At 40.3% G+C, this 144,179-nt stretch overlaps 6 protein-coding genes and 1 long non-coding RNA gene across 8 annotated transcripts in view; 1 reads left to right on the top strand and 6 right to left on the bottom strand.

Moving 5' to 3' along the window:
• The window catches only part of LOC108674280 (E3 ubiquitin-protein ligase RNF25), a 12,521-nt gene extending 2,464 nt beyond the window's left edge, over positions 1-10,057 (bottom strand). Inside the window, exons 1-9 of the mRNA XM_018162222.2 lie at positions 9,826-10,057; positions 6,260-6,331; positions 5,034-5,165; positions 4,492-4,597; positions 4,018-4,151; positions 3,584-3,707; positions 3,113-3,304; positions 2,094-2,466; positions 1-1,897 (exon numbers count right to left, since the gene is read on the bottom strand). The exon at positions 1-1,897 is cut by the window's left edge and continues 2,464 nt beyond it. Coding sequence (XP_018017711.1) covers positions 1,512-1,897; positions 2,094-2,466; positions 3,113-3,304; positions 3,584-3,707; positions 4,018-4,151; positions 4,492-4,597; positions 5,034-5,165; positions 6,260-6,331; positions 9,826-9,851 — 1,545 coding nt within the window. The 5' untranslated portion in view covers positions 9,852-10,057 and the 3' untranslated portion in view covers positions 1-1,511. The remainder of the gene's footprint in view (positions 1,898-2,093; positions 2,467-3,112; positions 3,305-3,583; positions 3,708-4,017; positions 4,152-4,491; positions 4,598-5,033; positions 5,166-6,259; positions 6,332-9,825) is intronic.
• Positions 10,058-11,023: 966 nt separating this feature from the next.
• LOC108674268 (methionine--tRNA ligase, mitochondrial) lies at positions 11,024-12,864 on the bottom strand. Its single transcript, XM_018162211.2, has one exon. The coding sequence runs from the start codon at positions 12,787-12,789 to the stop codon at positions 11,029-11,031; it is 1,761 nt and encodes a 586-aa protein (XP_018017700.1). The 5' UTR covers positions 12,790-12,864; the 3' UTR covers positions 11,024-11,028.
• A 1,022-nt stretch (positions 12,865-13,886) lies between these two features.
• LOC108674292 (probable RNA-binding protein EIF1AD) lies at positions 13,887-22,007 on the bottom strand. 2 transcript variants are annotated; one of them, XM_018162231.2, is made up of 3 exons: positions 21,851-22,007; positions 17,463-17,601; positions 13,887-15,263 (listed from the first exon to the last, which is right to left on the bottom strand). In XM_018162231.2, exons 2-3 carry the CDS (start codon positions 17,580-17,582, stop codon positions 14,424-14,426), a joined length of 960 nt encoding a protein of 319 aa, XP_018017720.1. In that variant the 5' UTR covers positions 17,583-17,601; positions 21,851-22,007; the 3' UTR covers positions 13,887-14,423. The 2 variants fall into 2 exon arrangements, with proteins under 2 accessions (XP_018017720.1, XP_018017728.1); XM_018162239.2 differs by having other exon boundaries at positions 21,938-22,007.
• A 7,028-nt stretch (positions 22,008-29,035) lies between these two features.
• Positions 29,036-33,715, top strand: LOC108674220. The gene is made up of 5 exons (XM_018162154.2): positions 29,036-30,827; positions 31,003-31,256; positions 31,358-32,395; positions 32,561-32,647; positions 33,115-33,715. Exons 1-5 carry the CDS (start codon positions 29,036-29,038, stop codon positions 33,238-33,240), a joined length of 3,297 nt encoding a protein of 1,098 aa, XP_018017643.2. The 3' UTR covers positions 33,241-33,715.
• Positions 33,716-33,837: 122 nt separating this feature from the next.
• LOC108674249 lies at positions 33,838-102,497 on the bottom strand. The gene is made up of 27 exons (XM_047882245.1): positions 101,440-102,497; positions 72,377-72,486; positions 69,781-70,168; positions 67,259-67,694; positions 66,820-66,946; positions 61,075-61,273; positions 60,587-60,794; positions 59,878-59,995; positions 55,081-55,272; positions 54,318-54,648; positions 53,924-54,083; positions 53,268-53,455; positions 52,724-52,879; positions 51,885-52,169; positions 51,334-51,562; positions 50,662-50,928; positions 50,251-50,510; positions 49,541-49,996; positions 49,186-49,346; positions 47,968-48,628; positions 45,319-45,549; positions 43,816-43,930; positions 43,407-43,504; positions 42,114-42,300; positions 41,656-41,804; positions 41,016-41,181; positions 33,838-39,602 (listed from the first exon to the last, which is right to left on the bottom strand). The coding sequence occupies exons 1-27, from the start codon at positions 101,533-101,535 to the stop codon at positions 39,469-39,471; spliced, it is 6,108 nt and encodes a 2,035-aa protein (XP_047738201.1). The 5' UTR covers positions 101,536-102,497; the 3' UTR covers positions 33,838-39,468.
• Positions 102,498-122,500: 20,003 nt separating this feature from the next.
• Positions 122,501-122,746, bottom strand: LOC125178471. Its single transcript, XR_007156915.1, has 2 exons — positions 122,592-122,746; positions 122,501-122,542 (listed from the first exon to the last, which is right to left on the bottom strand). It is a non-coding gene; the product is annotated as an uncharacterized LOC125178471 (long non-coding RNA).
• A 3,269-nt stretch (positions 122,747-126,015) lies between these two features.
• LOC108674569 (trypsin-1) lies at positions 126,016-132,272 on the bottom strand. Its single transcript, XM_018162537.2, has 11 exons — positions 132,157-132,272; positions 131,933-131,975; positions 131,588-131,745; positions 131,195-131,298; positions 130,558-130,772; positions 129,994-130,177; positions 128,729-128,844; positions 128,169-128,321; positions 127,116-127,255; positions 126,795-126,915; positions 126,016-126,274 (listed from the first exon to the last, which is right to left on the bottom strand). Exons 1-11 carry the CDS (start codon positions 132,199-132,201, stop codon positions 126,219-126,221), a joined length of 1,335 nt encoding a protein of 444 aa, XP_018018026.1. The 5' UTR covers positions 132,202-132,272; the 3' UTR covers positions 126,016-126,218.
• Positions 132,273-144,179: the final 11,907 nt, after the last annotated feature.

Below are 144,179 nucleotides of genomic sequence, written 5' to 3'. Positions count from 1 at the left end.
TCATGTAATCTACGTGAAAAACATTGATTACAAAAAAGTCTCCAAAAGTTGTGCACTGGTTTGAATTTGTCATCTCAATATTAAGCGTGACGAAACCTTCTTTCAATTGACAGTAAATAATTATTGTTCAAAGCGTCGTACCAATGAAATCGAATGTCCACTAAAACGACAATCTTTGAACTTTTCAAGTCCAAATTAAAATCTAGTTTGCAATAATGAGAACAACAATGAGAAAATTATTAATAAGAGTTTCTCTCAGGTCTTTACCAAAACATACATTAAAAAGCAATTTCAGCCTAATCATAAAATATCAATACATATAGTCAAACACAATAAAAATACTCTACGTAAAATCGTACCCTACATTTGGCAACAGCTCTACTAGTATTGTGAGTACAATTGAAGACAAGCGAGGATTGTAATGCAGGTACAGAAACAAGGACTGCATGTTTCTTAATACTGAACCCCATTGAGGATTCCGACGGGTGAAGACACCAAGAGTAAAGCAAATAATTTCAACGTTTGATGAGCATTTAAACAGTTGATATATATATTGTTCTATAATGAGGAGACTGCTAGAGAAACTTCATCCAGTTGCGGCTCTTCAGTGCAAGATTAACAAAAGAATAGAGTTTTGGAAAGAAAGCTCCGATTGATATGGAATGTGTAGTAAAATCTGGCTTCAATTTATATGGTTCTAATAAATTAGGAACAATTTTAATAGGTGGACAGCAATAAAGTGTAGTTTCAGTGTGGTTCACTGGTGACTTTCTCAAACGTTTAATATTCAAGAAATGCAAGAAGGCGAACGAAATCGTGAAAATTTCCACGCATGACAAATAACCAGTCCACCTGCTCGTGTAAGATTGTAAAATGGAAAATTTGAAATTTGAACACAAATCCATTATGCGTGATAAATACTCCAGAGCAGACTTCGTCCGTGTTACAAACAAGCATTTGAGAAATGTACTGGAAAGGGTAACAAAACAATCGGAATTTTTCATATGCACAGTGAACACCAACTGACTTAAATAAATTTTCCAAAGCAGTATATTTTCAAACCAACCAAGTAAGAGAATCATTCCAACGACAGAAAAGGGGTGAAAGTTAAATGCAAGAAAGCAGAAGATAATAACAATAAATACAACGGGCAGAGTCAAATGAGGTAGATACATGAGTAGGTTCAAGGATTTACGACAGCCAGAACAGACACAAACAGATATCTGATGGTTGTCAACCGAGTTTTCAAACCCTGACTGGTAATCCCGTAGCATAGTTTGTGTGCACATATACATCAAGAAAAATAAATACATCATCCAGACATAACTAGGGCTTTCAAAGCCACACACCATGACGTGAACTTTCGATTTAGCAGCAAAAAAACAACAAATCCAACAAGTTAAAGCAATGAAGCCATAGATAGAAAAGCTAGAATTGAATGAAAGTCGAGTATTTTTTGGAGATAGGAAAAGAAGAGGACAGGGTGAGCATCGCCCTGCACAGGACCGTCGTCAACTCTGAGAGCTTGAAGCGGAGGAGCAATCATTGGCTTCAGCATCTGCATGCAGCTGGCGGCCACTCGGTCGTTCTGTCCGGCCACGATTCCTGCCGCAGCCACGAGCATAAAAGTGCTGGCCTGAGCCATTGGAGCCGTGCTGGTGGTTGCTGTGGGTATAACGGCTGTTATAAGTATATCCTGACTGTGGTACACCATAGCCACCCCGAAACATACGGGGGCCATGTCTGCGATTGAGCTCATCGTCATCTTTGCGTCTAGAGTAACTACTCTGATCGTGCTGCTCCTCCCACGGTCGTGAATAACGTGTGCTACCGACATCAGTGTTTCTGCGTCCGCAGCCTGCATCAGAGTTATTCTGACTTCCCCGGGCATGATAACCTGCACAAAAATTTTTACTGTTACATGGAATGAAGAAATGCGAATTCAAGATATCACGCCAACCAATTTAAAAAAAAATCATGCCAGGCAAAAGTATCTGTTTTAAGATACTTTATACTTGAGATTCCCTGCCAGCAAAGAAACGCACCTTACTGTTAACATTTATACATCACACACTTATCCAAGTTTCACATACCTTGACGATGGTCAGACCCAACTCGCCGTCCCCTGCCGTATCCGTCATACACCAGGGAACCATCAGCGGCACCTCGACCGCGCGACCCATAACATGGACGCCCACTACGCGAGGATCCACGATCTCGTCCACGGACATCGCCGTGCAAGGCGCGATCTCGGCCGCGGCTTCCACTACCGCGATCACTTTTACCGGTGTCAACACCATCGCTTTCTCCCGCGGGAAAGTTGATGTTTCGACCATCACGGATCTCCTCAACAACGGGAGCTTCAGTGGCGGCCTCACGGGGGGGCGTAAGGTCTTTCTTTTCGTGACCAAGAGACTCGTCAACACCAGAAACTTGAGCTGAGTCTTGTTCGATATGAGGTTCATTCTATAGCAAAAACTTAGCATTAGAATCAAAAGTGTTGCTCAAAGCCTCTACTGAAGTATTTTCACATTTTATTTTGATGAAAAACATACCTACATCAAACAATTGATGAGGAAAATAGCTTTAAAGGACAACAAAAGAGAAATAAAATAAAAAATAGACCACAACAGTGGAAATCGAAAGTCTCAAAACTCGTGAAAAACAAAATCTGACCACTATTCAATTCACACAAAAATTTAACCTATTTGTACACTGAAATATATTAACACGATATCCGATTAAAAAAATATTTGCTTAAACAACTTTTATGATATGAAAGTTCATATGAAGTGAGTTGTTCTGGAAACTAAATACTGTTAATTCATATTCATTCATCTATACCAGAGTACGAAACAAATTGATCATTTGAAAACCATTTCTACACATAAATGACGGCTCCCATACATTTTGGCAGCGAGCACAGGTTTGGTATAAATGGTATAGTAAAGCTTAGCTAAATTGTCTAAAACTTCACAATGCCATAATTAATTTTTTATAAATTATATAGATCAGGTAATATTATTACAATATTTACGGACTAATTGAACATCAAGCATCAGGAGTGCCCTGAGAAATACAAATTTTCATCGAGACCTTGAGTGCTGCTCACCGCAATGAGAGACACGAAGTATTTGTTCTTCTCTTGCTCGAGGTCGATGATGCCGCCTCGCTGCTGCTGCTGCAGGAACAGCTTCGCCATCGACTGCTGCAGAGCTTGCACCTCAGGAGCGTCAGGACTCCACAGCTCCTCCCCTTCTTCCTCCACGGGGCCCGGCATTGACATGAGGCTCTCAGCACTTTCCTGCTCATGAATTGTTAAATAATTATATCTTCATGACAGAGATATAATTTCCTCTGTAAGGATACGGTACACTCTGAGGTTGAAATAAATATAGCAATTGCAATCGTACTACATAAAAACTTATCAGTCAATATGATCAATCAACTTATCAATATCAAACATATCAAGCAACTTTGCAATCAATATGAAGGAGTAACAATGCTTAAATTGCCAAAAATAAAAGGGACTCAATAACTAATTCATGTTCATTTACAGAAATTAAAGATAAGAATGACTCACCTCTAAAGTAATAGGTTCCCTGCAGACTGGACAGATGAGCTGAAGCTGTGGTTGTGCCTGCCAAGGAGCCAGCTGCTGCTCAGCTACACTGGCAGCATATGTCAGCTCACAATTCTTGATGTACCTGCAATATTTCCCTTGGTAAGTCTTATTGAAAGCTCATGGTTCTGATTTGAATTTAAACAATGTAAAGAACTGGTATTATAAATAAACAATTAATTCCTTTCATTTGAACCAAAAGAGAATATATTCTATAGAATTTATTGGCTGACGCGCTTCCTTTTGAACAGAAGACTTCTTTCCTAAAAATCATTTTTTGATGCATTAGATACTAGCTAGACTAAAGAAGCAATGGATCCATTTGATTTATCAATATTTCATAAGAAATTTTGCCTTTGATAGATAAGTAAGTATTTAAGGCATCTATGACTCACCGTCCCATGCAGTGCTTATGGAAGTAATGAAAGCATTGAGTCTTGGTGAAGTGATCACTTGGATGAAAGTGATACAGGCATATGGTGCAGGGACAGCTTGGAGTATTGTTTTCTGTCAGGTTTTCACGTATAAGCTGCAAAACAACAAAATAGAATTTTCTGTTTAAAAGACAATGAAAAATTTTAAAATTGTCAATTCATTTCTATCTACATTCTAATCCCAGCGTATATCTACACACTGAGGATGAACAATACCAAATTATCTATATTTGATTATTAGATTAAATTAATGATGTTGCAGTCATCAAAATTTAGAGCAAGATGGTTCAACTGTAGCACCAAAGAATTTCTTAAATAATATTGATCTCAACAATTAGTTCAACAAGTTCTTGGCAAGAATAAACATTATTATGAATTTCGGATTACATCATATGAAAATGATCTGAAAAAAGAAAGACATTAAATGGGAGGTACCTCAACAAGCTCATAGATGACAGGACTGCCTTCAAGCTCTTGACATTTTGCCATCATCTCCCTCTCCACCTTCAGCAACACATTTTCATCTATGCCACGAGGATTGCTGAAATATAAATAAATTTCATGTGAGAAGCTAACACATCAATGTCAATAAATACATTTCATTGGACAGAAAATAAGACCTAAATCTTAGCCTCTTGTTAAGAATCCAATACAGTTTATAATACTTTGCTTCAACAAGTTGTTTCAAGTTAACATTTGTTCAAACAGAGTATGGAAGAAACGGTGATAGATAACAAATAACCACTTCTACAGCAGCTGTGGATTCATTTTGATTTCATTTATGGGAGTAAATTGAGTGAATTCTTACAATTCAATTATCTAATACGAGTTCTTAACGAACAAATTAGACTGGACCTTCATAGGCATCAAATCAATACAAACCTTGTTTCATCTTGCATAATGCATAAAAAATGAACTATACAACACTTGCCTGTATTCCATAAAACATACAGTTAAATAAAGCAATGAGTACACACCGGATTATGACTTTTGGCTGAACAGCAGGGTACCGAGGAGGGAAAGTAGCTTCCAGCGTGCACCTGACATGTTGCTGGGATACTTGCTGCGCTGTTGCTGGTACAACACAAATTTCCACACCAGTGATGTGTCTGTGCAAAACAACACATTTAATCAATGTACCTATGTCTTAAATAACTTCAAGAATCTGCTAACATAGATTAATAATAAGGGGTATTTCATCAAAAATACTAATCCAGAAAATATATCTATAACAATTTTATCCACAAATATTGTAAGTATATAATAACAAATTGTTTTAACAACAGAAAATGGTAATCAGATAATAACAAGATGCTGCTGATTGCCATAAAATCAGAATCTGAGAACTTATTTCAGAACTAGTACACATTTACTATTTAATAAATCACTAGTGGATCTATGTCAAAACCAATACAAATTTTCACCAGGTGCCAGAAGGTTGAAGCAGTTAAATATCAAGAATACTTTGTGCTGTAATTTCCTTGTCATTTTTTTAAATCATTCAAACAGTTATTTCTTATATTTGTTCTGTTAGATTTGTACTGATTTTTTTTCATTAGTGTTTTATCTTTTGGTTTAACTAGCATTTTTATCTATAGAAACATCCTGCTGTTCACAAAATTTGATAAGTCATTTTCTAATCAGTCTGTTGTATAGCACCTTGCACTTCACTGTTGGTGTAAGTTGTGAGACAAGTGTTCTTTGTGATATACATAGATTGTATTGGAATATTTGTGAATTGTAAGCATTTTGTTAGGAAAAACTAGGGATAAGTATTTGCAGCATCTAGTTAAGTTTGTTTACAGAATCTTATAGGCTCACTACTATCAGTACTATGAACAATAGATTCAGTGCATGCCATTGGCTGGGTTCATTTTTTCATTAGGCTTCTATATTTACTCTGCATCATCAGTATCCACCAGTACCTCCATTATCAATAAAGTGTCAAACATACCAAATTCATGTCCCTGCTCTAAGTTTGGTGTCTGGCTGGTGCTGAAGTAGGAGCATTCTGATGTCACCTTCAGGCTTACAACTTGATTCTAGGAGTAGCCTTAACTTTTTCAAGTTAGTAAAATTAAATAAAACTAAGTAATGGTGGTGCCCTTTCAACTAATAATAGTAGTTATTTTCAAATTCAATCAAAAAACAATCAAGTAAAAAATTAATAGATATATTAGAAAACTGAATGCAAAAGACAAACCCATCATCAGAACGGTGAACAGTCACATCCTCCATGAGTGTTGCTTCCAGAGCAACCACTTCTTCTGTCACTCTGGAAAACAGAACAGGCATCAACTTAGTAACCAAGTTGGTCAACTTCATGATATGATAATTATAAAGCCATTGTCAATAGCTTATACTGAAAGCAGCCTACTCGCTATACAAGTGATCATAAAGAACAATGCAAGATTAACTGAGACTCAAAGAATATATAATTAGTTAGGATCAAAAGGACTGATCTGAACCCACGATTTATCAAAAGCATAGGCCTTCTGAATACAGCTGCTGCCAAGCAAGATTAAAAAAAATTATTGTAAAACAATCATTTCACAGTAGATTTTTAAATTGCTTACAAAACCGTGCAATTTCCATAAGTTTTACAGAAGACGCCCATAAGGACCCAGATGCTCCCCTTAAACTAGGTACTTTTCTGAAATTTCACTCTTCACAATATTTTAGAGATTTTTTAGATGTAGTAAATGTATGACTTCTTAACTTGCTTTATGCTATATGAATAGGAAAAATGTTAAACTTTACCACACTATTTTTAGTTTTGCAATATTTTAATTAGTTTAGCTGGTACAGGGTGCGCCACAGAAACTTACTTATTTGAAAGGTCAATAAAAACAAAAGTACTTCAAATATTGTTTTGATTTTTGTTTTATTTGAAAATACTATTTCCCAATTTTTTCATACAGTCTTGAAAATGACATCTGATTAATGGCGACCCCCAATGCGCATACACTGATGAAGTCTATTTTTGAAATTCGCATCCACTCTTTGCAGCATATCAATCGGTATGTTGGCAATGGCATCACGAATGTTGTTCTTGAGGTGATCTACGGTCCATGGTCGATCGCCATAAACCAGGGATTTCAAATAACCCCATAAAAAGAAATCACATGGAGCCAAATCTGGAGAGCGTGGCGGCCATTGGATATTGCCTCTGGGCTCTGAGAGAGATGAGGCGGTCGGGGAAATGTTGTCGCAGCAAATTCATTGAGTCTCGTGCTGTGTGTGCTGTGGCTCCATCTTGCTGAAACCACACATTCCTAACGTTCATTTCTTCGAGTCTTGGAAGAAAAAATTCTTCGATCATGTTCCTGTAACGAGCTCCATTAACGGTAACTGCGCGATCGTTTTCTTCAAAAAAATAAGGACCAATTATTCCCATTACCGACATCGCACACCAGACAGTAACTCGCTCGCAGTTAAGTGGCTTCTGGTGAAGCTCTCGTGGATTAACACTGCACCAATAACGCATGTTTTGCTTGTTGACACAGCCAGAAATGTGGAAGTGAGCCTCGTCACTGAAAAAAACGACCGCGTCTTCAGGCAGGTTGTTAACCAGCATTTCACATGCATTTTGACAGGCAACAAAATAGCGTTCAGATAATTCTTGCAGAACAGCCAATTTATAGGGATGAAAGTGAAGGTCTTCATGGAGAATTCATCGAACAGTGGTTTCAGAAATTCCCATAGCAGCGGCGTGTTTGCGAGCCGAACACCGGGGAGAACGCATGACTGCCTGCGTCACTCTTTCAACATTTTCCGGAGTTCTGATGGTCCGTTGACGTTCATTTCTGGGTTTAGCGACACTTCCATACTCATGATACTCTCAAAATGAAGTAACCCACGACAGAATTGAATTACGGCCAGGAACGAGTTTGTGAGGAGGAATTACAAAGCAAGCGCAGAAGGTGCGTTGCGTAGCAACAAGTGAGCGACCGTTGGAAATGAAGGTTTTGACTGCAAAGGCCCACTGCTCTCTAGTAGTCCAGATCATGATGGTAACTAATTAGGATAGAAACAAACTTGGGAACTTCTCCCTCCCGATGCGCCCCCTCTCGCCCCTCTACCCGCCCAACTTAGAGCGCGGGAACTTTTTCAAATAAGTAAGTTTCTGTGGCGCACCCTGTACAAGTACAACATATCTACAAAACCAAGGAAGACTGTCTCAATTAGCTGCCCATACCTTATTATCCTGTTTGAGACTATTGATCAAAGTTAAAAAAAAAAAGTTTAAAAGTTTAAAGTTTACCCTAGACTATTGGATCAAAGTTTAAAAAAAAAAATATTGGTATGATTTAATTTGAAATAGGGTAAACGCGGTATATTCCGACACATTAAGGACGCATCGAGAAATGAAAAACTATAAAAAAATATTAAGCAAATTTCAATTTTTGTACAAAGCTTTGAACGATCTGTGTGTGTCCAATTCAAGTTGTGTTGGAATTAGTTTTCATGTGTCTAAATCCAACATCTCAACTTGATCATCTATTAATTCATTTACGACTTTAAATCAGCGAATACAAGTATACTTAAAGGATTCCTAATATATTCACAGACGTATTATTATATTATTATTATGGTTTGAGACGTAAGTCTCAAACCATAATATTCTTCCTATAAAAACAGTTATTCACTATTTGGTAGGGCCATGTCAACTGTCAAATTTGACACATTTTTCGATGATCTCACCACGTGGCATGCATTGTCTCTCTTTGGATCTCAATATTTTCCCACTAGATACCCAAGACCTAGTGTTTTTGCAGTATTTCGACACGCAAATGTATGACGACATAATGACGTCACCATTTCAACCATCAATGAACGCATGGAACTAAAACAAAGCTTAATATAAAGAAAAAGCTGGAGAGCATAGTGGCAAACCAGAGCTTTTTTGGAATCGGTTCATTTTTAATTTTCCCAAAACTCAAGATTTAAACCAATTTCTTAAGTATGATAATGCTGGTATCCATGATACTTTACTGGCCTACTTATAGGACTCAAAAATAAACTTGAGGGAGAGTCTAAAAAACTCTCTGCTTTGTCACTGACTCACTATGCTGGAGAGGTGACGGAATTACCTACGATGTCGGAATATACCGCGTTTACCCTATCCGGCAGCTAGTCTGGAAAAGTCCTATTTTTGTCTGAAATATCGCGGCTCTAATATCATATAATTTCAGTAGTCTCGGTGAAATAGAATCACGGCTCGTAGAAATGGAATCACGGCTGGCAAATCCATAAAACCACGGCTCAAAAAATTCAGTCGCGGCTTGCCAAGTAGATATATTCCATACTAGTCCGGCAGAAGTTACCTAAGATTGCAGATAAAAACCATTGTTTCACAGGTAATTTCAAGAAATTACTGAATAAAAAAATCTGTTTTCATTATTTTTAGTGAAAAAATTAGGAAAAGGCAATGGGAATGGGCGACAGAAGCTTTTCTGTCAGTGTCAGTCTGTCAGATTCATGGGTGTCTTCTGCCCAGCGCCACATTTTCCAGTTAGGGAGCCTCTACTCTCTAGTAAAGTTGAGTAGTACTGTTGAATGAGAAGACATGTTACATAATAGAGGGTCACTGCTCTGCTGAATCTGCTCACTGTCATGAGAGAAAAACATAATTTTTAGCAAATAATAATAAATTGGTCAACTTGCATGGAATGTGATATAAACATAGCTATAGAAATTTTAAAATGGGCATAGGTCAATGCAGCATTCCAGATGATCTTAGAAAGCAGAAATTAACAAATGACTTACGAATCATCAAAATCAGTTGCGATCATGATTTTACGGTATTTTGATAGTGTCCCGTCTTGGATAGCAGAGCTCAAAGAGAGAACCTTTTACGATGAATCTTGGCCAAGATTTCATGCCATTAACTATAAGTTAGAAAAAACCCTAAAAAGAACCAATAACAAGCTACCGTAGTCTATTCCTGATTGAACGCTCAATACCAACTTTCAACATTCGACGTTCTTGAAACGCGGAATCTGTTGCCTGAAAAATAGGTACGTCGTGCGTTTGATTTCGACTCAACCTAAAAGTTTCACGGAAGTAACGGCACTCGATCATTGGTTATAGAAATGTTCGTATTTTGCCGATTATTTATTTTCATTCGTTTTTTTAACGAAGTTGCACGAATTTTCACTAAACGAATATAAAGCGTATCGAAATTACAATGAAAGATGCAAATATCATGAAAAATACACGTTTTTGATACAAGTTTGATTGAAGACCAGAGCATGCTTTTTATTAATAATCTTCTTATTCGTTTTTTTCAATGACCCGAACAAAATTTCTTGCTGGCGCCGTGAGATCAAAAGACGTCTCGGACAAATTTACGGCCGGTCTCGCGGCCGCCGGACTAAAAACATAGAAAAAACCTAGCCAATCAACGAAAACCTCGCAGGTTAGGTACAGTTAGGAACAGGTTCCATTAAAAACACAAAAAACCTAGGAAAACCCATAAAAACACTAAGAAAACCTTGCGGCCGCGGGTCCGGCCGTAAATTTGTCCGAGACCTGATCAAAAGGCAGGCTACCAAATGACATTTTAATAGATTGCGACGTTTCGAAAATACAATTTTCATTATCAAGCTGGTGAAGGTTTTGCAACACTTGAAACTGAACTTTGGAAATGACAATAGTACAAGTCAAGGGTATTGTGTATAGCAGGATATTTTGTTAGACTCGTTGAAAAAACGAATAAGAAGATTATTAATAAAAAGCCTACTCTGGTCTTTAATCGAACTTGCATAAAAGAAAAGCTTCTGTCGAATTACACAAATTTTTGATATAATGCACAAATTATTTCAGAACAGGTCTTGGCCGAATTGATAACAATTAGTGGAATCGGAGCTTTAACATAGTATTTGAATTTGAATGTACACATGACATCGTTCTCGATTTTGGTAAGAAATTTTACAGAAAAAGGGATTAAGTAGAACCAAAGGCAAAATTTTATACATTTATTTTTTTGAACGGAGCTATTCTCTGTCCCAGAGGCACGGAAGTGTGCGAAGCATTTGGAAAAGCTTCAATTTGACTCCAAGTTCTATCACGTTGAGGCACTGCAAGCGTATCAAGCAGCCTCGTAGCGTACGTCGGTACGATTGGTAGCAGCATCAAGGCAGCCGCTCTTCCAGCTGACAAAGCCAAGTGAAGTACGCTGTTCAATTCTTCTGGTTTATCCTTCAGCGTCCACGGTTTTTCCTCCTGTACCATCAGGTTCGCACAGTGTACCAAATGCATAATCCTATCAATTCCCAAATAGAAATTATAGTCATCATAACAGTTAGCCACATCCTCCTTAACAGTTTTCATAGTTTTCGTCAACATTTGAGCATGCGTTGAACTCTCGACAAAGTCTTGACAAAGAGGAGGGAACACTTGATCTTTGTTGAGGGATTTACCCGTGCATCGATGCACCAAGTTACCCAAGCCATTTGCAAGATCAGCATTCAGCATAGATACGCCTTCTTTTGTTCTCCAGGATCCGTCGGCATGTGGAGTTCCCTGTCTCAGGAGTAAATACCGAACACCCTCAGCAGTGATGGTGTCCTTGAGTTCATTAGGACATATTACGTTTCCCAAAGACTTGCTCATTTTAACCCCGTCGACAGTCCAGTGTGAATGCACAAGCAGCTGCTCGGGTGGCTCTAATCCCGCGGCTATCAGAAGGGCAGGCCAAATGACGCCATGGAAATGCAGAATGTCCTTGCCTAGAACGTGAACATTGGCAGGCCAAACCGAAGGGATAGAAGGATAACCTGCAGCCGTGAGGTAGTTCACTAGAGCATCCACCCACACGTACACTGTGTGCTCAGGGTCGTTGGGTAAAGGCACTCCCCACGACACGCGCTCCTTAGGCCTAGAGACGGAGAGGTCCATCAAGCCTCTGTCAACCGTATTTCTCAAGTCGTAGAGGAAACGCTTTGGTTTCACTCGATTATCACACTTCAACCAATGCTTCAAGTCATCTTCCAGGAGGGATAATTTGAATTTATAATTGGTTTCGGAGCTCCATTCGACGACATGACCACTTTCAGCACTGACTTTTATTACTCCGTCAACAGTTTTCTTCTCGGTGACTTGGGATTCCGTTAAAAATGCCTCATCAGAAACGCAGTACCAGCCGGTGTATTCGCCTTTGTAAATGAAATCCTTAGATATGAGAACGTTAAAAAATTCTTGCACAGCTGCTATGTGATCGTTATTAGTAGTGCGAATGAAGTGCGTATAATTTATGTTGAATGCATCGAATAAATCGCGAAATTTCTTGGAATTATCACTGCAGAAGTCGAGTGGAGGCACTCGCAATTGTTTTGTCGCTTGCTGTATTTTTAGCCCATGTTCATCGGTGCCCGTGGAGAAAATGGTTGCCGTTGCACCTCTCATTTTCTTGTAGCGCTGGATAGCGTCGGCAATAATGGCACTGTAGAGATGTCCGAGATGTGGGGCGGCATTGACGTAGAAAATGGGTGTAGTCACAAAACATTTGCCGTCATCTGGAGCCTGAACGGAACTTGACGCAGAAAAAGCTACTCTAGACTGGCGCTTACAAGAAGCCAGTAACAAAGTGGCTGAAAGAGTCGTCCTGCGCATGCGCTTACAACAATGTTGTACATGCAACATGGTTCGAAACCCTGCAACGAGTACCGAAGTTTTAGAAATGCACATCAAACTCAGTATTTTCCCTTGAAACGTAATGGATGTTAACATGGCATTGAGAGTTTCCTAATACAGTTAAACGATTTCCTTACCGTCAATGCCACATAAGTCGCCACTTTCGGAAAACTCGCTATATATTAAATATCGAAGCACCAAGAAGCTAAAAATTAATTTTAACACTTGTGCAGGGTTTCTTAGCTAGCATCAGTCTTTGCGCTACCTTAGCTTCAAATTTGGAATACTATATAAAGTGATTGGAACTTGGAAATATATATGTATATATTACCTGAATATATTAATATTCGTCAGTCTATAAAAGTAAAATCAGTCAAATAGTGAACATTCTTCTGGATCTTTCTACAGCCTAAACGAAGCCAAGCATCTATATAGACAAGAAGCTGTGCCATAGATATTGTTTCTCCTTGGAACATTAAAGATCCCGCGCAGCTTAACGGTATAGGATTACATATTCACGTTCAAGGCGATCATAAATAAAATATTCACTTTGGCTTGCAAAAAAGATGCTGAACTCGAATTAAATCAATTCAAATTAATTTCCGAGCTTGAATTAATAATCAATAATTATTTACAACCTTTAGCCATATCCGTTCCAGTGAATCATCTCTCTTATCTGAAGTAATAACTTTGGTTTCATTCACATCCGTAATGAGTTACGAAGCAGGAACTATTGTGTGCGCATATCTTCTGACACCCTACCTTCAGAAGTACGAGTAGTTAGAACTGGATATTAAACACTCGTCTCAACTAACAACAGACAGGAAACTCTAGTTTTCAAAATAATTATCAAGAACTGTGAATTGATGCATATATTTGCAAATGACTAGGCACTTCATCAAAGCTCGGGCCCCAGGGTACGCAAACACCCTTAAGTACTAACGTGCACGCCAGTACCTCCCAGAGGTTACGAGGTATCAAAATTACTGATAAAAAGTACCTATAGTAACACTTCTACCTCCTTTAGTAGTAACATCTTCCTCCGGTGCAACAATATATTATCAGCCCAGTAAATCTTAATGTGGCTCGAAAAAATTCATAACTTTCCTTCTGCTAGTGTACCACTGGACAAACAAAGAAGATATTTTCTCGAGTGGATTTGAGCGACATTTTTTCAATTAATTTATATTCAATCATTTGATATAACCATACATTTTGAAGATGTAAAACGAGTTAAAAATTAGGGCAACCTCACCCAAAAAACTGATTTGAAATAAATGAACATGACAATGAGCTTGGTGAGATGGTTAAAAAATGCTGACAAACTTGCAATACCGTTTGAACAATAGCCCTAATGAAATAATGGGTCCGGTGTAAAATGGAATGACGACGACATCGATACCTATACCACAGAATGGTCTGCAACATGAAATTTTAGATATAAGGTGCACAAAAAAACATTAAACTAATTGACATAACATAAAACACCAACGTCAAGTAGTAGGTAACCAATGAATTTTCAAACCTTGATTAATAAGACGGAAATTTATGAAGGTGCGAGCGACGCCGCCCACGACGATCATATTCGACGTGCGCCCCAAAAATTTGAGTAAACAATCTCCCACACTGGAAACTTCGTGAGATATATAGCAACCGTTGGAAAGCACCCGTATTGTGATTGATTTCTAACAAAGTGAATAGAATAACATTGACCACAGGGTGTGCTGTGGTTATCTGAAGTTATTGTCTATACCCTTATTGTCATCACATGTTGTTTCTTTGTCTAAAACTATAGCTTTATTTACATTTTTTACACGGGATTCTTTGACAGTCAAGTGGATTTTGCTCCCATCATCTTCAACTGTAATATTTTTTCCACTATTTTCATCATCTCTTAGTTCACTACGTCTTCTTGCTTCTTCAGCTCCACTTTCTTCATTATTTACACTTTCCTCTTCATCTTCATTGTTCTCATCTGCATTTTCCTCCTCATCATCATCGTCAGTTTCCTCATTATCATCGTCACTTTCCTCATCATCATCGTCGTCATCACATTCCTCATCACAATCGTCACTTTCCTCTTCATCGTCACTTTCACTGTCATTCTCTTCTTCATCCGGGAAGATCATGCGCGTGACAGCCTTTTTGTTATAGTTAGGCTCAATGCCTGAACTAACTCCAAGTCTGAGCTCTCCAAGAGATGGCATATCACCGTCAACATCATCTTGGTCCTTCTTCCTCATTACCGGCCTGCAATTTTCACCATCCATGAAGAAGTACTTATCGCCGTGCACTACCCCGCGGTCGCTTTCGTTCGTAAGTCTATACTTCTTCTGTGATGCAAACGTGTTGTCAATATAAACAGTGGAGTTGAATGCCTCTGGCCAGACCCCAGCCTGATGAAAATGCTTTATTTGATTTCGTTGTAGGATGCGAACTATTTCTCCCTTGACCTTCTTCCCTTCAGGGATGGGCTCAATCACAACAAAGCTACGTCGTCTCACGTATACATGTCGACGGAATTTGGCAGGCATAGACGCAATGAACTCTTCTCCATCAGGAGTAGCCACCTGTAAATAAAATTATCACATCACCACCGAGTTCTGTGCACATAAGCCGGACAACAGTATCAATATGAGATAATTTATAAACTGAAAGACTGTAATGATTCCTACAATGTAAATCGATGAAGTTGCCTAAAAATAGAAGAATACCATGGAGTAAGAAGACAATAGTGGAGCACCTGAGTTAGAATGCGAGTTATAGGAGATTGATAAGTTATGATGAAGGCGATTCTGATTGAAGGCAAAATTAAAGACATGGGGTATGAGGTAAAATGTGAGAAATGGATTGTAGAGATTGTCTGTTTTGTTGGGAGTAAGTCATAGCAATTGACAGTGCAAAAAGATACCTGGAGATGTATGGAGGTTGAGTGGGTAGGAGGATAGTAAGAATTAAATATTGACAATTGTGAAAAAAATGTCATAACAAATTTATGATAAAAATATTAGGTAGTGTTTTTGTACATTACTTTTCTAACATGATTTATGCTTGCAATTTAAGGTGACCAATGATGAAGTATTAGATGCACATGATGCCTTGTGAAATCCTGTCATTTTTATGTGAATATACTGTGCCTTCTGGGAGGTTTGGTGACTGTACTTGATGAATATACCACTACAAGCTTGGCAGGTGAGTCATGCCGAGGTCTGACTACAGGTTTAAATGACCTCCATTCCATTAATAGATTGACTGGAATATTTCATTATTTAAGGATTTAGGAAATTCTGACTTCAATGCTTTCCTCCTGTTATTCAGACTGTTGGTGCAAACAACAAAAACATCTATTGATTTAACTTCTATAAGTTCTTTCATATACCTATTACATTTATTCTTCAGTAGAATTTTAGAAACTGTAGCAACACTCCAAGAAAATTGGCTTTGGTATAGAAATCTCAAAATTCTTTTTTTTTTTTAATTTTGGAATTTGTTTCACTAATCTTTTCATCTAACTATTACAATTTTAATTCCTTTTAACCATCATCAATAATAGGAAAAGTCAATGTTATTAATTACTTTAGTAATTTATGTCTCAAAACATGTCAACTCAATTCAATTTTTCTTGTTACATACATGAATTTATCAATAGAAGTTATCTATGATAGTATTAAGCTGAGAACAATGCTGTAACAATGAAGGGAGATATCTACAGTATTAAAAATTGTTCTTTTTTTGGGAAGCATTATGCCTAAAAACTTTTTTATTTACAGGCAGATCATTTTAAAACTTGGTACACATAGGTACAACAGAAATCGGATTTTTTTTTAATTTTTGAAAAAAATGTGCAATTCCTAGACAATGGCATAAAGGGGGTTATTTTGAGGGTATACTCAGTATACCCTCAAAAATAGTATACTATACTGTAAAAAATCTATCTTCTCATTCAATTTATGATTTTATGTGCTACAACATTGAGAGGGCTCTTTAAATGCATAGTTTTTGGACCTTTAAACTGAGCCTAAAACTGGAAACTCCAAATTTTTTTATTTTTGCCAAAATGATCCCCTTAACCCTTTTGCGGGCAAGCATAGATATATGTCAAGGTTGGAATTTTTGGAGCAACTTTGAGAAAATATGAAGATAAGATAAATTTATCCATATGGATTTTTCAAGATATTGAAGTAATTTTCAGATGAAAATTCTATAAAAAGCAGTCACTATGCTGAAAGAAGATGAATTTTAAAAATTTATTTATTCAAATGCAAGGGAAACTATCAAGATTCAATTTGATTTGATTTTCTCAAGCTTCTCTACAGTAATTTAATTGATATTGCTTTTTCTGACTATTTAAAAAATGCAGAAAAATCATTAACTTCATCATTCAACCCAGACCTTTCTTCAGATGCTCATATTTTAATTCCTGAATCCTATGGTGAAGCTAGGTATGTGTGGATGGATGACTGAAGATTGCCAGAGACATGATAACATAGCCTCAAACAAAAACTATAGGACAAGGTGGGCTCTTTTGAAAGGAGATTTCAAGTGACCATACAGGGTAACTTGACCACAACAGGGTTAAGTGAAGAATTAAAAATTATAAATGACCAAGTTTCTATTGAAACAGGTTTTCTATCAGATATGTACATTTTCCTTCCATTTGAAGCCACTTTTTACAACTGCATTTAGGGAACCTGGGAATGTACACTAACATCTCATCACTCCCTATAACAAATTTAGAGTAAAAAACATAAAATTATTAGCAATCTTACCAAGTAGGTGCTGTTGCCCAGAACTTTGATGATGGTACATATAGTTTGTTTTGGAGTAGGCAGCTCATAGTCCATCTTGGTTTCTGCAGTAACATACTTCATTTTTGTGATTCGAGACATTTCAAACTATGATTAGTTTCTGAAAAAGAAATAATTTTTAAATCGATGTTGCAAAATTTAGTTACTTCCAATGGCTAAATGTATTAAATAAACAAAATAAATTTTCAATAACATAGAATCTTAATTTTTTTAATATCTTAAGAAAATAACAAATTCAATTTATCAAATTTAACAAATCCAACACTACCACCTAGCAGTGCCTACCGGTAGCTCAAAAGCAGCATGCATTGAAAATCATCAAAGAACATGAGTGGACATGTGACATGTCTCCTAATCCTAAGACATATTCTTACTTTTCATTCTACAATAGGAAAATAAGCTCAAATAATCTTTCTAAGAGAGACAAATGGAAATGAATAAGCTGTAATAATGGTAGGGTAAACGTGGTATATTCCAACATCGTGGGTTATTCCATCACCTCTCTAGTTTTTCCTTTATATTAAGCTTTAATTTAGTTCCATGCGTTCGTTGATGGTTGAAATGATGACGTCACACATTTGCGCGTTGAACTACTGCCAAAACACTAGGTCTTGGCCATCTAGCGGGAAAATATTGAGATCCAAAGAGAGACAATGCACACTACCCAGTGAGATCATCGAAAAATGTGTCAAATTTGACAGTTGACCTTGCTCTACCAATATAGTAAATAACAAATAACTGTTTGTATAGGAAGAATATTATGGTTTGAGACTTTTAAATACGTCTGTGAACATATTAGGAATCCTTTAAGTATACTTGTATTCGCTGATTTCAAGTGGTAAATAAATTAATAGATGATTAAGTTGAGAAATGGATTTAGACACATGAAAATTAATTCTGTCACAACTTGAATTGGACACACACAGATTGTTGCAAGCTATGTAGCAAAAATAAAAATTTTCTCAATAAAAAGCTTAATAGTTGTTAATTAAAAGCGTAATTAAGTAGTGTTCAATATTCATTAGTGTTCTAATTCAAAGCCGTGTTGTTTTCCAATACAGCTCACAGAGCAAACGGAATTCAAACACGCGGATGACGGCATTACGTATCAGTAAAATTTGAAGCGCGGATGGAATACGCCTTGCCACGTGCCGAATATTGCCACACACAGTGTCGGAATATAGGGATTTGGTAGGTTTGCATTCTAAAGGCTTTTAAATAAATATGGCAACATTTTGTGACGTTTCATCATTGCTGGCACGTAGTACGCTGTTTTGCGAGTCACATAAAGCAAACAGAACTTGAGTAATGCATAAGGTTATTTTTTTATAGTTTTTCATTTCTCGATGCGTCCTTAATGTGTCAGAATATACCGCATTTACCCTATTACATTCTGATTCCAAACATACTAATTTACTCACATATTGTACTTCAAATTACAAATTCATCAATGAGGTAGCTATGCTGCATAGCTACCTGAACATATGCATAGCCTAGGCCTATGCATATGTGACTGGAATATGTAATACCTAGTTTCAAGTTTCAACTTTATTTTAGAAGAGAATCAAGTCCTAAATTCTATACTTAATTCTAGACTTAAAATAGGTTATGCTTCAATTTTTTGTTTTTATAAAATTCTATATAATTACATAATTATTATTAGAAAATCACTTTTCAACATTTTTAACATGGATTTTTTAGAGCAATTAAATGTATGATTTCTCAACTTTCTTTATGCTACATCAATAGAAAAAATGTCTAAGTTTAAGCTACTATTTTCAGTATTGCAATATTTCAACTAGTTTTGCTGCTATAACATTTTTATGCCATGATGGAGGACTGTCCTGATTTACTCTGAGTCTCTGCCCATTGGCCTTAAGAGTTAAGACCCTTATTACCACATTTGATGCAGACGGTACTTTACTGATTACTCTCTGGTCTACTTAAAAAACTTGTAACCAAACATGAGGAATAGGTAGTCTACAAATCCTCTGCTTTGTCAATTGCCATTATGGATTTATGGTACTTCCATACTGGTAACTGCCTAACTGGTAGTCTGGTACACTACAGCCTTTAGCCTTAAAGGGATGTTGAATGTTTCTGCAAAAGCTGCCTCCTCCAAGAAGTATCCAAACAGATAGAGATAAGAGATTGGTGCAGGACTGCATAATATCCAGGGCTTCAGTAGTAAGTAGGCCTAGGCGATAAGGTGGCTAGGCCTAGTACCTAGTTGAGGGGATGCATGCCAGAGGCCAGCATTGCCCAAGATCAGCATATCTTTCATCCTCCTTTCCGTGCGTAAGCCTGCTAAAGGGCAGAGTAGACTAAGGGATTATATGTTAAAAGCCAATAGTACAAATACCCTTCATGGAAATTAACCAGCGAGCTAATGAGAAGTAAGCCACCAATACAATCGCTCTACGCCGTATTGAAAACCGTCCAACAGCTCTATCCCATGCATCCCATGCCATCTAACCTAATCACGATTTTCGGTAAGCAACTCCCTACGCCATACCGCTGTTGATACACAGCCAGCACTCCAGCCCGTCCGTTCGTCGCAGCTGTTTTCCCCCGGCATAACTCTACCTCCACGCATACCCCGTCTCCCCGCCTCTTTTCACTGACTGCCGGACGGCTATTCTTAGTTTCTGCTCACTTGACTGCATTACGCTATGAAAAGAGGATCTATAGGAGTTGTAAACTAACCTAACCTAACTGAGCCAGCGTGGAATTCTAGAGGGATATTAAATTAACCAGTTCACATAGCATATTGGAAAGCAGGACCTGAAAGCTTGGAAAGTCCAGGAACTTTCCACTTCCAGTCAATTTCATTATATACATTTACATATCCTATCACTTTTCAACTGATTGGTTTATGGGATTGTGATTCTAGCCCCCTTCCAGCATTCCAGCTGTGATTGGTTAATGGAATTGTAATGTTATCTGCTTTCTAGCTGTGATTGGTTGCTGGGGATGCTTTCAAGCTGTGATTGGTTGATGGGGATGCTTTCAAGCTGTGATTGGTTGATGGAGATGCTTTCAAGCTGTGATTGGTTGTGCCCATAAGCCCCGCCCCCAAATATGGTATATGTACTACAGTACTGGTCCAAGTCTGGTTAACTAAATACTTAACAGAAACTTGATCATTACAAAGAAAAAGCCTGTAAAAATTTCAAAAAGTCCATTGAATAAAAGAAAAATAGATAATATCTATCAAACAAGAGACATTCAAACAATTTTGTAACAAATCTGAGGTACTATCCAATTGAAACAGTTTGTCCTTTTCATTTATAGTCATTAGTCAGTCACCTGGCAGAGCACCATGGTGGCAGGGAATTATTGTGAGTACTTATGCGTTTGCAAGAGCATCGACCGGTCCGGCTCAGCGGGGTGGGGGTAGGAAGGGAATAACGAAAGTCTCATTTACGACTGGACTAACCCATTGAGCAACATTTTCTCATCTGACTTTCTTCAGAAGTGCAAAAGCTTTTGCCGGTGAAGGTCACAGAAGGTGTGTTTTACGATCGGTCCGTAAAAAAGCGTTGATCGGTTCAAAATGACAAAAGAACAGGTTCTTTTGAATAACCTATGGATTGCCACCATGCAGAGCACTGTATCAAAGGAAAGCATTCCACCTTTGGTGGAAAGCTTATTTATAAGTAAACCTCCATTTCTAGAATTCCACTCTGCCTAACTCAACCTAACCTAATTCGGATAAGCATAAGAGGTCTGCGAGAAAAGCCTCCAGTTATTCATGCGATAATGGTGGAGAGTCGGGGTAAGTGTGGGCCTGTGGGGGGAAAAAGATGCTGGGGGATAGTAAGGTAGAGAAACAGTGACGCGGGGTTAACGTCTTGCGGATTAAGTAAGGTGATGACGCATTACCGTTTGGTACAGTTCACATTTGCGACAATGCAGTGTGGTCAGCGGACACTTAGGATAACAGCATGTGTTAGAAGTGATGGTATGGGTTATAAAGCATTGGAGAACAACGTATTGACCGTTAACTTTGTGGAGTAGCAGCTTGTGTGCTGAAGCAGTGTTGGTTTAAAGTTCGTGTGGTGAGATAGGTCAATTGACTACAGCTGCTTAGGTGCCAGGATGACAATATCTATAGCATTTAGATGGTTGATGTTGGCTCCAGGGCTGATTTGAGCGTTAATTTGCTGGTCTACGGCTGCGCACCCTAGTTGAGTACCTACCTACTGCCTAGGCTACACACTGACACAGCGCCTGAGTGCCTGACGCCGAGTCGCCGACGGCTGACGCTCCAGGTATCAGGCAATACTACGAGTCTACAACTAACGGACTAAGAGCATGAATGGAGAAAATGTGCTACGATATCTTACCTTACAACCCACAACACAAGCACGTGTAAGTGTCATTCAGGCTGTCAGCCATGCCAAGAGGCTCAAATAGATATAGGTACAACTTACAAGCGTACAACCGCTCAACTTGACCGGAAGACCATAAATGAAGCAAGCATGGTCCGCAATTCAGCATGGATTGACCGATTGACTGCTACGATACTATAGTAAAAAACTTAAACGACAATGTAACGAGCAGTCATGGCGTCCATGCAACGAAAATGGTAAATTTCAAGAGATTTAAAATTTGCAAATGTTAGATTAGATTTATTTGCTTTTGATATAGGAAGGAGAAAAATAAAAGCAAGTTAAGCGAGGGGAGGAAGTGGAGCAGCGGAGGGAACTTTTATTTAATGCATGGTTAAACAGTTGGTTCAAACAAGGTACAGCCACCACTGCATTAGAATTTCCTTTTTTCCTATTTTGACTGAAAACAAGGACAAAACCAATGGCAAATTGTCATTAGTTATATTTGAAGGTTGGATAAATCATCAACAATTACGGTTGATCTACATATTTATGATATTTAATCAAATTATTGGGGTCGCATTTTACGTTTACTACCGCGGCTGCGAACAAAGTGCAATCGAATGAAGTCATAGTATAGTATAGTATCTTCGGCATTGAAGAATAGGCCTGGATAGGCCAGTTTATGGAAGAATCTATTTTGCTACATCTCATTAATGCCTATTAAATATTATTTTGTAAATATTTTTGTAAATATTTTTTTTAATAAATATTATTTTGTATTTTTCTCCAAAGTCACTCGATCAATGCTAATATAAATTTAAGGTTGCTCTTTCGAGCCACTAACACCTTAAATGTAACTTAGCCAGCTTCATCACGGTCTTTTACAGCGAAGCCTGTGACAGCTAACCGCTCATAACTCTAACAAGTTACTTCCAATTTGTGATCTACAGTATATCTAAATGATCTTCCTCCTTAACATTCAATTAAAGGTCAATTTCATTGTTTTCATCTTTGATGTGCATGAGTCATGTCAATTGTATATGCGTTATAATTAAGTGAAGTCATTTGTGAGGCAACATATGTTTGCATTTTAAAAATTGACTCCCTTATTAAATTGCATTCGATGCGCTCGATTATCACACTGTGTAGCACTAAAAAAAAATTCCAGGAGGTTTTTACGAGATTTAAACTAATATTGCGGTTATGAGTCAAATATTACATTAATTTTGCTACATCAATCATCAAATCAATCTTCATCCGCCAATGTTCGAAACATAAATGAACTAGTCGTTTCTACTCTAGGCGTCAAGCGTTCTAAACTCAGTACATCAAACGGAAGGTTTTAACGATTTAACCCCCTAGACTAAAATTTCGACCAATTTTCGAAGTTCCCAACGCGACAATTTTTATAATTTTCTCTTTACTGCGAGCGCGTGTGACAATATAATAGCGAGTAGACTTGTATATAGCACATGAGCAAAAATATTACTTTTCATTTCAGGACATTGGCAGCTCATGAAAATGTAAAATGTATTCTTGTGCTCTTTCTCAATATTTTCCTTCTGACAATTTGCTCACCCTGCGTTTTAACGATAAAAAAAATTATATGTGTGAAGTGACAGTGACCGTACATTAGCGAACCTTAGTGGTCTACGTATTTCTTTATTTAATGTTTCCATTTCCATTTCCGGGCCGTCGATCCCCGTCAGGGACTTGCCCCCCCCAGGGTCCCACACCAGGCACGCCCTCTGGTGCCTCGCCATATTGGCGGCCGACAGTCAATCTGTAAAAAAAAATTATGCAGATTTAATGTTTCCATAAATTAAGGCTTATGCATCATCATCATAAAAGACTTAAGAAAGAAATTATTTATGCCTCATTTTTCGTGTAATACCGATTTATTACGAACGTATGCAAGTGCGTAGTGTGAGTTGTTAATAATCACAAATATATATATGTTACAGGCTTCTACTTCCAAAAATACAAGCCCTTATGAAGTCAATTCAATTGTCTTGTCGCAGTTTGAGTGTTCAACTAACACTTGTGGTATATTCTATTTTGTCATTCATTGGTGTCATTACAACTTCGTGTGCACGAAGTGTGCGCAGCATCTCTATAGAATAGAATAGAAATGTCGGCACTGAAGAAATAGGCCCATGGCCTGTTGCCGATTCTTGAATTTTTCGTGACTTGATTCACAAGGGATCCGGCCTTTTGAACCCGATCTTTCCATAACTGACGATTGATTGAGATAGCTGCTGGACTTATTGCCTGGTCTATGTTAATTTTAGTCAAGGGTATCTACTGCAGGTCAACCTCTGCTGTTAGCAAGTGGGCGGTCTGCAGGAGCCGGATTATCAAAATATTACCATGTTATGGCTTTTCTTTAACGTTGTTGGCTAAAAATTGACTGCATGGACGAGAGACTGGAAAGCCTGTTGAGTTTTTTTTTGCTTTACAGAATTTATTGACTAAATGTATCGACTAAGGCAATTATTACACGTCATTAGTGTACCGGTAATATCCTTCAAAATATTCTTCGTTTTTTTGATAATTTCTGAAAATTCACTGGCGACAATATCCACTTCGGTTTTATAATGCAGTCCTGTTTTATGGTAACTTAATTATCCAAGTTCTCTTACATCAACAATCAAAGCTGAAACAGAGTGCGTTAGACTCTAAAGAAGCCATTGAAGGGCTGAAGTCATCCCTAACTTGGAATGAAGCTCTGTCTTGGCTAGCCCGCTAGAGAAACCTTACCTGTGTTGTGGTCTCTGTTTTGAAAGTCTTTCCTCCCAACTCTAGTCTATCTAGCTGGTGTTGAAGTGTCGTGACGAACTTTACATGTGCTTGAAAATGAAGTAGAACTATATTGCCCCTTCTACAGACTGTGATTTGAAATCACCAACAATTTCAATTTATCCATGCATCAGATGGCGTTTTGACTTATTATCTATAGTTGTTATTGTGTTTCGACTGCCGCCTAATATTTATGCTTATTGTAGTCGGTTTAATGCAGTGAGAGTTCTTTTACTCTTGGATTTTGTTTCAGGCTAATAATTAGTAGCTCGTGCTTCTTAGTTCGTAGGTGAAACCTTGGCCAACCGGATTATGGTTAATGTGTTGAATCTTCGGCTTTTGACAACGACTATAGATGATAATGCAAGGGGGAAACGTTTACCTAAAGGCTTACGCGACTGTTAGTTTCTAAGACTTTGAAAGATGAAATTTGCAGCAGAATGATGTCAAAGCCAGCCAGTACAGATAGGGACGGAATATTTTTGGACAAGAGTTCACATCACAAGACAATTCTGTATCCAAGCAGCAGTTTAGGTTACAAGCAACTACCTAACGGTCATCAAAGATTCAAAGAAATTTCCCAACAGAACAACAAGCCTAGGTTACTCAACTTGCCTTGCGTTAGCCCGAAGTTACACATGATTAGTGCTACACGGGATTTTATTGCAACGTTGTCGCCAGGTTCTGGCGACCGCGAAGCAAGCGTCAATCATGGTTTAGATGAAGTTATTCGTCAACCAAAGCCGCACTGCAGCACAACAGATCAAAATCATCTTCTTCGATCCAAACAAGAATTTTTTAACTCGATATTATTAAAAGCTGATGCATCTCGTGATATGATTCGTCCGTTCAAACCCTACACATGGAGTCAAAAGCAAAGCCAAGACTCGACGATAAACCTGGCGTCTCGTGCTAACCGAGAATCTTACAAAAGTGTGGAAAACCTAACATCTGAAAGCTACTATTGTAGTAACCTTATCGCAAAATTTGAAGGGGGAAATACGAATGTTGGCTCAGATCGCAAACAAGACCGAGAATGGCAGAAGAATTTGTTGTCAAAGGAACTGGATAGCGTCCGCCGAAGTGACGTCATAAGCAACTTTAGTAGTAAGGAAAGCACAAACCCAACGGTGGATTCCATCAAAAATATGTTCGAACACCTCACCATTAGTGAAATCTCGCGCCTTCAACGCTCCAAACTCAATTTTTGTCCTACGTCATCGCTTGGGAGAATTTCATCTTTGCCCAACATCAACATGAGCGCGAATTCTAAGGTAACTGGGCAAATGATGCCCGATGCACTGCCTGCCCTGCAATGCACGGATTCAAAATTCAAATCCAACGATACAATTCGGCATGGAAACATTGTTGGTAATAATATAGCAATTTCTAAACTAAGCAACCCTCCAAAATTGCCAGATTTTAGGGACAAATCAACTTTTGTAAGTGAATCTAGAAAAGCCCATGGGTCTCGAATAATTAAACGGGAGGGAAATGAGGAAGAGAAGATCTCTGTTAACAGTCGAGAGACAGGTAGTGAGGCGTTTATCGAAAGTAAAAACCAACCCACCTACCAAAGCTCGAAAAGTCTTGCAGAGCAAGCAGTGCATGATCCAAAACAAAACTCAACAGTTTCCAATGAACTTGGATTCAAGATGCAACCATATTCTACATTTGCTGGAACTCCTAATCTGCATTCAACAGTTAAAGAGAAAGTAAGTTTCTTCCGAAATCTTTTCGAAAATGATAGTATACGCAGCTCTAAATCTCAACGATCTCCACGACTGAAGAAGTTCATCAAGTATGGAAGCGATGATGAACGTGGTGCGGCTAGAATTATTACCGAACCTTCCGCTGTCAATACTAACCAAACATTGGCCGTTAACTCTTCACACGTTTCATTCTGCAAAAATTCGAATTTGTTGAATCACAACAACGAAGCTACTACCTTTTTGGAAATTCTCCAAGCAAAGTCACGAATCAATGGAGTCGTCAAGGGGGCGTTAGCTCGAGACAATGGACTGAAAACTGAGGGCAAAATGGATTTAACTTCAACTGAAATTTATAATAACAAAATAAGTCTATCAAAACCCATAAATTTGGACGGTACCAGCTATGATGAACTGATAACCACGGAAAATTCTTTGCCCACGGGGCTCCCATGCTCCAGTGATGACTCCAGTTTGATTTTAGTGAGCACGAAACGAAACGTTCAATATTCCAACGAATCGAACGACAATATGTTAAAGTCTGATACAAATAGAACCTTGTCTAATTCAAATGAAATCAATAAGAAATGTGATGTCAACTATAATTCGTTAAGTTGCAATGAGAACTTGAATGGAAATCATCAGGGTATTGTACCAGTTCTTAGTTATGTCCCGATACTTACAGCCATAGATAACGATAAAAATGTTTCCGTTGAACGTGAAGAAATTATTTGCAAAAATCTGTACAGGAGTGACGAGAAAGTTTCGAGCACATCAGGCGAAATTTCATCTGTGGAGACTGGAATGCAAATTGTGCCGACGATCAAAGGTGATCAAGCGCACTCGAACAGGCCCGAATTACCAAAGGAAACGCCAGGACTTTCAGTGAATGCAAATTCAACCCCCTCTTTGAATTTCGAGGAAATAGAAAAAGCTACTTCAACATCGGGAACAATTTCTACCTATTCTACGTCAGCCGGAGGTCAACCCGTCGTAAGAGAAGCAAAGTCAGAGTTTTTAACGGTAGAAATCGAGCCCCTTCAATCAATAGCAGAAAAAAATTACGTTTCTCTTGACATTGAAGCATCGCTGTTTGTTAGCGATATAGATAATTCACTTCTGCCTAGGAAAGAACTGATATTATCTGCGAATTCAGAAAAATCTTCGAATTCAACTAAAACAGGGTCATCTTCAGTAGATGAGTACTTAACAAAACCTAATTCCGAACATGAAAATGAAGCTGAAAATGCGAGTAATGAAAACGAAGAGGGCGAAGGTTTTTCTGCCAATAAAATCTCAATTGATGCGTCATGCATTGCCAAAAAAGTATCAAGTCCTGATGAAGTGGTTGAAAAGACTGCTGAACTTCTCATAGATACTCGAAGTGAAGTGTCAAACACTGCGCATCAGAGGAGAGGAAGCCCAGAGTCATCAAATTTGTGTAACGAAACCACCTGTATGAATGATGCTCAGAGTGAAGAGTGTGAGGAATTCGTTCGCGAGAGACTTTGCAGGTGGAACTCAATCAAAGACTTCATGAGTGATGTTGCTTTCGATGATTTAAGAAAAAGTTTAGAAAAAGAATTCGTTACAAATTCGTCAGAAAGTGACGAAGATTTGAGTGACTACGGCAGTGATGACGAAAGAGCAAGAATGACCTCATCTGGAAGCGACGACAGCGGCGACACAGATGAAGAGGACGTTCTTCAAGAAGATAATGTCAAACCCAAAATTGAGAAGCCCTCAAAACAGGTGCGCTTATCATTGCGAAATATTCCTGAAGATTCAACAGAAAATGAAGCTCCCAACGATGAAAACGTTAGAAATTGCAATACATTTACTGGCGAAGGGATAGAGTGTATCAGTGCCACAACTCCAACAATGAATTATACAAGGATTCTGCACCTCGTTAGTAAGAGTAATTATGAATACTTGAGAAGATATGTCACTGTTGTAAACAACCGTGATAATTTTCAAGGCCTATTTTCGTTCAATGATGTTGGAATACACAAAAGAGAAATTTTCCGAGACCTCGTGAGTGATTCTATCCCAGCCAAATTGAAAGTCGTCGGCAACGACCAACTTGACAACAGAGTAGTCAAGAAGCCAACTATGTTGTGAGTTCACTTCCAATGCTAGCAATTAGATATCTGTGCACTTATTTTATTATGATTCCTTTGTAGTTTTAATAGAATCAATTATTACAATTTACGATATTTTAAACCTTTTTTAAATCGTTCTCATGAAATGAGAAATGTTTTCGTGCGATTTTGAATTATGTTATGTGAAGCTGATTGTACCCGCAACGAAAATTGAGTAATAGTTCAACTCCTTCAAAGTTCTCAAACATTCAGCGAGGCTTTAATCCACAAAAGGCGTCACCGAGGACTGTCTTTGTTTCCATGTCGAACACGTGCCTTTGAGCATGCGAACTAAGTCTCCAGTCGCAGTGTGGCTTCAGTCGTACGGCTTCTCCAGCGGCCAGTTGACATTTCGAGCTCATAGCAACGGGAGTGCATCATATTATCTGTTTGGTTTCACTTAGTTTTCAGTAGAGCTGTTTGGTAAATAATTGCAAACATAAAATAAAGCGAGTTAATGTAATAATTTTACATGCTTTTGGAAACGTTCTTAAAGCAAGTGATGTGCGAACATCTCATTTTTACTTGATATCAATCGAACTCAAGCGATGGATGGGCATCAAAAGTCGTCTTCGCCATTACATTTGAGTAATGCAAGCTGTGAATTTTCTACTTCACAAGTCTCTTTATCACACGGAACGATCAGTAAAAATCGAAACATCAGGAATAAGCTCATCGAAAAGTCATTGAGAGAAAGTGATCCAATGGATAAAAATGAAGCAACTTCTTCCCAAAGCGTGAACGAGTTGACGTCAACGCGTCAACAAGAAACAGAATCTGATGGAATAATTTCTTATGGGCAGGGGCTTTTTAATTCAACAAGATTTTCCTTACCAGAAAACCCCATCAATCGACTCGAAAAAGCAAGTTCAAAATCAAACGAGATCAAGGTGACATCTTTAGACCTAAGGAAGTGTGGGCAACAGTTGTCAGCTGCTGGACGCGAGGACCAAGCCAATGACCCCAGCGAGCTTGTGTGTACGCACTCCAGCAAGGAGCTCATCGAGACCGCCAGCAGGAATAACCTTGTCCCTCGAACCTTCGTCCGCCGTCAACCGAGCATCACGATACCTAAGGGCACCGTCTGGCAGGGGACATCGCTGTGGAAGCGTAGAGAGATGAACGCTTCAGACCCGGTTTTAGATGAGAAAGCTTCAGCGCCGGATCTACAGATTCGGGTGAATTTGAAGAAGCCAGGCGATGACAATTCTATGGTCAAAGCATTGGCTCCTATTTCTGTTTCAGACGCCGAAGATGCGCCCACACGAAATGCTTATTACCAGGAAGAGTTGCGACAGTTTAATAATGAAGCCCTCGATGAAACTTCAACTTCTCGCCAAAATAAAATGGCTGATGCTAGGTACGAACCGAGAAAGCTAGAGCAAAATCCTACCAAGACGCTGGTCAACGAGAAAAAAGTATACTGGGATAATTTTCTTAGCAAAGAGATACATCCAGAAAATTACGCAGATAACGTTGAAATAAGAGCACCTTGCGTTTTCGGCAAGCATCAATATGAAGAAGTTGATGACTCGCGCTGGTATGAGGAGCCGAGTTTACCTAAAGTAAGAAGAAATATCAGTATTTCAATTAAATCCGGGACTGTCAGGCACCTCATCAATGTTTACAGAAGTACCGGTAACGGAACTTCGTCGGATAATTTGAAATCGTCCAACCGAGGCATTCAATTAAGAGATAAGAAGAAACACGAGAAAAGTTCAGGCAAAATCGGCAAGCCAGCAAAGCGCCAATTAAGCGTAGCAATAAAATCCGGAATCGTCCGCGAAACATCAAAACAATATGAAAAGGGATCGAATGCTACGCGGAGGAACGCTGCTTTGCCTGTTGCCAATCATTCACCTGAACTTGCCGAGTCATTGTATTCCATTAAAGAAGTTTACGCAGTTGTCGATCCGATGATTGCATATCATTGCACACAAAATCGCCGTGTTAATCTGAGCAACAGTGATGAAAATGACGGTATAACAAGAGGTACGGTGTCAAAAAATTGCAGGGAGTTTGAGTCTGCTTTCAACCTAGCAGATGAAGCGATGAAATACAATCCACGGAGCACTAAAACTAATGCTTACTATTCAGATACAACAGAAGATGATCTCGCATTTTTATCTTTCAAAGACCGACTTGGAAAATATGAAGACCAGAATCTCAAAAAATCCTGGACAAATGAGAACAGACTTCATCATCCAAAAACAAAATCAAGTGTTTACGTGATCCATGACACAATCGATGGACAAGTGATTTTGCAGAATCCATCCGAGTTTCAGACGAGTTCGGATTCATATCTGGGACAAGCGTCTCAAATCAACTCATCCAGTGCCGGTGAGCAGGAACTGATCTTTTAATTGACTAGCACGATTATTTGTCAACTTTTTTCTTTGATAGCAAGAGGTCTTTGATATATATGTCTAAATATCGCGTAAAATTCGAACATTCATATGGAAATTATTTCTAAACTGTTTTCACCTCTCTTTTTAATTTTCAACTTTTTATTCAGACGGCCAATGCATCGGAAAACCTCACAACTTCGAAAGATTCGACAGAGAGCAAAACTCCCTTACAGACAAAGGCAAGACGGCAAAAAAATTTGATCCATTAGAGGAGGATAAAAGATTGGACCGGAATTATAACCGGTCCATCAAAGAAAGTTTGCAGTCTGTAGCCGTTACTACTGTAGGTTCAACTTCTCTGCCTCCATTTACTGGTTCAAAATATGACGAAGAAGATAGGACTTCAATGGAAACGGAAGAGGTATGAATTGAATGATGAGAACATTAAGACTCAAATGGTTTTCATTATCAGCTACTTTATTTTTGTTTGTAAACGCTTTCATAAAAGTTTTCCATTTGCAGGTTACTAAAATAACATCATGTGCGTCAAGCGAGGCCGTCACTTGGGATACCATAGCATGCAAAAGCAGCTCACGCGAGTGTACGACAAATGCAGAATCTAAGGAAGACTGCAGGAAATACTCCAGCTCTTTCCATCCTGCATCAACCATTGAAAAGAGTGCCTCGAGGAACGATTCTATACAATTGAATTTCAAAGAGACCTTTCAAACTGAAGAGCCAATTTCGCTCACAATTTTTAATGATTCTCGGTATAAATTGAACTTAACAGAAGATACTAACACTTATATTATGAATGAAGATAACTTTGGAAATTGTAAAGCTGGAGACAACTGCCCAAAGACCGAGCAGAATTCAGCAGAGATAGCTCCGATGTTGGAGAAAATCGCTATCTATGATATTTATTCAAAAGATAGTGACATGTTTAATAGCAACACAAGTCCTCAAAACGAATCAAAATATGATCTAAATTCGACCGAAATCATCCCAGATGACCGTAGTGATATCCGCAACGATTCCATTGTGTTCGGCCTCAACGACTCTTCTAGTATGCCAAACAATTCTCCATTGAAGATAAACCACATAGATGGGCAAATTAAAAAAAGTTCTTCGGATATCAAAGTCGAATCTTTGGAGACCAAAGATGGCTCTTTGAAAACCATAAATCGAAAATGGAGGGTGAGAGAAGATTCTTTAGAAGCTTCCGATAATACTTCAGATGTATTTACTTCATCACTTGTCAAAGCTGACTATGGAAAAACAAATGATTCTATGGCGCCCAACGTCGCTACCGATGTTCGAGAAGAGAATTCCACGTCAAACGAACTCAGTGGCGGTGCAGAAAGTGCAGGCACTCTCGACACAGGTGCGCCTAATGAGGAAAATATTATAAAACTAAACGAGGAAGCTGAAGCATTTCCCCTCGAATGGGATTCCTGCCAAGCTAACAAGGTGAGGGCTTACGGTGGAGGGCTCATGCGTGGCGTTGTGGGAGAGGAGAACGTTTTCGAGCTGGACACTTCACAAGCTGAGTATGGAGAGGTAATTCTGTCGGGTTTACAGTAGTTTGGTACGTGTTATTGAAATTCTGGCTGTCTCACTCCGTAAAATATCCATCCTATAAAATACATGCTTGGAAATTTATATTCATTTAATTTTATACAAAATGAAACCGACTTTCTGAACTGAAGTTTGTAAGTTTCGCAGCTCGGTGTTCATGTCGTCGGGCCACATCAAGATGCCGTCACCAGCACTGCCATCTTCGCGACAGACGAAACTGCTGATACATTGCAGGTCTGACATACCATTCTGCTCTCACGCCTAAACTCATTTAATAAGTGTATTCTTCACGACATAGTTCATAGATCCGACATACCAATCTGCTCACAAGCCTAAACTTGGTTGACGGGTGTATTGTATTCTTTACTATATGAATTCATAGCCTCATAGGTCTGACATACCATTCTGCTCACATGCTTAGGCGTGGTTAATGTTTGTATCCTTTATGCGAGTTCACATCAGAGGTTGGTGTATTTTTGCTCCTAAAGTTCGAGTGCCAATAAAATGAATTCCAGTCGAGTCATTAGATCAAGTAGAAAATTCGAATACAATTTTCATCTTATTACACCTGCAAAGGGGCCAAGTCTAAAGTTAACTACACTCGCGCGAACTTCGTCAGTATTGCTAGCCAAATTATCACTAATAATTTCAGCGATAGCTTAATACGATCCTATTTCACCTGTGTACCTGTCACCGGACAGGTGCGCTACACGGTCTCTGTGGCAGGACTCTACACTATCCACCTGACCTGGGACGAGCGCAACATCTCTGGGTCGCCGTACCTCGCGACGGTGCGCGAGCGTGACTGGACTGCGCAGTCTTCCTAATGAACGAACTTTGTTGTAATTCAATGATCTCTGAGGTTGTGTAGTATCCATTAATGACGCAAAAACATGGGAAATTTGCTGCTGCAAACAAGCTACGTAATGGTGACAACTTTTTAGGCACATAGGTGAAGACTTTATTGAAACAACTGAACACAATTCTTAATTGTATGAACTTCTTCGTTATTATTAATTGCGACTGAATAGTGAGATTTTTAGAGAGAACGAAGTGTGGTTGGCAATTAGCTGTATTTAAAGTAGCTCACAAGTCTTTGCTCATTGTTAACCTGGGATTAGTTAGTTTGAGCCTTTGAGGCACAGACAGAGCCATGAATTCTCATTGAATGATACTGTAAAAATTTCAAACTATAGTTCATTAATTTAAAATTGAATTCTGGACATAGGAAGTTACCTAGCATTATTAGCGCATTTTTTCTTATGTATCTGCGCTACTCATGTTTGAGTAGATAAATAAATCTTAAATAGTATCGTTGGCTCTTTTAACCATCGTAGTGGCAATAAAATTGAATAATACATTAAGACATAGCCGAAATTATTATGACCTTGTTGAATAAACATCTAGGAAAAAGAAAGACAATCTAGTCCGGGTGACTATTCTATTGGTATTATCTGTACAACTTGACTTAGAAGGTCGCTATTTACACAACCATCGAACCTGAACGACTGACAAATTTGGTGAGGATAACCTTTATTGACGTGTTCCTGTAACGGTGCATGAATCTACTTCAATGTGACCATGACGTCAGCTGTAGCCTGGAAGACCAACAACCGACTTGGCACATGAAGAACAGAAGAAGATGTACATATGCAGATCCGATTTTCATGCCGATGTCGTAAGGCAAAGAACTGCTTGTTTTTCTCCAGTTTCTTGAATTCAGACATACTAGTGTTCGTAAGAGAGCTGTGGTAAAGTATTACATACACTACAATCTTCTGTCATCTTGAATACCACCCATGAGAGTGTTGACTGCAGAAAACGATACGACGCCCAGCCATGGAACAACTCTTGAGGCAGCAGTGCACGTGGTTGCTTGCTTTTCTGTCGAGCAGTCGAGTCGATCATCTGAGAGTGTTGGAAGATTCGAGACATGCAAACTGTAGAAGAAAATACGCGTGCGAGTGACCTAGTTTTATATCCACCTTTTGTGGACGGGACGAGGACCCAGAAATATTTATTTATATTATTAAGGTTACCTGAAATTAATCACGAACGAACAGATATACCGTAGCAAATCATTAGAAAACTGTTGCACAGAAAACGAGGACATGTGGACATTCATACTAACATTGAATGAAACGGTAAATCGTAATACTGTAAGGAAATTGCTTTAGAAACCTTGTCCTGACTACCATTCGACGACGGCACATATTATTGCATGGATGTAACGATACTAAGTCTAAGAACCACCATTCAATAACAGGAGCAAATTAAACGTCGATAATGCATGCAATAATGCGGTGAAATATTCCAGCTTCTTAATTATGTGCTGTGGTCGGATCGTTTTTCAATCTCAATTTCCAAATTATTGAAAAAAAATTAAGAAACGAAACTTTCAGATCACATGTTACGCGTTCGGAATAAATAAATCCGTCGCTGTAATGCACAGCCGCAGATACAGTCTATATTGCAAGGGAGATTTCAAATATAACTAATGGAATTCTGTAAACCTTAAAGTATACGCATAACTGAAAAATTCATCACAATTACATATAGTAATGATATTATTTCGGCAAAATACCGGTGATAAATTACCTGTTCAGTATAACAAAATTCAAGTGAATAAAACGTTAAGTGAATTATAGGAGACAGCGAGGTTGTTGCGCCTTCACACACAAAAAAACGAACATCGATGTGGCAACAATCTTGCAACACATCGAATTAGATGTGGCAAGTGAGAATTTGTGATCAGAAAATATAAGAACCTTCTGTCCAATTTAAAAAAAATGGAACTGTACATGGATAATACTGCAAGTTTTATTTCGAATACACGTTCCCGAAATTGTTATGGTCATCGCAATAATCAGTGATGTAACATCAAGATTTCCGTGGTTTCCCACACCTTTAATTCACTTTATTAGAGCAGGAACGTTTGTCCACGTGACTAGCTCATATTAGTAGGGTCATAATGACACTGGTCGACGGTCCGCCGACATTACATTTCAAATCGTTCAATGTATCTGTCCTAAATTCTTTCGCTAAGTTTAGACATGGATAAAATTAAATTTTGAGATAATAAAGCAAACACGGAAATTCCATCAAAACATGAGCTAAAAATAACCATAATAGATTATCAAAGTCTACTGAATGGGGATTAAAATTTGGCAAGTGAATCATAATGAAGAGGTCGTGATTAGGTGTCAACAAATTCACAGTGCTACCGTCCCAGAGACTATTAAACGTTACCTAATCCGCTCCATGCGATCAATTTAAGCCAAAGATCGCATTTAACTTTTTTTTTTCCACGCACGGTTTTAGGTACAAAGATATGGTACCGAGCATTGGACTGAAAGCAGAAGTCCATAACCAACGCAATCAGATGAACAGCAACCTGAAGAGGACGTAGTGTCGGGGGGAAAATGTGATGCACTAGCGACTCATCATCATCGAGCACATCGAAATCCCGTAGTTAGACGAAATCAAGGCTCGCAATATTTAACAAGCATTTGTTAAATATACGAAACAATAGCTGCTAATTGAGAACTAGTCTTAAACTTGGGTCAATATAGAAGGCACTCAAGACAAAATTCAGTCGAGTTCAGAAAGATTCATTACAACGGGAACGTGTCTCCGGCGCCCGAAACAACTTCGAGACGCCGGAACGATGTTCGTAAGCAGTAACATGAGCCGGAATCACAGAAGAAAAAATTAGCAGCAGTGAAGAAAGTTAAAGAGCTACCGTCCAACAAGCCCTACAATAGATACTCAAAGAATGGATACAACTTGATTATCAGTTACTCTTCACAGTTTCGTACTTTGCAACGTATCATGTGCTCCAGAACAAGTGACGGAACAAATTTTCCCCCAATGGCCATGAAGGGTTACTTGGTAAGCCCCATGGCCTGCTTTGCTTCTGTACCTAATAAATCATATTCCTTTTTGATAAGATAGTGCAGTGAGTAATTATGTCAAACATCTTTATGGCGATATTTATTATCATCATCATTGCTATTTGCTTGTAATTCGCAAAAAACGAGACAATAACTGAATGAAGAAAACATTTCACCCTTGAAGAACAAAGGAAAGATCAAGCGTGGTTAGGTGTCAGGCTAACGTCATCGCCATGTGTGCCGCCACACTCTTCTCTTGCCAGCTTTCAATAAAAGCAATCTATACATATAAGGAACAAAACTGAGACTCACCTTTTCAGTAAGATCTAAACAGGCAACAGCTTTAATTATTATGTGGTATTTAACCCACAAACCCCATAATAATTCAAATCGCTCTACTGACCAGCATTAAATAATTTCATTGACGAGCGGCGAGTTATGAGCAGTAGCTGCTGAGTGGCGTCTCGTGTGTTGACGGTAGATGAAGTACCTATGCCAGAAGCCAGATCAGTGGCTTCAAACTAGGTTACTAGCCTAGTCTGGGTACTAGATAATAATAATGATCCCATCCTTCCACATAAAATAAAGGCAGAGGTTAACGGCAACTCGAGTGCAGAACATGCAAGGAAAAGATACTTCTTGATCCCAATAGCCTTAATTTTAACTAACGGCTAAAGCTTATAAGGACTCGTAACACGAAGCACAACCCTTACGGCCAAACACACATTAAGAACTGAGATATGAGGACGATTCAAAGAAGTGCTACCACGCGTCCAAGAAACACCGTTCCTCAAAGAGTGGCCAGACACCTCTTCGTACAAGACATTTGATCACTATACCAATTTATCGTTGGGACATTTCATTATTGTATCAATTCACCATAAAATTTCATCAATGCATGAAGTGCATTTTGCAAACATAAGTAGATGCAGGTTAGGTTAGGTTAAATTGATAAATGATGAAATGTCCCAAACATGAAATGAGTTAATCATAAAATGTCTCGTATGATGAGATGCCATGAAGCCCACTCGAAGACGTACAAGAAGGCAACGATGAGCCAACTGTGCTGAAATTTCACACAGACCCTTAGGAAACGAGCCACTCAAGTGTAAAAGAGAACGAACTTCGAACTGAGAATTTTTTTTTGGAAATACTCGGAGTTTACTCGACATGTAGTCATCACAGGTAAAATTCATATTCTGCGTACTTTCATTGGAGATATTTTGCATATGTATTGCTCTAGGTTTATCGTAAGGCTATTACATAGAATATTTGTCGCAGCATCCGGGAAATCTGCACAATTAGTCCTAGATGAAATAACACGACAAAATTGTATAATTAAAAAGTCGAATAGTGACGTCACATTTGAAATTGGTTTTTCGGTCTTTTTGTGATGTAGTGGAATAGTTTTACGCTTCCAATTTAGAAGTACATTAATTATGTTTAGTTAACCCTCATCACTTTGAATATCCAAAAAGCACGTTGACAAATGAAGGAAGAAACACTAAACCATAGCCTGAAAAATGTCAACTCGTTCGTAGCTTTCGTAGAAAACGCATGGCTCAAGCATCACAATATGTCATGAACAACGCGAGTCTATTCGTCCACAGCGCGTTACTTCATCGCCTAATGAGGTTTAACTATCTCCCAGTTTAGTCTTTAAATAAGGCGTCATTGTTTCGTGATCCACATAAATTAAGCATGGCATTCGTCATGGAAAACACAATGAAAAAATTGTCGAACAATTGTACTGGACTCGACTCGAGCGGTAAAAGATTGTACGATGTTCAAGCCACGACTCAGGTCGTAAACAATTGTACAAGCCACGACTCAGGTCGTAAACAATTGTACAAGCCACGACTCAGGTCTTAAACAATTGTGCAAGCCTCTACTCGGGTAGTAAACAATTGTGCAAGCCTCTACTCGGGTAGTAAACAATTGTTCAAGCCTCAAATCTTATCGTTTACGCAGTCGCTTAACAAGCAAGGAAATGGAATAAAAAGCCTCTGCAGATTTCCTGGCCAACAAAACATTACTATCAATTCGTGTTAAAACACCAAAATATACATATTAAAATGAGCAAAATTTTGATGCCTCAATCAACAAATCTGAAAGGAAAGTAAAATATGACATACAGTCATACAATAACACAACTACGAAGCATGACAGTTGTTCCCTGAATTCCACGGAGTTAAAGTCATATTTTTCAAAATTTCTGTTGAAGCTCAGATTGTGACTTGAACGCGAAAAAAACTTAAATTCAATAAAACATGGTACTTATTGCAAATAAAGCTACATTCAGTTAGACTTAAAATAAATCAAGGAAGCCTGTACAAACTTTACATGCGACATATGCACAGCTCGTGGAGCATTATTCTCATGACACGGGATGCGATGTAGTAAACCGCTCGCCAATCTCTCAACGCTTTAGAACTAATCAATAGGAAACGAGCAAGTTTTCGTTCATCGTATAGTTTACGACTATCGTAGAATCTTTCAGTATGTTCAAGATACATCGTAACAGATACAAAATTTTAAATAATATATTTTACCCGCTACAAAATAAGTAATCCTTGCACTATATAGTCATGATGTGAATAGCTTTTGGGAGGAAAATAACCGAGAACATGGAAAAGTCTTCAAAAATAAAAAAGACGAGGGATCTAGAGCCACTTAGAAGAGAACGAGCGACACTAACTGTTTCAGCTATCAACGTTAACATAACTGAGTGGAGCTCAAGTCTGCAGTATTGACGCGAAGACGCGAGAACCTCAAGCTAACTAATTAGAATAAAATTTCAACTAAATTAATGGCACTTGAAACAAAAGTCATATATAAACATTAATAAGAATAACTTAAGCCTATTCGTACTCCAACTTCTCAACTTCAGTCGTACTTTCGTGACAACTTGATGGCAGAAATTCACGCTGAGCACATTGTCGTCTACAGGGCGCTCCAGGACACCGCACTTCATGCAAACACCAATCGAGTATCAACGTACACACAAATATAATAAATTCATACGCAGTGGAAAAATAAGCACGGTAAAAATATTCCACTTGATCCAGTGACGAAGTGCACAGCAAACGCAGTAGAATTACACATAGCTAAGCTTATTGACAGAACTATTGCTAGTGAAGGTGTGATCCATAAGAAGGGTTATCAGGGGCAGGAGTTGCAGCAAAGTTCTCTGTAATGCTGCACGCGACACATGTTCATGCGACGGACGATATTGCAGTAGCGGCTGCGGTCCGTGCAATTCTCCCGGTCCTTCGAACTTCCAGGGCCGTCTCCATCTGGCCAAAAGATTTAGTTATTCTTATTAAAAATGAAATAAAATTGTTAAAATTGTTTGTAAAAAGGTAAATAAATTCGCAAGATGAGTATAAAAAAATCAGTGTAGAGGAGCGGCCAATTTCTTCATTAACCATCAACTGAAAAGTATTTGATTTTACTGATAGGTTTGTTGTTTACTGACTGGTGGCATTCAATTGAAATTGACGCAGAATTTCTTTGATGAAATGCACTCTTTTTAATCTTGCCCCAAATTTTTACAGCAAGGGCGGCCACTTCGTGCGGTTGTAAAAACCAGACAAACTAGAAGTGGTGAAAGAGTTTTAAACAAGATTTAGTTAATCCAGCGATGAATTCAATTTCAATTAGTAAAATGCGCCATAAGGCAATAATACAAGAAAGTTAATTGCAAGTGCTTGGGCATGCAAAGTGAAGTATTGTTGATTTATCGGTAGACTTTATATAAATACAGTACTCGAGTCAAAGAAATGTGATCAAGAGAGACTCGAGGAAGAAATCAGGTTAACAGAGTTTGGCGGGGAGAGTTGTTATGTTGATAGAGTGCTGCTGGGGCAATGCCTAAATAGAGTTAACATATAATAAATAACGTGGATACCGATGGCGGTATCCATCATGGCTGGACTGCAAAACCGCTAGTAATTTTTCAACGTAAAAACTCAAAAGCTCTTTTAACATAGTTGCATTCTACTGAAAAAATAGCGACACATCAAATGCGAGGAAGGGTCTCAAAGGCTCAATGGAAAAATTAAGCAGATTTCGGAAGTAGAGTGCCCGTGAAATTTGTTAATATTAACTCGACGGTTAGAGCAGCGAAGCACTCATGTCATGGGATGGTTTAAAGACCTTGAAGTGTGTAGGCTGGTAGGGTAAGATAGCAAGACTCACTCGAGATTGCAGAGCACTCGTCGACGAGAGTTGTAGGTGATCCACAAGTTTATGGAAATAATTTATGGTTAATAGTGCGTTGTAATTTCAACTCATGCTATTGTTAGTCCACTTACAACCATAATGCGAGCAAAATTATACGACTTTTGTGAGTGCGCCAGGCATTAATGTTTTTTCTGTGCAGTTACATTTTCCAGCACCTCATCTATGAAGTGTAGCCATATTTAAGTGGGAAAATGCATTAGTTGCTACCGGGTTTGTTGTATGTACAGCGTTGCAACAAGTGCCTTTGATGAAAGTTTTGAACAGCGATAAAATTTTCTGTAAGAAATTTTTGTGCAAGCACAACAAAGTTGAAATCTTAATTATCGGTGCGGAATATTAGTTATAAAAGCTACAGCAACCCGGGCACCACAAGACGCGTGCGTAGGAGCGCACAACCGAGCACGGCCAACCTGCAGCAGGACATTTGACGACGCGGTGATGGACGAGCGTCGCCTACAACGTACTGGGGACGGCGGAGGGCGAGGCAGCGCAGGGCGGGGCGTCGCACCAGCGCACCACCTCGGGACGCTTCTGGTCCCGACACGCGTTACCGGCCGCCGAGCGCGTGCCGTTCCACACGCACTGCAGCAGACGCGTGCGGTAACCCTGGCCACCGCAGGGCGCCATGCACTGCACACACGCCACGCACTTACAGGCACAGTTCTATATATTTGTCAATTTTTATATAAATGCTGAATTAGGAGCGTGAGATATTAAATGTTTCAACTTTTTCATTTCTTTTATAATTTTCTAAAAGAAACTAGCTACTGTGAATAAACTGAAATGTTCAAGTCGTACCTTCATATGCATATAAACAGCTATTCCTTGCCTGCTCTGTGGAAATGAATTAAGAGTGAACCAAAATCACTCTTGCATAGATTAAGTTTTCATAGAACACCAATAACGTGGATACCGATGAAAAGGAGATCCCATACCTCAGAAAAAAATTAAAATGCAAATGAATGCAAAAATATCACAGATTAATGCTTAGATAAGGCAGGTTTCTGCTGAAACATTACAGATGCATGTTAAAATATTACAGATGAATGTTAAAATAATACAGATGAATGTTATAATGATAAAGATGAAGGTGAGATAACGGACCTGAGACCAGTCGCCGGTACGCCAGACGCCCACACAGTCGACGTTGTAGCACTCGCGGCGGTGACGAGGCTTGGTGACCTTGTCGCACTGACTGGGCGACGTAGCGGTGCCGGAGTGCGTCTCGCACGTCACCTTCCGGCGCTGGTGAGCTGAGAACGCAGCACTATTACTCGTCTAGTCTTAGATAACCTTATCTCAACGAATTATGATGAAAAATCTCTGTTAATACGATAGTTACAACAGAAATGTTCAATAGTCGCTTTATTTAATATGCTCGTAATTATTTTACATTTCAAATAAGACTATATTTTTTTATTTGGACTATAGCTAATCTAGATATCGATAATATGATTTTATTCTACTGTAATTCTTCAACAGTTTTTTTTAGATTATACATCGCTATACAGAAACCTAGAACAACAAATGATACGTGACTTGAAATGCTTAATGAAATTTACCGTAGTGCAGCGTGAAGCACCGCGAGGTCCTACAGGTGCTCCAAGGCCCTACCGCCCACTGGGGACACTCCTGCAGCCCGCAGTCCTGGATGGTGGGGGGCGGTGTGAGCCCAGCGTCCTCACAGAGCTGAGCGTCCGCAGGCTTCGTGACGTTACCAACCCGCACGAGGCACTGCGTCGAGCGCACCTGCCGTGACGTCATGTGTGAATTAATGTTTATATAGAGCGATATCGGCTTAGTGAATGAAACCAACAGCTGTACAGATGTAAAGACTTTTTCGTTTTTTTAACAAGAATTTTTTTCATTTTCATTTATATACGCGTTTTGTCTTTTTGTTTTAAGGTGCATGACAATTTTTTTCTTTTTGTTTGAATGTATTTTAGGTCGTTAGGAATAATTGTGTTAGGCTCTCGGTTGTCTTAGGCAGTAAAGCTATAATTAATTGAATGTATCAATAGTTCTGGGCGGTGAGTTCACTGCACTTTTAGAATACGTCTTTGACTTTTGCAGCTGACTAATGCAAAAGGTATTACCAAAGTCTCCCTCCCCCTCCATCGCAATTCCAGCCAGGAAAACGACATTGAAAATAAAAAGGAAAAAAATGAAAAGTAGATCCCATACCGCGTGTGGGTGGCAGTGACAGTTCAACTAACAAGCACTTCTATTCGTCTAAATTGATGATGCTAACAATATAGTGACAAGGCTGCTTTACAGCACCTGCAGTAACACGATACATGAGCTTTGACGCAGTATTCACAGAATTATCATCTCTATAGCCAGCAATAATATTGTCCATCGGTCCCATACCTCTATTTCCATCTTCAATATAATTTGAGCCGACAACCTTACATTGGTTAAATATAAATAATAATAGTTTAATGGTTTGGGCCTCGAACCTCAGTCCCAATTTCATCATTTGATAATAAATAATCCGATAAATCTAATATCTTAGATGGTCTAATATAGACTTGATTCAAACAGTCAATGCTGTTTTTAATTATATATAATGTAGATATCTATAAAAAAACTTGAAATAATGCTAAAATAATGGCATATTATTACCTTTAAATTATATTTAAAAGTGAAGACGAAAAGAACAAACGTGACCGTTTTTTACTTAACTACGTTACGTCTACTTAACAATCAACAAAAAATTCAATGCAAATAACTGCAAGAAAGAAGCCCCAAACGCTGCAATTTATTGTTCATTGTTTTGGTATCCTGTAGCAGGAATTCTAGTTACTTAGCATTTGTTGCTGTATAATAAGCATTAATAGTTGTTCACTATATACCTGGAAGCCCCCCGGGGAGCCGGAGTAGCCGCAGGTCTGGGAGCACTCGGACCAGTTCGTGATCTGCCACTCGAACGCAAGACTGTCCCGCGATGTCGCTGCCCATGCAACACTTTATTAATCTTCTCACACTCCCTCATACTATTACTTCACAATCATAGGTGATAATATTTATTTAGATTATTAGCATACACGGTAGTTAAAGATGAAAAAAATAAGGCATGTGTGGAAATTACGCTTCGTAAATCTTTTTACATTCCCCTCATTTTATGCCTTCACGATCATAACCTCGATAATATTCATTTCGATTATTAGCGCACGAGGTACTTACAGACAAAAAATCAGATAAATTTTGAAATTTCTGAAATTCTAAAAATAATACTTGTATATTGTGCAGGAAGGAACGAACCTTTGCCGAGAAACTCGGGCTTGCCGAAGAGGCCATCAGCTTCAGGGTGTGATGAAAAGACGGGGGCCGCGGGGCTGTGCTCGGCATGGCGGCCGCCTCGAGATGGTCCTTCATCCTGATGGGGGGTCAACTTTCACACAGACGTTTATACGAGAATGTTATTAGTAAACAAGTGGAACATATTAGTCAATATTTTTAAAATCCCGCTGACTTGAATTCTACGCTTGCCATTAATTATATTAATTCATTATATATTAAATTATTTTATGTTTTATTAGAGCAGGCACTTCTCTGGACCTTCAGCGTGCAAAATAATTTCTACAGCCATAGCACAAAGATAATGAAAGCCAAGATACCAAAGTTTCCGTTGCAAATAAAGATGGTGATGCATTTATTTTGTGACAAATAATACTTAGAATAATACAGAATAATAATCCAGCCATTAACAGAAATAATACAATTAAAACTGGCACTTAACAGCAAGCCCAACCTACGGGGAACTGCCTGAAGCGGCAGAGGGAAAAGAACCTACACAAAAGAACCTCCCCTACACACTATCGGAAGGGGAGAGTTAACCATTCAATGCAGGGATAAAAAGTAAATAACAAGGAAATTTACACGCAAACCGCAAGCGTAGATCATAAGTATATACTTACTAAAGAAAAAACAACCAAGTACAAACAAATGATAATAATCAAAATAACGAGAGCAAGAAAAAATAAAAGCAGGCAAAGAATAAAAAATTATCAGATATTTTAGATAATGACGTCAATATTTATCACACATTCAAAAAGGCGTGTATTTACATAAATATCCAAACATCATTCCCAGGACAACATGCTCATATAGGTACTCTTACAGCGATGTATACATACGGAGGCCGTATCTTCATGCCTGAGATTCATAGTTTTAATTAAGATGTCATTTGCAGATAAGGTGCATACTTACGGTCGATCAATTGGGCGTATCTTCTCATTCTAAAAACAAGATTCAATAAAAAATAAATTCATGCAGCTTGTTTTGAAAAACTCATCATGCGTGCGGTATCGCAATGATTGTAGGCAATCAGGTTTTGGGCCAGCTAATTTATAATACGAAATAAATATTGTTACTTATGTAATGGCACAAAATTAGTATGTACATACTAATTAACAGTTGCATGGATATTAATAGGTTGCATTAAGAAGCATTCTCTCTCTCTCTATAAAGAAGAAGCAGCACAACCGCATAATGTGACTACGTCCATGGAAAATAGCGACTATACACTATACAGGCACGTGCTTGGGACCAGCGAGCCTCTCCCTAGCTGGAAGAAAATTTCTTGAAGTGCACTCCATTTGCTGTGAATGTCCTCACTTATCTTGGGGCAGTTCCCATCTGGAGCAGAGCTCACCCAAAGCACTACGAACCTGGAGCAGGACTCACCCAAAGAGCACGCACCCGGAGTAGGACTCGCTTGGAGCAGAAAAAACCTGGAGCTAAACCAGCTGGAGCAGAACTCACCCTGGAGCGCGACAAGAGTCGCTGCAGGTAAGGCAGGGAGCGGCTGCCTCCAGACGTGATGCTGTTGGGGGGCTCAGCAGGCCAAGGGGCATGGAGGGTGTGGGGCTCAGAGAACTCCAGGTTGGGGGAGAGAGGATGCACAGTGTGTGGGGAAGAGAATGAGTGCTGAAGAGAGGGGGTGAAGCTTCCCCAGGAATCTGAGTAGCCCCATGGGGCTGCACCGAACCAGGGCTGCATGGCAGCACGTGGAGGGAGGAGGAAGAAGGTGAGGCCGTCAGAAGTGCAGGAGAACAAGTCAAGTGAGGAATGTGAAACATCCGAGCACTCGGCGTTACGTCAAACAAGAGTTTACATTGTACACATGTCATGCCAAACAAGGGTGTATACATATATACGGATTTACGTCAAAGAAGATTGTACACACGTCGTGACGTCATACAATTTTATACACACGTCGTTAAAGTCAAACAAAATTTTACACACGTCATGTCAAGCAAGCCTGTTCACACGGCGTTACCCAAGACACGCGTGTAAGGTCTGAGGAAAGCTTCCTGTTATGAATGATGTGATCTGAATGGACGCGAGAGGGCTTTTCCGTGGCTGAAAATTAATTTTTTCCTAATTTTAATATTCAAAATTACTCAGTTAATTAACTCAGTAAGCCGTTGTAAGTACAGTGTATAATTAGCCAAAGCGGAACATTATACTAGCAGATTAATTGACGAAGGTCAATTGACGAAGGTCAATTGACGAAGGTCAATTGACGAAGGTCAATTGGCCGAGGTCAATTGGCGCTGTGATACGAAGACACACGGCACTGCCTATTCAAATTTTTGGTACTAAAAATTATCAAAACGAAGCATGTAGTTTGTCAAGTGGCAAGAGTGTATTTATTTTGTCTAAACACAAAGTAGCTAAACATAGCATGTATCATTGTTGTTAAGATAAAGTGTATTTAGTTTGTCTAATAACAAACTGGTTAAGCAAAGCATATGTAATCCGTTAATGATAACGAATGAGTTTAGTTTGTGAGTTGAAAATCACAAGTTTTGTTCATAGTGGATCACAAGACCCAAGTGTGAGAGCAAACATTATGGTGTGATGTTTCTTTAATGTTACTACTCATAATAACTCGGTTTGAGATTTAATAATAACAGCACAGAGATTTAGGCTCAGTAAACGTGAAATTTTTTGCGTTAATCTTTTAACCGCCAAGAACTAGTTGTATTTTCTGATAATATTGCGTGCAATGTTGGCAATGTTGCGTTGAGACATTTTGGCCATTTTGATTTCGAATTAGTAATAATTTTGCCAAAAAATGTTATAGATGATCAGCTAAATAAATAAATAAAGCTGCATTCAAAAGTCTATGTTTATAGCCAGCAACAGACTTGGTCAATGAAATCAGCAGCAAGAGACTTGGTCAACGAAAATAGCAATAAGAGAATTGGTCAATGAAATTAGCAGTAAGAAATTTGGTCAATGAAAGTAGCAGTAAGAAACTTGGTCAATGAAAATAGCAGTAAAAAACTTGGTCAATGAAAATAGTAGTAAGAAACTTGGTCAACGAAAATAGCAATAAGAGAATTGGTCAATGAAAATAGCAGTAAGAAACTTGATCAATGAAGAGATGCAGAGAGCTCTTGGTTTAGATTGCTCGATATAAATTAGAAAGCTAAGAAACAGCAGAGAATTGGGACTATAAGGGAGGTATAGCTTCTTACAGCGGCCCCCAGCCATGCAAGCCGTGCAGGGCCTCCGCCAGAACAGAGCTGGATTTGACCTCGGGTTTGAGTATGTTTGACAATCAACAATTTAATGCTAATAAGCCATGCATAATTTAACTAAACCAAACAAACAACGCAACATAGGAGTTAGAAATTTATAATTAATTTATTAAAGTAAAGCAAATTGTTAAACACACATAATTAATGAATTAGAGCCCACCATAAAGAACGCAAGATAGCAACACGTTCATAATTAATCAGAAGCATCAAAAGAGAAGACGAAGCAGTTTCGTGAGGAACATTGAGGGCCGCAGTTTGAATGATCTTCATTAATCCTTATTACCAATGCAGCTTCACCGACATATTTCCTGAATTTTACTGTGCACCGAATTCGAGCTACCCAAGCTAGAAAAATATGGGAGCGCACCGAACATTTCTAACATGTTCAATGTGCGTCTTGGAACGTGCAGGATCAAGACACAAAGCTTAGAAATAAAATTATGAAAGGCATCACTTAAACAAAGCCAATGCATGCAAGAGAACCATTCTTGTAATAAAGCAAATAAAATATATAATAAATTGAACTGAAATAAATGACGATGAGTGATGCCTACATCGAGTAGTCGCCTGCTATTACAATGATCATGTCATCAGTGTCGCAACAATTTTATATTTAAATGTCAGCGACTGTCTATCAAGTAAAATTAAAAAAAAACGCTTATTACTCTCATTCCTACTCTACTATAGTATCAGCGTTGGAGATTAGGCCAAGTCTGGTCTTTCGCTAATTTTAAATATCTCAGAATTTTTACAGATAGCTGATGGTCGAACCCGTAACCCAAGGCTCCAAACTTAGTGATGTTGACCACTCTACCCGATCTCAAAATTAAGCTGTTCATCAATATACGTCTCAACCGCTCACCTGAATTGCCGGGGTTGTTAGGACGTTCTCGACTTCCTGACTGATTTTCGTATTGCTCTTGGAATCAGTGTTGGGGCTGACCGAGAAACCCGCGCTGCTCGTTGAACCGAAGTTAGGACTAAGAACAAAGTCTTCACTGCTTCCAAAGCCAGAGTTGTGACCTTCAGTAGAGTCTTCATTCCTTGTCGGACCAGCATTATAATTTTCAGCAAATTCCCCGTCGCTGCGCGATCCTGCGGTGTGGCTTGATGCATATTTCATGTTAGGTTCTGAAATATGACCGGTAATTATGTCCTGGTCATAGACATCCACGCCCTCTGAGGGCTGTGCCACCTCATCCACGGTACTGTCCCCATCATACTCGCTCGCGTCTATGGCGCTGTTCAGAGTCTCAGCAAAGCTAATCTTACGCTGCTTGTGAGGGGCACTTGGCTTTCCAAAAGCGTCCACACTGTCGTAAACAAGTTCCTTCTCGCCATTCAAAGTATCCCAGGGACTATCAATTTGCTTTGCTATATTATTGAGAGTTGAAGTTCGCCTAGTAGCGTCGCGCGTGCCGTTATCAGGATGGCTTTCTTCCCCCGACACTGGCAGGCTCGGGTGATGGCTGAATGACCCGTAAACGTGATCGTCGTTTGTAGAGACCGATCTTCCATATTCGCTAGAAATTTGGATGAAATAAATCTCATTAACATCACATTTTAATGATAATGGACGAATTTAATTTAAACAATCATGATTAAAAGCAGAACATTTTGTGTTGTGTTATTATGACATGTGATAGAAAATCTGGAAAAAGAAATTTTAAGAGGAGAAAAACAGTTCCGTTTACAGGCGCAGCAAGAGAATATTAGACGTTTTCAGACCCACTGTAGAAGCAAGCGCAAAGTTCTTTTTTCATAACACAGGTTGTAATAAAGATCCGTCATGTGTGGTGCTAGAGAAGAAGTGCTACAGCGCCGCCTGGGACTGCTACGTCCTAAACACATACCAAGTATACTAAGAGCAGTTATTCTCCTGGTCTTAGAAAACATATTTACAGTTTTTGTACACCAGTTATCATAACTGGCAAAATGCTACACAGTCGAGAATATTTTCATAACCTTGAAGGATACAACTTGCATCGACTCGAAAAGAAGTCCCAAGCTGCAAATAATCCTATGATGTTTGCTGTAGGCTGTAAAGTGTAGGATTGCAGTGGGTGTGGTAGCTATGTACCTGCGGTTGTTGACGCGGCCGTAGACGTGCTCCAGAGGTGTCATGGTCACGTTGCCAGGACGATGACTGGCGTCGTCCTCGTCACGATTACTTGGCCTGTCGGCGTCAGCGGGCTTCTGGGTGATCAGGAGGCTGCCTTCTGCCAGCGTGTCTTCCACGGCCTGTAAACCAACTCGGGTTAGAAGCGTCCTTCCGTGCAAATTCCTTTGTACATATACAGCATGGACACTAAAAGCTTACAATATCGGCAGCTAGCTAATCCTTCATTAATTAAAATGTCCAATACAATATTAAATTAAGATGAAGCGTAATTCTATTACATGCACTCGCAATTTCTCCCCGCATATGTACTCACCTTCTTTGAGTTTAGACGCGATTGAACAATTTTTTCTGTAAGCAGCGACATGCCACTATTGCCACGCCGGCCGCCAGGCGTGGCGTGCGTGCGCGTCATGGTGGCGTACGTGTACTGGCGGCTTCTGCCGGAATTGGCAAGGACTGAGGAACTGTTGGCCTCGGAGGAATTGCCATCGGAGGAACTGTTCAGCGAGGAAGATATAATATTTTCACGATGAGAGAAATTCCGATTGACACTAAAGCCGTTTCGTTCGCGATGCTTCGGCTCTTCTCGAACTCGTTCATTACGTAGCAGTTGGAACGGATTGTGCGAGACTTGCTGTCGCGGTGGCCCTACAAACTGATCGTTCTTGGTGTTGGTGAGATGCTCCAGGCTGAGGAGAGTTTGTTTGCTGTGCTCAGGCGAAACTTCTGAGCTTGTTTCCTCCACCGTATGGATGTTCCTGCTAGAAGTCTGTAAAATGACAACACTAATTCAGGTTCTAAACTGATTCAGCATCCGAAGAGGTACAAAGTCTCCACATGAAGGAAAATAACGTTGATTTCTCTAGAAATTTCATCGCCAACTACGCATAGACTACATCAAAAGACTCGGGATGTTACACTTATTAGCTCCATTTGGGTTAAGCCGATATAACTTGGCATATCTCCCGTAAATTGATATTCAATAATTACTTTAGGCTTTCGAATACCAAGACAGGCGCGTACCTTGCCCATGAGTGCGGCAGAAGGCGCAGGTGCAGTGGCTTGGACGGCGTGTAAGTCTAGCGTGGCTGAAGCCGAGGGCTCAGGAAACGAGGATGTGGCGTCCGTGATGGTAGCCGTGGCCTCAGGAGCACTCGTGGGGAACGGTCTTATGGGACGAATGGGGTCTAAAAGACTCAAGAACTTGTTACGGGAGCGGCGGGACGTGGCCATGCTCGAGAAGGCAGGAGTTGTGGGGTTTGAAGGAGCTTTTCGACCCCACACTGTCATGTCAAAAAGTTGCAAGGAGGTAAAAAGTTGCTATGGATAAGAAGACGAAAGACAATTTCTTAACTTTAAGAATGCATACATTCAGACAACTCGCACTCGTTTTAAAAACTATTCTAATAATTGAACACAAATATGGACCGTTACCTCGATACTTGGGCGACTCCTGAGGTTGGTGCGGTGGGTAGCTGAGACCCGCGTCCACTTCATTGAAGCTCCTGGGGTCGGAGCCGTACACGTCGTCCTCCTCAAGGGGGAAGTTGTTGTGGGCATCGGCCCCTGAACCGCGGAGGTTCTGCTGCATCTCCGACACGCGGGTGGCGCCGTCAGGTCGGGGAGCAGGTTCAGAGGGCGTGGCAAAGCTGGCAGGTAGAGGCTTCACGTGGATCGTCAAGTTGGCTTCAGAAGTGCCGGCTGGTGAATAAATTTTTTAAAATATATAAATAATTAAGTTTTATAGCTATTAAAGGCAAACAGGAAATTTTGTCCTAATGGTTTTGATCTTCATCAGTGGTGGAAACATCCGCAATAATCAGACTCTAAACGGGCTCTTCGTAAAAATTTACTTCATCTAAGATAAAACAAAGAACTAGAATTCCCTAAAAACAATCTACCAATGGGGCTAATAAAGCTTAAATGCATTGAAAGAGCAAACTTGGGTCAATTTGTAAACTAAATAAACACCTTAGAAAAAAATCCATGGCGATTTTCTTTGTGTTTCTGTGTTTATGAAAATTGAGGAGATCACGTACATCGCTAAATGTAGAATTACGAAGAAAATTATTTCAGTTACTCCTAAAATGGAAGCAACTAGATTACCCCGACAGATATAGACGCCACTGTCAGTGTAGTTGATCTTGTTGATCTTGATGGCCCCTTTTTTGGTGACGAGGACGTGATGCTCGTTGGAGACCTCGTCGCGGGTCTCCGGGCGCAGACCGAGACGATGTCCGTCCTTCCACCAGGTGATGCGCGACCGGTCGAAGTGACGCACCGGGCACTTCACCTTCACCATGACGCCTCTGAACACCGTCGCCTCGCCGCCCACCTGACCATCGGCGGGAGTTAACGTCTATGTTAGTTAGCTCAGTGCGCGAGGACACGCGAGTTTAAGGATATTTTTAGTTACATTTTGAAATGAGCCGGGAAGTAGAGTTCAGCGCAGGGTGTTTCTAACGCTTTGGTGCGCGGGCCGACAGGTTAGGTTTTTCGAGATATTCCAATTCAGAGTTTTCTTATTAAGAAAAATTTCCCATCCTCTACTTAGGAATCGGACATAAAAAAAATTCATTACACTATAGGATTTCAAACTGAAGCTAGCTTCATTCATAAATATACCATAATTTCAGGAAATATCAGCGCACGCTTACCTTGAGCTTGACCTTCTTCATGTACTTCTTCTGCAGGTATTTCTGGTTGGGCTGCGAGCGTATGGCAGGGCGCCTGCGCTTTATGCCGACGCGTCTGTTGATGTCATTGTTGCTCCAGAAGCTGAGCTCCTGCAGTGGACACTTGCGCTTGTTGCAGCGGCGTCGTGTAGGAGGACGGCGACGAGGGCACACGTAGGGCGGCTGGTCCAGCACCCGCCCCACGGCGACCACTTGACGGCACATCAGCGTGCGCGTCTTCACGCCGCCGCCGCATGACGCCGAGCACTGAGTGAAGAATGCCGGACGTTGTTACTTGCAGCTCATGTTTATTTTTGTTGCCGTACTTCTTTGATTTTTATTTTATTTTAACAAAAATTTCACTAGTTATTTGACCAAGCCTGCCTGCTTTACAAATAAGCTCTACAATGAGCAATAAACATCAAATGTGGAATTTTGCTCGATGTTATTGTGCTTCATAGTGAATATTTTAAACATGCGAAACATTCACTGCATGGTAACGAACGTATGGAGCGATTATTTGTACGAACAATTCTAAGTGAATACAAAAAGAATGTTTATATTATAAATTAAAAACATCAAAACGATAGCAACGTTTGATAAATGTTGCTTTAGTACCATAATCAACGGGAAAACTTTTTAAAAAAAGACTAGGACGAGTGATATCTTTGATCAAAGCTGCGATGCTAACAAAAATAGAGCACTTTGAAGCGCAAATATTATGCGACGGAGAATAACGAACCGTTTTAATCTCTTGAACTCACACTGCCAACTCAGCAGCAACTCAGAAACTAAATTACTGTCATTACTACAACCAATACCTTAGACCAGGGCTGGGGGATCCACTCGGCGTCACAGGGGGCGCCCCCACAGGCCTCCTGCTGGGAGGGCTGCGGCTGGGGGCAGAGGTGTGCAGACACCACCATCGTGTTGGCGCCTCCTCGCGTCATCTCGTGGATGCACTCAACCTTGCGGGTCTGAATCGTACATGTGCAGGCTTAAAATGCGTTACTTTATCATCCTTTAATCGACTTTCTACTTCTAGGAGACCAGGGCCTATACTTTCAAAAAAATTTATGAGATCGTAAGTTCATCAGCCAATCATTGACGGGCTTTCAAGCAAAATTCACCAATCATAGACAAGAAAATAGAGCGTAAGTACTAACGTTCACTTAGCGAGTTTTGAAAGTATCCACCAATCATAGACAAGAAAATAGAGCGTAAGTACTAACGTTCACTTAGCCAGATTTGAAAGTATGGCCCCAGGAAGGAGAAATGTATATCAAGTTATATATACGTCATAAGTTTAAGTGAGAAGAAAATTAATCCAAAGACTTATAGTAAGTGAACAATAGAGCAACTGACCCTGACTCCTCCCCCACAGACTTTGGTGCAGTTGGAGTAGGGCGCCAGACGCCATCTAGGGGGGCAGGGCTGGTCGTTGCAGGTCTGCGTGATGACCTCAGGACGCGACGCCAGGGGGCACAGCGCCGGCGACACCACGCGGTGGTCCTCACGACTCACGCACTCCACCAGCAGCTCCTGCACGCCTCCTGCAGTTTGTACTTATATTAATAATTATGTATTAATATATACACGTGTATTAATTAATAATACACGTGTAGAGATTGCGAAGGAAATTCCACAAAGGATTTTGGAAGAGTGACTGAGTTATGATTAAATAAGAAATGAAATTTTTTCAATAGAAAAACAGAAGGAAAAAGATTCACGATTCTGGGTCAAGTTGGAAAGTCTAGAGAAGAGGTAAGCATACCAGTAACTAGTGCTAATGAACTAGTAACCGTTGATAATGAGTAAATTATTGACATAGACAAAAATTTAAGATATGTAAATCCTATGCAATTTAAGATACGTAAATCAGATATGCAAATCATATACAGATATGATTTTATGCAAAGCAGCTTTGATACTTAATTTAATTCTAGTAAAGACCGAGTTTATTAAAGACATATTCTAGTAAAGACCAAGTTTGTTAAAGACGAAGTCCAGTGAAGACAGACCCAGACATGTGGCGGAGCACACGCTGAAGCCGGCAGAGCGCCACTCGTAGCCGCTGGAGCGCGGCGTGGTGGGCTGGTAGCCGCCGATGCTGTAGGCGCTCTCCGCCCGAAACCCGGCGTCGTGGCCACCGAACACGACCTCGTACGAGTCCAGGTCGTCCTGAACCACCACACACCAGGCGTCAAGAACAAGGTGCAGCATTTGGTCCAACGAAATCAATACGGAAAATAAGTAGTATCATAATTTGAGCCCAGATATAATTAACGAGGAAGTTTACTATCAGGCAAGTGAAATAAAATGTAAAATGCAGAATGCATAGGGGTAAAAATTACCTTTGATAACAAGATATTAAAAAAACACATCCACCTGAATAGTATCAATACAATGACTCACCTTAGCTCCCCCAGACTCATCAGTGAGAGGCACGTCGTAAATATCCAGGTTGCGGTGCCACGGCGAGGCCTTCATCATGAAGGACTTGTTATAGGACTGCGTGAAGGGAGCGAACGAGCCCGGCAGTTCTTGCTTCAGCTTCCTCCGGCGCGAGTTCTCGCTAAGCTGCCCTTCGTAAACGTCTTCGCCGTCCCGGTATCGATGCTCATGCAGGTCCAGGTGTTGGCTCGGGAAGAAAGGCTGCCGAAGTTCCCCCGGTGGTAAATGACGGCCTTCCTTGTCGCCGCTCTTGGTGAGAGGGGATGGTTTCTTTGTGTCGTCGGTGGTTACTCTGCGGGGGATAAATTTAACATGAAATTGAAGCTTGTCTCCGTAGCCTTATTTAAAAAATAACACAATATAAAATGTTAAATATTACAATACAATTTTATCTCTTAAGTAAAGCGACAGAGAATCTGCGCGGCCGAGAGGAATATAAACAGTTAAATAGCACTCTAATTGGAACTTGTTTCAGAAGAAATGCGCCGTGAAAAATTCTAACTTTCTAGTCGAATAAATATCTGTGTAAGATTTCTCCAGAAAAATTAAGTTAGTTTAGTAACATAATTGAAATCATAAGCCTAAAAATGTTTGGTTGAAAAACATCGATTGATTGAAGCGAAAGCGGCAGGATCCCTGACGTACAATAGAACTTTGTACATCCCTTGGTCGTAGTGGATACGGATTCCCCTAAAAACACTCTCTACGAGCAGCTGACCCTAACCTGGCGGGGGTGACCTCGCAGGGCGCCATGTGGCACGGCTGAGAGCGCTTGGGCGGCGCCCCTGGGCACTGGTCGTCAGGCAGCACCGCAACCATACGGGAGATCTCCAGGAAGATCTTGCAGTCGACAGAGCGCACAGCCACGCCGCTACCGCACGTCACGCTGCAGGGGCCCCACGCCTCGTATATATACCTGCCGTGGGCACGAGATCATGCAACTACACATTTGAGGTGTCCTTTATGTGCAATCAATAATTGTATGATTAAATTGTTCTCTTTCGTTCGAAAAAAGATTTAAACAAATTTCTGGAAATTTTGCTATACAAGCAGAAACTCAACACAAGATGAACTCGTAATGCAGCCGGAGAGTAAACGGTTACATAACTTACTGTCAAGACAAGTTCAGGACAAATTACAGTAGAAGACAAAACAGATGGACCCATAAAGCTCGATAAAGATCAGAAGCGCAGTTTGCCACAAGCCATCTTTTAACGATAGACTCATGATAGTGCTGCAGTTGTGGCAGGGAGCTAACTCAATCATCCTTATCATATTGAACTGACATCAAAAAAACCTTCATAGCTGCAATACCGATAGCATAAAGTTGCTGGCGTCAGCGCTTTGGATTCACAAGGTCTGCTTTAGCTACTCTTCTGAATCACACGTCTTCTCGAACAACTCCTACAACGATTCACTCTTATGAAGTGCAATAAAGGCTTTCATTACTGATCATTCATTGGTTATTACGACTCCGAGCTCCTAAGAAAAGCCAAAGGTCAAAGGGAACACTAGGTCGTTACCAGCCATAACTGCTTACAAAACTGCGGCATCAGTACAATGCTCGTATAGCTGCGGCATCAGTACGATTGCGGTATGAATTAAAATAAGTCGCTTATTTGGAAAAATTCGTCGAAAAGAGCAGCGCTTAGACCCGTGATGTGCTGCCCGTTACCCACTCATACACCGGTGATATGCTGCCCGTTACCCACTCATAGACCCGTGATGTGCTGCCAGTTACCCACTCATAGACCCGTGATGTGCTGCCAGTTACCCACTCATAGACCTGTGATGCAGTTATAGAGTGGGTAAGAGTCCATCTGCAGCTAATAGGGCGCGTTCCACACACCTGCAGAAGTGGGATACGGCCGAGGCTAAATCAGAATGAAATAACTGGATATTTAAAACCGCAGCCACACGCTTCATTAGGGCATATTTTGTGCTCATGCATCTGGTAAGTGGACTGCCTACAGCCGTCCATACGTCACGCGGTAAATGGACTGCCTACAGCCGTCGCCATGTCACGATGTAAGTAGACTGCCAACAGCCGTCCATACGTCACGCAGTAAGTGGACTGCCTACAGCCGTTGCCATGTCACGATGTAAGTGGACTGCCAACAGCCGTTGCCATGTCACGATGTAAGTGGACTGTCTACAGACGTCGCCATGTCATGCACGCGGTAAGTGGACTGCCTACAGACGTCGCCATGTCATGCACGCGGTAAGTGGACTGCCTACAGACGTCGCCATGTCATGCACGCGGTAAGTGGACTGCCTACAGACGTCGCAATGTCACGCGGTAAGTAGACTGCAGCTTCAACCCACAAACAATCCATGAAATTGAATTACCGTGACAGAGAAGTCCCAAATGACAGGAGCTGGTATGGCACGCTGAGATGCGTGCAGATGAACAACCCTCAAAAAAAAAGTTAGTAACTGATATGAAAGAACATCGAGATGGAAGGAGAGCTTTCCACTGATGTTAACAAAAATCCTCATCGTAATTACGCATGACACGACCTAAGATACAAAAAAATCTGCTTCCTCATTTAGGGCAGCTAGAAATAATTCATTATTTCTGGTGGAATTTGTCGTAAGATGAGCTGGTGTTTCCATGGAGCTGCTGAGCGAGGCGACGGAGACGATGGTAATTGAGGGAGGCAGGCGTGATGGAGGACCAGCGAAGCGGCCGGCAACAGCAGAGGCGGTGCCAGGGCAGAGTCTTGTCTGGCAACGTTATGGCCAGACACCACGAGCAATCTATGATAATAATGATGCCAAGACTTCATTCATCTCTCGTTCCAAGAAAAACTCGCGTCAAAAGTCTCAATGGCCGACCAAACTAATTGCCAAGCGACGACCACCAAACAACGCCCTCCGCTCTCCTGAAACCTAAACCCTGGATCAGGAGGCTAAATTTCTCGCGGCGCTTCCACTAACGCATTTTTCCCGGGGCTCATGCAAGAGGATCTACTTGACTTACAAATCTCAAGAGGATCCGAGGGCTTAAATCGGAATATTTACGATACAAGCAGCAATGTCTGGGCCAACCGACACAGCGTTCTTAGAGGCTCAACGTAACCTCAACAGTTGAACAGCGTTCCAACTGATCGCTGTAAAGTTCTTATCCATTGGTGATTATGATCAATTATTTTTGTGGCGAATAGCATGCTAATATTATTTTGTGACGAATAGCATCCTCCTCCATTAGAATTCGTAGGTAGCATTAATTACGAGCACATTAAATAATTTTAATAACCAATGAGGTAATAATAGACTTGATGAGTAAATTTCATCATTTACAGTTTTTCAAAAAGTATAAGCTTAATTTGAGCTAGTATCAATTAAATTTTAACCACCGAAAAGAGGCTTCACTGCAGCCTAAACTAATTATGCCCTATCAACAGGGAGCTTAAATGTTTGCTAATGAGTCGAGATTTCATTGAGAGAACGTGATAAACAATTAGAAGGTCAATTTTATAATTAGAAAAATGACTGAAAATCTAAGGAGATAACGTTAAGTCAGAAGGGTAAAAGCTCAAAAATAGGGTCGACCGTACAACTAGAGTGTTACACAGAACATAGGCCACGAAAATAGCGGAAATTAAGCCGCTAATGGACTTTTCCGGAGCATTGATTTTGTTGAATGTAGACGTTGGTAGATGGTGAATTCTGCAGCTGAAGGCCTAATTTTTACGTCCCGAGTGTAGGTTTATACAATAACTAAAGAATTTTTTCACCAAATATACAGTAAAATCCAGAAGGAATAATTACACAGTTTTGGGTTAAGATATTAATAAGTGCCTGTCTCTTATACACATCTAGATGTGTATAAGAGACAGCAGCGCACCAGCAGCACTAGTGGTGCAGCGCACCAGCTGCACTAGTGGTGCAGCGCACCAGCTGCACTAGTGGTGCAGTCTCAGCAGGCGGCGCCAAGATGTCAGTGACGTCACATGGCGGCGTCGCCATGACAACGCGCGCCGCTGCCAAAACCCGCACGAAAATCGCGTCCGCCGACGCGGCGGCCACCGTCGGTGCAGTGGCCGCCGACCGTCCGGTGGCCGCAAATACGAAGGCCTTAATTTTCAACATAGGAGGCTGACGATGAGGTTCGTATGAAGAGTGTGCGGGAATATGAGATCGAGAGGGGCTAGAAAAATGAAATGGAAGGTGGGCGAGATGTTTGGATGAAGAGTACGAAATTTATGAAGAGGAGAGTGGGATGAAGAGTGGGCAAGAAAACTAGATAAACAGCGGGCAAGAGGTTCTGGATGAAGAGTGGGCGAGAGAGCCGTACGTTCCGGAGAGTTGACAGTTTAACGGACGATTTGCCCACTTAGAGAATGTGAGGGCGGAAGTGCAGCTACGCAACATGTCAACGTTTATATTGAAATACACCAACTTGAGGGTGACAATAAGACTAAGTCAGAGTCCAATCCGCAAAGTGAACCCATTTCTCTTGTATCCAAACATTCAACTTAATGCTAGATCACGCATGGTATTCATCAAAGCTAAACATCATAGTGCACTCAATGAACACGACATATAATAGCGACTCCAGTAAGTCTAGACAATTCAAAGTTCAAATTAATTCTTAAAATTTTACTCCAATATTTCAGCGGCCTCAACATCGAAGACGTCCGTCCACGGGCGTCCATTACTCTGTTCTTGTGGAGCTAAAACATTCTCAGGAGCAGGCCACTAATAATAGATCTCGCTGATGTCCAACTCGCAGAGTCCCAGTCTTTTGTCAGATCTTTTACGATCGTCTTCCTACAACATGAGAAAATTCATTTCTGTCGTGGGTGTGGGGGCGAGGCAGTGGCCGTTGACTGAGGCGTTAAACGCACGCTAGCGGAAACTCCCGGGAGAAACGAAGGAGCGGCCGCCCGATGCGCTGCCCTTGACAGCGTCCAAATGGGCGCTCGCTCGCCAACTTCGCCAGGCATTAAACAAGAGGCCGCGAGAAACACCAGACACACCGACGTCTGTGCACTTCACAAACTCTCGCAATGATCATCGCAAATTATACGACTGCTTTTAGTGGGTTTAGTTCAAAACCGGAAAGGTTGAAAAGAGAGCCACGATAGCTGGAACATTTTCGAATGTCTGGCTCCTGAGACACAATCTGCTGAGTAAATAACGCTTCATCGATTTATCTCCGTGTAATTCAACGCACCGAACGTCTGTGATTTCTATAAAAAAATGGGGGGAAATGTGGAATAGCATTAAAACATACGCTCGAATGGTCATCAAAATACATGTAAACTCAATATATTTTGGGATTTAAAGTTTTCAGACACAAGTAGCGCAACCCAAAGTAGTAATCACAGTTTACACATGAATTAAAAAGTGATGAATAATAACGATGTTCATCAATAGAGTTTGTTCGTTACTTTCCTTCAATTTGTGAAAATGAATATTTCACATATTTTGCCTATTTTTATTATTTTATTTACCGCCAAACAAATCAAGCGACGTGTCACAGCAGACTTGGCCCGTGACGGGCATCACTCACGTGGGTTCAGCGGGCACGGGCTGGTCGTGAGTGAGCGCTGCAGGCACCGGCAGGAGGGAGGCGCCCTTTGAGTCGTCCTCGCCCTGCGTCGCATCCGCCCCCTGGCTCGCCCATGACCCTAACAAGAAATATTCAATATAGTTCCCATGTCGTAAGCACGATAAACAAATCGAAGTGAGCTTCTCAATAAATAATCATATTTCCTGCTGTGGTAGTATTTACTACCATCGTAGAACTAAATACCATCGTACGACTTATCACCATTGTACGACGTTCTAAAATCGCACGACTTATCGCAATCGTAATAGCTTTTAAATTCAAAGAACGGGTGATTTTAATAAAAATTTTCAGGTTATCGTAACGTTCCACCTAATGTTGCTGAATGAAAGCTTAAATAAGATAATAAGATTGCGATGTTTAATGAAATTGCATTTATCACTAGACGTAAATATCTTTACAGGTTTACTTCTTATCTCTAGTGATTATACGAGATCAAAATATAACAAATTGACCCCGTATGCACAGAACTACAATATATTACTTGACTACTCAGGGACAGAAATCTAGTCTTTTAATAGATCCCATAACTCCAGTTAATCGATCAATAGATTGCCCCAAAAGCTAGAGACCACCCACTTATTATTTAACTGCAAAAGGTATACAAGTACATAGGCAAAAGGTACACAGCTACAAGTGCATGGTCAAGTACCACGGCGCTGAGGTCGGTGGCCGAAGTCTAGCTGGAGGGCGGAGGGCGTCGTGGTGGTGAAGAGGTCATGTTGGCAGGGGACGCCCGTACGGCAGGGGCGCGTCACGTCAGGTTTCTTGGAGTCCTGGCAGAGGCTGGAGGAGCGACCGCGCCAGTCGCGGCAATGGACCACGCGCGTCTGCAGCCCCGAGCCACAGCTCACCGAGCACTGATATCAACATATCATTCATAACACATCTTAATATTACACGTCTTAATCATCATTCCAATTGAAAATGTCATTGAAATGTTCAGTTTCAATTTCGAGCAACAAACATCGTTCATAACTGACTTTACACATATTAATTATCATTCCAATTGAAAATGTCATTGGAATGTACAATTAAAATACGAGGAAATGATCTGTAAGCTTTATCATCACTTGTGGTAATTTCAACGTCACAGATTATAAGTATTAGAACGCTTGCTTCAAGAGCTCCATATCCCACCTGTGACCAGAGACCCTCATACCAACGAGGACAGTCGTGCGTGTTACAAGCAAGTCTGTGGTCAGGTCGGATGGCATCGTCACAATAATGATCAGGGACTTTGGTGTCGAATATGCCGGGCTCGACGCAGAAGACTTCCCGTAGCTGGTAACCCTTACCGCAGTCCAACGAGCACGCGCCCCACTCGCCCGTCTGCCACCTGCCAACAGAAACTCATGATTAATTTCAGAGTCGTAATTTCAACCGCTAGTCAGAATTCAGCTTTATACCTCGTGATTGCTTGCGTGAAATAGGAACTTAAATTATCGATAGCATTACAGGAGGAGTAGCAAAACTTACGTGGCGACAAGTTCTCTAAAATTTCCTAGAAGACTAATTATTGACGAACAAGATCCGACAAATCAGATGAGGTTCAATATTGAATCGGGTACGAGAGCTGCATCCTAATGAAAAAAGGTTAGATGATTGTTATCAAGTCAGCAGTGGAGTGATCGGACCACCCATCTGATGAAGTGATGTCAAGTAAATTTCCAGATATCCATTTCTGAAATATAAAGAGGTGTTACATGGTAACAGATTGGTATTGTACTCTCTTGAAGCAGTATGTGCAGTGTTGCCTCTGCTGTGCTAAAGGCGATCTTCCTTTGCACCGGGTGCTTTTCTGGAGATAAAGTAAAAGTTTTTGTATCCAAAGCGTAGCCTCGTACGTAAGAAATACGCAATAAGTATTTATTTTTATTATAATATTTAAAATGATAAACATACAGTAGTTCCTTGAATGAGGTACCGTTCCTGGAAGTTTAAGCGAGTACCAATATAGGTCAAGAAACCCTTCAATTATCTCATATGAAATCAGCCTGACTAAATTAATTTTTTCCTATGTCGTATACATATGAAGCTCATTCCTACAAGTTGATGCTTCACTGAATCCCCAACTTCCTGAATTTTGGTGCTTTTGAAAAATAAATGGAGCAGCTGTTCTTAACAAACGTTGAGATCGTTGACTTCAGCAAACTCTTACAATATTGGACAGCGTGATCGGATACGTGAATGCACTTCTTGCGTTTGGCAAGGATGGACCAACGCGCACGATACGTAAAGTTTAAAATCACATACAAAGCCAACAATGACTAACACTGAACTGGAATCTTCTTCCGATTGCATATTGACGCGTGTCTCGTGCTCGCGTATCAGACCGAACGAGCGGGTTCCGAGCGAAAATATGTTTGGTTTAAAATTTCTTTGACTGAAATTTAAGCAATAATTTCTAACCATTTCTTGAGCAAATATCGAATTTTTATCAAGTAAAGAATTGTGCAACTGTATGATGGCATTGCTTGCGAAGTTTTTTATTCCTGGGTAGTAGCGCCAGAAACGGCGGGAATAACAATTTTCCAAACTAACAATTTTTCCAACTAAATTCTCAATTCTAAATTTTCATTCTTAAAGATTACGTTTAATTTCATTGATACCACATTAGATACCTAAACTATGCAGATTAAGCGAGCACCCGAGTTCTCTTAAATTGCTCGAGCGTCAGCATTTTGACGGAATACATTGCAGCGGACGCGATCGCGCTCACTGATATCCCCCACGGGCGAGCGATATACGTGGCTCCCTCGCTAACTTTTCCAATTCTTGCGACGTTTTACTCGGAACGCGCGCATGATACGATATCTTAACCACTACCCACTAGGCAACAAAATTGTATTCGGGTCTTCACATTTTCGTTACCGGACTAAGAATTTATGAAGATCAAGTGCAGCAAATGACTATCCAATTTTTGGTGCACGCAGTGAGGGCATGGTGATCATTAAATGCAAATGGCCCTCTAAGGTTGAATTATAAATCGATATCAAGTTATTTATTAAGTCTATATTTCACATGATTCGCTAAATTTACTAAGTATAATTTCAATGATATATGTTTTTACAAACGTGAGTTCATACGAAACCTATAGATCCAGTACAGATCGATGGTATAACTTGAGTTGTCAAATTTTAGGAATGCAATAATATTCAAACAGCACAACGATAACAACAAAACTAATTAATGGAAACCAATAAACGACTATGCGGAAAGGACGAAATGCAACTGTAGCTTCATAATTCTGCGATTTATCGATTAGCTCGGGCAAGAACAATTTTAAACATAAGTTGAATATTTTTCAGCAAAACGTAATTTAACAGTGAAATTATCTTTGAAAGTACAACACGCATCCGCCATCGAATAGAGATGTGACATCACTGATATCGGCTTTATCATCTAAAATCAACATGAACTCTTTGTGACAAATCTTACCTTACTCGAAACAATTCCAACGACAACTTTAAGGAGAAGAAGATTCATACTAGGAGCTTGAACAAGCTTCTTGATTTATAATATAGGGACGAGCATACGTAAAGAAGTCGAGGAAGTCAGCAGGAGAATGAAATTGAGTGGACGTCCAAATTGTTTGTACGCCAATGTCTCTTCCTCTTGCTTGTTTTATAAGTAGAGCAAAGTCTTTCATGAGTATTTTTTATGTATACGTAACAAAAATGCAGATTAGAAAATTTAAATTCAAGAGAAATCAATTACTGGTTTGACTGATACAATAGAAATTCGCCACAAAATTACTACATGGAAGTGAACAATGAAAAAACACCTTTTTAACATCAAGGAAAACAATGTGTGCAGCACACACAAAACAATTAATGTGTGCAGCACACATTAATTACGTGTACGTAATTAATTGAAATTGGAAGAAAATCACCGGCACACTTCATTCACTGCGAACATTCGATGCGCTGAGAATGTGCGGTAACTCAACTTCCTTATTACAAGTACTGCAAATTCTTGGTGAAGAAGCGATTTTAGCGACTAATGATATAGGAACTTATATTCGTTTGAACATAAAACAAAATTGGTTTTGATGCCGTCTCCGTAATTGTGAACTTCGAATAAATATATCGAATTAAACTCAAAATATCTCGTAGTACATGTATTCCTCGAAAAATTCTCGACTTTTCAATACAAATTTTTGTATTTTTAATTTGCTTAAACAATAAACTCGGGTAAAATTGTATAATCTCTCGGCGCGAACATATATCAGTTCATCTGCTTAGCCATGCCAGTCGCAAGCCACAAAAATGTTTCACTATAACATACTTATTCCAAGCACACTCCACTGTCCAGTATATGCTACGATTTTCTAGCACAAACTAATTACTTATTTCAGTCACTTAATGCCTGAACAATTTAGAACGAATGGTACCCACGTTCCGGTAATTATGTTCACAACACACGCATACAAGTAGTACTCTTCTTGTAACAAATATTTTGTCGCAGGAGTCGAATTGTCTCGATCAACGCATGCAGAAAAAAGGATCTTTTAGCTCTGGGGGCAGCGAATTCAGATTATTTAGATTACAGAAATTTATTTTTCGTGTTTTCATTTTTGGAAGCAGATTCGAACGAGATTCCGAGAAATATCTTTACAAACTAAAAATAACATCCACATAAAAGCCGTATGATGAAATTCAATTTAGATAATTTTTTCCATACTGGAGCGGGAAACTTACGTTATCTTCGCCAGTTTACCGACGTCCGCTAAAGAAACGAAATTCTCTGAAGCAGCATAGCTGCATTTTGCATGCAGGCTGTGGCGATAGCGACGGCTCTTAACCGATAGCCGTGAGAGGCAGCGTGGGCGAGCTGACGATCGCTCTCCAGGTTATTAAAATAATATCGATAGCAAAACCTGCATGTGGCTCCGACGAGACGGCAAAAAAATTGACGCCCTCAATGCAAGTTGTCAGTGCCGCGACTGTGTACAAAATTAAAGTGTCGGAAATGACGCTAAAAAGTGTATGTCCAGTTCGGCAATGGAATGTAGTCAGAAATGCATTTTTAATTGATAAGATTGACACAATCTTAAAATAAGAATCAGACTTCACATGGAAAAGTATGAAATTGAAAAACTACCGTTTATGAAGAAAAAAATGTTATTGCGGACCAGTAAAAGCATATCAAGCAAACAAAGCAAGTCAGCAGCGAGCAAAGTCTGCAACGAGAAGTTTTGAAATTATGATTATTAGTTCGTACATTTAGACCGACGCAAATTTTTGCGCCGGTGATACGATGGTCGGTCTTATGCTTTACCCCCGCCAGGGTCGGTCGAGGGACTGTCACGATGGCATTGTTTAATGCAGGCGAGCGTGCCAAACTCATAAGTCGGTCACAACGAAGCACTTTAGTCGGCCATAACAGTCGGCGCTGGCTTAACAAGTAACCTATTGAATACCTCGAGGGCCAGTCTTAGCTAAAAACCTCGGACATGCTCACAACTTTGCATAGAGTCGGGCCCACTGGCATCATGATTATAACGCGACAAAAGTTCCAGCGCAACTGCCCTCTAAATAATCAATGGCAAAGAGCTGTCGGAAATGGCGTCCCTAAACTGAGCGCAGCAGCTCTTCTGATGCGGCCACTGAATTTGGTGGGCGGAGGAGCAAGAGGCCTGCAATTAGGCCTGTTAAGCTCGCATGCTGCAACTATGTTGGGTCTCTTGTACAGAACCTTGGTCAAACAGTCATATTTCCTCTTGTAAATTCAATTAAAATTATTTTAAATGATTTTTATGCTTGAATTTAAGTAGAAATTTATTCATAAAGCTAGCATCAAAAATTCAGATAGCTCCTTGTTTTCGAGGAAATTTTTTGAGCATTTTAGTGGAAAAAAATGGGCACTTCTACAACTAAATACAGGGTTTTTCTAAATGATGGACCCAGTTTGATAAATTCGTATTATTCATGTAAAAATTCAAAAATAAATAATTGGAATTACCATGGAATAATTAGAAAAGAAAATTTTATACATTAATTGAGAGAGAAAGGTTCATGGTATTTTTACATGTATATAAATGTTCAAAATCCTTTTGGCCCTACGGACGTGACAGTTAATCACTTCCTGAGCGTTGGGTAGGACGCATAGGAAATGAAGATCTGGCTCTACACTTCTGGCCACCGAGATCACCTGATCTCACCCCATGCATGTGACTATTTCTTATGGGGTTACGTCAAGGAAGCTGTTTACGTCCCGCCTCTACCAGCAACTCTGTTTACGTCCCGCCTCTACCAGCAACTCTTTGTGTGTGGGACGAGTTTGGCTACCGTTTAGATGTTTGCCCTGCAGCGCAAGTGGGACATGTTGAACATTTATAAATATGCAAAAAACGAAACCACAAGCTTCCTTGACGTAACCCCACAAGAAATAGTCACATGCATGGGGTGAGATCAGGTGATCTCGGTGGCCAGAAGTGTAGAGCCTGATCTTCATTTCCTATGCGTCCTACCCAACGCTCAGGAAGTGACTGACTGTCACGTCCTGAGGGACAAGAGAATTTTTAACATTTATAAACATGTAAAAATAGCTGAAATCTTTCTCTTTCCATTTGTGTATAAATTATACCTGTGTACTTCACACGCAAATAAATACGAATTTTTCAAATTGGGTTCATCATTTATATTATAACCCTGTATAAGCCGCAACATTTTCACAACCATATTTCAGCACCAAACTACAGAAATGTTCGCACAAAATTTTAAAATTAACTCAACTCTATTTTTTTAAAGGACGTAAGGACTAAATAGAAGATTTAACGAAATAAAATGTTATTGCCACAAAGCGAGAAAGAAATGTCAAAGTAAATAAATCAATTAAATGTTCATAACTGACAAACAAAATTGGTTTCATATAACGCACCTGGTGGGACAACGTACGGCGGCGCACGTCTCGATGTTGGGCACGGGTCGCGTGGCAACGTCGCAGTGCTCGTCCAGCACATGGCGGCCCGTCGACGACACGCACACGCCCGTCACCATCTGGTAGCCTGGATACAGTCACACATCACAGCCAAACACTTCAAAATCAACCAGTAATTCAAGGTGGCTCTGTAGCTTTAAAGTAACGAGATATTTATTAATCAAAACGCCAACATTTATTTCAACGGAGACTCAATATTTTTCTTAGCAATACGATAGTTATGGAAAGATAGAAGCAACAAGCATCTAACACAAAAACAACTTCAAACCCTTCATCTACGTTGTAAAACGCTTCATAACCACACTAAATTAGTACAAAAATTCACCACGTATGAATGCACTGCTACTACTCATATTTAGAAGGGAAGAGCTCTACCCACCTCCACCGCAGGAGGTGGAACAGGAGCCCGTGGGCCGAAGCTCCCAGTGGAAGTGCACGAGCTTGGCTGCCTCTTCCTCTTCTCGACGGAGGAATTCATCCTCCAATTCCACGTAACTCGTTTGGACATTCTTGTCATTGGAATTAGTATTTTCAACGCCAGTTTGCCTATTTTGGTTCTGAGCCGGGCGATGAGCAGCAAGCACGTCAGTCTTTAGTACTTCTTCTGATGTGTCGTAGTCGCCATCTGACGTCGCGTCTTGGGACGTGGAGAGAGGAGACGTGTTCGTGAGGCTAGATGGGGGGATGACGAGGAGAGATGCCCAGGGCTTGTTGCTCCTTGGAGCTTGTGTGGCACAAGTGGATCCATTGCCTCCGCAAACGCCACACTCGTCCAACTCAAGCGAGGAGCCAAGCTTAAGGTCGCAGCCGACCCGCTAGAAGATATTTTTTCACGATGAATAAGTCAGGTGGACGACGTTAAAATTGCGAACAATGAAAAATTTAATTAAAGATCTATAACAAAGTCAAGCAAAACAACATAAGCAAGTCGGAATCATAAGCAAATCGGAAGTCAAGTCTTAGAGGATGATGGAGTATCAAATTTGATTTCCTCCAAGATGTTAAATGAGACGAGTACGATGAAAAAAAACGGATACCAAGAGCCTCACAGCATTTTTTTGCAAGTCTTTGCGGCCGGAAACGAGTTAATCGACTTTGAATGTGAAGGAAGGAGGATTGTGGGCTTAAACCAGGCAGTTTCTGGCATGAAACTAGGTGCTTTGAGGCCTTAAACTAGACGGCTTGTGGCCTAAAACAAAGCCGTTGCTAAAACTAGGCAGTTTGTTTCCAAAACTAGATGGTTTGTGGCCTAAAACCGCGCAATTTGTGGTCTAAAATAAGGCCGTTTGTGGCCTTAAACTACGCGGCTTATAACCTTGAAACAAAGCCGTTCGATGCCCAAAACTAGGTCGTTTGTGGCCTAAAACTAGGCCGTTTTCATCCAAAACTAGGCGGTTTGTACCTAAAACGACGTGACTTGTGACCTAAAATTAGGCCGTTTATGGCCTAAAACAACGCGGCTTGTGACCTAAAACTAGACGGTTTGTGGCTCAAAAGTTAGACATTGGAAAGTCAAGGCCATCTTCAGAGACGCTTCGAGAGCTTGTTTGCAGGAGCGCTGTAGGGGAAGATGGGAGAGGGGGGAAGTGGGGGAGGGGTCCGTTTTGGCAAGGTCTTCTAACGGGTCGAGGCGGGACGAGACGGGCAGCACGAGGACTTGTGATGACCTCCTTCTGGAGAAAGTCTTCACGGGACTTGAAGTTATTCCTCACTATCTGGAGTGCCTGGCATCATCAATGTCTTCATTTTCTGGACCAATAAAATCTTATCCTTTAAGAAAAGAAAGACTCCGGATCTCTATACTAATAATTAAAAAAAAAAACATTCTTAAATTCCAGCACCCGGAAAATGATTAAATTTTTCGACTGATAATTTTCAGACTTCACTTTACAAAATTGCAAAGCATTTACTTGTACTTATACCAGTACTTGGATACAAGACAAAATTCGACTACCTAGATGCGAACTGGAGAACGGCACGTTTTTTGCTACGGCCGCATAAAGTCTACGGGAGAAGCGGGGCGAATGGCTTCTCATAAGGTACTGGAACACGGGCTTTGTCACGAGCCCGAATCTTAGCGTTAACATATTCGAACGGCGCTTAAATAATCTCTGAATGAAGACGCGCGAGTCTGGACTACATTCAAGGAGAGTATCACACGAGACAATACGCCAGTTTTGTGGACTACCAGGAAATTCGCACGCCTATAAAAAATTCACGATGTCTTAAAGAAGGACGTGAAGAGGGTTTTGGCCAGTGGAAGTGCTCGGAGATGTTGGCTCTCGGCTGAAATTCGCGAGTCAAACATGTGAACCGAAGCCTTCCAACAGATGAAAGGAACAAATGCAGAGCAACATTTTCCGAGTCAGAAGAAGCTCCAAGACTGTTATGTTCCCAGCGGATATATCTTTCGGTAAGCGCATTGTGTTTGATAGACTGGCCTAGGGATCGCCATAAAGCTTTCAGTTTGGTTTGGTGGCCGGAGAGGAGATTTTGAGAATATTTCGCTAGATAAGTTACGAGCAGGGAAAACACACAGGACTTATTTTGTCGGTCAGCATCACAGGAGAAAATAGCATCGAGCAAAATTACCGATGACGAACAGTTCGAATTCATCAGTAGAGTGCATGAGTGATTACGTAGAGTCTTTTTTTAGTTGAGTATGAATTAAATATTTACACTGGGTAAGTGTAATAAAACATTTCGAGAAAGTTCACATTTTTTTAGCGTTGTAAAAATTAGCAATTAAATTTTAGAATTTATACTTTAAGCTTTCGAATTTTTTTAGCACAGCTGCCAATCAGTGAAGCCCTCGTGCTCAGGGAGCGAGCAATTACAAGTTATGCGTGCTTATACGACCGAAAGAAAATAAATGTGAACTAAAGTAACGACAAATCTCACCTGACAGACGCCATTGATGCACATGTCCCTTTTGCCGTGGGAGCAGCGAGTCCCGTCGTGTACCCTGGGGCTCAGAACCACCGCTCTTTGCACATCAACATCATCTTGGTCTTTGCACACCAACGCGCAAGGATCATCAGTGCTCGCCTTTTGTAGGCCCAGGACAGCCTCCTCGCTGTCCCCGTCCTGTAATCGATGCCTCTTAGAGGCTGATGGCTGCGCTGGAAGATCATCCGCGTTGTCGAGTTCGTCCAAGTCTGGCGTCACGGCCACCGGGACCCACGAACGAAGATGGCCGTCTACAGGTATGCTGTTGTACTCGGCGCACTGGACGGCTCGGAAGTCTGGTTCATCGTCGGGACATGGAGTCAGATTGCACAGTTCATACCTGAAAAAAAAACAGTATGAAAACGGATTAACTTTGTGGAGGATCGGCACGGAGTAAATGATTCCTCTGCATTACAAGTACGTTGAAATTCCTGCTCCTGAAAGCAAAGATGCACAACAAGCGAATGTGCATTTGCATACCGCCAAACTAATTCAGCTTTAACGCATTCACTTGAAATGTCCAAACGAGTCATATTTTTAAAAAGTGTTGCGGAGCAGCATAAGGCGCGCCAGCAGACGGGCATTAGTCGTCGCCACCAACACTGCTATGTCTTCAATGGCCGAGTTTTAAGCAAAGTGCTCAACAAATTGAAGCGATGTCGAGACGCGGCCACATTTCAAGTGTACAGAGAGCAAGCGTTGCTATGCAGCCATCCACTTCCTCAGCTCAATGTTTTCCCTGAGATAAAACCAACGAAATAGCTTCAAAGAATGAGATTGGGGAGAAAAACACCAGCCTAAAACAGCCTCTAACGACAGCTCGGCGAGCGCCCCTCAAACCCCTTGCTCCCGGTGCCCGAAAAACTGCCAGTTGCTCCCAATGCGTGTCCAGGGATTATCCGGCGAGAAATTGAGGCTTGGGACCCGGCACAATACACAAGGCGCAATATGGAGATATTGGTGCATTTTGAGGCCAGAAAAATCACACTTAAATAACAAGCATTGAGCTCGTCGCATTGAACACAACGATACTCGGCAGCAGAGATAACAAATTAGTTTCTGAGTCTCAGAATCTCCCATGCATCTAAATAATATAAGATTTTCGCACGTCATGTTCGCGAAAATCTAACCGCCAGCCGCATCAAGCTCTGAGTGCATATTTTGCGAGATGCCAGACAATCTTATTCTACAATCTTCTGTCCAAATCAGTCTCTGAATGAGAACACGTACAAGGCCTTGAGTGATAAATTGCTGCAGGAGTCTCGAGACAAGCTCATGCAATTATCAAGCCAAATTTACTGGATAATTTGACGGCGCAAAAAAGAAACAATTTATTGGAATATGAGAACGTGAACTTAAATGTGCAATGAAGAAGCAGAAGTTATGAGCAGCTATTTAACCGTTAACAAAATCGGCTTTATTTTACCAGTCTACAAAATTGGCTAACTAAAAGTTTTTGAAAAAAAATCAAGTCAAAATTCCGAGTTCACTTCCCTGAATATAAAGATAATGGATGAATGGACCGAAATCTGGTTCAATACAGAGTGGACCACATGTGTGGTTTCTTTTGGAGAAAAGTTTCGCAATGAAGCGTCAAGCGTCCAAGATATCTGCTTAAAGAATAAAATATGATGTTTCAAAGTTTGATAACGTAATAAGGCAACTCATTCCGAAAGATCCATTATGTTTTGCAAGTTTATTACATATAGCATAACCGGACTAAAGTTTGGATGCAATCAAATCATGAGCGATGCATAGTTTTTTCGCCTCAGCGGTAATCATCCATGAACAATCTTAATTACAGTTCAGTCAAGAATAAATTTTAAATTTTAGAGGCACACATTCACGTAGATTTATTTCTTGTTTTAATGAGGAGCCTCGGCCGCCTCCATCTTCAAACCATTAAGTAATCGAAACTTTTTGTGATGCAGCAAGGGAAATATTACTTACAAGTTCTCTTTAAAAATCATTCTTTCAGTGCGCCGTTTGAAAAAAAATTAGAACACCTGTGCTAAAAATGATAGCTCTGTACTGATAGTGAGGTATTTATTACAAATATAACATTTCAAACGTATAATTATCATATCATTTAAATCGATATTAAGCTTCAACCGTCTAAATCAGTTCTGAATCAATCAGATTTATTTATGGCTATTCCATAGTTGCGCTTGTCTGGAGGAATTATCTACCTGTAGCCTAATCAGAAATTACATAGACAGCATTAAGTGTAACAGTATGCTGTGTGAAAACTTTCAATAATTATAAAACATGGGCAAGTTTAATCAACAACAAATACATTACACATTCGATCATTCATAATAAATATGTTCATACCGTTGACAATTCTGGAATACCTGTCACAAATAGGCCAACAGTTGAGCAGAGTGGACAGAAGTTGAGAAGGAATCTCTAGAGGCAAATTTGGTGTAAACAGGAAAAACCTGAATCAATGAGGCATAATTATATTCCGTGCAAATAAATTAATATAGTTAGCAATAATGAATTTAAAAGGCTAACAAAATAGCCAGTTAAAGAAGTTCGTTCTCACCTGACGGAGTCGCCGTGACAGGACAGGTCGAGGCAGCGGCGAGTCTGCATGGCCACGCCGCCATCGCACGTCCTCGAGCACGGCGTCCAGTCCGACCACCGCGACCATCCCTGCTGTGCACAAGAGTAACTACTGCAGTCTTGCTCAATTTGTTGCTAATATTAATTTAATATCATACGCGTTTGTCATCAATTTATATTAAAATCAGTTACAATTATTTGCCCACCAACTTTAGTCGTGAAGTTCCTAGAATTTCTTCAGAATGAGATGTTAATGTTTAAATGAGGTATTTGTATTAGTTATATAACTATCACGTTACACTAGGGAACAATTAATTAATTGGTTATCAAGCTATCAGAAATTAGATGTACCCTAAAAGTTTAATAAAGAGTTTTGATGAAGAAGGCTAAACATTGCCAAGGCTAATAGACGAACAGCTATTAAGGCTAATTACTAATAGGCAACTCTTGACGAACACAATTAAACAGTCAAGACAGGTAGTTCGATACTTCGATGAAACACCCCATCCCTCCCGCAATGAAACAAAATTACTGTTTCATACAGATTAAATCTTTATATATAACAAATTTAATATACCAATTAAATTGTCTATACCGCTTCAACAATTTGCCGAATTTAAACAATTTCGATTAGGAATCACACCTCAAAATTAGTCTCATTTCATTCCACCAGTACAGGAATGGGACAAACAGCTCAGAAAGAGTCTCATTTCATTCCCTTAGCCAAAGAAGAAAAATTATTCCGCCGACTAGGTCACATTTCATTCTTCCAATCCAAATAAAGACATCTCAGACTGTGGTCATTCCTTTAGTCCAGGAGTGACTCAGACATCTGAACCTCAGTCTCATTTCATTCCACCGGACCAGGAATTTATCAGACACCTGAGCCTGCATTTCATTTCATTCCTCTTTCCTCCAGACCAGATATGGATCAGCCCCTTGAGGCGGCGTCTCGTTTCATTCCCTTAGCCCAGGAATGGATCTGACAACTGAACCTGCGTCTCATTTCATTCCTCAAGCTTAGGAATGGAACAGACCCCTTAGCCTTCGTCTCATTTCATTCCTCCAGCCCTCTGAAGGAATAGACACCTTCAAATGTGTCTCAATCGATCCCAGACGGCGACCCCAGACTGAACCTCAAATGACTCAAGAGTGATTCCAATTTTGATGAATCCGCTGAATTCTTTGGACGCTGGCCAAATAGCGAGCAGTTCCAGAACTATTTCATCCATTGGGCCATTACGGACATAAGTAATGACACTATTACAGGCAGGGGCATTGGAAGCACACTGCTCAATAACGGATATTAACAAAAGAACTTGTAGCCAATCTCCGGGCTTCCTCTTCTGAATTTTTCCGGGAGAATTACTGGAACTGCAGTAGCTCTGAATAAATCAGACAACGGCAATTTTTATTGTGACGTACAAAAGTAGGGGCATAAAATAGAGTATTGTGCGATTGAATTTTTGGCTCCCAGGGCTACAAGGTAAAATTTCAGTCAATAATAATATCATGCAAATTTTAAAATAAAAGTATATCAGTGACATGAGGTAAAGTCTTCCAAGGATCGTACTTATCCGCTCGTCACGATACTAAAGGTTTGTCAGGTGTCCTCGAATTATAAATCCTTAATCAAATCAAGAACATAATCATCATGTGTATTGCATTAGCATGAAGATTATACAGAGACAGCATCGAGTGCCCAGCCCGTCGCCTACATCAAAACATTTCCTGGCGGGCGACGTGAGCGATGTAAGCGCTGTCACCGACGTTCCCCTGAAATATGGCGGGTGCAGCCCACGCCAGGACTGACACTTGCTATCAACAACGTTGCTAACCAAGTCACCCTAGTTCCCTGACACTTTTTCTTGGCACGAAGACAAAGATAAATGTCATTTTCAATAAGCTGAGCGGTGTCTGTAACGCGAAGTTTTTCCAAAAAAATCTGCACTCACGTTCTTGGCACACACAGTCAAGCCTGAAAATATCGCTTCCGATCCGCTAAGCGTAATAATTAGTAGTGCATTTCTCACTCTAACAAAACTCCTTTAACGTAAATTAAATGAATTATATCGATAGAAAATCTTTTTTTAATATGTACAAAAACAATAAGCATTAATGAGACGCCCCTGAGTGAGCACGATTATTTATATTATTTTGGGTTTGATGCCAATGGCAATTGGCAAGGTAGGGTGCAGTTGGAAGACAAGCCAAGTGCATGAAGAAGTGAGATTACATAAGGTCACAACTAGAACATTCAAAATCTCATTATGACAATTACTATCGCACGAAACAAATTCAAGAATATTAATCGATATGGATGCTTTTATATCAAGTAACGCATTCACATCGTGGCAGGAAATCAAATGTGTTGAAAGAAAACCGTAGCTTTTTAGCATAAGTAGCTCCACCACAGAAAATTGTTGATGGGTATCCAGACAAGAACAGAGGTTGTTGCTGGGTATCCAGTTCGCGAACTTTATTCGCGAACAAATAGACACGTTCACTGACGATTCTTCTAAACATCAGATCTACAGTAGCTACATATACCTCAGCATTGCAGGAAACCTTACTCAGGCGCGCGGAGAAGGACAAGAGTTAATATAACATTGAAGTATTTATATCATATTGCAATTGAGTTTCTGAAGAAGCAAAAATTCAGTTAGATCGATTTCAAACACTGATTACTAGAACTAATCATTTTCGCAATCAAAACACGCATCTAACTTTAATGCTATCGCAAAACATGACGATGCAGATGATTGTCCACGGCATCGTCAGAGACTCGAAACTTAGGCATTTATCAACATTAGATCGATCGGCCTTAAAACATCGCTAATACACGGGAATTGTCGGAACATCGCAAATACACGCGGATAGTCAGAAGTGGCTTAATGTATGCGGATTGTCGGAATACCGCTAATACACGTAGATTGTCAACATCGCTAACATATGCAGATCGTCGGAACATTGATTAATACACGCGGATTGTCAGATATTCGCTAACACATGCGTATTGTTGCGAGAGTCCTCAACACATTATTCTGCACGACGCGCGGCTGGCACGACGCCGTCCACTGCAGGACGCGCGGCTGTCATGAAACCGTCCACAGTCCGACGCCGTCCACTGCACGACGCAGTCCACTGCACGACGCGCGGCTGGCACTTCGCCGTCCACTGCACGACGTTAATACACGTAGATTGTCAACATCGCTAACATATGCAGATCGTCGGAACATTGATTAATACACGCGGATTGTCAGATATTCGCTAACACATGCGTGAACATTGATTAATACACGCGGATTGTCAGATATTCGCTAACACATGCGTATTGTTGCGAGAGTCCTCAACGCGCTGTTCTGCACGACGCGCGGCTGGCACTTCGCCGTCCACTTCACGACGCAGTCCACTGCACGACGCGCGGCTGGCACTTCGCCGTCCACTGCACGACGCGCGGCTGGCACTTCGCCGTCCACTGCACGACGCGTGGCTGGCATGACGCCAGACGCCACGCCAGCTCGTCATGAATGAGCCTGGACTTCAGTTGTGCACCCAGTCTAGTGCACTGCGGTGCACCCACTCAAGTGGCTCTTTTACTCAGCCGGTGCAGCCACATCGACTAGGATTTACCCACGCACTATATCGTCATTTACGGACGATACAAAAGTACTGATGAGGATCACAGAAGACCTAGACAGCGAAAGGTTACAGGATGACTAATGCCGACAATCTACGATAGAGCCCTAGTCAATAATATGCAATTCAACGGCAACAAGTACGAAGTAATGAGATACAGAGTTGGCACAGAGATCGGGATGCCACATCGCTACTTAGCATCAAATGGTACAGAATTTGAGGAGAATCAACTTGTTCGAGATCTCGGAGTGTTGATGAGTATCGAAGCCACGTTCAATGACCACATCAAGTAAATAGTTGCGCAAAGCAAACAACGGATGGGGTGGATCTGGCGAACATTTTGAAGGAGAAAGCAGCACCAATGATTACACTCTTCAGAGCCCTCCCCTATCTTGGGTACTGCTGCCAGCTTTGGGCGCCGCTCAAGGCGGGCGCGGTGCGGAAACTATTGTCAGTCCAGCCGACCTTCACGTCTATAGGATCAGCGGTTTGAAAGAGCTGAAGTACTATTGTATGGGGCAGGTTGAAACACCTGGGACTGTACTCTTTGGAGAGAAGAGAGAGGTACATCATATTACACACTCGGAAGATGATAACCGAACTGGCTCCCAACTTTGCGAGTGAGACCTCCAAAGTTGTGACATATCACAACGAAAGGAGGGGGAGACTGTGCAGAATTCCTCCAATTAATAACCGAGCCGCGGCAAGAGTAGACTCTTCGTGAGGGATGACTGTCCGTGACAGGACCGAGGCTGTTTCATGCCTTGCTAAAGGTGTTGAAAGGAAGGGAGTTCACCTTTGCGACAATCAAGAAACGACTGGATATATTTTTGAGAAAGATCCTGAATTGTCTGCAGTTATGGGAAACTACCCTCAGCAAGTGACAAGCAACAGCATCTTGCATCAGCTGGCCCAAAGGAGGGCAAATATACGGAACACGTCCAACGTTACATCCGGGACCCGAGGGCGGGGTGACCTGCCTAGCGACGACTCGGAGACAGAGGACGGCGAAGGCGGAGCATCAGCGTGACCTTGGGCTAAGAAGTCCTGAATTCATCATAAGGTCATAATTAAGGTGATGGACCCACCCTATTGCACTGCGGTGCATCCACTCTTTTGCACTGCGGCGCATCCACTCTATTGCACTGCGGTGCATCCACTCTATTGTACACTCTTATTGCGGTTCACCCACTCCGTTCAATTGATGTCTCATTTTACGCAAATCTCAAATTATAATAATACAATTTTAGGTACGAGTCTTTAGGTCAGAGGAATAAGATTCTATACTCGTCGATCATCTTCCTACAGACGCATCAACTCGGCAGAGACTTAAATGAAAGTCATTCAAAACCAGTCAAGAAAGTCAGTCAAGACCAGTGAGAGTCCAACAAGACTAAGAGTACGAGTCCAGTCAAGACTAAGAGTATAAGTCCAGTCAAGACAGAATACAAGAACATACCTCGCAGCAGCAATGGCAATGGGTATATGCATGGACACAATTATAGGCTCCACACCGCAGCTGTTACTATAACAAACATACACTCAGAGAAGTTAGGAGACTTTGTCCGAATAGCGAGGCACTTTTTGCCCTTCCATAAGTCATCCTGACCCATTTTAGCTATGCAACACGCCACATACCAATGCTACGTGAAGAAAGTGTGTCACTATTTGGTCAGTGCGGCCCATTAATTATCTGAGTGTGATATTTCACGAGGTGTTCCCACGGCCGTAAAAATGTCAAGTCATGTTACCTTATAAGCCATGGCAGACTCGCTCTCGGCATCGAAACCCAGGCATTAATAATTGATGAATGCGTATCATAGTTCACCAGTAAATCTACAAATGATATTATGGTGTGCCTAAATATTGTATTAGGTACAAATGAAAAGAAATAAAAAATAGATCATCCTTCATCTGGTATTGGCTAGGGCATATTAATTGTCTATTAAATGGCGTCAAGTTATTCGTCGGTAGCGAATAACTTGTACATAACTAATCCATCTATGTAACATGATCTGTAATTAGGTTCCTATTCAATGAATATAAGCAGATGAACTGGATTATACATCTTGAGTTTCTCCTCGTTTCAACATGGTATGCTGTGCTCGAAAAATACTCTACCATGCAGCTAAGCTAGCAGTTCCTGAATGAATACTTTAGGTCTTTTTGATAGACTAATAAAAAGCACTACTTAAAGAATAAAAATCCTCTGGCCTAATATTCGATTTAATTACATCGCTGCACTTGGCACCTACTCCGAATATATGACACTAAATTCAATAGATACGGTAGTAACTAAATCATGGAATTTCGAGGGCCTAGGAACAAATTTTGAGCGAGTCCGAATACAAAAGATGACGGCGAGACCTATTCATCCGGAGCATGAATAATGGCATGAGGATCGAGGTCGTCTGGAACTTCACAGGTCCGTGGGGGCGGACGAGGGCATGGCCGGAAGCCGGTCAAAGAGGCGCTGCGCTCGCGAAGGCGGCTGTGTTTACCGCTGCGGTTCGGGTATCCGAGCTGACAAACGACACACAGTTTGTCCCTGACAATAATGCACGACTAGACTAAAAGGATAGAAGTTCAATGTTGACGCCCACGCGGGAGCACCAGACAGAGGCTGGCTTATAGGCCCGACGGCTAGACTACTGTCGGAAAGGGGAAAGGGCCCTAGTAAAGAATCATCGGGTTTATAGACAGCCTCTGAATGACCCTTTAGCTGTTTATTCAATTCCAGCAATGATGTATAGTATGCGAATGACCAGCACACTCTGGGAAATCTTTGACCATACCATCAGCGTCCAAGGAAGCGTCGCTATTGCGAGCACAAGTGAACCGAGACTTGGTTTCTTTCTGCACTGCATTTCAAGACGCGCATGGCTGTAAGCTCCCCTCATGCAATGTTAACCATCTGACAATTGAAGAACAGTTCTAAACTTCTGACCAAAAATAACTCTTCATCGTCATATTATGGATATTGGCTTCATGCACAACCAACCATGGTAATAAATGTACAGATGAAAGTAACTTTTCGCATATATTTCACTTGAACATATTTCTATCTTAACTCCTTAATTTCAATGACAATTGCAAAATGCAGTCCTCAAAACTAATGAATAAAGCGAATATAAAGAAAAGACGGTAGGAAATCTGTGTAGGAATCCTTTCGGAGCCAGTCACTATGACAGGTTGATGGTGTCACTGAAGCAGAGCTTGCAATGCAGAGACCCCAAATTTAGTCATCCGTCGCTCTTGGGAGTCTAAGCTGAACGAGCTGATTTAAGCTTCATTGATTTGATAACGAAGCTCTGTAAAGAAACAGATAAGTTCACTAGAGCCAAGAAGAGGACGTATATCACCTCGAAATGTTACAAGCTCTCCTTAATAAGAACCTTATCAGTCGGGTTCCCTGTCACCCTGAAGCTAAAATTAATGCAAGCCTTGCACCACATGACAGCACGGAATAATATTTGATTGAATTTGTATCCAATATTCTATAGTCACTTAAAATTTAAAATGTTAAATGGAATGTTCAAAGACGTTCCTGGCACTCGGTGATAGTTTTCCAGTAGTAGTACGGTCATTACTCATTGATGGCAGCATTGATAACCAGAAACCCAGCGAGCCATTGAGCGAGCTAGCAATCGAAATTTAAATTCAAATTTTCCTACTGTGAATGATCTAACGAATTATTATGCTAGATTCGGAATAATAAGTCAAGATTACATGAATATCAGCCTTACTTTAGAAGGTTAAAAAGAGTGTCCCACGTCAGAGGCGTTTATTCAATTTTTTCCTTCTGGATCAGCGTAAATCCGACAAATGCATTTGTGGACTCTAGTAGGAGGCTCATGAAGCGAACAATTGAAGAAAGACCAACAAAAGAGCATCAGCGGGTCTCATTCGTATTATGGTTAATTTAGAAGTCAAACGAGTATAACCAACGTGTTGCTACATTAGGGCAGGAATATGAATCGAAACGACGAGGTGTTCCGCATCTTCCAGACTTTCAAAACTCGCTAAGTGAACGTAAGTACTTACGCTCTATTTTCTTGTCTATGATTGGTGGATTTGGCTTGAAACGCCGTCAATGATTGGCGGATGAACTTACGATCTCTTAACTTTTTTTAAAGTATAGGGCCGCACCGCGCGTGATCCCGATGTCTGTCATAATCTCGCATGACAGGGCGTTTGGGCACCGGCGACTACACGCAAAGTCTGTGTGGCCGCCGGTTTACTCGGCAATCTTGAGCTCATAGGGACAAAGAGGCACACGATGTTTGTTGGACTTGCTGCGACTCACTAGTGACCTCAAGCACGTATTTAGCAGCGCTTAACTGATACACGCTGGGCGTTTATAGTTGGTGTAAAGAGTCGTAACCGGCAAATGCTGGAGATGCCACGCGACAAGTGAGGCAGTGAAATGATAAGGCGCTCAGGAAGAGAGGGACGACCACTACCGACGGGGGATTGTAGGCTCAAAAATCCCGATATCTTTAGTGGTACAATACGCCTCTTTTATTATTTTTTTGTCGCTGGATAGCTAGTCTTTAGATAGTACAGCATTTCCTTGTTCTAAAGTTGTCATAAAAGGGCCAATTAAGCTTTTCTTTTAAGACTTCATTTGTGTTTACTTTTAGTTATCATATTTTTAGAATATAAACCTTGACTCTAGAATTACATTGACGAGTGATCACTCGATCAGGAAGCTGATTGATAGGTACTATTCAAGAAGCGGTGTTAAATGAATTCGTTGGAGCTATGAAACAATAAATCAATTTGCGAGAAATCCCAATATATTTCAAGTTACTCACATAGTATCCGATGGTATCAAGACAACAAATGCTAGATAATTCTTTTTCTTTCTTACATTCAAGACTTCGATGCACGAGCTATTATACTAAATTTTTAATTATAAATTCTGCTAAAGTATGATATTATTTACTTTAAAGCAATGAAACGAACATCTGTAGAGAAGCATTAATACTAGACTCGTGTTTCTAATTTGCAAAGAGACTTCTGCAACATCTGCTGCCCGCACTGATCGACTCACTTCGGTCTTCGCAAGTAAGCGACATAAAATACGGCAGCGAGGAACTATTAAAAAATGTCCCATTTGCGTAAAATCTAAGGGACAGGAGCACTTGAATCTGCTGTAAAAATTCTCCACAATCTATTTTATTCGAAGCCTTGATCTGCAAAAATAGCGGGATAGAAACTAAAAAATCATTTGGAGTAGGAATGTCATGTGCAACAGAAGATCAAGAGACGCGATGCATCAGCATTTGTTTATAAAGAGCAGTGCAGAGGCAGTTCTTAGTAAGCAAATCAACAAACTACTTCACAGACTCGACTTGTTCAGTTTCTGAGCGAACATACGTTATAGCGTATGAGCTGCAAAGTATAGCACCATCGTGAGCAGACGCGTATAGATAGGTCATATGCATCAGAAATGCACCCGCTTCACTCCATCCAGTTGTTATCTATATGGCTGCAAAACATTAACATTGATAACAAATAATAATTAGGAGGCATTTTAAAGTAACTGCTTTAATCATTGCTTTCCGTGACTATGTAGCAAACATTGTTGGAACACCGTTAAGCAAAATTCAATGAGAGATAAAATTATATACAGCCAAGCAATCATTTCTGGCTACAACATATACCACAATTGCATTCAATCTGTACATAAATTTCTGGCATATTTCGTGAATGAGAGCCACAGGCTCAGTGCGAGATAACAGAGTGCACCTCATGCATGATTTCCCAGCATCACCAAGCGTTTGTTTGCTCTAGGGGAGTTGAAAGTGAACGTCGTCTGTCCTACACCAGACTTGGGTAAGTCAGTTATTTCGATTAAATCCTTGGCCGTTGCCCTTTTATGAGCTTACTTTTACCAGGGATATTTTCAAGTAACCATCTTGGTTATGGTATTCTGCATCTCATCATTATGGTAAAAACATCATTTAAACGAAATCAATAAATAAAACAAGCATTTTTGAATCATAAAACAATTTTTCGCTGAAAATAGTATACCACCTACAGCAGAAGCACAACCGCAGAAGCAGGCTCGTGAGAACACGGGCAACACCAAAGTTCAAGCGATGTTCTCGACTGGTGATGCTGAATGCCGAATGCTTTCACTGAACACAAGTTCCCAATGAACATCAAGTTCTGCAAAGTAATCGTACTCAGAGAACAACGGTCACGGTCTAAAACCTTACCAAATTACAACAGAATGCGAGAATATGTCATTACAGCAGGCAACGTATAGAATTTTCTAGTTAATACAACTTTGGCCCAAACATTCTTTATGCTTCATCGTGTAGAAGCTGTTTTCAAATGAACAAAAATCAAATGAACTCAAATTTAAACTGTTGTGTTTTTGTTGTTCAATGTATATTGGCTTAGGAAATGTATTTTTTACGCCTTAACTACAACTCTTAGTAATTTATAACAGGAAAAACTGCAATACTCAGACTCAGAGAGTAGAACTTGCAGGGAAAATGGATATGGGTGCTGAAGTTTATTTATTAGGTAAACTGAACATACAGTTTTTAGAAATTGATACTCTTCACGCATATCGTACTCAAGATAAGTAAAGTATTAAACAATAATTAATTCTGGAAAATATTATACACGACGAAGTAGTCTCGCCACAGCGATGCAAACCAATCATTTGCTACAAAGCCGCGGTCTTACTTGATAAACAATGTTAGCGGTTGCATAGATCCTTCTCCAGCCGCACAGAAAGTTAGCAAGAAACAAATGAATAAGCTAGTAGCAGGTTAGCCACGTGCCGGCATTGTGGAGAGTAATTCCTGCAGAAACACAGTGTTGTACAAGACGGTTGAGCGGAGTGAAGCCGACATGACTAGGCAAGTCTGAGCGCCAGGTGTTTGCACAGGTTTTTAGTTTACTCAGTAAATGTGAGTGAGAGAGCCAGCGACGTTCCAGAGACCAAGGGAATATAAAGGAAGCAACGAGCAAGTGGGAGCTGTAAAATTCAAGTGCAAGATTCATCCTGTCAACGGTTTGCGACATCGGAGAAGAGGTTTAAACATTTTCCTACCAGCAATAATTGGTTCGTTAATTCAAGACGGAATTCCTCGGCTGGTCAATGGAATTGCAAAAGGCGTTCGTTCCGTCACATCTGTGCGATGCTATACAGATGAAATAGTACTATGCAACTATTTTAATAAAGCTATACTTCAGATGTAAACCGAGAAGACATTGTTTGGCATTACGACAACGCGTATAGCAGGAACTATGATAGTAGCATGTAAGTAGATCTCGAAGATTTACATTTCTTCATTTTTCAAGCGTTTAAGCTCGTAAATAACAGCAAACCAGAAATTGAAGAGCTTTTAGAGCATATTTTATTCGTTTGCACAAGCTGATCATTTCAAATGGGACCCGAGAGCGACGAGGCACTGCCAGCCGCGAGATGCGGGTCTCGTCGATGAATCACTTCCGATTTAACGCCAGCCCAATTGTACATACAATGTACATTTTTATAATACAACACATTAAAAAATATTTCATTTTAAACTGCATGCAAGTATGGATGCGAACGTAATTAAGGTCGTAGCACACGAAGGCAGGCAAGTGAAAACTGAAAAATTTTATTTCATAATGCTACGGTGAATTATAAATATATCTGAGGCATCGATTGGAGCGTTTTGTATAATCCGTAATTTCCGCGACATTAATATGCAAATAAACTTAGTTACTACACTGCACTTATCAAAATATAAGTCGGCCACTTTATACTAAATTTCAACATAAATAAAATCGTCGCCAGTAGATGCTTTCTAAAAGAATTGCATTCAAAATTGTCATTGCAAAAACATTCAGAAGTAATCTAATGAAGTAAGTAATAAGTGAATACAGTAATTTTTGATCAGAGCTCGCGGAAATGATATAGAATCGCAATGTCCATCAGGGAAGTTGCAGCGAGCAATCGCCCAACTCCTGTCTCCGAATTTACCTCCATTTTCTGGTCTAGCTCGCCCTACGTAGTCGGATGAAATTTAAATCAAGGAACCAGAAATTAAACTACATCGTCAAATTTAGCGAAAGACGCCAATACGACACGTCCTTGATGAGCCAATTTCGAGGGAGTCTTTGAAGCCTACAGGCGGCGGTTCGGCACACGTGACGCGGCGGACACTAGCATCTCTTCAGGCTGTCGTAGCCAAGGTAAAGAGAAATGCATACGATAATCATAAGTATTTTTGATACGGAAAAACAAACTTGAAAAATAAATCACACACTACTTCACTTAATGAGGCGTTATATAGCTGAATACAAAAAATAAGAGACAAATAATTCAGCTGGGCACAGTCAGCATCAAGATTTAGATTGTAGCTCATTAAATCCACAGCAATTAACTTTACGACATTAGTTAAACATTAACAAATTCCTAGCATTTTCCCCCATAAGAGATTGATGATAAATGATGATTATGATGATAAAAGAGAGTCCGGTAGCAGACTTTAGGGTGCAGTGAACCCTAAAGCCCATGCAGCATAACTCAGTTGAAGAGGGTGCGCGTGTGTGAAGTGCTGGCATTATAGCGTGTTCAACAGAAGCTGCAGCAACAGCAACGCTCTGTTGTGCCCAGCCCGAACAGGCGACACCGCGCCGCTACGCCCAGTGGCTGCCGGCGCCACTGGGCTAGCGAACAGCATTGTGCCGACACTGACGACGGACTAATCAAAATATTTACGGGTTAGTAACTCTATCAGCCGGTAACTGATGAATTATCAAGCAAAACCCACCGATCAGGAAAGAGAAATCCTCCGATACGTTTACTAAGCGAGCTTTGATAGTACCGGTACGGCCAAAAGATCCTCGACACCGGAACCCATCATTCAATCGCAATGAAACTCCCGGGCCGTACTGCAAAAAATGTAATAAAGCTCATTTTTGGCATCACGTATTCAAACTACAAATTTGCAGTCTTTTGTGGATACTACTGTGGAACGCATAATAGTATCGGTATCGTTCAGTAATAGACGATGCTCGGGCAGAGTAAACATTTCTGTTGTTGCACCATCCCAGATTTACAAACCGAGGCAAATAAAGGTAGAAGAAAGTTACACCTAGATCAGCCGAGTGATCAGAGTTCCTTTAGCGGAGTTAAGCAGTTGGAGTCGCAGCAAGTCGGTGAGAGTGACTGTCGAGCTCTAACGCTCGACGTATCAAAGCTATCTCCGCGTTAGCAGGACTCAAAGGAAAGAAAGTTCCTCACTAGGCTCCAGTGACATGAGCGTCTAGGGAGAGTTGCGAGAAGGTGAGAGCGACTACAGATAAGCGCTGGCCATTGACCACCAATAGCAACACGGGTCACTTCGCCCTGTTAATTATGTCCAGTCAGTACACAAGGATCTGACCCAATCCACTGGCTCTATGTACACCCAGATCTATTACGATCGATAAGGGTAAAAGAGAACTGTTCAAGAATAGCTCGTTGCAGGAATGCTGAAGAATACAATTAAAAGTTAAATTTCCGCGAAAAGTTGCTAAAAAGTTACAACAAATTAGTGGACAATTTTAGCGAGATATGCTTACCAATTAAATGACATGTGAGCAGTTGTTTTATTCAACAAAGCAACGGTGAATGGCGCATGAACGATGAACAAATTTCAATGATAAAGCTTCAAGATGAAATAATGAAAAAAGGTAGGTATAATTTGTCGAAGCCTACAGTATGGCGCACCTCTCATGACATAAATGTAAGCGTTAAGGCAGCTGTGGCCATAAATGGCGCGTCCCCGGCTTGTCTGTCTTCGTTGAGCAGAAGGCACTAATAGAACTGGCAAGCGGCGCAGGAATAAGCCAGATTACGGAGTGCCAGTCATCGTCAGGCTCTATCGTGATGGATGGGCGGCAGAGAAGTGATCTGCGGTGATCTAATAAAGAAATGCTCATTCTTGGAATAGGAGAATTTAAGCTCCACTCACGAAAGTGATGACAGCTCCTTCTAGAGAGCGAACGTCACCGGGCCTGATTAGATCTGCCTCTTAATGACTTCGTTTATTTCGTCATCCTGAAATTGAGGAACACGTTTCAAAGCACGCACTCGCAGTGGCGGTAGGCCGCATTCATCTCATTGTAGTCTCTGATAACTGATTTCAGTAACGATTTGCAAACTCGCCTAAAGGCGATAATGACAGACTTTTTTACATATTATCAAAGAATTCTCGCATCCATCAGTGCCTAATTCATTACAGTTTCTTCTCTTATTTTCAAATACAAAAAAGTTAGTGGATTAAAATGTATTAAACTCATCCACCCTAACATTGAACCAGGTGACAGCGAATGAAATGATTGCGGTTTTTATCCTAAATGCTACAGCTATTTCGTAAAACATTTTTTCATTTCTACTTCTAACGAAATTTTTCTATCGACATCATTTGGAAATATCCTTATATTTTTGACTGACGCCAGCACGCATTACGTAATCATATAGAAGAAACAACACACACCCGTGGAATAATCGAAGCTCCTGCAGACACCACACTAGAGTCCAGTAATCACTTGGCAAACGTGCACATCTTCGATCCTAAATGTGAAACAACATAGACAAACCTGAGTTCACGGGGTGCATGATTGCACTGGCGTCTCAACATAAACTTCATACCGTAAAGGCATGTCTAAAACGAGCTCATAACGATCGAGACCACAAAAAGTGTAACGGGCGGCAGCACAAAATAATCCTTGCAAAATGAGATACGCGATGAAACGGCTTTCTAAAAACAAGATAAAAATAATTTGCATACTCTAGTCACTTCACTATTATTTTTCTGTCATTCTTTACAAGGGCAGAGGAACCTGTAGAAACTACGAAATAGTGACTACAATCAATTAAGTGACTGACGATCAGTAGTTTGTTTCTTCGCGGTCACTTCTGACGGATATGATTTTTAATGAAACGAGACATTTCTGTCATAAACAACCAACTGACATAACTTGCGCAAGGTAATTCGCATCTGCAGGTAAGAAACGTAAGAAATGTAGTTCTAAAGTTGAAGCCATTTGTGAAATAATCTAGCCGTCAGAGTTCATGGTATTTGTTGATAGTTCTATGGTATTTACGAACGATTGGTTCTTACCTTAAGTTAATAGTTTTTACTTTCGGCAGCCATCGCCGTAGAGCTTGCTCTATAGCTCGTCAGCTAGGACTTTAGATGAAAAAATGAAAATTAATAGAGAGATAATCTTGTGGCAAGTAGTTTACATACAAGAAAAGCAGATGTAACTGACAAGTGAAAGTAATCGATGGTCGCACACGTTTTTTGACGAGGAGCTAAATACTCGAGTCCGAATTATGACCAAAATTTCTAAAAAGAATTCTACACCTCAACTAGTTAGAACCTTATAACGACAAAGCTCCAAAATATGTACAATATCACAGCTCTAAGTCACCTCACCTGTTTATAGTCATATTATCACATTCTTAAACGCTTTCTGAAACTCGCATCTCAGCACGATCGCAGGTCGGAAATAGAGCTCAGTCAGGTCGAACGAACAATTACAACCCATCTTGCCAGCGCATAGAGTTGTTTAGGGGTTATTATACCCCGTAACAAATTGAGTTCTTACTCAAGTCACAAATGGTACGATCGAGTAAGGCCGAGTCGCCTGAAGGGAAGCCTCGGCAAGTATTTACCCGCTGGCAGGCCGTTCTCTCAAGCGCTTCAAGAGACGTCCGCAATAAGGGACACCGTCACGACGGATTGAGTTTCTGCTCGAGGCCAGTTGCGAAGAAATGGAGAATCAATTTCTGAAGTTGGATGGCAAAATGGGGAATTTTTCCTCGCAAAGTGACTGCGGGGTTTGAGCGCAATTTGGTTCACTCGAGTCGACCGAAAAAAATTGTTCTAGAAGTCGAGGAACACAAACTAAAGCCGATTTTTCCAAACTATTAAAGCTTCACAATCTATAATACAATTGAACAACAATGTATATTAACAGGTGCATCAATATTAACACGCAGTATTCTTTGAGGCAGGTTTTTGGAATCGAAGAGTTCTCTCTATATCGTCGTGCATTTTCAACTTTATTTCGTTCTATTGTGATTATACCTCGCAACAAACATAATTTCGTATAAGGTAAATTTCGTCGAAATTAACATGATTAAAAACTGCAACACAATGTGATCTTGCTTTTAAATCGAAGTGCAATTGATCAGGACAAAATAGTAACAATACGATGTGAACGAAGTAGAAAAACCTACGGAGATGTCGCACTCCCAGCTGTCACATTTCGAACGCTATTGCGTTAGCTTTCATCTCACGGTTTTTGCTCCCGGAAACCAAAAATGATTCCACGGCACTCCAAAGTTCCTACAAGTTTCCTCCCCTATTTTGAAGAGCCTTATCTTCAAACAGTGGCCCAATTGTGGTAGAAGCAAATTGTTTTATTCACAATTATTAGGTTCATATTTTGTTCAGTGTGAACTCTGGAGTTTTTATGGTATTCTGCACCTTTATGGCTTTGATGCTCGCGACATTCATAGTTTTGAAAAAAAAATAGAGAGCATCGAGAGAGACGGCAGCACCAAAAGAGGTAACCAGCACTTACGTGAATTCCCATCAATTCCTAGGTCACGTTCTCCCGTATCATCTGTAGAGGTTTGAGGAACGAGTATGCCGACATGCCGGTGAAATGATAAATCGTGAGAATTTGCCGTGCCACGGAATCCTGTAAGTACGGTGCTGAAGTGTCCTTTGGTGTCGTAAATCATTTTGTTGCACGAATTAAATTTGAATCGACGCCCAATTGAGACTACACTTGCGGCAAAGGATGAGAAATTGTTGGACATACTTGGTCGCGGTGCTGGTTATACTGTTTGAAACCGCCATCACACCGGTTCTCAAGACATCTCGATGTTGGAATATTTATTTAAAAATGTGACAGCAGAGGAAACAACGCATTTGTGCCTATTTGTTTTAGTTGTTTGTCATATTGACCTCTGTAGGTTAAATTGAGCATTTAAAACTTTTTTTGGCATTATTGTATTGTTTTGTGTTCGTGGTGATCTTTTCGATGTCAGTCGACATTATTAGGTTTAGCAAGAAAACGTAGATTCTTCAGTGCGATTGAATAGGACGATTAGCCAATTTGATTTATTGTTGTGATTTTCCTTTCTTAGAATAAATGTTGATTAATACTGCCTCACAATACCCTTTTGGTTTCAACGTATTTTATTCATGATTTTTAATATCATGACGTATTTTATTCCAGATATTTTAAATGGTTAAAATACAATGAAGGGACATTTTACGTACAATTTCTCACAACGAATTAAGTCTCCTGAGGATAATTACTGCTGTCAGTGATATATGTGAATATGAAATTATATTTGAATGATTTTTGATGAACGATATACATAAGTAATTAATCAAGAACTGTTAGCTTGTGTACAAATAATTACTCAACGTTACCAGGAGCTATAATTAACACAGACGACTATAGTGGACAAATATCTTCAACCTAAACAATTAACAGTTAATAACCTCCACGAAATATCGCTGATGAAAATACCAATGCCCGATTTAATTACCCCTCCATTGGTCTTCGATAGGGCAACATGTACAGGTTCTAAGTGAGTGTGCACGATCCGGCACACATATCTCAGGCTCGAGCATCTGGGGTCACGCGGTTCCAAACAATGGTAATTTGAGCGACATTCCTGTAAGATTTCGACCACAGACCAGCGCCATAGCCATGCAAGAATGTGGATCCGAAATGAATTTATGGAGAGGTCTCGATGGACGCAGCGAGATTCGATTCCTCTCCGGACATCCGAGCCTCAAAACGAAGCCTCTTATTGCTATACCGAGTACGGCCAAGCAAAATTCAGTCACCGAGTTTTTCAATAAAATCTTTTTGTTTCATCCCTCAAACTTGAAAAGTTTTTTCCGCAAATGAACACTAAAAACATCAACAGAATGTTCTACATGCAATGGTACTGCAATCGAGTAACATTTCCAGCGATTTTCATCAATTACACTACCACTAAATTCAATCATCAAAAGAAGAAACTTCTAGTATCTTTACAAACGTTGACCCAATGCAAGACGAATGGGAAACAGTTCTCTCAATCTCTCTCCCCGGTGACGGTAGCGTCATCAGAACAGATGGAAAGAACCAGCCTGCCTCACCCATCAATAGCACACCATATACACGTCAACAGCCTGCCATATACACGTCAACAGCCTGCCATACACGCTGTCTCTTATACACATCTAGATGTGTATAAGAGACAGGCACACATGATGCACCACATGACAATACAGTGGTCACAGCACATATGATGCACCACATGACAATACAGTGGTCACAGCACATATGATGCACCACATGACAATACAGTGGTCACAGCACACATGATGCACCACATGACAATACAGTGGTCACAGCATATATGCGGCATCACTTCATTTGCACTAAACAGTGCGGCGTCCTGAATAACAACGTGAGCTTATAGGCCCGAGGCGATGTGATGTCGCAGCCTGGCCTTGCTTTCAAAACAATTGGACGCGAGAGGCTGTGATTTACAGCATTACTTTGCAGGACACGAAAAGGCAGTCGAACCAATATTTCAAAGTGGGATTGCGATTGAAAGGAGTTTCTGCATCATGTGCGCTATGACGGAGATTCGTGCGACGAGAACACTGCAAAGGCAGCCTGTGTCGCAAACGTACAACAAGCTTAGCAAAATAACGCAGATTTAATGATCAGTGGAATTCGGTATGAACTGATTATAGAATAAACTATTCAAACTGGCTGCGTTAAGTCAGCAGCAGCACAGTGCAAGAACTTATACTATAATGGCTGAAAACACACAACATCAACGGCATTTGGGACGATCTTCACTGGTATCGAAAAAAATTCAGTCATGGACGGTGATGATTTAGATCAACCAATTGAATATGAAACCTATCGGCTTATGTTTAAAAAATCACAATTACAATCTTATACTTGGAACAGTGGTGGAAAAAATCATTAGAATTCACGAAGACGTAATTATAAATTTTCGACAAAGTATAGCGGAAATGGAAAAACGAAAAGTGCTTTTACTGTTCAGGTATTGCCCTGCCATCAGCAAGCGCAAGTGCGCGCAAGGCTCCGGTCACCTCATACGGCCAAATTGGCTCCTCAAGGCCGGATTTACTCTGAAAATTGCACGAAATAAGGAGCTTCGTAGAGCGGTGAAGAGCAAGCCCGCATTATAGGAAAATTCAAACTGGAAGCCAACGCTTCAATAGCGCGGTTAGGAAACTGCAGGGAAAATTCCTAGTTTCAGCGCTGCACGGCGACACGAAACTGAGATAGAGAAATGCCGTGTTCAAGCACTGCATACACAATCGCTATAAAAATGCCGTAATTTCGCACTGCCAGGGAAATTGTGCACATTTGCTGAGGAAATTACGCCTTTCAGTGCAGCATATGGACAATTTCTGAGGAAATTGTAACACACAAGCGAACGTTATTTTTGAGCAAATTTTTGTATTCCTTTCCAAAAAAATATTAGGAAGTTATCAAGCAAGTACTTATTTTCTCAGAGCTCCTCTTGGATTTTTAAATTATGCCATTTTTTGTTTTCCTCAATTTTAACCAAAATATTGATGGAGTTTCATGGCGAGTACTGACATAAATTGAAATAAATATTGATTTTTTCAATCCCACTGTAATCCTGTGCAGAGCGCGCAAGATGCTGGGATAAGAAGCCCCTGGAAGGCTCGCGGCGTGTCGATACAAACGAGAGGAATGCACGCAACCAGCGCGCGGAAACGAGCCCTACAAGGACTGTTTGACATACACGACTGACACACACCCGTTACAGACTCATGCTATGCCCAAGCTTATTGGTGTTCCGCGATACGATAACACTTTTGCAATTCGTGAAACATGTAGCGTCAAATTTCATAAAGAAGGCACGAAATTAAAGATATTTAAAAATTTTAGTACAACTGACGTGAATGATGCCAATGAATAATAGGGTTTCAATAATTAGAAGCAGTGCCCCATCTAAACAGGTTTCGCTGAGCGCATGCACGTAGCAATAAATCTGCTAGTGACAGTAATTGAGAGCGATTAGACGCTTCAGAGTAAGTATTCATTACGCAGTCGGGTTCATCCACTGAACACCGTTACGCAAGAGCGAGACCTGGAGCTGCGAGCACCTTGCCTCCACATAATAGGGGCGCTGCAAGCCAGAGAGTCAAGCACACTGGCCGCTGGAAGCGCAGCTATTGCCTTCAAAGGCAATGGGCGACCCCAGACAGAACAAATGTCTGAGGATGCTAGGCAACAGCCATGACTGCAGTTCATGCAAGTGTCGATGGCCATTCGTAAGTCGTAAGCCTAGTGTATCGCCTCATAAGGAGTCTAAGCAAAGGCGTGGCAGTCAATTTTCCGACACCGCCCCGAACCTGCCCCGACACTACGGCATATACCTACGTCGTCGTCCTCTGTGCCCTGGCACTCCTGCCCTCAGCCGCTTGTCTTCCTTTCTGGTAGTAATTAGCTACCCAAACATGACCGTTCATCGCCCAATTTGTCTTGGCAGAGACAAATCGAACAAACACGGGCACTGATTATCGCTTTTTGAGAATCTGGCACGAAGCAACAGATGCCAGCAGCAAGCAGCTCATCATTATGAACGTCTGAAGACTTATCCGCTGGATCTTAATCGCAGGATAAGTGCCTGCTGATTAAACTTTAGGCAAACAAAATAACAGTCAATCGTTTGATGAACACTTGATAGGCAATGAAGTAAAATTTGGCAGAAAACATACGTTGGTATAAATGAATTAATAATGCATTGAATTGACAGTCATGGAAAAATTACCTCGGCTAGACGTCTAAAAAATCCTGCAAGTGCCACCAAGTAAAAAACCCAGACGCATGCGCTACACATGGTTCTTATCCACTTTTATTCTGCGCAACAAATGCAAACCCTGCTGCATGATTTATGGTTAAATGACAAGAGTTTATCTGCGCTGCGACATCAACAGTCCTACCAATAAGACATATCACGGAATAGTGTATTTTCCGATATTTTTAGTGTTGGTGATCCGAATAAAATGGATAGCAATAGTTTGCCCTCATACGAAAAATAATTAAAAACTAATAAATTTTATATGTTATTCAACTTGCAGACGTTGCTCGTAGAGATACGATCAATATGACGAAGTGAAAGGTTCAGTATTAGAAGAGCACATAAGGAAGGCGCCGTAACTGATCGGTGGTGCGTACGTGTACAACGGGCAGCATTGCATTGTAATCAAACAACGTACGCAATGGGCCACACACAATATCGCATTGAATTGACACTGCAAATGACCAGAAGAAAGCATAAATGTAGCCTTGCATAGTTATCAAAAACCTTGTTTAATGATCATTCGATAGCTTCAATGGAGCATTGCAAACGACAACCGAGGCGCATGCATCGGGAGAGGCACAACGACGAAACCATGAATTTAATGTAAGTTTGCGGTGATCCCGAAGTTACAGAAGATTTCAGACTTTAAAACACGCGTCTGACGCACTGCTCGCATACAACATTAACGACATTGCAATTATAAACCAAGTTCGAATAACCTTTCACACAGTAGGTGGAGACTCAACCGTGTCATCAACGCGAATCATAAACTTAAAAAAAGCAATTTTGCTGACGATGATGTGTGAAGACTCGAGAATCGAGATACTCCCGATGTAGTACTTTTCGGTCTTCGTTTAAGTGAAGGCAACTGGACGCCCACCAACTAACGTAAGGTACGAGTTTACACCACCAGTGCGCTATTCCAGCTAAGAAGCTTGCAGCTTCCAAGCTTCAGTTCCCAGAAGAAGAGCTTACCAATCACAGGTTACATTTCACTGGCAGATAACATCAGTCGTACTAGGGTGCATTCATAATTATCGTTCTTTCTGACTCAGACACGGGCACGTACCTCTCAATGCCTTGCGTTTTTGCAAGACTATAGAGCACGGACAGGTCACAGGAAAATTAATTTCTAAGAATAACTTGAATGCAGTCGGGAAATCGGAGGCTGATTTTTTATTTTAAGCTGAAAAACAACTCAAGTACGCACAACTTAAGTTTCTGCAACATCTCATTATTAAAATAGAAAACATGATACTTAGCAAGAAGGATAACCCTTTACTCAATTAAGGTATTCACGCCATTATAAATAGCCGTTATGTGACATTGTGCAAATTTAAGATAACAATGATACAACATGCGTTTTCACCGAATATCGTTATTTTAAATAAGTTATGCCCACCTTTTGTGAGAAAAATACCTATTCCCTCTTTGTAGAAATATTTTTTCCCCTCATCGGATGGAACTCATTTATGCAAAAGAAGCGAAGAGCGACTCTTAAGGCCAAGTCTCAGCGACACTTCATTATTTTCTGATCAAGAAGTCGTTATGAGGAAGCGAACGCGGACACGCAGCGTCTGCGTTCAAGTACCGTCAACAGGTGACTCTCAAGAGGCAAGGCTCTGAATGACGAAATGTATAATCACGCAATCTAACTATTCACAAAAAAACACCACAAATTCTGGCAGTCTACCCGATAGCAAGAAAGAAAAAAAACATTGCCGCAAACGAAGTAGATCTTTTTTGTAGGCGTCTTTGCAGAGCTGAAAGTATAAAAGTTTTTAATATTGTTTAAAATTAGCTTCTGTTGCGTGACCCGTGCACTAACTCAGAAGGCTCGGCAATTCAGTTCCATGTTTGCCCACACGAAGATCAGTCAAAGTCGTAAAGAGCAATTATCTCTTGATAACATACAATAGGATAGTTTATGGTCTAACTTGAGGTGAACCATTTTACAGCCGCAAGAGCAGAGGTCATCGACAGCGATGGTGACCGAGTAAGTGAGAATGAAATTAATATTTTAAATGGTACTCAAGTGACAATTTTGAAAGCTGGCAATCAACGCACTCGATTCCTGAGGTCGGTATCATGACTAGTGTGCCTAGCTCTTGAACGTGCAATGCTTTCATTTAATTAATGCTCGCTGAGAGTAGAGCGATGACAGTTTTTCACATTGAATTGAGGTCTCCCATCATAATACAATGCATAGTCAACATGAACTGCATTCGCGGAATTATTAATTTCATAATTTATTTCTCATATAATTTGTTCGTCCATAGCTCCTGTTGAGTATAATTTCTAAGAAGTGTGAGAAGAAGCCTAATCTTATGATAATATGGTCTATGACTGCAAGTCGGGAAAGGCACAGCATTTAGTGCACTAGCTCGTAGGCCGAACTGGACGGCTGGGTGAAAATCCTTTAAATCACTTATTCAAAAGCCTAAGTAAAAATCAGCGGGGATGCAGTGCTTTAGTAGAGAGCGAACTAGTTCCATAATTGTATACTCTACGGAAACTGCACAAAAAGTTACAACGGCAAACTTCATTTAATGATTATTTTATATCTTCTTCAAACTCAAGTACAGTAAAATTCACAGGAGCCAGTGACTCTGGATGAATTCTAAAATTTAGAATGAAACTTTGAAAATATATCGAAATAGAATGAAACAAAAAAAGCAATCAATAAAATGTCATACCAAGTAAAGGAAGGAATTTAATTTTTTTGTGATTGAGAAAGGGCCAGTCCCAAGACAAACAATTAATAAATCATGGAAGCATTTATTGGAGCCGCGGCTGGCGTCAATAGGTAGGTAGGAGCACGCCAAGTATCATGCCAACAATCCATCAATCTTCTCAAAAACGAGGGCACCACTGAGGAATAAAAAATCCTACACAGCAATAGTGAGCGCAACTCCAAAACCTGGATAAATAGTTCGCCTCAATTGCGCTGGGTTGAACTGAAACGGCTCAACTAACGTGAATAAAAATAAATCGAGCAATTACAGCGCGCGTGAACACCAAATTTCAAGTAATAAAACTAACATTATCATGACAGCGTTTCGGTACCTCAAGTCAATGATATAGCTAGGCACAGAGACCTCATTCCCCACGAAAATTATTCACTAAATGGGCGTCTTCTGAATGTACCTGTCGGAAATTTCTATGTTCTTCGTAGATGGCCAATCAATGACCACAAGAGGGTCGGACGTGCGCGCATCTAATTTTTAATGGGACTATAGGCAGGGTGCTAACACTGAGTAGGCCTTTCATCGCCCAGCCACGGCCTCTAATTGACGTTATAGAAATCACGTGATTTCTTGGTGACGGAAATGAGACGAGACTTCGTTCATCATTCGTGGTCTCTCATTGGTCGAGTAAGAGGCAAGTTGGGCACTGAAGTACCGGCAGCTAAACGAGTACCCAATCTAATGGCCGAACCTCACGCACATCACAATCATTCATTGAAATGCTCTTATTGAGCCTCGTAAACTAATACTTAAGCAGAGAATTCGATGAATTTATCATCAGATCAGGAACAAAGGCCTTTACGTTGGTGAGTGAAGAAAAAATAATGGAAGACATTTTTGCTGACTATATTTGCCACATTAAAAAAATTCACATCTATGTAATGTTCTAATCATACTTCTAAATAATGTTTGAAGCTGGTATACTCGTAAGAACTTTCTAAATGCCAGAATAAAATTTCATTATGTGAGAATAAAACATTATAATGTCAGAAAAACGTCTTTATAAACGAAACTAAATGTTAGAATAAGACATTCGCTTTATATCACCCAAAGAAATCGCCGGTCAGACTAAAAAATGACGTATCTTACAAACCGCTGAAATTGAGGTTCACACTTTAATCCGTAACTTAAGAATAGAATGCTTTCCATTCTTTGTGGCGAGTCTTTAATTAAATAAGAGTTTAAATGCAAATTTATAAAATTACAAAAAGAATTAAAATTTTTAAATAAACTTTTTAAATAATGAAGAATATTATATTTTTCATGAGTAGAAAGCCGACGGCACGCAGGTAGACCATCCGCTGCAGGTGTCAAGTGGCTGCAGACTTCATGGAGCGCTGCACGCAGACGCGACACCCAAGAACGTGTCAGGCGGGTACATGACACGCTGCAAACCTGATACCAGCGACCTCAATATCAACACGTGTCACCATCGCCATACACTACAATAATACTGATCTAGACGAGGTTCGGTCTGATAGATCATCATTATCATTAACTACAGATCATCATAAAAACTCTAGGCTTCTTTTCAGAACCACTCACCTTAAAGTGAAACTACAAAATTTTCGTTATTCCATACAATTTAGTCAATAACGGAATATTTAGTCAATAACAGTCAATATTCCGGAAATAAGTAATGACACAACACAAGCAATGACAAGAGGCGCGTTGTTAGCCGCTCGGCTTCTACAGCTATAGTTGAGCCACTAACAATTTTTATTGAGATGGTGTTAATTAATTAGACAAAGAATGATGCAGACAAGGAAACATAGGCATATACATGTATTAATGTGATTTAATCGTGCGTGGTGCTCTGCAGGAAGGTGCTTGCGGGAATGGTGTGCAGCTAGGAAGCACACAAAACTTTTGTTAACTTTATTCTTTCACAATCCCTTTAAAGTTAAGACCTTACGCTGCTGGACACGTCCAGTACCCCAGTCGTGATGACCGCAACCACCGCTGCGCGTAGGTCGTCACAGAGCCGCCCCCCGTACATAAGTCACGGGACATCGCGGCAGTCACCGCAAAATGTCACCCTACATCTTAGCCGCCGTGTTCTGCGGCTACACTCGTGCTGTGAGAACCACGATAGCCATGTCGCGTGGGTCGGGGCATAAACTACTCTTTATAATTGGTATCAATGGTCGAATAACATGGCGGTGAAGAAACAACCGCAGATAAGGTTGATTTCGTTCAGGAATCATTGAAGCTAATTAACAATTGCTGATCAGTTATATTCGGCACTTATTTCACTTGTTGCATGATAATTTTTGTATCTAATCAGTTTCAAATCGATACGAACACAGGCGAAGACGTCAAACATTTACCGTTGACGGGAGTTATGTACAGGGTGCGGCGCGGGAACTTACTTATTTGAATTGCGCGCCACGTGGCGGCCATTAGTCCTAGGAAGGTGGCGCCATGCGCAATATGGTGCGCGGGCTATGAAGTTTTTCGTCCACTCAGTTCAGTTGCGACCATGCAGTGGTCGAGAGAGGAGCGCGCGTTCGCAGTCTCTGTGTCATGGAGGTCACCTACAAGATGTAATATTCAAGAATTAAACTTGTAAGTAAACCCAACGAAACTTTAAATGTAGCTCTTTGTAAAAAAGAAAGAATTAAAACGCTATCTTTAATACTTTTTACTTTGTGATTTTTTTAAAAGAGTAAGTTCCCACGCCGCACCCTGTATAAATAAGCTACAGGCTTCAAACTTAACCTTGGTACATATCGTTATTATTTGTGAAAATTATCTCAACTAATTATGACTTGGGATTTTTTAGTCACAAAATAAATTAAAGCTTCCGCTACTTCTGAAAAACATGCTTATACTGGTTATACTCTACAAAAATTGTACATTGATATGCAGAATGAATATAGCAGGTAGCTTGAATCAAATGAATCTAGCAGCGAGCATCATGGGCGCCTAATGTGGCTGAGCGCTCAGTTACGTCATGTCGCGGCAGAGTGTCGGCCGCAGGACGACAGAAATTCCTGGATCTCGTCTTCTGCGCATGTCGGTCGTGTAAAGAAGGCAAATGTGTAGCGATAAGATCCCTGTAGACCTCGTAAATGGACAAGAACTCGTCCTCTCAACCGATATCAATGGACATGAACTACTCCAAACATTACCGTGGAATCGTGTGTGCTTCTTCACGCTGTAAGCAACGGTGCAATCGAGTGGACAGCGAACTTTTCACATGAAGATGAAGAAACCTAATGAAATGTATTTAATTTAAAACTCTAATGTAGTGATTGCTAATAAACAGCCTGAAAGGAGAATAACAAAAGAGAACGTTACAACAATACGGAGAAATATAAACAGCGAAGCGCATATAATAATAAAATCTTGAATACTTTTTGCTCATTTTAGGCTTGAAGTTTCTGCGTTAACTGTCAATCTATATAGAAAATTTCCTCTGAATACTTAAATTATGTTCGGCAACTAGAATTTGACATTTTTTGTTATTAATGTTACTTATTTTTTATTTTTACTTATAATTATTTTATGGTTGCGGTTAGGATTGCGTATATTTTCCATCCCTACACAGAAATGGACCGCAAATCAAAGCGTCGGACTGGCAGCGGATGTAAATAATGCAGAGGCAGGTTCAAGTTTCCCGAGCCTTGCACCACCTCAAGGAGTGGACTTTTATCAAACATCAGGAAGGTTGTGGTAGGCGGCTGAGCCTCGAAGTATGAACAAAGTTGAATGCTTTAGGCTAGGTTCTGACAACAGAAATATGAGGTCATTTGCAATAATATATGTTTAAAAATTACTTTATAAAGACAACACTTCTAAAGAATCCAGTGTCTCCAATGTTACAGATGTACCATGAATTTCTAATTTTATTTTCAAATATGAAAAAATTAATTTTTCAATTTTTTGGTATATAATTTTTTTCAAAATTATTTATTCTGTTAATTGATTCATGCATTGCCTCCGACTTCACACAAGTATGCGAAATTTCAGATCAATTGGACAGGTAGAAGTGTGCCAAATATAAACTATAAGATTTGTAGCTGACAAAATTATTTTGTAAATTTTTTTAATATTGAAAAAAAATATATTTGTTAATTTTCAAAATTATTTATTCTGTCAATTGATTCATGCATTGTTACCAACTTTATGCAAGTGTGCAAAATTTCAGATCGATTCGACAGGTAGAAGTGTGTTAAATATCGATTATAAGATTTGTGGCAGACAAACAAACAAACAACAATAAGTGAAGTTAAAGAGAAGTGTTGTAAAAAAGTACGCAACAAATTCGATTTGGAGTGAATGTTCTTACGCTGAGGAATCGAGAGTGAAAGGAGGAGGTGAAACGTGATGAGCTATTTTTAAATTATATTCAAATATAACCTACTAATTTCCATTAAATACGGTAAATTTATCAACAAATTTGTAGAAGGGTCGCAATGTTGACAAATAAGTAGAAGGAACTTCATTTACCAAATAATACAGAGTTACTAAAATTCGTAAACTAAGTTCACTAAGAAGTTAATGGGAGGGATTTCCGGGGAGTGTCGGTAAGGAGAAGGGAGGGCAGCGACGTCTAGAGGGCCAATATCCCGGGCAGGAAGATGATGAGCGGCAATCCAGCGACTGATGAGAGTTGTGGAGGCTTATAGGCACCCCTACGGCAGACTTAGCCTCCAAATAGCTCTCAGTCTACGTCAATTCAGCGATAAAACTGCACCGCAAACTTCTCGCGTCGAGCATCTTCATCAGCAAGCTGCTCTTCTTATCAAACAAAAATGTACAAATTATTGCATGTACACGAGTACTTTTTTCCTTCAAATGCCCTTATAGACATAGATCATTAGAAATCCAACCTTAGAGATAACACGTAAAATGCTGCTACAATTTTTATTCTTAACTGAAAGCAATCATGTAGAATTTTTTACATTTATATTCGTAATACATGAATTTCCGTTCTAATTAATAGTTCCTATTCTGACAAGAAGTTATGCTGAAACTAGCATGACTGTCATTCAAAATGATGGAATGTGTACTAGACTATCCTGTAATAATAAGCGATGAGAATGTAAAAAATTATAGACACGAAATAAAAGCAGAAATAAACATGAGTGAATGAAGAGGAAAAGGCAGAGGTGAGGAAGGGAGAAGACAACACAATAGTTAAAACAAATAGTTCAAGTCCATGCAGACAATAAACAGCAGTTGTGCTACTCGTGGATGTAGCGCCGAGATGCATTGCACAATAAAATTTTTGATTATTTATTCCAAAATTCAAGTTCATATCGGTGAATAGGCTGTAATGAATTTTAATATGAAACCTTCAGCCTCAGTGATGCACATCCACTCTGACAGAGAGAAGAATAGCTTAATTTATGCAATGAGCTGAAGCCCATTAGAATATTGACGTACACATTAACAAGGACTCACTGGATGGTGTGAACTCACCTTCCGATTGAAGTTGTTTCATGCCTGACAGTAAGGTAATAAATTCGAAGAAAAAATTCTTTTCAATAAGCATAAAACCTGAGATTTAAAAAATATGCTCTTAGAAAATTCATAACCCACAAAAAGCAGGTCAAAAATTCAAATAATTTGTTTACAAGATGCATCAAACCTGATATTCGACGACTAAAGCGATTGAATTTGCTTCATGACCCAGGAAAATGGTTACAAATTCAAAGTAAGAATTATTTTCAATACATATCACACCTGAGATTTAAGGACTAAAACATAAGTAGAAAGGAGCGCTAGACAGCGATATGAACTCACCTGTTGAGCGAGGCTGGGCCGGCACGCCCCCGCAGCGAAGACGATAGCGAACAACCGCAGACACCAGCCCGCCGCCCCGCCTCTCGCGCGCACCATCGCGTCCCGGCAGGGGATCGCTCGAACTCTGCGACTCGATACCAACACCACGATTGTTGTCTTAATATTGAGGCACTGCTATTGTGTGTGATTACACTGATGGGATGGAATCTATTAAACTGTATTCTTTTTTCAGATACTATTAGAAAGAAATTTTAAAATAGATATCGTTTGCTTTTCCACTAACGCCTGCTAGTTAACTCAACAACTGTGTTTTTTGTTCACTTTTTGGGGCTATTGGACTTTCGAATATCATTTTACAGCCACTCTCAAAATATAATCTATCATAAATTTCCAGTCAAATCGATATTATCACGTACTTTCCAGAAAGTTCATTGAAATTTCACATTATTTTCAAAGACGACCCTCGATACTTTTGCTACAGGAGCCTTGCCTGTTCACTGCACCGCATGTGATGTAAACCTTCAGTTTGCTCACTTCAAATTGTTAGGTTCAAAGCTGATTAGTACTAAGAGAACTTGAGTAATTTTCAGTACAGTGCATTGAAAGCTTGACAATGAAATAACTTAACGAAGAACCCTTTTAAGAGAAATAAAATACTTGGGCACAGGTCACTGATTCCAATCACAACAAACAAAATTATGGGGACAACTGGTAATTCCAAGTTTTGTTGTCAGTTTGTAAATTTTCCATTACAATAATTTTTCACGTTACGCACTCAGTTATGTGAATTATGCTTACGGTACTTAGTTGAAACTCACTCACTAAACACCAAAGCTTACGCTGCGATTGATATTTTCAAGCCACACTGTAAACATTAACTGTCATCGGCATCAAATTTCAAATGCTGGCCTGTGGCAGGTGGCAAAGCAAGAAGGCAAGCCCGCCTCAAACAACGCTGTGGTCCTGGTAACATCTCGACAACAAATCTTCCCCGTCTGAGGAACGAAATTTGACGCCCGACATCGCGTTCACGTTCGTAAGCATGGCTAAAGTCATGTCTGCAACATAAGAAATCATTAAAGAATCATGAAGCTTATAGATTTAATAAGAACGAAAAAGATCATCTAAAAATTATCTTATGCTTAATGATGAGCCCCATGCATATTTTAATGCGATATTCTAGGATGATATCAAGTAAGTTGGCAATTACAAGATCGAAACCATCAGTGTCATTCAACGTATTATAAACAAAGACAATCATTTCGTTATCAAATTTACAAATAAACACAAAAAGTTCATTTCCACTAAAAATTCCTTTTTTTTCTTTTTCACTTTCCGTGTTTATTAACAAGTTTACCAAGAAAACACATAAAAATAATAACACTAGCAGTAATAATTAGTGAAATAATTAAAAGGCCAGTAACTTAATTTCAATTCAATCCCAAAAAGTAATGACAAACAAAATCGTGTTCACGAGTAAGGCATAAATATTCACAATAAAATAATTGTAAGTCAGTAGTCGACGTTGGAATTTGTGGCGGTGGTGGTGGCAAGACCGAGCATGTTTCACCAACACAACACAAGTCGCTGGCTTACTGAATACAATGCTAAGGACATGGCAAGTCCACTCGACCGTCACTTGACTCCTGAAGTTGCAGCAGCAAAACTATTGTGACGCCAGACTCTGTTCATCCTCGAACTCCTACAAGGATCGAGCATATCTTTCCGCTAAGGGGAGGAAGGTCACAAGTAAAGTTGTTACTTTGGAAACTGGAAATTATCTTACATAGATCGGATGGGGAAGAATAATTCTTTGAGACTAATATGAAATTTTGATTCAAGGAACAACTCACGGAAAAGAAGAGAGTAATTATTCTCCAGTGATTAATGCATAATAAGAATGAATATTTAATTTGAAGTTACTACTAACCTTCACAGTGAATAAAAAAATTAAATTTTTCTTCAGATCCATAAAGCATCAAACGTTCACAATACATTTGTAGCTTTAAGTTGTTTATCCGTATAGAAGTATACAAACTAACATAAAGAAGAATGGGTCATAGCTTCTTCCCACCAAACTCCATAATAATTTAGCCAATTTTTTCCCATTCAATTTACAATGCGAGATTTGACTTATTGCAAAGCTGTTAGTTAAAAAAACTTGTAGAATTTAGACAGAAATCCAGATCTTTCCAAGACACACCATGATCACACAAGACGTCCAGATAATTTATTATAGATAATTTATTGTCTGGAGAAACTATAAAGATCTCCAGAGAGTCATGGAGCGTCGAGAAGACTCGATGAGTGAGACGTGCCGTACGCTGGACTGGGAGTCGCTCTCCAGCTCTCACGATGTCTCCAGATAAGCACGCACGGTGTACGCTCACCGTTGTACCGTTGTTCATACATTCAACTTCATGGAGCCCGTATTGAATTGCTTTGCTACTGATATAATGAACCGCATTGGTTGCACTTGGCTCTTCCACTATTCCAATTGCATGCCAATTACAAAGTGAATAAATCTTTGATGGGCGAAACAGAGCACAGCGCCTGGAGATAGTGCAAGAGTTTTTTTTAAACGTTCAAGATCAAATTTACGGTCTATCAATTATTTACGATGCTAATAAAGTTACAGATTCTTCAATCTCAACCTTATATTTCGTGTTAGCTGAGTAACTCACACAGACAAGATGACAGTCATGCATACCCCGTGAGAGCGAATATTTATTGTATCTTCAGTTAAGTTCGAATCCGCACAACAGATTCACTACTGCAATTCCAAAAGCCAGAGGAAAAACGCCGGAGTAAAAAGTAAAACAGAATCAAGTCACGCAAGCACAAAGGAAATTGTTCAGCAGAAAGCGACCCTCGCATCTCAGCTATTGGAATACGATAATATTTGATGGCCTTTAATTACATGACCAGGTTCACCTTCGCAATCCACACTTGGACTTTCTTTCTAATGACACAGCTGGCACTTGAACGAGGCGAACATTTCCTGGCAAGCGAGGATGCGGGAAGAATCGTGTCTCTGGAGATATTTAGCGAGATAATCGCAGTACGCAGCACAAGAGTGTATAATTTGCCAGATAAAGAGCCCTGATAGGCCATACCTTCTTTTCGGCGATTCCGACCAGAATGAAGGCAAAGGAGTACGAACGTATAGCGTCTGCGCCGGGGCGTCATATCGCGTTTGCCCAACAACCAATATTGAATCAAAACGCTTAAATTAACAAATCAATCAACATTTACACACAGTTAAAATACATATTTCTGCATGAAACACACGTCTTGCAAACAAAGCAAAAGTAAAGCGCAACAAATTACTAAATCGTGTCAATATGAGGCGCAGCACGAATAAGTTTCAATCATATCTTCACTTATATACGCAGAAGCCTCTCCGAAAACCCACCTTCACAAACAGGCCCCAAAAAACTTGGCAGGCACAGAAAGAAACCGCTGTCTTAATATGGGTGCGTTGGCAGACACTTTCATATCTGCGGCCTGCTAAATCCAGTCAAGTTCCAGACATAGGCGTGGCCGGATCTTGGACGCCAAAAACTGTTCAGCCTACGAGTCCAAACCGTACGCGCCTCGCCTATAGCAGACATTTCGGAAGTATATCAGCGATAGAATTTTTCTGCTTCCTTCTAGTAAATTTAAACACCGAAAAATTAATGGATATTCAGTAATATATATGAGCATAATAAATATTAACTACGATTTTAGTAGTTTTGAGAGAACAATAATTCTAATGAAGTTCTCTTTTGGAATAAAATAAGAAAGAAAACAAATAATTGTACTATCAATGCAAAGTCATATAATTTTTGCTTAGAATTTGGAATTCATCGTAACTAATTATTCGATAGCAATTTTGCCCGATCGGAGTTCAAACTAATAAACAATAAAAATAATGATTAGTAGAAGACCAGAACCGCCCCTTCTTGCCCGTACGGCGTTTATTAACAAGTACAGAGCAGTGACAGAGGCTATGCGAGCCACACTTCATATGAAGCGAGTAATCTATTCAAAGGCATGCAGCAAATACGCCTAAATACGGCTCTTATTCGGCATTACGACCAGCCAGCAATGTCGCTTGAAATGCGCCGCACTAGTCCAGCGCGCTGAGACTCGTCATCTTCGTAGACAGTTTCCGACAATCGCAATGATTGGCCGTCCGCGGTCTCCCTTCAGCCGCCAAAAGGCGTTTGCGGCTCCATTGCCAGCACGAAGATCTCGCCTAACCGCTTATTTGGAAAAGGAGGACCTCGACGTACGCTAGGGCGGATGTCGAACATCCAGACGGTGAAGCATACTGATCAATAGGACTCGTGAAACCTTTCATCAGCCCTCACGATACCTTTCATCGGTACTCATCGCACCGGTCATATGTGCCCACGATACCTTTCGAAGCTCCACAAAAAGACGGGATCCCAGGCATGGCTCTCTGACGTGCCATTGGCATTGATGAGGCTATAAGAGTGATCTAAGCCCCAAATATACAAAATTGAAAATGATATGTGGCGCAGCCAAGGAATAGTATATACTCGAGTGTTACAACATAAAACTAAAAAAGTTATATAAGTTCAGTTTCATCTTTTTGCTGTATATAGCTTCCAAGTTGTTTTTACGAGAAGTGAAATTTCAGAAATTGTGCGCCGAATTAGTCGAGGAACCCTAAGATTTATTTCTAATCAGCCTCGAAGATCTTTAGAAGATTGATGGCTGCAGGATATTGCCACGAAATATTTTCTAGATTTTGAGCGAGGAAAGCGCCTCACACACGCAGTGTCTCCACAGCCTCGACCGTTTCCTCAGATTCAATTTCCTTTTTGGTTTGGGCGGATATGAGGAGTTCCGACTCTCGAGACACGGCTCGACTGACGCCATCCTTAACGACTCCTCGTCCATATCAAATTTCGAACCAATTCCACAAACGTTGACTTATATTCCGACAGGAAATTTACAAGCAAAAAGAAGCGCAATGTGGAAAATTTCACAGAAATCTGACCGTTGTAAAGCTACACTATTTCTAGCATTTTCTTGATTATAATTTCCCTAAATATATTAATACTGAGGCATTTTAGAAGATAAACGAGACAATAAATAATATTCGTTCACCAAGACTTATGTCTTAAGTGAGGGAAATTTCAAACTTTTAGCAGCACAGTAGCAATATTGCACTGCTAGCGAATGCCTCAGCAACAGCGAATAACTTAAGCAAACAATTGTCTACTATGTAGCTGAAAAGCAATGCAAAAAAAAGGTTAGAAGTCTACGGGACACACCAAACATATAAGGTAACACTAGCAACAGCTATAGAGAACCTACAGTAACGCAGACGGCAGCAACACAATATTCAGGAAGGCAACCAATATAAAAAGAACGTTCAGCAATAATGGCACCACCAGGGCATTACTACCTCACAGAGAAAGGAAGCGGCAGCAGCGACGGCACAGCCCACAATTAGCGGCACGAGATCAGTGTCCGGAGCCTCAGATTGATAGACCAGCAAGCGTCACTTACAGTGTCCATCACTCGCACCAAACGCCCACTTCCATTCATAGCAAATCAAGCAGCACACCAAAATGATCGGTTCGCCACAGAACTTCAATAAATTCCTTGAATGTACTGTAATTAGACTCTAAAAAGCGATGAGACTCTAGCTTGCTCGCGAAAGTGCGCAACTGCGCAGAGTTTTTTTCGTCTAGCCGATGCAAAAGGAGGATTCTTGACTTGATTTATACTAAAACGAAAGAAATAAAAATCCCCTAGTTATTAGTAGTTAGCCGAACATTACCTAAAGCCTGGAGGGAAAATAACGCTTAAATGTCAATACCTTACGAGACAGGGAAACAGGCTGTACAACTAAATTCTAGACTCGGTATCAGTTTCCAGGTAATAAAAGTAAAAGAAGATAACTAAACGGCGTGAGCTCGTTTTGTACAAAGCCATAAGTGGCCGACAACAATGAACTAACATTTTCATTGTTTCGTCTTATTCCTCTTCGTTTATACGGTGGGGCGTGAATTCAATTAGCTCATAGCATGCGCTCTCACAAAGTTTTGTAGTATTATTGTTCACCCAAATCTAATCTGTTTTTATTGTCGCAAGCCATGTCTATAAGGCAGCGGCTTATAATTTCATATTCATTCCTTTATTCATTGAAGCGGCGCGACGGAGCCATGAGGCGCTGGAAGGAAATCAACTAATTTCTCATGACAAGTAAGGTACAATTTCTGGCCTATAAACGACGCTCATCACACGCCCTCGCGAACACTCGGCCGGCAAATGTGACTACCAAACCACAACATTTGGATGAAAGGTTCCCTGTCCATACTTTGAAGGACGACGAGGCTTCAAAGGAAGCTTATTTTATTAACTTGTGATGGGTGGAGAAGGCTAGGGACAGGCCGTCACTGGCTGACGCTCACTCTCGCATTCATGAAGACAATTGGCAGACAGAGGCGGAACACGCGAGCAGACAAGCCCCACTCCGGATAATTCTCTACGAGGGAAGTGAACGCCAAGCCCTCGCAAAGGGGCACAGGCTTAATATTCGTCACTGAGCTCGCAAGAGTGAAAACTTGAAGTCCAGAGTGGAGTCTTACAGAACTGGAATTGTCCGCGTGATATGATGCGCTTTCATCACATTATTTGCGAGTTTGCCAAAGAAGGGTTAAAGTTCACGCTACATGAACCATGAAATACGAGAACAGAAAAAAACTATTGCCGTTAGCGTTATGCTCACAGTAATTACACTTTGGTGGTAGTTAATCGCGATACAACGGGGGAGTGAAGAAACAAGAGTAAGTTCGCCCATACTAATCAGAAGTGATAGCATTCAGTCAATGATAACAGGAAGTGAAATGCATAAATTCAATTACAGAACGCAAACGAACACGCAAGAAATAAGTGCCTAAAACATTCAAGTACAGAACGCAAATTAACATGATAGAAATTAACGCAATCGAACAATCAGGCAATGACATCAAAGCAACGAGCTTACGCCAGCAAACAGGCAAGTAATATAAGCTAACTGACAAGCTATAATAAGAAATAAAGGCTAATGAAGAAGCAAGAGATGGACAGCTCTTCATAATAAGAGGCTTCAAGCGCAATCTCCTCCCTCGAGACCTCATTACGAGCAGCATTACTTCCGAAAATCCGCCAACTAACCAGCACCCGAGCCTCAAATTTTTTAGAAAGCGAGAAATTAATTCAAGTCTAAATTGCAAGATTAAAGCTATATTCCATTACAACATACATTCCAAAGATCCATATGTGCAAATAAATAAATTAGTAACTCTAGTTTCCCGTTTTCAAATGAACATCCACAAAATCCAATTAACTAATTTTGATTATCAAATTACTGAATTTCATTCACATCGTGAAAGTAAACTAGATTTCCATTTCTGTTTAAATTAATTACATAAGGTTTGTGAGTAAATCAGTGGACATGACTTGAGCTCAGCGTTTGTGCATTTCAAGGAATACGCCGTCTTATCACACACGCACAAGCGCCTATCAGGCACTTTGCTATAGGCGTGCGTCAAGTGTTAAGCAAACGCCACTTTAGTACTGCGGAATAGTTGATAAATGCTAGGAGCAATGTCATCAACCTACGGCAAGTTGACGTCATTGAGTATAGTTTGATTAGTAAAAATTAAATAGCGTCTTGATAAATGGGTATAACACAGGTTCTTGTATGATAGGGGGCAATTTCAAGCATTGTTGTGTACTTTAATAAACGACAAATCAACTTGATTAAAAATTTAATCAATATTTCATTGTATAGTAGAAGCGTCAAAGTAGTGCAGTTGTAGGAGAAAAATTTAGCCCCGAAGCGCTTATGACTGGCGGTCTCAATAGGCAAATCCTCTTAACCGATTACGTGTCGTCGAAGTTGAATTCTTTGAATGCGTGATAGGGTTCCGTGCGCGCGGCGGCGCGTGAAGCTCCGTGAGGCGCCACTGAGGCCAGATGTTGAGCGCGTAGACCTACATCGCGTGCAAGAGGCCTACACTAGTCTCGTTAAAAGAGGCTCAGTTACAAACAGCAAGCCAAACAACACACAAAATGAGCCCATAAAAGCAGCTCGGCCATTACCTCCTATGCTGAACTCGCAAGAAATGAAATGGGCTCGAGTAACTTCCAGAGCCAGAGCTCGAACTTTGCCCTGAGACTGCGTCAGCATACAAAGTTCATAGCGGTTATGCAATCGGTCGAATTCATCGAGAGGGTAGAGCAACAGACACAAGCGACAGTAATCTGTTTTTGTACTTCCGTGTAATGCTGTTCAGTTAACTTGGATCACAGAAATTTCACGAGCTTTCTGTGCGCACTTCATATAGGAACATTACCCGTTCAATGGAGGTAAAATTGTCATTATCTTATCGACAAAAATATTTACTTATGATATAAATTAATGAAATAATCAGTAGAGTATATATTATTCTAGTTATCCATTTCTGTCGTCCAGCCTAAATTGCATTTGTGAATTTATCACCGCATCTTACATAGCATCGTTCACTTCTTCAGGCTATCACTACCGAAGTTCTCCGCCATCGATTGCAGCTGCAATAAAATGAGACCGGCGCTCGCTAAATAAGAGCATGGCAGTAAAGTCCAAGTAAATAGAGGGGGAGAGCTCCAGATCTAGCTAAGAGTTTTAGATGGGCTGCCAGGCGAGCAACACGTCTTCTGTAGCAGAATTAGATGACAGTCATATATTTTATAGACTACTAGGCATAACAAAACTTCACATGTAGAGCCTCCTAAACCTAGTGCAAGTTTATACAGAAATGGTGTCGGCAATAAAAGTTGATGCTTGTATTTACTATTATAACGCAGTATCGTAAGAACCATGTCAATATCATTGTTCATGTAATAAGCGTCCGGCGAGTTATACTATAATCTAGATCGACTATTCACACGTAGACAATGAAATCGTGAAATTCATACCGTGAAGAAAGAGAATATTTTTTCAGCTGTTCACAACGTCACTTGAGAACGGTCTCAACTGTTAATAATCCGCTATTGAACTACATGCACCATATTGAGCGCTGCTGTGAAAATTGAACGTTCACAGTGTCAGAGACCCACACTCGTGTACATGGAGATCGCAAATTAGCATCTGTACGTCGCCAAAACAAACGCGTCTGATTTGTACTCATGCGCCTGAATATACATTATCGTGCCTTCACCGTCGATAGCATTAACAAAAATTAGCTGCCAATATGTCACTGCATCGCAGGAGACAAATCACGCGTATACCACCACTCATTGCGATGGAATCGTCAGCGCTAAACATTGGTGTGCGCATTGCGCCCGTTTAAGCTAGACAAATAACTAGTGTTAACTAACGCGTTGGACGATTGCCGCTCTAAATTATTGTGAGAGTCACCAAGAAATATACTGCCTTGGCAAATACACTCTCGCGCAAACGGCGCTATAAGATTAGGAAAGAATCCAATGACAGCAAATAACCTGTTAGGTGCTCATACTTTTGAGTACAGCGTCCATCAAGTGCAACTGTGAGCCCAGTCGTATACTTAATAAAAAATGGCGCTCTGATTCAGAATCACCTTGACTAATTTAAGGCTTTTACAAGGCATGCATTTCCACTGGTCCAGCCATACCTACACTTCACAATGAGGCACCTCACTCAGCTCGATCATCACGGCCAAAAGACAGTGTAATCTCAAGGCACCGGCAACAGAATGACGGTTGCTCGGTATTATTCCTATTATGTACCGGAGCAGAAAATTACAAAGGAGTCAATAGCCTAGTTGTTGGATTTCAGGTCCCTCCCTAACCCACCATCGATCACCTCTGATGAACTGAGGCCGGAAATACTGACATTTAGAAAGCGCGTCACCAAGGCAATAAATCGGCGGTGATGACCTGGTCTCGTCATCCTTTGGCAGGAGTCACAGCACACGCGTCCTCGGCATAGCGTGCACAGACCAAGTTCCATTAAATGATGACATCCTGTGAATTACACACCTTTATGGAGGTGTAAGGCTGTTCTCGGTCACGCTACTGCCTCACAATTCTCCTCACGCTACGGGGCTCGTAACGCGTGACATGAGGCCCTTACAAGAGGCCTCATGCCAGAATATTTCAAACTTGCTAATCAAAGCCGTCCATGTTACAATTATTGAGCTCACAGCTGCCCATTTCAGAAATAATATTTCATTGATGGAATTATATTAAAATTAAAATTAATTAAAATTATCTAATTTCCACAAGAAGTACTCACTGTATGAAGAAAAGCAACCACAAAAATATCAAACTAGTAAAGCTAACGATAGGAATGCCAAATGACCAGCTATGGTAAGATGTGATGAGATGCTAAACTAGATGAGGTAGATCTCTCTAGTTGCTGAGACGGTCGAAGCCCCACGACCGTCTTACGCGTCGGTATAATTACAGGCCAAGCATTGCGTCCACTCAAGGAAGCTCACTTGATAAGTGATTGTTTAACTTGGTGGCACATTGCTGAGGCCTCGACGCAGCCTCCACACTTAGTGAGTGATCAAAAGAAATTCGTTGAGACAGAGCACTTATCCACTGCACGTTCACCACGACAGTCGTGGAGAGAAGACCTGCCAAGCTTCCAATCAAAAATACATACCTACAATTGAGCACATTCCATGATCTACGAAATAGTACTTAAAAATTCAAACGTCTCAAAATTCATTAATTTAGTCATGTAACCAATTATTACAGTCTCATAGTTTTCTAATATACAGAAGAATTACAATAGATGATGAACCATGTTCCGGCGGAAGATATGAAGCTGGAACTATGGATGAATAGAATGCGAACAACAAAAGCTGAATGCTGAGGCGAAGATAATCGATCGGCCGCATCTAAAGGAACAGATGCAGTAAAGATGGACATAAAGGCAACTTATCTCTGGCCGCCGACCGAATTAGAAGCCTGTCACTTGCCGCAATCATGTCTGTCACGAGCGTAGTGACAATGTCATTATAGACGACTCGTAATCACCACTGATTGACCAATCATGCTAATTAAATGCACACACATAAGAAGTATAAGAAAACATCACACATGTTGTGAGGCTACAGTACATTAGAAACTATAATCCAAATGAAAAAAATATATATATTATCCATAAAAGAGCATTCAGCGGAGCAGTACAATACTTCTAAAATAAAACCGTACTTCAGTACAATACTTATGTATTATTGACTCAATCAGTGGTCTTATAGTTCCACTTGATATTTTTTCGAAAAAACAACAGACAAATTCAGATTGTAAAGCGGGTTTTCAGTCGTGAATCTTCCTTCAAAAAACAAGGAGCGAGAAGCCAGCGTTGGACGAGGTGAAGTCAAACACGCCAAGAAATAATCCGTAACCTATTATTTTGAGGAGAGGGGAACCGAAGCTAAGCTCTGTTTTTAGCAGGAAACGAATGTTACCCTCAGACTGAAGCGAGACGCTTCTTCTCAGCAGCAAACATAACCACCGCTGAAGAGGAGACATGAGTTACGTGAAGAGGAGACATGAGTTACGTGAAGAGGAGACATGAGTTACGTGGCGAGTAAATAATCCTGCAAGTTATGACTAAGGATCTACATTCCTGTGTCTCGCGGAAGACAATTTAAAATGCAGCGGCACAGACATTAAAAGACAATTAACAAGGAATTCGAGTTAAACTCAACCAAAAAAGGTATGTATACTTAACTGGGTCATATAAGTTCACTTGGCACAAATTTCGCGGTATAGTTAATTAGCTGTTCCGATGCAACATAGAAAACGAAAAAAAAAAATAGTTTTTTTTAAATAAATAGAACAATCACCCTCAATTACATTATTATCTATTCACAGAAAACAATGCCACACCACAATATTATTGAAGTGGATATCTAGTTTTTCAGATATTTATATATATCCTGAAAGTGGACTCACGCGAGTGCGAATAAAGTAATCCTAATAGCAGCACAAGGATAAGAGGAGCATATGAGATAATGAGAGAACAGCGGACACTGCGGGGCCACAAGGAGAGCGGCGTGTCGGTGAGCGCTCATCAGTCATGGGCACTCGAGTGAACATTCGAGGTAAACAAGGAGACGCGGGAGGCGCACGGCCGCTTATCTCAGCCGCCGTCGCCGCCACCAACAACGAGCCTCAGTTTCCTGGCCAGACGTAGCGCCCGTGCCGCCAGGGCAGACGTAGCGCGCCGGTGCCGCCAGGACAGACGTAGAGGGCCGGTGCCGCCAGGACAGACGTAGCGCGCCGGTGCCGCCAGGACAGACGTAGAGGGCCGGTGCTGGCAGGGCAGACGTAGCGCGCCGGTGCTGGCAGGGCAGACGTATAGCGCAGGTGCAGGCACCATAACGCGGCACCGCGCTTGATCAGCCGTAGCGCGATAGTGCCGCCCGGACAGAGATGACGTAATGATGCACCCGGTTATAGGAAACACGGCTGTGAGCCCGGTACTAGTAAAAGTGGTGATGCGCCCTATCAAATATAACGTGGTGCTGCTGCCTAGTCCAACGTCGCGTGGCGATCAAAGTAACGCGGATGTGTGCCGACGCAGCAAAGGCGTACCACTGTGCACTGTCTGCACGGTCAGACGTTAGGTGGTGGTGTCATACAACCCGACCCGAGGTAGCGTGGAAGTGTCATAGCAACACGGTGCCTCCCGGTCAGAAGTAACGGAACGATGTGCCCCTCACAAGCAGAGTGGCATGGTCAGCCGTAGCGCGGCGATGTCGTTCCATGCGACTTGGCGTGGAGGTGTCACTCGCACCGACACCGCTCGACGTAGTCACTCAGTCTGACACGTGGCGATTAGGTGGTGTCTGGGTCAGCATATAGAGGCGCTGACGCTAGGCTCAACGATACGAGGCGATGCCGTCGAATTAAAAAAAAAATAAAGCAATAACAAAGCTAAATTACGTCAGCCATTAAACACTTTCCGAAAGTACTAGCACTAGAGTATCTGTAAAAAGAAGATGTCAGAAGAAAATTTGGAGGATCTTTAGCGACAGCTGTGGTCTTCATGGGCATTCAGTGGGATCGTCCAGGTAACAATTACCTCAATTGTTTGACACAGCGAATAAAATAAACTATAGTATTTAGGAAACTGACATCGATTAGTTTCAAATAATACTCAGGATTTGCGTAACGAGCTCCTACAATATCAACTCTGGTCTGAAACTTACGAATTCCGACGCTGGTAGCTAAATTACTTGATGGCACTAAAATTACACAGAAATTAAGATTCTTAATATGATCAGAGCATAGTAAACGATTTTGCGACGTAGTTACTATTCCTGATAGGATACAAAAAAAAAAATATATGTCCTCAGGCTGAGCAGTCAATTTCAAAATAAGGGTTCAAATCCCAACAATCGAAAATGGTTCAATCTCGATTAATTTTTAATGTATTTCTAGGTTGATTTTGCTGATCTTTTGTCCCTATATATACCGGAGCCCGGACTCCGAGCGGCTCGCACAATTTGTCGCCAATTCCAGCGATGATGAGCTCGTCATGTGGGGCCTGAAGCCCCTGAAAACTGACATTACACATCGCAAGCGATCCAACTACCATCGTTGCACGCCAGAAAAAAAAATGCGAAAAAAGAATAGGTGCGAAAATAGTTGCGAGTTGCTTTGTTTGTCAGTCAAAAACTGACGGGTTTTCAAGCTAAACCTACTAATGACAGACGCAAATCGGCCACTATGTGTACTTAGGCCGTTACGTGTACTTAGGCCGCTACGTGTACTTAGGCCGCTACGTGTGCTTGAGCGAGTTGTAATAGCAAGGCCCAGATCTGTAGAAAAAGTTTGCAAAAACAACAAAGCCCTTAGGAATAGAGAATTTAATCCAAGAAAAATGGAAAATATGTGAAGGCTGTACAAAAAAGTCTAAAACAAATTACAACTTTTGGGTTAGAAAGAAGATGTATACAACAAATAAAAAACATCAGAGAAATGGGACAAGAATTCCAAAACAAATGACGAAACCCACATTACTGGAGCAATATATAAACAGAGTGATTGGACAGGAGCAATAAGCTTAAAACAAACAATAATCACCCTTTTAACTGGTCAATGAATAAAACCAATGCAATTCATTGATATTTTAAAAAAATCGTCCATCACCTTAATACTGAAAATTAAATTCAAAATAAACGATGATAGCTTCTAGATCAGATCAATGTTTTTGTTTTATGAGGCAGGTCAATATTTTTATATTATGTTGTAGATCAATATGCAAGCGATGATCACCAAATGACAGAAGCAAGAAATAAAGCCAGCGCCGAACACTGCAAGACAAATGAAAGCTGTCAGGAACAAGCAAAAAAGGGAAAATTAATTTTGAACTAGTACTTTCAAACTTTGAAATATTAAACAGCGGCATAAATATGCATAACATACAAAATCCAGCTCCATAATCGACAAATAATTGAGGATTTAATAATTATCATTTAGAGAGAAAGTAAAGAACCTCTACAAGCAGACAGATGAAATATGCTCGAACTTGGCAGTTTGTTTCTGCGCGCTCCGAGAATATCAGGTTCATGCTCGCATTCAAACTAGACCGCATTATTTCAATTCAATTTTTGAGATGCCGCGAAAAATTGTAAAATTTGACATCGACAAGAAAGATTCACCAGAGCCGACAATTCGATGATTGGGGACACTTGGGATCATGTAATTGTAACAGAAATGAACGAAAGCTCGAAACGTTCATGAGCTCAGGAATGTTCATGAGGGCACACGATTGTGCTCTCCTAAAAATGTAGCATAATAAGTAAATTCAAACAATTCAATTCAATTAAAATCTAAATGTAACAGATTCGTCAGTCTGTTGATGCTGGATATCAAAAGCAAAAAAGAAAGATGAGAACAGGAATGTTCATAAGATCAGGAATGTTCATAAGATCAGGAATGTTCGTGGGATCACGAATGTTCGTGATCCCATGAATGTCCATGTTTTCATGTGCAGAGACTTGTTCGTTGTTCAGCGTACGAGCGGAACACAGTCATCCGCCTTATCACAACTCTTATCAAACAGCACCGCTATATTGCACAGTAATGTCCGGCGACGGTCAGCCGCTGTACAGGAGTCGCTGAAAGACGAAGTGTATGAACCTGTGATACGAAACTAACTTTCACTCAATATTCTCACTGCCCACTGCCAGTTAGATCTACTTTGATTTGACCTCACACGTCTACAAAGTAACATCATGTATCCTAACAAGTCTACAGTGGGTCGGACGCAACTGCACGTACGTATATATACATGTAGGTATATACACCAAACAGAGGCCCTACAAAGAGCGTTGCTCACTAGAGCTCCTATGGAAACAAATTTTCTTCATTTTTTAATTTAGCTAAAAATCACAACCTAAGCATCCTGAGGGCTTAAGTTTCAATTAAATTCAGAGATCGTTGCTTTTTTGAAGCAATGAATCCATTGACATCATCGAATTGATCGACGTCAGATTAGTTACAGATCATTGATAGACTCGTCATCAGGAAAACCTTGTGTGTGACCGCAGCGTGGATATGGAGCTTATAGTCCCCGCAGCATTGCGGTTTTTCTTTCAAAATTTGTTTTTAGCAATATTTATTTGTACCTAACTGATATTTTCCCACAACTCCAGCAATGACACAGCATCTATTTAATCACTGAAGTTGATAATATTTTTGAATCAAAATTACATGGGAGCCTTCGAAATATTTTCCAACACAGGTATTTTATCATACCAATCAGTTTAGTTTATAGCTGGGTTAGTTTTCAGTTTTATAGGGAAGCAATAGATAGAATGAGATAATAAATTGTGTAAATTAGAATGGATAATATGTGAAAGTTATGAAAGTTGCGAGATTCAAATGATTACTGATCACTGATTTTTTTTTGCAATTTTAACGTGTTTCAAATAAACGCGACAAACATAAGATAAAAATATCGATGCCAGGCAATGAAGCTATAGACGTTAAGAAGCTGCGTGAGATGAGCTCTCAGTTGAGCCATGACGAGGACCAAGTAATCTCCTGCCATCACGATTTACTTGTAACGACAGGGCGGAGCATCATAAGCACCAGGATCCTCACCGGGTTGCTGGAGCTCTTCATGAATCAATCATGGAAATAATTAGAAAATTAATGAGGGATATCTTCAGTCTATCACTGATGCCTCGTGCTTGCACTGCCCACTGCCCAGCTTTATGGGAACGTTCTTTCATTGTGCGGCATTTCAATGTGATTTCACGCGGGCTATGACGATAGGGAATATTTTCTTAATTTCTTCATCATTAGACAATTACAAAGAGAGTAAATTAAACCAAAAAATCAATGTTCACGCTTATTGATAAAATTGCACTAAGGAAAATGTGCTGCGGAAAATACACACGTTTTTCAATTTGAAATCAATGAAGTTTTCGAAATATAATCAGGTATATTAGACAATAGTAACAATTCGCCTAATCTCATCTTCATATTTTGTAGGGGAAATCAGTATCTTGTGACGCATGTCCGCTTGAAATCCATCCAAAGGATAAATAAAAAAAAGCAACAATGATTCAAAGTTTTAAACCAACAAAGCACGCCACGCGACAAGCCTAGTAGGCTAGTAGGATGCGCGATACGTTAATCACAAAGCAAGCAATCCACACAATACACACACAAAATAAAAACGACGTGAAAAATCCGGCAAAAAAATGATCAATGGTTTCCCTGACGCCAGTGACACCCGCTGATTGAATAATTACCGGTCCTTAGTAGAGGCTCAGGTCAATCATTACCAGTGTGGCGCAGCAGCCTGTGCGCCTCTTTCATGGCACCTGCCATTGTATTATAGGGCTGCGGTCATGCCTAAAAAAATCATAAGAAGATTCCCCGATTTTAAAAATTTTAAAAACACTGATACCAAAAATACTGCGATAAAGTAACACACATTTACCACTTGTTAAACTTGAATTCCGATGACATGCTAGTTACAATTAAACTGAAGTTCTCAAAAATAAAATGTATTCAACTATTCTCTAACAATGAGCAAAACATTCGAGTTTGTTCCCAAGTACCATTTGTCCAATTCATAAACTGTTTGCAGTGATTAAAAATAATTAGAAAAAAATGCACCTTTAATGAAGCAAATATTGTTGCTCCAATTACTTCAAATAGTTTGCGCTTATCATCATAAAGAGTTTTAAAGCAAAGTCTGCGAAGACGACGCCAAGGCGTCCAATCCATCCGAAGGCCATCAGTGTCGTAAATTATCGATATCAATTAAATAAAAACTGCGGATGTCGTCCGTGTAATTGAATGGCATCTAACTGCACAGCGTGACCCAGGAGGCCCAAAGTCTGCGGACAATTCAAAACAGATCCTTGACTTCGAACTCTTTGAACCCTTGAAGGAGCAAGCTCCGTGTTTCCGGCCAAACGTCACGAGTTTCGCCTGCAAATCCGCAAGGGCACACGAATTATGATGTGTCAAGTAAGCGTAGAGAAGGCATCGCAAATTTGTAATGTTGCTGCGGAAGTACAAAAATGTTATATAATAGGTAACTATAACATGAAAAGAATGGCTAACTATAGTAAGAGAAAATATTCAAATTCATAGTGAGAAAAAAGTCAAAATAGCATCAGCACCGCAAGGCAACAGCAAAAAAAAATCGAAATGCACTTTCAAAACGAAAACATACTTATCAAACATGCGTTATCTAATACTCGTACATGATCGATTAAAGCTGTGAGTATACGTTTATAAAAGTTACGCACAATAAGGATAACGAGTTATCGGTGACCGCAATCATGCTCGCAACCCAAGATGATATATATATTTTATATAGAAACTGATCAACCGGCCATACTTTACTGAATAACATGCAGGGAAGACTCGGGAATTTGGTTTGTCATAGTTCATGAAGTGTCATCATTCATGAGATTGAGCCTGGATGGAGGACCATACACCTACTAAAGCTCTTCAGCTGCCATGACAGTTTGATAAAGGGACTTTACGCACTTCGCCCTGGGCCTCCAGAGAACCATTCCGCGAAAAAGACAACTCAAAAGGCTGCAGGCAAACATAAAATACTCATAGGAAACCGAAATTAGAAATAAAAGGAAGATGTGAAGACGAGAGAGGAAGAATATGAGCGCAAGGGTCGCCGCCGCTGAGTCTACGACGTGAGGTCACGGACCGTCGGCCATCCATCAAGGAGGCGGCCAAAAACTAGACTAGGCCTTCATTTATCAGCGAGTGCAACCGTGTGGGACGATCAGAGGGAGGGGAACGCCCACGGTTAGTAGACTAGTATCACAGGTGAGAGCTTCTTTTTATGCCGCCGACTCTCAGGTTCAAATGCATGAACGTTCTTCGACACTCTTTTCAAGTGTATATACGAATATATAATAATATATGTTCAAAATAAATATAATATAAATATATAATAATATAAATATAATATAATTAATATAATGTAATATGTATATAAATATATTGATCATTTTCATTAAATTAATATTTTAAGGCCTAATAGCGAGAGTTGTAGTTAGTGGACAAAGGATTCCATATGACACGAAAGGCGTAAAAAACGATGAATGGCAAAGAATCGAGAAACGAGTAGTAACTGAATAATATCTCAAATTGAAACCTTTTAAACAAATGAAGGTACAAGTGGAGGAGGATGACAACTTTTTGTCTCGTTAACAATCAAGTCGCAATCAGGAAGAAAAATGGCGCGGGCAGGTTTTAACAAAGCTCTCATCCTAGACGAGGGAGTACGTAAAAAATTCCAAGAGCCTCGCCACAGAAGACGTTTCCATGAGACCCTCTTCAGTTGCAAGGCAAAAACCCAGTGAAGAGATCATGCGACGACGTTCAAATCCACACGTAAGGCAAACAATTCATACTGAAAAACCGCGCGGCTTTGAAGTGGATTGAAAGAGCAAGTAGAATGGAGGTAAGGGGTTGAAAGAACCATCACATGAAATTAATAGGTTAAAATTGCTAGCAGGATCAAATTGATGGGTTTAAAAAACCTGCGGGATGGAGGTAATGGGTTTTGAGAACCAGCGGGATGAAGGCAATGAGTTGAAAGAGCAATGGGGCAGGGCACACTGAGCGTATGAAGCAAGGCTACACCGATACATCTCGCTCGAGGAGGTCGTCAATTCATGCGCGGACCATCATCACAATGATAAGGCAAGCGTAAAAAGTTTCTTTCGGCATAGGGGAATCTTTCAATCTGAGATTCTGAGAGATCATAACTGCTTATCTTGGTGACGATTAAGATGTATCACAAGTGCCTGAACATAAGTTTTACAGGCTAATACGCATAGATGAAAATAATTACTGTGAACATCGCATTATATTATACGTATCCCAAGTCAAGATGCCTCGTTCGTTTCTTCCCAGCTTTAGACAATGCGGGATTATGTGTTGAAAAGTTTCTACGGTACAGGAAATCCATAAATTTTTCCACACGCATGCAAAGGTCGTACCTCATACACCACTCATTGAACTGTGTACACTGTGTACAGGTTCACGCTTTTGCACAGCACAGCCGAACGTGTCAGGAACCAAAACAATACTGCGTGCGCTGCCGTGAAGAAGTAATGCCTTCTCCCACGATTAAGAAGTGAGCGATAAAACAATGTGTGGGGATCTATACGTTCTCTGTCGATCAATCTTCTGTTACGCATGCTTCGGATCAGTCTTTGTTACGCGCTTCTGTTACGTATGTGAAAATACTTAAAGACCTATTAAACTTGATGCTTCCTAATGAAAACATAACTGAAACCTAACTAATTACAAATTAATGTACATATAAGATAGTGCGAAGTTAACGGAGTTTCAAGTGAAAATATGCAATGTGGTTTTCAAAAACCCATCAACTGAATACAATGGTCCAGTTTTGCCTCTAAAATCTTTTCGACACGTAAAGCTTTTACAGATTTGCATTAGAACAGAGAATGATGAAACTGGGATATTAACTGTTTATTAAATTCCGATTGATAAATACGAGAGAACAATTTTTTGCAATTATTTGTAAACACAAAAATCTTTGGCGACAATCGAATCGTGCAAGTGACCTCAGATCGTGTTTGGTACTGTAGTTTTCTTGCATCTCTCAGGCAGCCTACAATAGTCTAGATATTACATGGACTACCACTATTCTGTAGCAGCTTCAGACAGTCTGCTATGTACTATAGTCGTCTGCGTCTCTCAGGCAGCCTACTATTACATGGACTACTACTATTCTGTAGCAGCTTCAGTCTGCTATGTACTATAGTCGTCTGCGTCTCTCAGGCAGCCTACTATTACATGGACTACCACTATTCTGTAGCAGCTTCAGTCTGCTATGTACTATAGTCTTCTTGCGTCTCTCAGGCAGCCTACAACAGCTAGCTATTACATGGACTTCTATTCCTCAATAGGCAATAGCATAAGACAGTCTCTCCTATACCCAGTCGTCTACTCGGTCCAAAAGCTCCACCCGTCAGCTAATCTTCGATTGCGTGCATAATTGACCAACCCGAGAATACAACGTTACACCGACACGGATGCTGCTTTGGGCAACAGCCTGGGGATGATAGTTTCTTCTTTCTTAATTCTCTCCGTTTCATATTTTTTGAGGACATATCCATCACAGAAGATCAATCAATGATTTTTGCCTTTTGCATTAAAAATTTGGCGGCAAAGCAAGCAGACGCAACAAAGAAGTACGACAAAAAAAACATCAAAATAGAATAACGAGAAGTATTTCCTTTCGTTGGTAGCCTCAAAGTACGAACTGGAGATTGAACTTCTGAAAATGAACTCTCGTTGAAAATTCTAACATCAATAACATCACAAATAAGAAGTGCCGTAGACCGCTTACTCAATATTAGCAAAATAGCACCATTCTATCACCGATAATGATATCGTTTTAAAGTTGTGAAAATCCAACGCATGCAGAGATTCAACTTTATTCGAGGCTTATGTTGTGTTATAGCGGGATCTATTGGTACCGCTATAAGCTAAGGGAGTGCGAATAATAGGGAAACCTACGAGTAATTAACCAGGCGCATGTTGTGATCAATGTATTTGAGTATTGTAAAGTTTGCACCTGTTGAATAAACAAACTCTGATAAGGCTAATTGCATAACATATCTTACCCCAAACGTTGGCGGACAAAGCTGCAGTGAAATGACTAGTAACTGAATTTACGAAGTAAGAAAAAGTCAATCTCTAAGAAGTTCGGATGGTTGTTAGACTGCTGACTATTTGAGGAAAAAATGAACAATAAAATAAATAACGAATATCGATGTCCCTACAGTGTCACTTGTATCCTAAACGACAACAAAAACCACTTCAAAAAGACAGACATACTACAACATAAAAATAACAATTTAGAGACTATCAACGCTTTCGCAAGTGAATTAGTCACCACGATGACAAAATTAGGGATAGGCAAGATCAACAATCCTACGGAACTACTTGAATGAAAGTCAGCAGGACATTTTCTCAAGTTTCGTTGGGCAAAATTTTGAAGGGATTTTGCTAATTCGATCCAGTTTTACACTCAATACAACATAGACATGAACGTATGATTGCTAAAATTTTATTTTAATACATCATAAATATTAGAATTTAATCGTGAAGTCCCTACCGATAGCGGTAGACTCTCACGTGGGGTAGCAGACTAGCAGGTGCCACACCGTCAGCGTCACACACACCCACACGACGACAGTCAAGCGGACACTGTTGCCCGGCGCGAGTGACTGAATTGACTAGCTGCCGCTCCAGACATGTCAGACTTTTTTGAAACTCCCGGTCACTGCCACACAGGCAGTTTTTATTGGGTGAGCATAAAACTCATAAAAAATATATATTGACCTAAAAATTGAAGTATTGATTCACTGAGAGAATTCTAATTCTTATTGATACGGGATACCCATATTACGACGTGTTTCAAACTTTCACGATAATAAAAAAGTATCATACAAATCGACCCGGCACGTAACGATCAAATTAAAATGCATAAATTTGCTCTGCAATCAGCTTAGATGATCATTTAAATTTCAAGCTATTACTCGTCTCAAAATATTCCTGTAATGATCATTATGGACTTATTTGTAGGTGTGCAATAAAAGCTCCGTGCAATTGTTCAGCATGAATAAGTTCATTGTGCTAAAAAAATCGCCTAAATTTCCAAAAAAATCAGTTGTACAGGAAAGTTTAATAAAAAACACTTCTAATTCAAATTTATTTGTATTTTTCGTGAGAAGCCTAGTCATGAACATTGAATTATTAAAAGGTGAAGGAAATGTTTAGCCGTAAAAACATGCCATTTCAAGAAATCAATACACTAGGTACATGTACTCATTCCATGTTGCAATATTCTTTCATAGCCTGGACTTGAACAGACCGTTGCATACATGCAAACAGTATGCGAACAGTTGTAGGGGTTGGACCTATGGCAACAGTAGGTACAGACGGCGCCACTAACAGCACCAGCAGTAATACCAGCAGCAGCAGCATGGACTGTGGGTAGGAGTATCAGCAGCAGCAGCAGCAGCATGGACTGTGGGTAGGAGTATCAGCAGCAGCAGCAGCAGCAGTTGGACTGTGGGTAGGAGTATCAGCAGCAGCCGCAGCAGCAGCAGCATGGACTGTGGGTAGGAGTATCAGCAGCAGCAGCAGCCGCCCAGCAGCTCGCCTCACTCAATAGATGTTTGGCTGGCTTCCCGCTACACATCGCAGGCTAGAATGTTCTCGTCGCAAGCACATGTGGGAACAAGCACAAGCACGGGACTGTCTGCTCGGGTAGCAACAGCAAACTCTGCCAGATTTGTCGTAAATAAAGCCTTCGCTGACCTCCTATAGCAACCAAGCCAAATTTCCTTCCAAAATTCAGTGAAGACTGAAGAAAGTTGCGTCATTCGCTCGACGTTGCTCTGTCATCCCGCTCGCTCACTTAAATTTCTTGATCCGGAAAAAGCTGTTGCAATTTAATGACAAACTAACCAGACGTAATTTAGAAGCGATCGTCGCTTGGAGACAAAGAAGTCCAATAATTCACGGAGGAATTCAAGAAACTAGCTGATTTAATGCAATAATCATTATTTTTCTTATTCCTACGAATGAAATATTGACGCAAAATCGGCAGTGTTCTATCGAAATTTTTAGTTATGGACAATTGTCACAGGATAACTCCATGGGGTTTGCTACCAGTATTTGACTACAGGAGCGCATCATGGTAGAGTTTAAAAGAAAGTTTATGAAACTTCATAATTCGATGCGATTCGAAGAATAAATATTTTTATATTACCATCTCTTCAATCGAATATATCCCAATCTTGTAGCTTGAAGAGTCCCGATTCAATGCGCGGTTAACTTGAGCTAAAATAGCTGTTAGATAAATTCACGATTTAAATTTTAAACAGACAAAAAGAGTTTCTAGTTCTCCAAAAACTTTCCTTGTGATCTGAAAACGTCAGTTGATTAGAGTATTTTGAAACTTCGAAAAATAAACCTAACAAGGTGATAACAAGATAACATTAAGTCTGGCTTTGTACATACGAAATGTAGCCTATAATTTTTCAAATGAGCCAAATTCCATTTCCAATTTTCAGTTAGAACACTTTTTTTGAAGCGGTTTTCTTGGCAGGTTTGCCTTGAGCTTAGTTCCTACTAAGAGATTTTTTTTCTTACAGAGCTTTCCTTCAACACAAGCAAGCCCGACTGCCGAGGTATGATGGATCCATTAGTTAACTCAGGGCTGAGGCGTTGCCAAGGGAGAAAAATGGGCTTAGCTTCTGCAATCATGAAAGCTTTCGAAAATGCCGAAGAAAAACCATAATCTCGTTGCATGAGGATTGAACTTCTCGCTGCCAGAAAAGTTTGTAGTTCATTAAAGAAAAAGCAAATTTACTCATATATATGATATGTTTGGTATTCTTAATTGGGAGGGAAATGGTTGATACGTGAAATTTTTATTTCGTTATTATTTTAAATGAACGCAGAACACTGAGCGATAATTTGATTGCTGTTCGCAATAAATCTCTTGACAGGAGGAGTATGAATAATTAATTTATCGACAGAACATTAGGTGTCATGCGAATTAAATCATATGATGAAAAATGAATATTGTTTTGTATTAACGAGACATGCATTAATTATCTCTTGACGGATCGTGCCATGTCATTAGTATTAAATCGTTTGAAAACATACAGACTGTGATCAATAATGTGTGTTTTAAATACTATTTTCTCGTTTGTTCTTATTTATAATAACATGTGCACGATTCTACACCATTCACATTTATTGTCGTGAGGATGAAGGACATTTGCGAGCCACTTTTTCAGACGCTTAGTCATAATTTCTTACAATTTCTAAAATAGTGTTGGAACCAGCAACTAACGTTTAACGTTCCCAGTTCACGTAATTCTTCACGTAAAACGTTTGCTAGCCTATGGGAATAATTTTGAATGACAGTGCACATTTTTATGCCTCAATCATGCAATAAATCTGGTAAAAGTTTGAAACCATCCCCTTGCATATTATTCTTATAAGATGGGCGTGATTAAAAGTCATTTGTTCGCTTATTGCAGAATTTATTCGTAAAGAAATTTTACCAATTCACAGAAAAGGTTAATGAAATAAAATTCTCATGAGAAATTAAAACGAAACGAAATAAAAGTCAGAACAGGTGGGAAGTTGGGAGCTCAATCAAGTTGCCAGTTGAAGAAATAATTGCAATGGTCCGGAACAGACGATGACTCAGCAAGACCATGCCAGGCTTAGCGAGGGCAGGTGTTGCAGCCAGGAGTGTTCTTAGCGATCCAGTCTTGGTAGGCTGCTCATGACAGGTGCAAATTATTATTATTATTCATTAAATCTCACCAGTTCTATTATTTATCATATTCTCCAGTACAACTAATTTTCAATGCACAGAGTGACTATTTTATGTATGCTTGTTCCTCAACCCGCTACAATTTTTACGAATCGTGAATTTCGTTTGATGACAACTGCCACCAATTATAATGTCACTATTGCCACGTGTAATTGTCATTATTCAAATAAACTATTAGCCATACCATCACTAAACCATACGTTTGAAATTTAATTAACTCATTTATTGTGCTGAATAAGGTACATTTTTATCTAAGGTGAACATACCGTGCACAATGTGACAGCATCTTTAAGTTCGTGTTTTAAATATTTTAAATTGATTGATAAACGGAAAAAGTTTTCCATAAGTTACTTTTAATTTTTTGCTTGTGACTGTGATCTTATGAGTACGCTTGTTTCAAGTGAGATGTAGCGAGTCCTGCGCAGAAGGTCACGCATGCCGGAAATTTTGTTAGTAAGGTCACCTGTGACTCGGGCGTAGACGCCTGGCACGCCAGGGTCGCCGCAGCCTGCGCCGAAGGACACGACGCCGATGAGCTCGTAGTTCGCGCCGTCGGGGGCAATCAGGGGGCCACCGGAATCTCCCTGAGGACAAAACCGAGGAATTTCAATATAATATCGGAGGACAAAACTGACTAAATTCAATAGGATGATAGAGGACAAAATGAAAAAAAATCAATGTAGCAATGGAGGACAAAAAGAAAAAAATTGCAATATAATAATGAAAAACACATAATTCTCCCTGTCTTAAGGATGCCTGGCACAGTCTGGAGTGAGTGCCATACCTGACATGAGTCCTTGTTGCCCGCAGCAGTGCCGGCGCACAGCATGTTGCTGGTGATGGTAGCACCGTACACAGCACGGCAGTCAGCGTTGCTCACCACTGGGATTGTCACTTCGTGCAGCACCGCAGGTTGATTGCCACCTTTAAATCAAATCATCTTTACTATTGACGTAATTAAGAGGCTATATTTTTCGTGTATGTGATGGCCTATTTGGTCTCAAATTTGAGCTTTTTTGCGAGACCAAGATTCTATATAAACAATCATATGTCTACTCCGGCTAAAAATGGATGTCTGAATAAATTATTACTACTTTTTTCAACACAATATCCTGATCAGTTATTGGAGAAGTTGCTTGACATCACTTGGGAAGCTAGAGGTAAGAGTGAGAAGTATTAATTTGATGCAATGTCTCACCACAAAACTGATCTATAAACGAACGGGTTGATATTAAACAGAGTATTATGAAAGATTCCATTACAGCTTGCATTCAGAAACACTGCTAGAGATAGGCATCAGTCTGCGGATAGAATTACATCAAGACGCAGAAATAATTTTTATTTGCAATATTTCTCAAAAAACTTTCCTTGTGATCTGAAAACGTCATTTGATTACTTTCTAATGACGCAAATATTTGTTCTTTACGCACTGAATGTGTTTATTTAATATTTTGGTTATCATTATATTATTCACATACGAGTCAGAGTCACAAAATTCAATTAGTCACCAGTATTTCTGCGTCAAGCATTGCAGTCTCTGACTCCAGAGGTTTGGAGCCACAGAGTAGTATAGTGTTCGTATGACGCACCTGATGTGACCTTATGACCTAACGACGAGTGTAGGACTTCCTAATCCACGCTCACGCTGATGCGCCGCCTTCGCCGCCCTCCGTCTCCCAGTCGTCGATAGGCAGGTCGCCCCACCCTCGGGTCCCGGAGGTAACGTTGAACGTGTTCCGTCCGTCTGCTCTCCTTTGGGCCAGCTGATGTGCGTCTATATTTTATTTATTGTATAACGCACCTGACGTGAGAGTATATTATTTATTGTATAACGCACCTGACGTGAGAGTGCCCCAGCCAGAGACGGTAGCGTTGGTGCCGACGTAGGTTGTGTTGCTGTCGGGAAGACACACTGGGCGCACTTGCACCGCTGGGTCTGAGAAGTTCAGAGGCTTGATCTCGATGATGGCCAGGTCGTTGTCCATGGAAGCTGCAAGTGAACACGACGATGGACGATGGACATCACTTGAAAATTTTGCTTCCCTAATTTAGAGATCAGGACAAATTTATACATAAATCAGGCAATTTATTTCATCAATCAAATGAACAACAAAGACAAAGCTATTAATCCAATCCAGAGTTGAATGTAAAAATATTTAGAGAATTGCTTCACTCGTTATTTATTCCGTATGAAGATATGCTGCATTAGCGAGTTATATTTTTTGAAATTCCGATGCAATTTAACGTAAAACTGTCAGGTTACATTTCACAGAAGGGTTGAATTCAAATATAATATATACCCATTCGTATTGCATACCACGAGGGGTCTAGAGCTTTTCAAGTATTCATATCTGACTGCCGTAAAAATTGTGTTCGAAATTAAGCCCAGAGACTCACGAGTGCCGTAGCTAGGGTGCATGGTGATCTTGACCGGATCTCTGATGATTGCACTGGCTGCGTCATTGAGGGTAGAGTGGGCGCCCAGCATGACGTCGAAGCTCGATGTAGTCTCACTGCAACGGGAATGCGATCGTGCGTCAGTGTATCGCTATAATTTTATTGATTACTTACATTTTAAAGCGAGCATTCTCTACTCCGGTGGTACATTTTAAAGCGAGCATTCCACTCCGGTGGAAGTCTAGTAGCTACTTGAAACTATCGTCAGTCATGAAAAGATCCGGTCAAATGACATGATTTTAGATCTTCTATGAGCAAGGCACGAAAGGAAAAGAATCGGCGACAGGCCACATCAGGCCTACACTTCAGCGCCGACATCACTATGTTATGTTATGTATATATGGAGATTCGGAGGTCCAGGGCCCGGAGCGTCAAAAGCTCCTGCGCTTATCATAAATGCTTTTTGATCGTGTGTTCTAATTTTTGTTCTGGGATTGGAGCGTTTAAGTCTTCAAAAACGCTCGTTATTAGCCGATAGAGTAACGAAACGTAATAACTATTATTTATCTGAAAATATTGAAGTGGTAACGTCATATGAGCTCGCAAGCCTTCGTGACTTGTTCTACTTTGGTTTACATACACGTATAGCATCCTGATTCTTGCAAATTATCTACCGAACATTACAAAAAACATTCTCACACATAGACACATTACTATAATTGCTAATCGTCATGTAGCTCGAAAACTTTAGATTCGTGAAAAGATTTTGTCTAAAATATGATTATTTGCCCGACACTCCAATGCTGGAGAGAAGTTAAGCATTGGATATTTGCAAGTAGTTGCGTTCATTCCCTTCAATCGCTTGGATTGCTCATAATCCATACCGGAGAGTCTCAATAAACTGAAAAATCTCAGCAGGCAATGCCAGGTTGATTCAATGTTGAAACAACGTACTTCGCGAAGTTGAAATAACGTTGGATATTAGTCCATAATAAAAGTAAATAAACGTAATTTTTTCAACGTCGTACATTTCAACGTTGTTTCGACGTTGAAATCGCGTTGAATTCTGACGTTGAAATGAAATTAATAAATGGTTTCATCAGGTTTAAATGTTCTATCATGAATGTCATTGTATAATTCTGGAATAATATTCAACGTTATTTCAACTTCGCGAAGTACGTTGTTTCAACATTGAATCAACCTGGCATTGCCTGCTGAGATACTTTTAAAATATTACAGTTCCATGAGTAATACTTATTATTCACCCTTTAACGCAGTGAGCAGCAGTGATGATGTATCTGTCGCAGATGAGAGTACCACCGCAGAAGACCTGACGCTGTGTACCAGGTTGCGCTGGGGCGATGAGCCCGACCTGCCACGGGTATTCGTTCACTTCAGTTGCAACGCCACCGACGATTCGGGATACTCCACGGTTAGCGATTCCGCACCCTGGAATTAGTACATGTTAGGGTGTTTTTCAGGGACTCTTGAGGCTTCTCTGAACGGGGTATTTTTAACTGCATACAATTGAATTAGTACATTTTAGGGTGTTTTTCAGGGACTTTTGAGGCTTCTCTGAACGGGGTATCTGTTAAATGCATACAATTTGAACCAATGAGCTTGAATTGAATGAAATTAAGCAAGTATCAGTAGTATCACTATCAGCATGAGAATACTTGAAGCTATCAACTATAGTAAATGCCAAAACACAGCTCGATGCGAAGATAAATGCACGTCGAGCAATTCTTCCTACATGGAAGAATTTATTTTACGACGCCCCTGATATGCCTCTATTGATATTCAAGTATAAATTCAGCATTTCAACATACGGCATGTTGAGTTTGTTCCGGTAGAGCTGGTCGCGGGCTTGGTGGTAGTGGTAGGTTTGGTGGTGGTCGTGGTGACGGCGGCTGTGGTAGCAGAAGAACGCGAACAGACGTTGCAGTTGAAGACGCCAGAGCTGCTAGGTTGGTTGTACCTGAAGGCTACAGCCAACCGAGACGATGCGTAGTTCGTGTTCGAGGGACCAGTCCTGCCCGCGTACCTATTTGACGTGGGAGACAAGAGATGCATGGAAATTTTGTTGGGTCATTCTTAAGAAGGCTAAGATTCAAATTCAATCGTTAATTTAGGTCGTGAGTATCAATATCGGTGGGGCATAGTCATATTTTAAGCTCAATCAAATTGGTCACGTCAATTTTATACTGCCAACGTTTTCAACGCTTTCCTTTCATTTTTTTTTATTTATGTCAACGGACAAAAATTATCATGATGAAAAATACAAATAAATTTTGACACATATGTCCAACCAAATCATACTACATATTTCTTTAATCACTTACGTCTCTTTTCTAATTTCGAAGCTATCGGCTAAAATCATCTTTTTATCAGTATTTCAGTAAATTATATGTATATACGTACATATACATATCTTCCTATGCTGTACGATCAAACCGTTGGTCTTACGTGTATCTATTCGCAGACTCGAGTTTTTCAGTGACAAGGAAGTCTTCTCCAGTAGCCAAGTTGAAGGTTGAGCACGTCATGGAAAGCTTCGAGCCATCAGTGGACTGTGAATACCACATGAAACTCTTAGCAGAGAACTGCGTTTCCATCGTCATCTTAATTTAAGTTAGTACCAATTGAATTCCTATTTGGACAGAATGTAAACAATAGTTTAGAAGTATTTACTGCTAAAATTTAAAATTCCGTTTATTCGTGGTTATTCGACTAATAGAACAAATTAATTTTGTTGAAACCGAACCCGTTCATGGTAATAACCCTTGGCATAACCACCGCGTAAGTGAGCATTTTTCATTCACTTATACTATTTACTGCGGAAAAATACGATTTACTAACAGTGAAGACCCAACCACATGGAACGAGGGCCTTGGGAGTGACGACCAAGCGGCGGCGAGTGCCGATATCGCTGATGGACACGCAGCCTCCTGCTGGGACAGACACCTGCGTGTATGCATCCGAAGCCGTCGCAATGGTAGTGCAGGCTGGAGCAGTGGCTGTAACACAAGAGCAGTGGCTGTAACACAAGAGCAGTGGCTGTAACACAAGAGCAGTGGCTGTAACACAAGACACACCGTATTCAGTGTGGCTCTGTTCACAACAAGAAAAAAGAAGAGATAACGTGTGCATGCCCAAGCTTATTAATGCAAATATCTTCAACCTGACTTCAAAATAATTTCTTACCTTTTGGTTCGATGGGCGCAAGCCGACTCGATTGCGGGAAGCCCTGAGAACAGACATTTAAGAATGACGAAACTATTAGTCCGCATTAAGATGATTTCTTGATTTGTATTTAATATTCCATAATGTTTAAATTAATAATGTTTACAATTATAATTTATAATGTTCCATAATGTTTACAATTATAAATCTTTATTCGATAAAAACGTGTCGAGCTCAAGACTTACCAGAGCACAAGTGCTCAGAAGCACCACGGCGAAAATACCACGCATGTCGATTTTGAGCAGAGACAAGGCAAGGCTAGTAGTCGCTCTACCTGGCTAGGCTGAACTCGAAATCCAAGTCGTTGTGTTGCTCTTTTATAGTCATGGCACTCGAAAACGATCAACGATTTTTCCTTTCACGCCGCATCGAATGCATTGACATTTCAATTCCTAGTATTACATTGACGAGGTCGTTTTTGGGATTAAATAGAGCTTGATTGACGAAGCGTATTGAGTCTTTCAGTTTCATTGCCACAACCACCAACGTTTGCCTGCATATGACACTTGCGGCTTAGCCTAACATATGTGCTATTAATGCTCTCTATATATGAAGTTCCGAAGTCTTCTCTCTCGAATAGCGATAATGGAAATGTATGTAGACATCATTGCACTGGAACACATTTCACAACATTTATAACAGCCTTTCTCACTTGCGGTGTGACAATGATCTCATTTGAACCAAAGAGTACGACGATGAGTTGCATTTCATTTCGAAGCACCTGCATTCAGACGACCACATATTCATGATCATCTATTTCGTTTGTTGACGCAGCCGCTTCAGCGGCTCATTCAGTGTCGTGCACTGAACTTGATCGACTCTGAAGTATTTTAATTGAACTTGGAATTTGTTTTTCGTTTTATTCAAGAAAGTAATTTAGTAAAGTTAATTTAGAGTGCTGTTACTCTGATAATTGCGTTGTCATACGCAAACGCTAATAATATGCATAAATAAATCTGAATTACACCCTAATGCTTCCCACATAATTTGCCAAGTCTTTACATAACATAACATACCATAGCGATGTCGGCGCTTTCCGCTTGTTTACGTTTAGATATTGTTGAATGATAGAATAGAATAGAAGTGTCGGCACTGAAGAAATAGGCCCATGGCCTGTTGCCGATTCTTGTTCATAGAATATAATAGAAGTGTCGGCACTGAAGAAATAGGCCCATGGCCTGTTGCCGATTCTTGAATTTTTCGTGACTTGATTCACAAGGGATCCGGCCTTTGGAACCCGATCTTTCCATAACTGACGATTGACTGAGATAGCTGCTGGACTTATTGCCTGNATAGCATAGCATAGCATAGCATAGCATAGCATAGCATAGCATAGCATAGCATAGCATAGCATAGCATAGCATAGCATAGCCTTTGTTGCGTTTAGTTTGGAATTTGACATTGTTGTCAAGGCCCCTGCAAAAACGCGGGAGTTATCCGAGAGGCCGGTGTAGTCTATAAATTTCAGTAGTATAATTTTAGTAGTCTATAATTTTAGTAGTAATTTAGTAGTTTTAGTATAATTTGTATAATATAAATTAAAATATTAGCTTAAAGTTACTCTGAAAATAATTTCAGCGTCCGGACGAATCCTGTAGTTTGGAGGTTGATGGCTAGAGACGCTCTTGATAATGAGGGCCTCAGCTATCCTCAGTCTCGATGGGTTGGGGCACCGCATAACTATGCTGGTGCAGGCCTCCCATGTTGCTCGGGTGATGGTCTCATTGTGAGCCTACCGCATGTGGTTCTTAGGTCCTCCAGATTGTGGATGGCATGTGAGTCGTCGGCTCAAGGTCGTGCTTGTAATTTCAGACCAGTTTATATGTTTCAGACCAATCAGCTGAGGGCTGACTGGTCTGCAGTTGAGAAACTATGCCAGTTTTACGCTTGATTCTTTTAATTAGGTTCTAAGTTGTTTTTAGATTTTGTTGATGGTTGTTGTTCAATTGTTGGCCAATATGATGAATGGTTTAAATTAAAATACATTCATTACTTTTAAATAGCAGATCAAAAGTGAGCACCGTTACCTGCGACCCACTTTGGCACAGCTTAAATGCGTATCTGAACAAATAGCTAGAAATTTGGTTCGACTCATTGAAAAGACGAACAAGAAGATTGTTAATAAAAAGCATGCTCTGGTCTTCAATCAAACTTGCATAAAAGAGAAGCGTCTGCCGAACAACACCAATATATATGACGAGCTTATATGACGCTGTCATAAATATTCGAGTGCAGAGGTTATAAGCCCCCACAGCACGAGAAGTGCTCGGCACGGGAACTAGCCGTCCCAGCGCGCTACCAGCATCTGGAACTATCCAAGAACTCCACCTACGCCGTTATTTTTCAGTTAGTCCAACGCTTTCCGAGTAATCTTTAGAACTACGGTGGAATTTATTCTTGGAAGCCCAGATCTGGCTCGCCAAATTCGGTAATGAAACATGTGCACCCCAACCCAGTACCACTGAGCACACACAACTTTTCCGCGATGGGTAACTTAGCTAAAATGAGCTTGCCTCAACACCCCGTCTACAATGTAGAAGAAATGGCTGATAAAAGCATCTATATGCAAAAACAATAGATATTATGGTATATCACAATAAAATAGAATCATAATATAATCCTTTGGTCAAATAATGATAAGAGAAAGTCGATATAAGATAGAATAACTCTCGAGGATAATTAACTTGCGAGCGCGTGAGTCGATACCAGTTCGTCAATAGACTAAACAAATGAACATTGACTAAGCATTATCAAATACAATGAGAAGTATTATCACCTAACAAAATCATATTAATAAAGAGTTTAACTTTTTGACGACATGACTACAAGTTATAATCGACTTCTTATAGAACATCTCCCTCTAAGATGTTTAGCTTTCCCTACGCAAGATGGCGACGTAGCAGTCTTTACTTTAACGATATATAGTATCGTAGGTTGACAGTACTGATTCTCGGACAACGGCAAGTCATTACGATTATCACAAAAGAATAGAATAGAAGAAGTGTCGGCACTGAAGAAATAGGCCCATGGCTTGTTGCCGATTCATGAATTTTTCGTGACTTGATTCACAGGGGATCCGGCCTTTGGAACCCGATCTTAACATAACATAACATAGTGATGTCGGCGCTGAAGTGTAGGCCTGATGTGGCCTGTCGCCGATTCTTTTCCTTTTCGTGCCTTGTTCATAGAAGATCTAATATCGTGTTATTTGCCCGGATCTTTTCATGACTGGCGATAGTTTGAAGTAGCTACTANCAAAAGAATAGAATAGAATAGAAGAAGTGTCGACACTGAAGAAATAGGCCTATGGCCTGTTGCCGATTCTTGAATTTTTCGTGACTTGATTCACAAGGGATCCGGCCTTTGGAACCCGATCTTTCCATAACTACCGATTGATTGAAATAGCTGCTGGACTGAATAAAGTCCTTTGACAAAATAATTGTGATACAATTATTTGAAAGTGATACAAATTAATTATGAATGCGAATAATGGTGACTGGGGTTATAAATGTGAATAATGGTGGCTAGGGTTATGAAATAATCTGTGAGAGAGCAAAAGAATTTCTGTGAATCAAATAAATGCAGAAGGAATTAAGCGTGAAAAGGAGTTAACCAGCTGCGATAAGGCATGTTCGTTATCATATAATATCTATGAAGGGTAATAGTCGATTCAATTCGTTGCGTCACCTTAATATAAACGCTTTAAGTAACATATAAAGGCAAATGGGGTATTGAAACCCTGTCTGACTGGAGAGCATGTACGACTTCGGGACAAAATTTTATCAAATTGTCGGTATTAGATCGTTATTAATGAATTGTGTCTCGTCTCTTCACTTCTCAAATCCTCGCAATTTGATGAAAATTGTCAACGGCTGCGCTCCAAGAAATCGATGGAACAAAATCTTGCCCCAAAATCTAGATTTATTCTCCCTAACCTCAGAAAGTCTGGTAGAAATTTAAGCAACCACCTATTACGAATTATATATTTATTATATTCTCGCACTTCGCGTAGACAAAAATTCCTTCAAAAATTTCCGGGTACAGACTTTTTAGAATAGAATAGAATTGTCGGCGTTGAAGAAATAGGCCCATAGCCTATGCCACAAATTGTAAACAACGTATGTTCTATAATCTATTTCATTACCTTGACTGTAAGATTAACGTATAACATTTACATGTAAACTGTTTTTTGAAATAAGTTGAACAATCAGTTGGTAATTGTATATGTAATTATTTGTACATAATCTTGGGCAATTTGAAAACTATTTGCACGGTGAGTAAGTGGTCGGTTTTTATGTCAAGTTCAAAATATAATAGCTACCCATGAAAAAATGTAATGTCAAGTCGATTTACTGATGTAAAACTGTCTCGTTGTTTATCAGTTGACATATATTTCCCATTAAGGAGTAAAAAATTTAGCTGTTAATTTTGCAAATCAAAATAAATTTCGTCAATAATTTGTGAGATTTTCCTTATATATGCTTGGTAACAGAAGATTAATCACAAATTTTTGTCACAACATATATATCAGTAGGAAGGGAAGAAAAAATATCAGGAAGATAATGAAAAGGCAAGCCGGCGAGTTCATGAAAATTCAGCCCTACGTGGTGATAGAATAGTTGGTTTACTGTCATTTATCCAGGCACAAATAGAGATTCGGACGATTTAGAGCGGACGAATAAGTGAACACAACAATAAATGTAGAGGTAGGAAACTTCAAGATAGAATAGCCTGCAATTTTATAAATAGAAATATTTTCTTATGAACGTATGTAAAATGGACTAATGATAGCAGGGGTTAGGACCTAATCTGCGGGAGAGCCAGGGAGTAGCTATGATTGGACTATATACGCGCAGAAGGAATATGACGAGACTGGAGGTTTGCTGCACGATGATAAGGCAAAGGCAAGGTCGTCATTTGTAACCGATAATTAAGTTAAGCCTATGCCATTCAGCGCCAGTTTCTTAAAGCTTATAGTAAAATATTAATGTAAACTGCCTAATTTCCACTCTACCTTCAAGAAAATGTGTAAATAGTACTCAAACTTCGGCGAAAAATAACGCCCGCTGCTAATTGCTAAGTTACGGCTCAAAATTTTTTGCGTATTCAGTGACCACAATACGACCCGCAAAATCTATCATTAAAATCTACCTTTATGAAATCCAGGCCAATGAGTTCTATTTTTGAATGTCGCCCGTGCGGCGACGCCACGAATTAATGAAAGAATAGGGCAAAGGAGAACCGTCAAAGTGGTACGACGTATGGTGTGTTTCGTTGCGTGAAATAATTTCATATAAGGATATCGTGAGTATAAATCATTGTAAATAGTATTAAAAATTTATTTTTTGGAAAATAAGATTATTTGTTTAACTTCATAAGAAATACGCGGGGTAGGATAAGAACATGGATTCTAATTCATCGGGTCTTATGTAGTTAGCAGACGTATTTGATAGTGAAGTGGCCGAAGGACTGAATCTGAAGGGAACTCAAGTGGGAGACATGATTAAGGAGCAGGAGCACTGTAGATGTCTGTAGGAGTTGGCACTGGTAAATCAATACAATCAGATGTAGATATGCTTGGAGTTGGAGCCTCAGTTGGAGGAGAGTTAGTTTTCAGTTATGAGGGAAATAAAGGCAAGCTAATAAATAAACCAAACTGGCAAATAAAAGCCAGTGCCAGTCATAGCCAGATTGAGTCTTCAGTTGAGATGGAAAGTTTTGACTCTTCGGCTCAAAGACCTGATTTGTTGGATAGTGAGAGCCCTCAGCCCAATTGGCCATTGTCAAGCAGATCTGGGACAAGTTCAAGTTGGGCAAACGAGTGACGAGACTATCTTTGAAGCTCAGGCTCACTCACTCAGCCTCACTGCAGTGTGGAATTCCAGAGGGGTAATATATTAACTGGTGAACATAGCAAAACGGAAAGCATGACCTAAAAATCTGGAACGGCCAGCACACCTCCACTTTCAGTCCATCATCATCACTACAAGGAGAAAGTCAGTTGCGTTCGTTGTGAAAGCACGTGTGTGAATTGCGATCCCTAAAGTAAAGTAACCGGTAAATTATTGATTCAGATTCTTATAAGTATTCATAACCTTTATTATTTGATTTGTTTCTGCTTTAACCCAACTGGCTTTCTCCCTCAGAGGTTTGCCAGTCCGCATTGTTTTTTTTTTGTTTGTTTGTCCACTCCATTTCTGTGTAAGACTGTAAGGTATATTCGTCATCACAAGAAATCGTCCTCCGTCTTGATCATTGTCTTGCATGGGAGATACAGGCTGTCTTGCTGGGTCTGGGTTTGGTCCCCCAGCACCAGCAGCAGGCTCTGGCTTAGCAGCCTCTACCTCTAGTACTGCTACTGTGGAGGTGAGTGAGTTAGCTGAGTGTGCTGCAATGATGGAGGAGGAAATTGCTATTGATGGTGGTTTTGTTATTGAGGACTCTGATCCAGATAGCATCATTGAGGCCACTCCTGTTGCTGTTGCGGGTAGACGCAAGCGCAGGGACCGTGAAACTGATGGGTCAAGTCAGAGTATCTCTATTCTCTAGCAATAGAGCCAAGCGTGCAGCTGTGGCCGATACCTGTGACTGCCTACTAGGGTACTGGGTAAACACACCATATTCTGACACCAGACACCATAGTGGCAAAGCAGAGAGTTTTTTAGACTCTCCCAAGTTCCCAACGCAGTATGGAATTCTGTATAGGTAATATATTATCATGTTAACAAAAGGAAATATATCGAAAAATTTACCACCTTACACCTTCCACTGAAGTGACAATTGATACTCTTACACTGAGCTTGTCAGAAGCTGCGGACACCCGGACAGCTGCACTTCCTTTAACTCGCTTGCGTGTGGTTCGAAAACTGGTAAAAAGTTTGTTTGTTTGTTTGATGCTTATTGGAGCTTTGGAGACGCATCCATGTAGCTCCACGTCTGCAGGGGGATTTGGCTGTTCCAGAAGTCCCAGTATCCCACGTTTGCCCAGGAATTTAGTCCGTGCAGAAGTCCCAGCAACTGTGTGCACATGAAATCCCTTTCGTCCAGCAGGCGAGTCCAATCGTTCAACGTAGATAATAAGTTAGTGGTGCAGGATCTGCCGGCAATAAAACCATGTTGACAATCTGATATGAGTTTTTGAGCAGTCAAGTGATCGATAATCCTATCCCTCACAACAGATTCCATTATTTATTTTCCAACAGATTCCGTTTGCACTACCTATGCTTATTTTTGCTCCTGTGGGAAGTTGGACACGTATTTTAAGTGTATCATTTTAAACAAATTTATATCAGAATAATATCTAATATATTTCATATCTATAGCAAATTTTAAGTTTATCTCAAATGTATATCAAAGTTATTAAATATATGGTATGATAAATATACATATATAGCAAATTCCAGCAAATATTTTAAATTATTTCAAAGTATAATCAAAGTTTATTAAATATCGATAGTTCTATTATGCGAGAAGAGGGTTCGTGCAACTCACGATGGCATTTGGCTATACTGTTTCGGAATGTGCAATCCTAATTTAAGTCTTTCATCTTCTTTCAACACGCAGTGAAACCTTTAGCTATTCTTGCTGTCTTTTTCCGTCCAACTTCCTACTCCTCTGACTGATTTCCTCTAAATTTCTCAAATAAAACTCTTCATTCATTCTACTTGCATGTAGTCGTAACACTGGGCATTAAAAACCTCAGGTCAGTTGAGATCTTAATTTAATTTGTTCTTTGTTGCTGAAATTGCTGAAATTGCTGATAGTTAATTTTACTGTCAGATCCTGCATGAACCTGACCAAGATTATGCTTATTCCTTTCTAGTATCTACATTCCTCAAGTTTCGGGTCCAGTGCTGTCGATGAGCCTTTCCTCCGTGCTACGTTATTTCTTATACGTAACGTCATCGTTGTCTGGCGTCACGGCTACGTCGCAGCGCCTAGGAGACCACACCTGAAGCCCTTTAAACTTTGCCACGCTCGGAACAAGCCAATATATTTTTATTTTCATTGCCATTGCTTACTGAACTCTACTTCATCGTTCCTGTTACCAGGAGGATAAATGAATGAATGAAAACCTTATGAAGCATCGTGGCTATTACTGAAAGCGCCGTTGCTGCTTCCAGCCAATTTTAATTGTTCTGAATTGATTAAATAAACCTTTGAATGGAAACTCGACTGTGTAAATCCTTACACATATTAAGTTTGCACCCATCCGCTACTGAGTCCGTGCCTATGTTTTCCCTGCGCTCCAGTGCTTCCGCTGTCAACTTCCGGGGCATTCAGCTCAGGGGTGTCGTGTTCCAGAACGTTGTCTGGTTTGTGCTGGACCTCACCCCTCACCATGTGAGTAGCTGCAATAGTAGTGAGGTAAAGTGTGCCAATTGTGGACAGGGGCACAAAGCAGATTCAAAGATATGTCCAAGACTGTCCCCTCGTGTTGGTCAGGGTCCTCAGGGAGTGAATTAAGCTTGTTAAGAAAAAGCACTCCAGAGTCAGAGTCAGACCGTGCCCTGTGCCCAGACGTTACTGTTACTGGGCCCTAGGGGTGTGTATTCTTAACAATATCTGAAGCTATTGTCCTTATTAGTATATTGTCTAGCGTCCAACAAAAATCCAAAAAGATTTATTGAAATTATCAGCCGGCAAATAGAAACATGTGCAATGTTGTTATATAATGAGAATTGAGAACGTGAAAAAAAGTTTCAAATGGCAAACTTGGGATAAATTGACATAAAAAATAGGGGATATGTAGAAATTTACTCACTTGAATCAAATAGGACTTGCTGTAGAGAAGGCTTCTCCCGGCCATCGTCTGATCGTTTATTTCGTCATCGTCTGAACGGAGAGGCCGCCAATATAAATATGGCTCTTCACCAATCATGATGTGCAAGTAGAAGGCAACCCTGGCTGTTTAATGTCCCACTTATTTCATTTCCGCGCGACAAAATCGCTTCAAAACTTCTACATGATTAGATGAAGACTATTCCAAGGTGCTGACGTTTTAGGGGGAATTTTGATGAGGTAAAAATTTCATGGGTCCGCCGGACCAGGTTCACAAAAATAAAAGGCTGCAAATCATCCGAAACGTTGATTAAAATTTTTTATTTTACATATTTTGAATGTATATACTTAGAAAAATTTCGTCGCACCAGCAAATGAGGGTATAAGATAAGTGCATTTTTAGATCGAACTAATTGAGAGAAAATGTTCATGCTGTACCCTTCGCAACCAAACTTGCTGTATCCATGGCAACCAAACTTGCTGTATCCTTCGCAGCCAAACTTGATGTACCCTTTGCAACCAAACTTGATGTGCCCTTTGCAACCAAACTTGCTGTATCCTTCGCAACCAAACTTGCTGTATCCTTCGCAGCCAAACTTGCTGTATCATTCGCAGNTACATTTTTTCATGTCAGGACGAATTTTTAATCGCAAGGATATATTTTCCAAGTCAAGGATATATATTTTTATGTCAATGAAATATTTTTCTTCACGTCAGTGATAGATTTTTTTAAGCCAAGGGTATTTTTTTCATGTTAAGGATATGATTTTTTGAGTTGTTAATAAATGAATGAATGTCACATTTTTTAATACATTTTTTCTTATTTTTAACTGTAAAGTGTTGTTTTATCATTTTTGAACGAAAATTATGCAATTGCGGTAAGGGGACCAAGGGTGGGCGCCTTGCACCAAGCCCATGGGCCCTTTGCCCCAGGGGTGGGGCAATGGGGCCATTTTGACACTTTTTACAAAATAGTGTTTCATTAAAAATTGAATAACTCTATAGGCGCCTCATTCACATCATACATTCCTCATTAGTTGCACCTTTAAACAAAACAAAGAACCGCCTCGTATCAATTAAAACTTCATCAAAAATTTAGTGTAAAAAAGGGGGAGGGGGGCGCGCTGCCCCATGTTGCCCTACATAAATTTAGCATAAATTGTTTGTGCAAATTTTGATGACAATAACTGCCCTTTTTCCAATTTGAAGAACCGTACCGGTACCAATGAAAGAATTTAGCATTTTCTACTATAGTTTCTTGCTATTTAAAAAAATTTTCAATAGAAAAGTTATTTGCGTGCTTTGATTCCTTGCAGTGACGATGTCCTCATTACATTCAAACTTAACTACAAAAATGTCAATGCTATTATGGATAGTTATGGAAAAAAACAATACGTATATTGTAATTATTATAATAATACGCGTGCAATTATTTCCACTGTATGTTACATGATCCACTGGTCATTTTTTCAAAGACACGGTTATGTCAGCAGTTGATACCTGTGTACCTAGGATTACGCTTGGAGGAGTCAAAAAGTCCCAGTGGATGAACTGTACAGTTAAAGTTCAGCTAAAGACCAAGAAAGAAGCCTACAAGCGTTATTTACGAACTCGCAGCGATTCTGATTATAACCTGTATGCAAGAGCTCGAAATCAAGCTAAAGAAGTCTGTTGCACTGCAGTGAAAAACTTCGAAAAAAATATTGCTAAAAATGCAAAAAATAATCCGAAAGCCTTCTTTTTTGTACGCTAGTTCGAAGTGCAAGACAAACGACGGTATATCTGACTTGAAAGTAGACCAACGAAAGTTTTCCTCTGATGAGGGCACGGCTAACATTTTTAATCCTGTTCTTCAGCAGTGTGTTTAACAGATGAGGACTTGAACAATATTCCAGATATTGAGGAGCGCCCAGTAGGCTCGAAGTTAACATGCAGGTTTTGAAATACACGAAGAAGAGGTTCTCAAGCGCCTGGTAGCTCTAAATCCCAACAAGTCATGTGGACCAGATGGCTTCCATCCCAGCTTGCTCAAAGAATTAGCAACCGTTCTGGCCGGCCCATTGACAGTATTCTATTGTGTAAAAAAAACCTTGAACGAAGGAACATTGACATTGCCGTCCGATTGGAAAGAAGCTCAAGTAACACCATTGTTCAAAAAGGTGACAAAAGTTGCCCGGTATATATCGCCCTGTCAGTCTGACTAGTAGGGCAACATGGGGCAGCGCGCCCCCCCCCCCTTTTTAAACTAAATTTTTGATGAAGTTTTAATTGATACGAGGGGCTCTTTATTTTATTTAAATGTGCAACTAATGAGGAATGTATGATGTGAATGAGGCGCCTATAGAGTTATTCAATTTTTAATGAAACACTATTTTGTAAAAAGTGTCAAAATGGCCCCATTGCCCTACCCCTGGGGCAAAGGGCCCATGGGCTTGGGGCAAGGCGCCCACACTTGGTCCCTTTACCGCAATTGCATAATTTTCGTTCAAAAATGATAAAACAACACTTTACAGTTAAAAATAAGAAAAAATGTATTAAAAAATGTGACATTCATTCATTCATTAACAACTCAAAAAATCATATCCTTAACATGAAAAAAATACAATTGGCTTAAAAAAATCTATCACTGACGTGAGGAAAAATATTTCATTGACATAAAAATATATATCCTTGACTTGGAAAATATATCCTTGCGATTAAAAATTCGTCCTGACATGAAAAAATATATTCATGACTAGAAAAAATATATAGTTGATCAGAAAAAAACTTCGTTCCAGTTTTGCCCATAATCTAGATATTATGTGCAGTGAATTCGTACCTAATCGTGATTTCAGCTAACACCATAAAAACTCATCAACTCTTGGCTTATTGGTGTTGACTGAAATCAATTTTTGGCAAGGCGAGAGTCAATAACTCGATAAGGGGGTCATAATTACGCATAACTATAAACTAAACCTTCTGCCTTGAGGCGGCAAATCGAAAAATCATGCAATATGGAGTGTGCTTGTTAATTCAAAAGCTAGTCATAGTTTTGAAAAGGTCATTGAGACAAATCTAATGATGTATAACACAAGACTTCCCCATGGGCGCTTTGCCCCGTGACATGCGTGGGCCCGTTGCCCCCACTAGGTATCCTTTCAATTTATATCGTGTCAACATTTTATTTTAAAAGCGAATAGTCTAAACTTGATCTCAAAAGTATCCCTATAGATATTACTTTCAAAATATAATTCACAGTAATTTCAAAAGCTTCATCTACAGTAATCGATAACAGTTTTATTTTGCAGTAAAAAAAACCTTTATCTGGGCTGAAACAGTTATCCACAAATATCTTAATAACGCAAACACTTAGCAAAACGTAAATCCGTACACTTCATCCCAGTGAAACTGTCGACCGGCGGTAGAGAACACGGACCAAAATCTGCCA

The sequence above is a fragment of the Hyalella azteca genome, unplaced genomic scaffold, assembly GCF_000764305.2.
Source record: "Hyalella azteca isolate HAZT.00-mixed unplaced genomic scaffold, Hazt_2.0.2 contig10021, whole genome shotgun sequence".
NCBI classification, from domain to species: domain Eukaryota; kingdom Metazoa; phylum Arthropoda; class Malacostraca; order Amphipoda; family Hyalellidae; genus Hyalella; species Hyalella azteca.
The sequence above is the reverse complement of the archived record's forward strand: the minus strand, read 5'-3'. Positions and strand labels throughout refer to the sequence as shown.

Excerpts from the sequence above, each read along its gene's own strand:
- LOC108674268 (XM_018162211.2), bottom strand. The coding sequence starts at position 12,789 with ATGTTAACATCCATTACGTTTCAAGGGAAAATACTGAGTTTGATGTGC.
- LOC108674220 (XM_018162154.2), top strand. The coding sequence starts at position 29,036 with ATGGATGGGCATCAAAAGTCGTCTTCGCCATTACATTTGAGTAATGCA. Across the intron at positions 30,828-31,002 it reads AATCAACTCATCCAGTGCCG|ACGGCCAATGCATCGGAAAA; the intron begins GTGAGCAGGAAC and ends CTTTTTATTCAG. Across the intron at positions 32,648-33,114 it reads AAACTGCTGATACATTGCAG|GTGCGCTACACGGTCTCTGT; the intron begins GTCTGACATACC and ends GTCACCGGACAG.
- LOC108674249 (XM_047882245.1), bottom strand. The coding sequence starts at position 101,535 with ATGGTGCGCGCGAGAGGCGGGGCGGCGGGCTGGTGTCTGCGGTTGTTC. Across the intron at positions 67,695-69,780 it reads GCATCAATGGCGTCTGTCAG|CGGGTCGGCTGCGACCTTAA; the intron begins GTGAGATTTGTC and ends AATATCTTCTAG. Across the intron at positions 50,511-50,661 it reads GGAGTCGCCCAAGTATCGAG|TGTGGGGTCGAAAAGCTCCT; the intron begins GTAACGGTCCAT and ends TTGACATGACAG.
- LOC108674292 (XM_018162231.2), bottom strand. The coding sequence starts at position 17,582 with ATGTCTCGAATCACAAAAATGAAGTATGTTACTGCAGAAACCAAGATG. Across the intron at positions 15,264-17,462 it reads TGGGCAACAGCACCTACTTG|GTGGCTACTCCTGATGGAGA; the intron begins GTAAGATTGCTA and ends TTTTATTTACAG.
- LOC108674569 (XM_018162537.2), bottom strand. The coding sequence starts at position 132,201 with ATGCGTGGTATTTTCGCCGTGGTGCTTCTGAGCACTTGTGCTCTG. Across the intron at positions 127,256-128,168 it reads CTGGGGCACTCTCACGTCAG|GTGGCAATCAACCTGCGGTG; the intron begins GTGCGTTATACA and ends TTTGATTTAAAG. Across the intron at positions 126,275-126,794 it reads CGTCTACGCCCGAGTCACAG|CCTACCAAGACTGGATCGCT; the intron begins GTGACCTTACTA and ends TGTCATGAGCAG.